The sequence below is a fragment of the Rhipicephalus microplus genome, chromosome 9 (genome assembly GCF_043290135.1).
Source record: "Rhipicephalus microplus isolate Deutch F79 chromosome 9, USDA_Rmic, whole genome shotgun sequence".
NCBI classification, from domain to species: domain Eukaryota; kingdom Metazoa; phylum Arthropoda; class Arachnida; order Ixodida; family Ixodidae; genus Rhipicephalus; species Rhipicephalus microplus.
Window position 1 is genome coordinate 109077678 of NC_134708.1, and position 144179 is coordinate 109221856.

A 144179-nucleotide genomic window follows, 5' to 3' on the forward strand; every position below is an offset into this window, starting at 1 on the left:
TGAAGTGCACAGGAATGCGATAAGCTGTCATATTACACACATAATTTATTCATACTAATTCCAGTGCACCCAGGCATGACAGGGCCGTGTTTGCCACAACACAAAGTACTTACTCGTGCTTCAACATGATTCATGGAGGCAATGGGAAAATGTTGCATTTTCTTTAAATGTCACATGAAATAGGCAACGGAAACACTATTTTCTATATCAGTGATCACAGTCACAACAGACTAGATTGGAGCAAGCGCATATGAGGGCACCCTGCGCTGACTGTTGCCATCAAAAGATTGTGGGAACAATGCAGCAACGTCACACAACTTCTTTCACGAAAACGCATAAAAATTGCAGTTACATTAGAAACATGTTGCAAGAACGCATGATACGTATGTCCGTCTCTTCTCATAGTCATTGACTGCAAGCATTCAATTGTACACGCTAGGCTTGCCGAGCACAATGCCGTGCCGGCTTTTTGTTCATTGTCCTCAACATTGCATAAATATTTAAATGATATTTCATTTGATCTTAATTCCCGACTACAGTTATACTGCAATGCTGCAAAATACGTAAATCAAAGCAGCAAATAACATATGGGTTGTTTTGATGACATACGGCATGGATATTTGGCTCAGCGATCTCGCTGCTCCCAAAGCATACCACGTTCAAAATTAATTCCTGCAATGAGTAATTCACAATGAAAACAGTCGCTGGCATGTTGCTGTGATGATGAGCATTTTCATTAGTGAGACTGTGCGACATACCCACTTGCTAGTTTAAGTGATCTCAAAAAAGACTTGGTTGTAGGTGTACCTTAGCCTCATTGCGCTGAAATGACAATATCACAGTGTAAGCAATTTTCGGCAGGTAAACATGCTTCATAAAGAATGCAGCGAGCTTCGAAACAGTGTGAGGCTAAAAGATATCACAGTCCAACACTATGTGGTAATGCTGCATAAAAAGCGCAGTGAGCTAGAAAACAGTGAGGCTACACAAATATCACAGTGCTAAAAACATTCACAAAAAATGTCAACTATACGCTCTTGGTCTTTGTGTGGATGACTAGACACCTTTAAGATGGTGGGGGGAGGGGGGAGACGCTGCCTCACGAGTAGGTCGAACATAAATTGGGAAACGTATATATCGAACATCAAAATAGATGAAAGACACGTGAAGAAAAAAATGCTGTACTCCTTGTACAAAGTAAATGCTAACTTAAAGCTAGTAATATGTATTAAATGTAAAAAAACAACGTATGAAATAGTACGTTGACTGCAACACGTAAACATATAAAAACTAACAAACCAATAATGCATGATATACATTTAAAACATTAAAAACATGATGTAAAACTTAAAATAACTATGTGGCTTTTTCCCGCAGAGGGCCCTCAGCCATGGCCCGGTCCAAGGATTGGACCGCCTGCAGGATGCCCTCCTGCAACGCTTCCGCCCGCTCTTGTGCTGCTGCCGCCCGATCCTGTGCTGCGGCCACCTGCTCCTTTGCTGCGGCCGCCCGCTCCTTTGCTGCGGCCGCCCGCTCCTTTGCTGCGGCCGCCCGCTCCTGTGCGGTGGCTGCCCGCTCCTGTGCTGCGGCCGTCCGCTCCTGTGCTGCTGCCATACGCCGCACTAGAGAAGTGATGTGGATGGCTGACCTTTTGATCCCCCGCACCGCCTGCAATGAATCATCATAGTGGAAATGTTTGCATGAGCTGCTGAAGAACTCTCGACCATCTCGTGGCTCGGAGCTGCTGCTGCGGAGAATTGCAACGTGAACAACAATTTCCCCTCAGTTGAAAATTCATTGGCCTGGTGGCATCCTTTGAAAGTGTGAAGCTTCGTGTACAAGCTATGCCCTCTTCGTTTAGATCAACAAACAATTGCTGGAACTACTCTTCATTCATCTCCTCAAATGCCTCTCTTACCATCAAACAGCCCTTTTCAGGGCTAACCAACCTTTTGCCCGGCAGTTTATCATTGCAGATGTCAGATAACGTGCCCTCAATACAATGCATGTTTCGTATCTACAGCCCAAGTTGGTTTCAGTCATCATAACAGAGCATCAAAAATGTTCACACCCTTTACGTAAAATTTAAACAAACGGTCTACTCACATCAAGCAACTTCTCAGTCAGCTCGAGGCTCTGGTCGCACTGCGAAGACACCCGCAACAAGGTGTCGGTGCGCCGTGGCCTCTGTCGACGGCGAGGCCGCACAGGAGGCTGAGACACTGAAAACATGCAGCATTTTTGTCACCGCATGCAGTGGTAGGCTTTAAGTCTATGGCCATGTTGTGGATAATTGGGCAATTCGAATAACATACGAGAGGTTATTTTCTCAAAACACTTTGATGATCAATAACTTACCCGGCGCAGCGGGGCCGCTTTCAAGGTAACTTGGGGGGCCTTCTGTGGAGTAAAGAATAAAAGTTCTCGAACTGGGGGCACATACGTCCTATATCAATAAAACACTAAGTTCTCAGATGCTTACGTGTCACTATGTCACTGTCACCTGCAGCCGCTTCAGTGGCTTCCACCTCGACCTACACTGCAGGAGCGGGAACATCCGCCTGCTGGAAAGTGTCGGGGGCATAATCTTTCAGAAAAAGGGTATTCGTTACTCTGGCTATTTTACAACCTTACGTACTAAACATCTGCGGAAATGTTCTGCAGCTATTCAGTGGTCATTGATATCACGTATTACCAATTTAGTGCATGCACTTGCCCGCAGGCATATCGTGTCTGTTTGATAAATAAATACGCCTTTTACTGCAAGGGCTGCAAAGTGAGATTTCAGTTGACAAACCTACCTGCTTTTGAATTCTTTTTCCTGCACTATCTTACTGTTCAACAAGGTTCCCCTAAAGGCACCCCTTACAAAATGGGCGAACTCTCTCATGGCACCACTCAGGAACCCGTGATACTGCGGCGGCAGAGTGCTTACCTGTTGATATTCGAGGGAAGCGAAGACGCCACCGAAGCGTGCCAACCCGGTTAGTTGCAGCAAGCGACCACGGAAGCCTGGCAGACGACCCCCTCCAGTGCCCCTGGAAATATACACCAATGTCAAAGAACAAATCGCCCGCACATTCGACGGTTACTCACGTTTGTGCCTCCTTGATGGCGGCGGCGTCACGGCGGGCCCCGTGCACCTGCCTGCGCCACCAAGCCTGCCACTCATCCACGTTTTTCTGCGCAGGCCCTTCAAGGTTCAGCACTTCGCTGAGCTCTTGCCACACCCGCCGCCGGTCGGCGACCGTGACGCCATGCTGCAGCTCAATGGCTTTCGCCGCGAGCTGTGGATGTTCGGTCATAAAGGCGAGCACCCGCGCGCGCTGACCCTCGGAAACGCGGATGAGCCGCTGCTGCTGGTGGCTAGCGGTGCCGTTGCCCTCCGCCATGACTGCGCTCGACCGAGCCAACGACTTCAAAAGTTGCGCCGTCTAGTAGTGGAGTTTTGAAAACAGTAACTGCTTGAAACAAAGTTGTACCTAGCGCCACCACTAACCGTCCCGCTAAATTTAGCGTTGTTTAGAAAAATAACAGAAAAAATACGTTTGGATTGTATCGTATTCCTTATTAAACAATAGAAAACTAGTGCCAACACATTTTAATAGTGCGCAATAGTAGTCAAACACTTCTGAACATGTTACAAACACTTTTTACTTTGCTATACAGTCCCCAAGTCGACGTCAAAATGATGACGCAAGCCTTCATTTCCGTCATTGGCTGTTCACTTCCTCTCGTCCTCACGACCTTTGTGGACCGCCCACTTTTTGACGTCACCGACAGACCGCCTCCGTCCAGATTTGGAATTTGTATATAATTGCACTACTGGCTTAAACCAAGGAGGTTACGCCCAGACTCAGCGAGTTCTTTTTTTTTTTTGCGCCAGTATTTTTTACGTCGCATATCGGCCTCGAGGACATACCGTGGCACCACCTACGTGAAGACGTCACTCATAGGATGCCGGGTTGTGTTGTCTGCTGGAACACCGCATTTCCTGCGCTTTTGCTGTGGACACCATGCGTGCGTTCCTTTGTTTTGAAGCTCAGTGCATAGAGAAGCGGTAAGACCAGATAATACGGGCAAGCAAACAACAAATAGATGCCTCCAGGGACACTCTAGTGTCTACTTGGCATCGTAAAATCGCGATTAAGGACCGATGCAGCCACGGCAGATGGTGAAAGCAAAGCGAGCGCACGCATGCTATCTGTGACGTCAAAACGATCGCAGCCCTGGCCTCTCCAGTGGAGGCCCTCGTGGCCAATGAGGCTAAAAGTGCGTCCTTCTGTTACTATTTTAAATGCGAAGCATTTCTTAGCGAGCTTCAGCGACTTTGAGCGTATCTATCTATCTATCTATCTATCTATCTATCTATCTATCTATCTATCTATCTATCTATCTATCTATCTATCTATCTATCTATCTATCTATCTATCTATCTATCTATCTATCTATCTATCTATCTATCTATCTATCTATCTATCTATCTATCTATCTATCTATCTATCTATCTATCTATCTATCTATCTATCTATCTATCTATCTATCTATCTATCTATCTATCTATCTATCTATCTATCTATCTATCTATCTATCTATCTATCTATCTATCTATCTATCTATCTATCTATCTATCTATCTATCTATCTATCTATCTGTCTATCTATCTATCTATCTATCTATCTATCTATCTATCTATCTATCTATCTATCTATCTATCTATCTATCTATCTATCTATCTATCTATCTATCTATCTAGCCACCTACGACATTTAGCTCTCCTGGCCGTTTCGATAATGGTATCGATACCAAGCTTGGTATGGCATACCATAACTCTATGCAGAACATATTTGACGAGTCATAATATGAAAATCATGACATGTATGTCATGAATATTATGATTTACATTTTATGGTCCCATAGCTCTTGCGGTGTTTTCGTTCACATGGCATAGTGCAAAACTTGTATGGTATAAAATGATTGCATGCCGAACACAAGCAACCCACCCTAACATGAAAATCATGACATGCATGTCATGTAACAACATAACTACATGCCACGCTCATTATGCGGTCGCGGCTGTTTCGCTCACGTCACATATACCAAATTTGGCATTACGGTAAGTGAATGGTTGACGAAGGTATGTGAGTGGTTCAAATATGATAATCATTAGGTGCGTGTTATGTTACGACATGACTACATACCATGGTTATGATGCGCTGGCAGCCGTTTCGCTAGCTTCACTTATACCGAATTTGTTAGTATGGACGTGGATGAATGACGAAGGTATGATATTGGAGCAAACATGATAAACATGAGATGCGTGTCATGTAACAACATGACTACATGCTACGCCCATGATGCGCTCGCGGCCGTTTCGCTAGTTTCACATGTACCAAACTCGGTATTGCGCGACGCGAACGGACGACATAGGTAAATGACACATTCAAACATGTGTTACAAAACAAGCGCTCAAAACAGGGCGCGCCGCCAAATTCTCGCGACGAAGCGCCGAGAGGTCAACGATAAAAAAAAGAAAGAAAACAAGCATCCAGAGACCCCCCTTTCCCGGGCGCGCGTCCCTCGCCGCTCGGAAGCGTGGATTCACCGACGGGCCTCCTCGTGTCGGCGGCCGAACAGGCCCTAGAAGATTCTAGATGGAAAGGGGCGTGGTGATGCCGGGTTGAGTCATCCGTAGCGGACGGCCTTCGAACCGTCTCGCCCTCTCCCCAGCCTTCGCTGCGCATCGCGCCGACGAAATGATGAGAACTTTCTGGAATCGCGCGCGGAAGGTATTTATTTTATTTATTTATTTTTATTTATTTATACAATACTGCAGACCCTCTTTGGGTCCAAGCAGGAGGGCAAATACATGAATATAAATATACACATACACACACATATAGACACACATATATAAATACGCATATGCATATATCCGTGAACAGCAATCACAAAAAAAAATAAAAGGAGAAAGTCACAACTAAACAAAATGTACACTGAAGAAATACGAAAAACATAATCAATGAAAACAACGTCAGAAAGAGATAACAGAAGTAAGAACACATGGCGTGCGCATAAACATTTGCCTATACCCCCGCAAGACACTCGAAACACACAAAAAAGAATTGAAATACAAAAAAAAGAATTGAAATACAAAAAAGGAGCACTGAAAATAAGAAATGAAAGATTAATCAACATGACAATGGCGAACATCAAGTAGATATATGTTCAATGGAGTCTATGCTTATTAGTTGTGATAAATGCAGATTATTCCAATCGTTTAGAGTGCGCGGAAAGAAAGAATATTTGAAAAGGTTAGTTCTGGTTTTATATGGTGTTAAAGTAAATTCGTGACGATGCCGTGTTCGACGTGCTGCAAGTGGTGTCACATACGCGTGTGGGTTTAGAGAGAAATAGTTGTTTTTCAGTTGGTAGAGAAATTTTAGCCTGTGTATTTTCCTTCGAAGCTGAAGTGTCTGGATATTATGTTGTTTCATTAGGCTAGTGGGAGAGTCAGTTATTCTGTATTTAGAAAAAATGAACCTAACTGCTCTGCGTTGAATCATCTCTAGAGCGTTTGTGTTAGTTTTTGTGTAGGGATCCCATACGATGCTTGCATATTCTAGTTTCGGGCGAATGAGTGAAGTGTAGGCTAGCATTTTAGTAGAATGAGGAGTGTGCTTTAGTTTGTGCCTGAGGATACACAGTTTTTTGAAGGAGGAGTTACATATGTTGGAAATGTGGTTATTCCAACTTAGGTCACTGGTTATTGTGATTCCAAGATACTTGTATTGGTTTACTTTGGTGAGCGGTGTAGATCCTAGGTTATAAGCAAACGACATCATGTAGATTTTTTTCTTATAGACATGTAGACTGTTTTTTCCTTGTTCAATTGCATACCCCATCGCGTGCATTACGACAAGATGTTTTGAAGGTTAGAATTAAGCAATAATTGATCATTAAGAGAACAAACTTCGTTAAACACTATACAATCGTCTGCGAAAAGCCTAATTATAATAGGGGGAAAAATTTCGTTAACGATGTCATTTATATATATTAGAAATAGTAAAGGTCCCAAAACACTACCCTGGGGTACTCCAGACGTTACTGAAAGTTCATTAGAAGAGTAATTACCAATTGACACAAACTGTTTGCGATTACACAGATCAGCTGCTACCCAGTTAACTATATATGCGGGAAGGTTAATTGACTGCAGTTTTTCAATAAGTTTACTGTGAGGAACAAGGTGAAACGCTTTCTTAAAGTCCAGAAATATCACGTTGATTTGGCTTGACTTGTCAAGTGTACTAGCAAAGTAGTGAATAATTGTCGTTAATTGTGTTACAGTCGATAGCACTTTGCGAAAACCATGCTGATGAGGAGAAAGTATATTGTTATCATTTAGAAACTTTGTTATTTCTTTAGCAATAATATGTTCAACTAATTTGCAGCACGTAGACGTTAATGAAATGGGTCTATAATTGGCTACTTGTGCTGCGTTGCCCTTTTTCGGAATGGGAACGACACGCGCAGTTAGCCAATCTGCAGGAAGAATAGCTGACGACAACGAAGAACGAAAAATGATTACCAAAAAGGGGGCTAACGCTTCAGCATATCTGCGCAGAAAGGCATTCGGTATGTTGTCTGGTCCTGGAGATGATTTAATTTTAAGGTTCAGTAACATTGATACCACATCTGGTTGTGATACAATATCAGTGTTCGAGTCACATGGCAACGATTAAGGTTTACAATGGTATTAGAACTAGAAAATACACTTTGAAAATAATGATTAAAGCGCTCTGCGATACATTGCTTATCGACAACGACGAGGCCTTTCTAAACGATTTGGTCAATTGAGTTTGTTTTTCTGCTTATAAAAGACCAAAATGTTTGGTGTGCCGTGCGAATTAAGTTTGGCAACGTGTGCTGGAAATAACAGCGCTTAGCTAGCTGTACTTCAAGGTTTAATTTATCTTGCATTTGGTGAATAATTACACGGGAGGCCCGCCGTCGCCTTAGGCGCTTCACTTTCCTTTTGAGGTGCAAGATTTCTCTCGTTATCCAAGGAGCAGTTTTTGATCATTTTTTAGTTTTGTTGGGAATAAAGTTGCTAAGACAGTAAGCAATAATTTGTTTCAACTCATCCCAAAGTACAGCAGTATTGTTGCTTTGAAAATTTTCAAGGCATAGTTCCAGATAATTCAAAGCACTTTCATCTCTGGCACGAGAGAAATCTTTAACCGTTATCGTTTTACATTTGCTGGTGTAAGGTACCTTCAAATAAAAAGAACAGTATACTAGGTTGTGATAAGATATTCCGGGATCAACCTATACAGAAAAGTTTGTTAATGAACGACTAATAAACACAAGGTTCAGTATGGATGCTGACATACCACAGGTGCGCGTTGGCTGTTTAACTATCTGATCCAGATTGTGAGATAGGATGATGTCATGCAAACATTGTAAATGTGAATTATTCGTGGTGCAAAAAAATCCGTTTTCCCAATCGACATCTGGCAGATTAAAATCACCTATAAGAAACACCTTATCGTTTGCAAAAGACACCATGTGTGTGAAAAGATCGCGAAAGAATTCGGGGGGGGGGAGAGTCAGGTGCTCGATAAGCAGCAAAAAGTAAGAATGATTTATCCCAGCAAGAAAACTTTAGTGACACGGTTTCTAAGTTATCAGCCAGTCGTAATGGGGTAGTGGCTATAGTGTTTTTTTAACAAAACAGCCGCACCGCCCCCCCTAGTACTTCTGTCACGGCGATACGCCCTGTACGACGGAGGAAACACAACAGCATCTTCAATATTATCATGCAGCCAAGTTTCCGTTATGACAACTACATGAGGGTTGTAACTTTAAATAGTAGCCTCGAGGCTTTCCGACTTATTACCGACACTGCGGGCATTAATGTTTAAAACTCGAAGTTCTTTAAATTCAGGGGAGGCCTCCACGGAGGAAAGTCAAGTATTTCTGGTACTGTTTTCAAGCAGCCGAGATGAGAAATCAAGAGAAGACGGAAGTTAGCGCCAGAGCGCGTAGGGATTCCGCCGTGTAGTCGGCGAAGGGTTTGTCCGTAGAGACAAAGCAGGAGAAGAAGATGATTTCCACCTGAGGGGTGACGACTCGAGCTACAGGCAAGAGTGTGTGTTTACCGCTATCGAGCGAAGACACGTGGCAACAGCTGCGTGGGTGAATCCGACGTGTTTCCGGCGAAGAAATTTGAAGCTTGGTGATTGGCCCATTGAAGACGCGAGGTTTCCTGGAAGAGAAACTTCGGCGAGGGTTCCTGGAAGAGAAACTTCGGGGGCAGCGGAACGGCGACAACGCTGGACTTTCAGTGAGTGATTCTCGGAAGAGTATCATCCAAACTTTTGTTCCAAGAACTTTGGACTGAATAGGTTTTCTATCTCTTTAGTCTTTAGGTGTCTTGGTTGTTCAATGTATGCGACTGCATTGTAGTGCGTATTGTTGTCTGTGTCCGTTGTTTCGAGTGTGGCTGATTGTATTGTGTAGTACGTTGTTTGAATGGTGACATATTGTTCTCAATTTTTGTGGAGTGTGCATACTTGTGTATTGTTTTCGATTTGCCATTATTGAGAATATAATTTTTGTTTATCAACTCTCGGCTCTGACTTGTTCTTTGGGCCACAGCCGGCGTCCGCTGGCGCGCCAAAAAGGACCACTTCTTAATTGTCCATGCTTTCGTGGTGCGGTTCGGGGGGCCAATACTTCGGTCTTAGAATTAGCCGGGCGATCGCCTCCCGCATTAACGGGACTTGTGACAACATGATAATGATGACATGCATGTCATGTACCAATATGACCACATGCGACACTCATGATGTGCTCGCGGCGGTTTCACTAGCTTCTCATATGCCAAATGTTGGAATACGTGACGTCAATAAATGACCTAGGTATTTGACAGGTGCAAACTTGATAATCATGACATGCGTGTCATGTGAGAACATGAGGACACACCACAAAGAAGGCGCCAATACATTTTGACGTGACGTGGTGCGCGTGTTCACCGGCGTGCGTTTTGTCGCATCACGCCGGCGTTGCCACGCCAGGCGCCGCTCTTGCATATACTCGCAGACGCACCGCACTGTGTTGCTTTGACGCATCCGGCGTCTCTTCATCACAAAAAGAGGGAGACGCAGTGCCGTCTGGGTAAGGCATCGGCGTGAAATTGAGCACGTCGCGTTTCGCACCGGTTGCCTTCAGGCCGCGCTGACAGACGCTGGTCGTGCCGGTCGCGCCTGGGGTCAGGGCCAAACTCCATAAGCGCGAAAATGCACGCGACAGCGACGAGCGACGCTATGAGCGACGAAACATGGCGTTCGCGCGACGTGTCGCGGGGTAGTTTTCGCGCGATCGCTCGGTTCTCCAGATTTGGAAACCGTCGCTCATCGCCCGGAAGTGCTGGGCTCAAGCAGCCAATAGCGAAAAACCGGAAAAGACGAAGACTACATAGGTGCACGTGACCCTGCCCGAGTCACGTATGCGGAACAAAAAATAACGCAATGTTTATTACGCATGCGCATATAAAAATGCTGCAAGGCAATAATAAACACTTTCCGTTCCATTACACAACAATATATCTTATTTTTAAATTGGAAACCGCTCGCTACGCGGTTTTCTTGGTGCGAGTTGACGGCCTCATGCCAGCAACAGTGGAATTCGCTCACCGAAGCCGTCGCGTGAATGAGGTTTGCCTGCGCTAGCGACTGATCGCGCGACGCCGGTCTACGTCGCGTCGCTCGTCGCTGTCGCGTGCATTTTCGCGCTTATGGAGTTTGGGCTTCTGACTATAGAGTGCTCGCGTTTTGCTCACGTAGCGTCGCTGTGCCTAGCCTGAGCGCGCGTCAACGCTACATTCGAGTATATTGGGCCCTTCATTATGCGCTCGCGGCCATTTTGATAAGTCCACATATAACAAACTTGGTGTTACGTGATGTCAATGGATGACGAAAGCATATGACTGGCGCAAACATGATAATGCTGACAAGCGTGTCATTTATGACAATGACATTTTAGCACGCTCATACCGTGCTCGCGGCCGTTTCGCTAGCTTCTCATATACCAAATTATGTATCACGTGACGTGAATAGATGACGAAGGTAAACGACACATCCAAGCATGATAATCATGACAAGTAAGTCATATACGGCCTTATTTACGTCCACCTCATAACGTTGTGCTGATTTTAGAGTGACATATCAACCTTCCTCATTCGTGCTTCACATATCATCGATTCCCACTGCACGTGGTATTTGCCAGTTTTCTTTAGTAAGAATCAAATTAAGGCAAATTTTATTGCAGATTAATTTACCAATATTTGTCTCTGTAGCTTATTTATTCAGAAACAATTTTCTTTTAAATGCGAAGCATTTCTTATCGAACTTCAGCGACTTTGAGCGTCTCTATCTATCTATCTATCTATCTATCTATCTATCTATCTATCTATCTATCTATCTATCTATCTATCTATCTAGCCACTTACGTTTAGGTGCTGTCATGGTCAGCCCCTTAACTTGGCATGAACCAAAATATGCATGGGAGGGTAACAAGGTTGGACCAATATGACGCGCTGGTCAGGACATGAAAAATGTCACAATCTTGTCCGTACGTCGTCAAACACTTTCCGCCAGACAGTGGAACATACCTACGGGCGGGTATGTGCCGCTTGTTTGCGGGTATGTGCTCCACGTGATTGACACTTAGTGTGTACCCAGGAACGACGAGAACGCACATGGGCTATTTTAACGTGTGAGCGTTAAGAAATACCCCTCATAAGTAGCGTTGACTCGACGAATGCAAATAATAAATGTCAGTGTTCCAGCTGGAATCGAACCCAAGCATTCAGCGTGGCAATGAAGCATTTTACCACAGAGCTACGCCAGGTCTCGGAACTACTTTTCAAATGGACGCTAATTTTCGTGAAAAGTCAACACTGGTTACAGTGATACATACGTTATTTTATGAACATTACAAATGTACTCCTTTGATGCAGCCGTCACGTCGGGTTAATGTCACTTGTGATTAGTTGCCATGCGCTGAAGTTCATTTATGTAGCAGTGTCCAGGGCCAGCATCTTCGCGAGCATCAGCGCTTCATATCCACTTCTGGTGTTGCTAATACGCATGTTCCAGTTGGCATCGTTGCGCAAGTGCAAACAACTGGTTATATAAACATCTGCAACTCTTCAACAATTGTCTGCTGTGCGTGCAAGATTTGTATATATATTCAGCGTCATTTCATGACGTGTCGGTGGTGGTAAAAACATTTATTTCAGAAAAAGTCTACTAGAGAGTGCCGACGTGGCCCATCGGCGTGCTAGAGTGGCCAGACCCTATTCCGGGACGCCAGTGGAGCTGGAAGCTGCCTGTGCGCGCTCCACCAAGGAGCGTTGCGCAGCCAAGGTAGAGCAGCCGAGCAGGTGCTCCTCCCAAGCCTCTCTAGTTGGGATAGGAAAAGGGGATGAGAAAGGGACGGGATTAACTGGGCACGATGCTACGACGTGATATGTGTCGGCGAGGACATGACAGGTCGAGCAGGTGCCATTGATTTCCGGCAAAAAGTGCCTGGCGACCGCCGCACTGATAAAGGTGTTAGTCTGCAGGCGGCGTAGCAGTCGTTCGTCCGCTTCCTCCAAACCGCGTGCGGGGTCCGGGTAGAGGCGGCGCGAAGCCCGGTAATAAGCCAAAATTTCGCGAAAGCGCGTGAGGTTGGTATTGCCAGATTCCGTCTCGGGACATGGAGGGGCAACGGCCCGGACAGGAGAAGCGCGGGCAGCGGCATTTACCGCCTCGTATCCGGGCAGGCCCGAGTGGCCTGGGGTCCAGACTATACGAATGGGATGAGGGTTAAAGCGCCAAGAGGCTGCCTGTAGTAGGCTAGCCGCCAGCGGGGCAATGGAACCCTGAAGGTACTGAGAACAGGCCGAGCGCGAGTCCGTCAGGATGGTGCGTGAGGCAGGGTGAGAGGCGGCCAAAGCTATGGCAACCTCTTCAGCATGCGTTACTGTGTCTGCCCGAAAGGAGAGGCCGTCGACGTGTTTGCCCTCTGTAATCACGGCAGCCGTGAAGTGACCCGAGGGGGAGGGACCCGAGACGTCCACGTAGAAAACATCAAGACGATCGGAGTGTCGCGTATGAAGGGCCGCGGCGCGTGCTAGTCTACGGCCAAGATGGAGGTCGGGCTTCATAGTACGGGGTAGAGGTTCAACCCATAGCTTTTGACGCCAGAGCTCTGGTACCGGCTGCAGAGGGTCTTGGTCAGATATCGGGTTAAGGCCAAGTCTATGTAGAAGACAGCGCCCTGAAGGCGTCTGCGACAGTCGATTGATTTGGTTAACGCGATGAGCTTCGCGCATCTCTGCAAAGGTGTTGTGTACCCCCAGAGCCGCGAATCGGCTGTTGGAAGTTGCAATAGGTAGGCCCAGAGCGCGTTTGTATACTGAACGAAGAAGGACGTCCAGCTGGTACTCGTGTCGACGACGCAGGCGAAGGTAAGGCAAGGCGTAGAGGACGCGACTGGTCACAAACGCGTGGGCCAATCGTAGGGACTGAGACCCGCGGAGGCCGCCGCGCTTGGTAGACACTCGCCGTATCATGCGGCTCACCTGCTCGCTGGTGCTTCTGAGGCCTGCTATTGTGCCCTTTGGATCCAAGGACGATGTGAGGTGAAGGCCAAGAACCCGAATATTTTGCACTGACGGGACGGGCCTGGACCGAAGAAAAATTTTAGGCGGCGGTAGCGGAGAGACTGAAACAAGAGCCGATTTAGCTGGAGAGCACTCCAGGCCGCATGAACCAGCGTAGGTATCCACCAGAAGGGCAGCCTTTTGCAGGCGTTCTTCGATTTGCGCTAAGGAGCCGGTGTTGGTCCAGATTGTGATATCGTCCGCATATAGTGCGTGTTGTATTCCCTCGACCTCGCTTAGAAGAGAGGGGAGGTTCATCATCGCCAGGTTAAAAAGCAGAGGAGACAGGACTGCCCCTTGAGGTGTACCCCGCGTGCCTAATAAGTACGGGCCGTGTTCGGTAGAATTAAGGCGAATGAAGGCGGTGCGATGTGATAGAAAGGCGCGAATGTAGTTGAAAGTCTTCTGCCCGCAGTTTGTGGTAGACAGGTTAGTGAGTATAGTGCTGTGTTTGACGACCCGCGGAGATCGAGAGCGAGCACGGCTTTATCGTTATGGCACATAGTAGTCGGCTCTATGATATCGTGTTGTAGCTGGAGCAGGACGTCCTGCGCCGGCAGATGCGGGCGAAAGCCAAACATCGTGTCGGCAAAGGTCCTCCTGGCCTCCAAGTAGGCGGAAAGGCGTTCGCGAACCATGGTTTCCATGAGTTTGCCTGCGCAGGACGTAAGTGAGAGGGGTCTCAGTGCCTCGATACTAACGGACTTTGCTGATTTGGGTATGAATGTCATGACCGATGTGGTCCATTCCGTTGGCAGCGGAGAGCCGTTTCATATCGAATCGATAAGGTGGAGTAGCGAGAGGTGTGCTTGGTTGGGAAGATTTGTCAGGAGCGATACTGTGATTCCGTCGCGTCCAGGGGCCGTGCCCCGTTGCATTTTCGTGAGTGCAAATCGTAAATCGGAAAGCGTGTATGGGGCGTCGAGGTCGTAGTTAGGGGCGCCGGAATACGTATATGCTGGGCCCGCGGGATCAAATGTTTGGCAGATGTAGCGGTCACAAAGTTCTCGCGCGAGTTGATCCGTAGTGCCCTGAAAGGCATGCAGAGCACGGTGGAGTTGGCGTTGCGTTTCTCCCCTGGTGGTGGAGGGATTGAGAAGGCTTCTAAAGAGTCGCCACGCACTCTTAGAGCTCATCTGGTTTGCAGCCTTCGAACTGGTGTCTGCCCAGTTAGCATCGGAAAGTTGTGCAGAGTATGCGGCCGCCTCTGCAGTGAGCGCCTCAATGCGAGCGCGAAGTTTCCGATTAAGTTTGTTGCGTTTCCAGCGCTTTAAGAGCCCTCGGCGAGCGTGCCAAAGATGTAGGAGGTGTGGATCGATTGCAAGAGTCAAATTAGAGGTTGTAAGGGTGCGAGTGTTCGCTCGTTTTAAATGGAGGGCGTATGATGCCCACGCTGCATATTCGGTCGAGGAGAGGACGGCGGGAAATGATTGCATTCTGAACTGAGTCGCCCCGCCGCGGTGGTCTAGTGGCTAAGGTACTCGGCTGCTGACCCGCAGGGCACGGGTTCGAATCCCGGCTTCGGCGGCTGCATTTCCGATGGAGGCGGAAATGTTGTAGGCCCGTGTGCTCAGATTTGGGTGCACGTTAAAGAACCCCAGGTGGTCTAAATTTCCGGAGCCCTCCACTACGGCGTCTCTCATAATCATATAGTGGTTTTGGGACGTTAAACCCCACATATCAATCAATCAATCTGAACTGAGTCCAATCGGTGAGACGGGCTTGGCCCCAGTGTTGGCGCATTTTCTGCCGCGGTGTGAACGAAATGTGGAGTAAAAAGTGATCGCTGCCTAGGGTTTCGCCCTAATTTTCCCATGTAGCATCGCGGATGTGACGGGTGAGGCAGAGGTCGGGGCATGTGTCTCGCGTGACCGAGTTGCCGGAACGTGTGGGTTGTGCCGGATCGGTAAGAAGCGTGAGGCTCAGCGAGGAAATGAGCTACTTGAGCTCTCTGCCCCGGGCATTCTCGTAGTGGTAACCCCAGTGAGGGCTGGAGGCATTAAAGTCCCCGACAATCACCAGTGGTTGTCGGGCCGCTATACGCAGCGCTCGATGGAAGAGATGCGCAAACGAAGCTCTCGCAAGGCGAGGGGGACAGTACACGTTTAAGATATGTATTGATGGTTGGCCCCTCCGCTGAGACAGCACTGATATTATGCAGTTCTCGTAAGGAAGATCCAGATCGAGGTCAATCTGTATCGCCGTGTAAGCTTTATGCACGAGGATACATGTGGTGGTGCCGCCTACATAGGAGCAGTATCCAGAAAGGGATGGAGCAGGGCCAGATTCTTGGAGCGCCAAGACGGCCGGCTGAGAGCCAAGTGAGCTGAGGAAAAGGGAAAGATGTGAACGCTTTCGCCTGTTCCCGAAGCCTCCAGGGTTCCATTGTATGATCTCGAATTTAGACGCAATGTTTGAACGGGACGTACGATTGGTAGCCATCGTGATTGTCTTAGGTTTTATATTTGGCCCTTCCATGTCCCGTTCAGAATCCTCAAAGGCAGGGAGGGGCACAGAGGCCGGATTGTCCGACGGCGGGGTGGGGGTAGCCACCTTACGACGACGCCGTGGAGCTGCACTTTCACTGCTCACCGAGCAGGAGCGGGAACGCGATGCCTTGGGTTGAAACTGGGTGATTACCCAGGCTTGAATAGCCTGGGTAACCTCTACTACTATGCGTTGGACAGAGAAGCTGGTGAGGAGGTCATTAATCGAAGCTTCGACGCGCGTAAGGCGTTCCTCTATGCGCGGGGCGCGCTCCTCGCTAGGGAGAGTTCGGTTAGCGGGCAAGAGAGCCTGAGGTGCCCCAGGAGCCTCAAGAGCTTCTGGAGTAGATGCGACACCGGTTCCGAGTGCTGGAGTACACATGGCTGCTTGAACCGGCGTTTTAATGGAAGTGGACTTAGCGCAAGGACTAAGCTTGGACGTAGCTGGCGTAGCCGCCTGGACAGCGGAGGCAATACCGAATGGCCTTGCAGTGCACTGTTGTTGGGGTTGAAGTCGCTTATTTATGAGTTCAAGTTGTTTAGTTAAAAGAGAATTTTGCTTTTGAAGTGCCGCAACTTGCTGGCGAAGGGCCGCAAGTTCGCGAGAAGGAGGATCGACAGAAGGGGGTGAGAGAGGCTTAGAAGCAGCATTCCCTGCCCAACTGCTCACCTGAGGTACCGCCGCTGGTGCTTCGAGCGGCGGGAATGCCTGAGTGTCCGCGTGGAGTGGTGGAGCCGACTGATGCAGGTTGGTGCCACTGTCTGGCTGTGACGAATATGAGGTGGTTCCTCGAGGAGATGTTGAGGGCTGCTTGCGTTTCCTATATTTTGCCGTGCAGCCACTGGTCCCAGTCTCATGGGCGCCGTGGCAGAGGAGGCACTTGGGGTGGCAGTCATGGGTATTGAGACCTGCACGTGTGGGGGTTCCACATTTGGCACACTGCGTTGGAGCGGGGTGAGGACACTGAGGTGGTCGATGGCCGATGGTACCGCACTTGGTGCAAACAGGGACCGTTTTCTTGTAGGCGCGGATATACGTCGCCACGCAGTGGTAGAAGAGGAAGCGGGGTAACTTCGTGCCCTCGAAAGTCACCGCCGCCGCCGCGGAATCTCCGAGTTTGCGGACCGCAAGGATAGTACCTCGAGGCCAATAGAGTTCAGACTTTATCTTCTCCGGGCTTTCAGCAGGGTTTACGTTGATGACGCCCTTGCATGTATCCCCTGGTGCCTTGGCGTGGCCTCGAACGGGCAGCTGCTGATCCCCCACTTGCAGCTGGAAGTCCCCGAGAAGTCACTGTGCCATAGGCAAAATGGTGGTGCTACAGACCAAGATGTTCTGTTCCCAGATTGGCCACACATGAATTGGCGTGGTAGTCCGGTCGCCGAGGTAGCTGCGGATGGCGTCACCCGCGCGATCGGCCGGTACAATTGTGCGTAGCTCACAGGGAACGCGAGGTTTCACTACTACGATGTAGTCGTCGCGAGAGAGGCGAGGAGTCTGACGTGGACGCCACTTGCGTTGCTTCGCTGGCTGCGAGGACGGAGCAGAAGTAGGCACACTACCGGAGGGATGGCGCGCCGGCGTTCCTTGCAAGGCTGGGGAATGGCGGCCAGCTGTGGCGTCTCGTTGTTGTTGAGACGCAGACTTTGATTTGGCTTGCTTGCGTTGCCACAGTCTCACCATGTCGTCGAGGTATTCGTCTTCTGATGGCATAGTGTTTACGGAGGATGAAATCTCCATGGACAGTACTTGGCTTGAGGTAGAATTATAGCCCGTAACCACGTTGGCGGCCGCCATCGCCGGGCTGAGAGCCCTTAGCGAGGCGGCGTTGTAGCCGGGAGTGAAGGATGTCCCTCAAGTTGTCAAAACTTGACCCACCTGGACGAAGGTGTTGTCTAGGCGAAGCGGAGAACTGGCGGTGACGATAAACCCAAGTTTCAGGGGTACCAGGGTGGATGTCCGCAGAAATAGCAGAAAATCTACGGAGGCGATGTGGAGTGCGTCCGTCACCATCGAGCGCTCGCAGCGCCCCCCCCCCCATTTCATGACGTGACGCTCAGTAAGAAAATTGCAACACGGTTACCTACCCTCCGCATGCTTCGCGCAACGTCGACTCCCAGGTACGTAAGATGTGCCGTATTTTTTTTATTTATGATTAACGTGCGTGGGTTTCCTCCTCAATTCAAATGAGTGCGCTTGTGCCGCTTCTCTTGTCCGGCTGTGCATGTGGCTACGTACTATTACGATGCACTACTACTGCTAGTACTACGACTAATAGTAGCAGTAGTAGGGGTAGTAGTGGCAGTAGTAGTAGTAGTAGTAGTAGTAGTACTAGTAGTAGTAGTAGTAGTAGTAGTAGTAGTAGTAGTACATGCATACATTGCGGACGCATGGCTAACGGTTTAAGGGGCCACTCCCCAGGCTTGTCAATTTTGAGCTGACAAGTTCAATGCATAGATGAGGCGTTCATGATCACGTCTGCCAAAATTTGCAACGCTACGCGCCGCGGAAATGGGTCAAATTTCAAGATGAGCGCTGCTCACCCTTCCTTTTAGGCTTGTGCGAATAGGGAATTTTAGGTTCGAAGCGAATTCGAAGTGAATAGTTATTTTGATCGAATAATTGAGAATCGAATTCGAATGGTAGGTATGACATATATAAAAAAGAATATTTATTATGACCTAACTAAACTGCACAATATTTCTTTTGAATTGAAATAGGGGCTCTACGCAAATGCCGTTTTTTTCGTTCAAAGGAAGTCTAAACAACCATGAGTAGTAGTCTAGGTAGCATGCGAGTGATAAGATACTTAATGTTTTAAAATTTATTATAGTTGGATTATATACGCCGTCATAACAAGCCTAATAAAATGAAGAATTGATTTGACGGTAACATGTTTTTTTCAAAGGGTTCTGTAATACTTTTTGAAGTAGCCATGGAGGCAGTAAATGTGCTTGTTGCCTCACAAATTTATCGCCGCAAAGTTTCTGGAATCAGTCCAGTACGAGCGGAGTTCGAAAAGTTTGTCCCACGCTGCAATTGCATTCTCTCTTCTCGTGGCAACGAAATAGCTGGAAGTTTAGCAGGGATGAATGGCACGAAAAAAAAAAAACAATGTCACACGGACCTTGTGACATTGAGCACATCTTTTTTTTTCTTCCAATATGCGGCCTTTCAGTGCGATCGCACACGTGGATGGATGGATGGATGGATATGGCTGTACCTTTTAGATCGGGCGGTGGCTAGCGCCACCAAGCTGTAATACCTAATGAACGAAAAACTATATTTATTTTTTTTTCCTTAAAAAGTGAGCTTGAGGATTCGTACTTTGCAGTGAAGAGTTTAATTTTCACTCGTGGCTTGACTTTAGCCACCAATCAGATAACCTCCTTCTAGTTAAGTCTACCCGCTTAAAGTTTATTTTGCCCTCCCGGTCCCTAAACCCCAGTGCTTTGAAAAACTCTGTGCCATCATTCTGAACTATAGGGTGAGGCCCTCTACAGAACATTATCAAGTGTTCAGCGGTTTCTTACCGCTCCGTGAAAGTGGGGACAACCGAGGACAGCCTGTGCGTCCAGTGTTACAGCTACTGATGGCTCTCGGGTTTTAAGGCGCTGGCACATTCCAAACAGTCACCGGGAATCTCATCCGCATTCCGTAGTTGACAGTTTGCCGCGCAGTAGGAAGAGTTACGCTACTCATCGCAAAGCACCTGTACGCGATGCTGGTGCGCTTTCCGCAGCTGGCAGCACTTTCTATAGTTATGCGGGACATTTATGAAGTGGCTGAGTTCCCTGGTGTTACCGGCTGTGTCGACTACACACACGCGTATTAATAGCTTCGGTGGGGACGACGCCGTAAAGTTCCGTAACCGCAAAGGCCATTTCTGTTTTTTCTTAAGCACGACGACAATTTCCGCCTCTTTCGGTACAAAATTGACTCGGTGCTGTGTCCGTGTGCCTCGTCTATCCTTTCGTCCAGTCTAGGGCGCTCTTTCTCGCTCAGAAAGGCATCGCTTGTAGCACAACGCTACGTAAAACTTCACACACATAAAAAGAGGTGCCCCTATCACGGTTTTTTTTATCCGCTTCGCCATCATGCAGCGATTACCGCTTTTTCTCCTATTTACCAACCTGAAAAAAAAAAAAGGATACGAGTCACATTTGTTTCCAGAACTTTTCTTTTTCATAACTGCGACCTAGCCGACTACAGGCATGCACACAGGCGAACAGAAAGGCAAATACCGTGAAAATCGCGTCACCTCGTGAGCTAGGTCAACACAAATACACGCCGTGGCGTTTGATTGAAAAAAAAAAAAAAAGCCGCCGATGTTTGTTTCACCTACAAACAAGCAACTATAGAGAAACGCGCCGCATTTGGGTGGCCACTAAAACCAGCGGGCAACGAAAGCTTTACAGAAGCAACACTGTGCATCGCTGTGGCGGCATGCACCACGTGCTGCTCGTTAGCCGTAAAATGGCAAGTATATGCTTGTGGCCCTCCGTTTTTATAGTTATTTTAAAACGTATGGCCTTTTTTGCTGTAATGCATGCCTTACGCGAACAACTTCATTATTACCCTCGTTAGCAGGCGAGGAGCGTGTTTCTGCTTTGAAGCTCGTTCTTGACTTGACCAAGCAAGGCAGCCTGAGCATCTATGAAACGCGAAGGCTGACTTAGGCGTTTTGAAGTCCGCTGCTTGCTTCACGCTGACTTGCTCAAGTTAAGTTGAAGTCGCGAGCCAAGTAACATCTCTGCATTCGGGGGTAAGCCAGCTTTTCCAAACTATGCCGCATAAACAGGCAGTGTAGCTCAAAACAACGTTTGTCAACAACAACAACAACAACAAAAAACGCCGCTCACGTGCGCGAGGTTGGGCGTTTTCGCGCACGTTATGCGCACGTGGCCTTTTGGTCGGATGCCGGAGAGAGTAGCGAAGAGATTTGGCTTGCGAATGCTACGCAGAAGAGCGGCAAGGGTTTCCAGGCACCTCCTATCATTCTCGTTTCGCGCCACTTCAAAAAAAAAAAAAAAACCTAGTTTTTTCAGTTAATATTGAACCAATTTCAAAATTTTTTCTGGCAAAATGTTCCTCATTGGACACCCAACAACTTCCATGGTCTCACTAAAATTCAGTATGGGGCCTGGTGAATGGCCCTTTAACGAGTTTCGCCCCTCAAAAAAATGGCAGCATATCCACGGAGTGAACGATGGAGAGTGGGGCGAAGCATTCGCCCGTGCATTCGTTCTTGCTTCCGTCGTCTATGCGTCCGTCTGTGTGACCGTCCATGCGTACATCCGCCCGCCCATGCGTGCGTCTGTTCGTGTGTCCGTCCCTGCGTCCGTCCATGCATCCGCCTCTGCGCCCATTCATGCATCCATTCATGCATCTGCCGCATGGATGGACGCATGGACGCTCGCATCTTTTCATCATATATTCCTCATATAGAAGCACCGCCATCCAGCGGATATTCCAAGGACTAAACGAGAGGTGGCACACGCTCACTTTCTTACGGTTTGCGCTTCGGGTCTACCTCCCACCTTTAACCACCTCGAGTTCATGGTATAGACTAGTTCACTGTATTCATGGCACTGCGGCCCAACGTTCGCTAAGCCTTTCTAAAACCAAGGAGGTTACGCCCAGCGAGTATAACGTAGCAACCTTTTTCTGTCAGATAGGGCTCAATGTACATGTCAATGGCTGCTAGTGGGGATCGCAACATGCGCGTTAACTAAAAGCCTCCCGTCTCTCATTCCCCATTAGCAGCCATTGGCATGTACATTGAGCACTATTTTTTATTGTTCAACAACGCACAGAAGAAATCTCTCACCGGCACCACCTTGGAGGTGAAAATGTTATACTTGTTGCACACTAAAACGGCTACGAGGGACGAACGGGCGCCGCATTAAGGAGCTTCGCCCCTAAAAGCAACCTTGAGACGGCGTTGGTGACAATGGAACGCGACGCGCGCATCTCGCGCCCTGCATCTGCCTGCGGACTGTGGCCGGGAATATAGTGTACTATAGCCGAGACATAGAGAAATAAAAAAAAAAAGGTTAAGAGTGGACACTCCTGTAGACTCCAGCGGCCCAATCGACCCTAGCACACCTGGTGGTTGGTGAGAGCAAGTGGCGTGCGCTTCCTGTTTAGGTTTCACTGGCGCAAATTTTGAATTACTTTGCGTAACCGACGTTTGGCTATGACGAAAGTTCATGATTTCAGACCACTTTTCATCGCCCAAATGAATAGTTTTTGTAGGTCGTTTTGATTTACCGATTCACTGTTTTGTTTTGTTCAGTGGTTCGTGCGAATTGGTCATGACGTGATTTTTATTTCGATTAAGTTATATTAAAAAGAGATGCAGGTAATGATAATTCACTACGGTTTTATTCATCGCGCTTGTGTTTTTCTTTTGGAACAAGTGATCAATGTATATGTCAGTCAAAGAGACATAGTATCCGCAATGTTTTAATCAAAGGCAAGGTAGAGTCTGAGAATATAAAAAGCACAATATGACAAAGGTAGACAACAAATGCATCTCGCCTTACAAATAAATTGTAAAAATATTGTAACAAATACAGAGAGAACACAGACAACGCACACATCGCTAACGTTGGCAGAAGCCGAGAAGCTGGTGAAGTATGACACACCGGGCCAGTGCTTGTATAAGTAAGGATCTATGGCAAAAACACAGCGCACAATGCTGATGAAGAAGGAAGAAGTGGCATATACACAGCAATGAAGTCGCGAATCACGCCTGGGGTTAACCGAAATAATGCATAGAAAAAAAGAGCGCACAGAAACCACACGACACAATATAGCAGGAAGGCAAAGGTGCAGTGTGCTGGCTGTGCTTAAGTACAACTAGCCCAAAATTAAAAAAGCAGACTTGATGCTTGCTTGTCCTCAGAAAGGTAGGGCTTTGCAGCTTGCTCACTACGTGAAAGACAAACTTTATGCTACAACACTGGCAGGTCTTGTGGCTCTTCTTATGCATCGCCTTCATCAAAAACTTAAGATCCCAAGTGATTTGCGTCTGGGTGTTGCTGTGACGCTTGCGAGCTAAAATAGATTGTAGTCATAACTTATCCAGAATTGTGGACCTTAATTGGTGCTACGAGAGCGGTATTACAGGGCTAATAAATAGCAGAAGGAAACCACTTTGGCTCATTATTTTTCACAAAGGCTCTACATCGTACGTTATCACTCACAAGCTATATAAAAATAAAATGGCAGCGTCCGCAGCCCCATCAAACGCTACAAGTTTAGGTATTCTTTGAAAATTTTGATGGGCGAGATGAGGAGGTTGATGAGAAGCTAAAATACGAAAAGCGTCATAACGTGAACCGGCCCACTTCATACTGCGTTCCTTACCCGCTCGAAGACATTTCAACACGCCGTTTTGTTATCGATATATTACTTGAGCTGGAGAGATAAAGCATACACAGTGACCAAGCGACCCAGAGTAAAGTGTAGATTTCGCCCGCATTTGCTACAAACATACAGACAGGATATCCAATATTCTTTTTAAGGTTATGCAAATCACTTCGAGCGAATAAACAGTGTCCCTACTCCTCATAGCGGGTAACCAAAACAATGTATGTAACGAAGGAGTGGTTAGTCCAGTTGAACTGAATATAAGCATATAAGACCATAATGAAGTCTGCTGTAACGAAGTGATAACATAACAAAGCTATTGCAGGATTCGGCTCAACTCGAATACTTTAGTGTAAACCCGCCGCTAATTGCTAACCTTTCAACTTGTCAAGCTGTATGCCTGAGATTGAAGACTGGAACCTAACCCTATCTAAGTTTCGGTTCAAAAAACGCACATGCCAACATAAACGAACCCGGCAAAACATCTTCAGAAACTTCGCGCGACACCCAGCAGAGCAGAAATGAAAATCGCCAACACTTGACAGATGGTGATACAAAACATCGCACACTTTCAGGTGATATGCAGTGGCCTCAATTATGGCAAGAAAGTGAGATTCAAGTTGTTGTACGTATGCAAAAGCTGCTTCTGATGGCACAGTGAGATGAAAAAGAGTTTGCTGCGAACGTGGTATGCTTTGAGCATTTTGAATTACTGGTGGGTACCCTTAAGCGTCTCACTGTCGTCTTTCAGTAACTGCAACCGCAACTGCAACCGTCACATGCATTCCGAAGGAAGTGTTTGATGAGAAAACCAGCTACATAATATGCAGTGGAGTCATCGATAATATGGGAGTGAGTGTTGGTCGCAAGTTCAGAGAGATCGTCTAGAGCGCGAAAGTTGTCAGGCTGTGGCTGTGCACACTCCTCATTATCCACAAGAGACACACTGGTGAGGGAGAATGGCGAGAGCTGCTCCTGGAGGAGGTCACATTCATCATCCTCGACATTTGCGTATTCTGACAGCTTGAAGAGTTTTCTTATGCAGATGTGCTTCAGGCCACAAATAAATTGTGCTACATTGGGGTTGGGGTTGCAACCCTGTTTTTGCCTAATGTGGCCAAATATGTTCTCCAGAGGATCCTGTTGAAGCCTGCGTGTTAACAGGTATTCAAAATTGTAATTTTTGGAGAGGTCGTCCCATAGTTAACAAATTGCCTGAATTGTAATTTGCCAACCTATGATGGTTTGTGGTTGACGTCTGCCAACAAACTGCCATGATGCAATCCAGGGAAGCTGGCCTCGGAGGAAGTCAATCAGCTCTGAATCATTTTTCATGATTGCATGCCACAGCTTTCGCGAAGTTCTTTTTTACTCGAGCTATTCAAGGCATCGAAAATCCTGTCCATACGATCACAAAATTGAGCTGTAGTGATGGCCGAGGAAGGCAGCACCTTCGCATACACCATTGCCGTGATAGCAATCGAAACTGATGCACTGAGGACCTAAGTTGCTCTGCTGACCTTCATATTAGAAAAAGGTTTCTGATGAACGTGCCGTTCAGTCAACTTTGGAGCCAATCGCAACCGCAACTCATGTGAGGATTGGTAAAGGCTTACAATGCGCGACCAGTTAATGATGTCATCCCCAATGTATAACTTGTGTGCTTGGACATTCTTGCGCGTTGTTTTAATTAAATGCGGCACATCAAAAATGTAATACACCCGCTCACCATTAAATTAAAAAAAAGCTTTGCTACAGTCACTCTTAGTTGGTTAGCGAGACTTACATTTCAACTGCCCTGGTCACAAATGACTGCTTTCACTGCAATATTAATGCTCCTAAGCTCCAAAATGAGTGACGCCAGCAAGTTATGCATAACAGATGATGGTGTTGATGTGTGCCCTATAGTAAAAGCAACCGGTTGAACCCACTTTCTCGAAACACCAACAAGAAGAAAAACCAGTGCTCGATCAGCGATGGTTGAAGTGCGATGAGTGCCATCATCTGTAAAACCCTGGACAACGTGTCTTGCAGCATCATAGTACAAATTATTTTTGAGGGCTATTTCGTCGAAAACTAAAGTGCACACTCGGTCCCGTTCATTCCAAGCTTGAGTATTTGTTGCAATGGAAGAAAGGATTCCTAGAATTATGCCTGGAGTCATCTTTACATTAGTTAGCCACCTCCTTAATGAACGCCGGGAGGGCAAAGAAAAATATGGAGCCAGAAATCGGTATGCTCGCGGACCTCGGAAGTTTAAGTGAAGAGCGAATTTCTTGAACCACACGGTAAACCGCTTGCCCTTGCGTTTGGGCCTCAAGCGAACATGTGCAGAAAGAAGTTTAAAAACCTCCTCGGTGACGTGTGGTCGGATAACTCCAAAGGCGTTTGAAGTCGATGACGGTGCTTGGCGAGACTGTCTCCGCAGTCTTTTGATAGTTTTCTGCAGTGCTGCTACTTTGGCTTGCAGATGTTTAATGGTTTGCTTGTACCTCATTGATAGAGACATTGTCGCTGGCACACAGGAACACACTGCAATAAACAAAAAAATGGATGTAAAAGCGAAGAACAACTAATCCCATACGAGCACTTTCCTCGCTCTTTCAGACCCAAGGTGCACAACTTTCTGTGGTGCAAAGTATCGATTCCACGACCTAAAAACAAACCATTCACAATGTTGACAATGCACCAAAAATGAAAATCACTGAGAGCCCACCCTTACATTTTGTAAGTGCACACGTAGTGTCCTTTTGAGGATAGTTTCCTCAGAATGTCCTAAACATAAAATAGCACATTAAAAACAGCTGCAATAAAAGCATAGTCACCATTTTCGCTAGGGCACTCAGGCGTGGAGCTGTTGGCGGAGACGTCTTCTGGAGGGTCTTGTGAAGCTTGTTCAGTGCCTCGGACAGTGCTGGCGTAACAATCTTGCGAGCGGCCTGCCGAAGTCTCTATACCAATCCACTCTGGTGTTGAAGTGAACATACAACTTACCGGTCATACAAGTTCCTTTTGTGACAGCTGAACGACTGGTTAAAATTTTCTCTGGCAAGACGAAGTCAGCAGAAATTCTTTCACCAGCTACAAGGGAGCTGCCACCTGCAGAGGTTTGGTCAACAGTCAATTTGGGTAAAAAAAAAAAAAGAAATGGCGACACTGAACGCACCCTGCTCATCGGGGCACCTCAATGTGTAGGAGCCGCTTTTTGAAGCCTCTACCGCAGGTCCTGAAGAAATGAAATTACGACAATGTGTCAGTAAGAGGCTTAAAATAACACAAACTGAAGCTCATCCACACCTTGCAGTGCAGCTTCTGCAGCCATGTCACAGTCACTACTTGAAGCCACGCTCAGAGAACCTGCATATATGTGCAGTTGGTACAAGTTACAAAGCTTGTAGCATGGGGAAACTTAAACAGCTCTTTCAAACGCATAAATTGGTCGAACATTGAAGAAAAGAGAAGGCACCAACTAGGAAACAAGTAATTTGTGATTTTTGGAATTATCAACAGTGCCATCTTTCACTGATGAAAGGTATACGTACATGTGCACTCAGGCTTGAAGATAACGTGAAATAGCCCTTTAAAATCTTTCAAAACAAGTTGCGCAGGTCAAGAGCATAAAAAAACAACAGAAATGTAAAGCTGCTGTTAGGAACGTAATAGCCCACAATTAACAAAATTTAAGACTTTCCAAGTGTTACTTCTATAGTGAGGTTTCTCCATCGGCTACAAAGATCTTCGCGGTTAACTGTCGCCACTGATTCAATACAAGTGGCTGCTATTGCACATATTTGAGTTTCAGTCAATCACTTACATGGTGCAGCTGGTTGCACACTGGGAACAGCCATTCTTGTAAGCCTTGTGTGTCCAGGGTCCAGGAAACTTTGAGCAGTAAAATGGTCGCTACAAACCCTGTACGTTGCGCACAATAGGTTGGCCGGCTTTCTAAGGAGATCATCGCGTCCAGCATACTGCATCTATGCTTTCATCCTGCATTGGCAATGAACTATCAGCTGAAAGGGGAAGTGCTTGAATTTTTTACTGTTACCCTCACGGAGCAAGTACTAACAGTAAGCCTAAAGACATGCAAACCATACAAAAACTTTAACACACCTGCCGTGCCGTGGTATGCGGAAGAAACTCGTCCCAGGCTTCTTGTGGGTTCTGCCATTATTGAAGCACCACGATACACAGTAGTAGCTGTCGTAGCTTGGACCGCCAGACGGCATGGCATCAGCGCGGTCTGAAAATGTTAGTAAGTGGATGCTTCGCTGTCAAATTACGAAAAAGATATGTGCACGTCATAAGTGTACCAGCAAACCCCTTTGAATGATTAGCTAATCGATACACAATACAAAACCAGTGATACATCTCTGACCCGTAAAACTCTGACTTACAAAGATAGACGTCAAGACCACGTACAAAGATCTTCAGAAGTTTCCAGGCCGCTATCCCTTGTAATGCAATGGTATCGCGGCCTGGGAACTTTAGAACACCTTCGTTCGTACGCAGTATCAGCAGTAAATTGGGAAGAAAAATTGTAGTTGAAATCTCTGACCCATAAAACTCTGACTTATAAAAGATAGACGTCAAGACCACGTACAAAGATTTTCAGAAGTTTCTAGGCCGCTATCCCTTGTAATGCAATGGTATCGCGGCCTGGGAACTTTAGAACACCTTCGTGCGTACGCAGTATCAGCAGTAAATTGGGAAGAAAAAATGTAGTTGAAATTTGTGCGGTAAAATTATATTGGAAGCGTCAAAAAAGTTTGTGGGCAGCTTGCACTAGTGGCACAAGGCTAGCGAAGAAACGAAGATGATGGCCACTTGGCTAGTCCAGATTTGCCTCCGGCACACCAAGAATTATTCGTGTTCCGAGCCTTCGGGAAACGCGTCGTGAAGCATGCGAGGCCCAGCGAACGCTTCTCAATATTTTGCACAGAGCCACCGAGCCTATGACCTAGCTGCCCAGCTTTGCTCAGCGCACAGACGCTGGCGTCCGTGGCAGACGCAGCACGCGTCGCCTCGGCTTGACGCCGTGCCGCCTTTGCTATACTGCATACGTTGCACAATGTTCCCGTCTAGCCGCCACATAGAGCCGCAAACTTTCTTTTTAGCGAACCTCCCCGTCCTTACAAGCTTCAGAAAAAGGCTACAACTGCGTGAATGAGACGCCACGTAAGAAACAAACTCGCACACACGAAGCGCAACGTGTGTGTGTGCATCTTTCTATGATTGTTGCATGGTGTCTTATTCGCGCAGGTGTAACCGTTTTCTGAAAAAATGACCCGACAAGCCCAACAACATGTCATTCAACAAGTTTCGCTTCAAATCGTGCCTCACCTGTTATCTCACGCACAAAAACGCCGACGCAGCCGACGTTGACGAAAGTGACGAAAGCTTCCCGCTGTCAGTCATGCATGGGCTTGTCGCTGGGTGGATGGTGTTTATGACAGTACGGCTGAAGAAAAATAATCGCGTAAGGTGTGTGGAATGAATTGTTTTTATGTATAAAAAACATAACAGATTTGGGCGTATAATTAATATTTTGTAAAAACAATTCTGTTGCATTGATTATAACTGTTTTTTTTGTGCTTGCGTCCTCTGACGTTTGGTGAGAGCACTAGTTCGTTACGTAGTCATGACGCACTTCCGGAGGCCAGGTTTCGCGGAGTGTCCTTTCTTATCTTTTCCTCTCTCTATGGCCGAGATACAAGGGGGATGCGCGTTCGTGTCGGTTTCTTGCGTGCCCGTAGGGGCGAATGTCAAAGACTTTGGGTCGGGTCAGTGTGAGCGACACAGCTCCTTCTGGTCAGTGTGTGGTGTCAATGAGCGGGGAGCAAGGAAGAGACGCGTGTTCTAAATTCTAGTGGTCAAAGTGGTGTGAACGGCATGATCACCGCCGCTCCAAGCGTCCCGCGTTGCAGCGTCTTCAGTGCCGACAATACGCGTCTGCCGACAGCCCAATGTCAATTCTATGCAGACGACCAGTCGCACGTTGTGCATATGACTGGTACAGCCCACCATCAGTCGGCGACACGACGACAAATGCCTAGGGGAATGACTGTCCAAAGCAGCGGATGTTATCATACTTGTGGGCTGGCACTGGGGCGCGTGGCGTGGCTCTTAAAAAAACATTGTGTATATAAAGTGTATATACAATCACACCGTGTCACGTTTTGATATGATGATGATTAGGCATATGTATAAAAATTCATGGTTTACCAGATTTAACCTCTGGAGCAAGCTCCTTCATCCTCATTCACGCCGTAAATTTGCGAGAATAATTTTTTTTATTTAGGAACAGTCCCAATATTTCGAGACTGGTTTTGACTTTTCTTCAGGGAATCAGTTACTGCAAAACGGTTGATTAGGCGAGCTGGTGATTTATGATAGTTTAAAATACGAGCCCTATACGTAGACAGGTACAGCTATGACACGAACAAGCGCTTGCCCCTGTCTTAGTTGTCGCTGTCTACTTATCGCGCTTAAGGTTTCAAACCATCAGTTACTATAGTAACATGATTGACGATGGAGAGGGGGACAACCAGTAAGAATAAATTGCAATATTGCAGGTTGTTGGGGGAGTCCGTAGTACATAATTAAACGAGGTGCTGTGCAAAGAAAACACAGACAAAAAATTGAATGTGGATGGGCGTAGACTTGCGGCTGGATTTTATTGATAAAAAGCGTACATTCATATGACACAATTCGCCAATTCACCTACGCGCATGTGATGAACCTATGCGAATTATCATACAATTGTATAGAAGTATCACTGAAGGAAATGCTCTTTTTTTGCAGGATGAAGTAAGCCTCGGCAAGCTCACGTGCCACCTGCTCCTGACTACGCCTAAACAATTTCGTTGTCGCCAGCAAAGCATGGCACTGTTTGCCACAGGCAGGCGACGAGCATGCGCTGCAGTGAAGAGGCAAATTAGGTCCTTATCTGTTCTTTATCGAAATATGGTGTTTCATTCGTTGTTCATTCACGCACTGGCTTATTCGGCCGATGTATAGGGGTTATTCATTTGACGTCATCCGCCAGGTGCGCTAGCGTTCTTCCGGGATGCCGCCACTTTGGAAGTCCCGCTGGTCCCACTTACGGTGGCTGTGGTGACACTGTAGAGCTATCGGTTTTTCTCCATTTTTTTGGTGCCCCTGTGGACAGCGATGGACGTAAGTGCACGCGCACGTAGACTAGATAAAACTGTGTGCTTGTGCCACATGAAGAAAGGGTGTTTTGTGCGGCGGCGTAGACCCACTCGTAGTTCTTAACGGTCAACTGCAACGCGGCGCGTTCAACCACGGCCGCCTGTCGACTTCACCGGCACAAAGAACTATCTTGTTTACGCGTCAAGTGTTGCGTGACGTGAGCACCCAAAAGTTTGCAAATCCGCCGAGGGCCACAACTATCCGACGAGGGTGCAACAGCCGGGCGTAAAAATTTTCCTAAACAGCAGGATTACAGAGGCGGCTAGCAAGGTAAACAGACTTCCCCCGTCCACTCGTAATCGTGTTTTGTGCGACATGCGAGCGCTATGTCAGCACTGTAAACACGGTAACGGGTCGTCTGGGTATGAAAGGCATCACTGCAATTGCGGCAGTGGCTGCTTTCTTTTCAACAACCACTGCGTGCCATGCTCATGTGTAGCCGAGTGATCGAAGCTGTACAGTGCCGGCATGAGAGTTCTTCCGTACAGCACGATCACTGTTGTCATAAATATAACCCGACTTCCTGACAATTTCTAATCACGTTTCTTCCGTCGTGCTAGTGTCATCGAAACGGGTGAACACTGTAATGGTATGACGGCACTGAAGCCTTGGTGGTTTATGCGGCAAAACTACTCCGCCTTGCTGTTAGTTATGCGGTCTTGCGGCACTGACATTTCTGCATGTTTTGTAAAAAATAACCTACCGAGGCAATAGTCTGGCCCCCAAGCTTCTTTTTCGAGTGGTTGTTACAACTAAACACGCTACAGTTCACCGTTGTCGCGGTTTGCAGACGCGCAATCACGACAAGTACCACCTCTCCACACACGCAGATGAACTCGTTCAAAGACCTTTCGAGTAACACATGCGCACAAGACACTGCTGTGTGCCAGCTAAGAAAGATAGCTTGCACAGCGAAGACCGTCGACACTTCTCTCACGACGCGCGGACAGTGAAGACAGAGAGCGCACACAGAAAGTATACCGATACTGCGCTCACGAACTTGCGAACGGCCGAACCACTAAGATGGCCTGGTTGCTCGGCGATGCTATTGTTCCACTATCACCACCTCGAGGGTCATGGTTCTGTGCATACTCCCTATACTTTAACTGCGGCGGCTGCATTTCCGATGGAGGCGGAAATGTTAGAGGCCCGTGTACTCAGGTTTGGGTGCACGTTAAAGAACCCCAGGTGGTCGAAATTTCCGGAGCCCTCCACTACGGCGTCTCTCATAATCAAAATGGTGGTTTTGGGACGTTAAACCCCACAAATCAGTCAATCCTTATACGTTAACGCATGTCATAGGGATACGATATATTATCCCCGTCGAGCACTCGGTGAAATCAGTACCGGATAGTTTTATCTTTCGCCTAGTATTTGGTGTGTTTTTCATTATTTCATGCAGGAATTTTTTTATTTTCTCGATCTAGTCTTGAGGCTGCACTGCTGTCTCGGAATTCTCCGGGTCAGGATCGTTCCCTGTAGACGGCCTCTCTACACAATGAAGATTTACCTCTTGACTTGTTCCTCCGCAGTCGCGTGAGCAGTATTTCCGTCGCTCTGGTACGTTTGGGTGGGCACTTCACTCAGCTGAATAACCCTGAGGCGACACAAGAACACCTCCATGCCGTGACCCCAAACTATCAGAGCATAACCAACGTGCGGCAGTCTGGTCGTGGTGGCATTGTATGTCGAACACTAGATCAGCAATGTGTAAAGGATCTTCTTAAGTGTTCTTCCTCAGCTTCGATTCCGGTGAGTGCGTATATACCGAAACATCTCGCATACACTAAAGGCATTGTACGAGGGGTAGACGCTCAATTAAGCCCTGTGGAGACGCTCGGGAAGCTTTCTGTGGCAGGTGTGGTGGCAGTTTCCGGTTTAATCGACTGGTCGACAACAAACGAGTTGCCACAGAGTAGGTAATTGCGACTTTTGCAGGTACGTCGTGCATTTCTGAAGTTAAAACATAGCCATTATTATTTAGAGTAGATCATTCAGCATCCGCCCATTGCAACGTCAGAACTGCTAACATCGCGGAGGCAGTAGGTAGTAATATGAAGAGCTATGACTACAGTAACGGACCAATCGGTAGCTAGCATCTCTGAATGCATGCCCCAAGTTGTCAGTCGTCAAATTACTAAGCTGTTGATTCCAACTGCTCTGGGTAATCCTGAGCCCAACAAAGTACCGACAGTCAGTCATGCTAATGCAGCATGTAATGATGAGGTGAATATCGCGGATAACACCCAGGGCTCCTCAGAGTGTATGTCAAACGTTGACCTACTGAGTACCTACTGGATGTAAGAGTACCTACTGAATGTAATCAACTATTCATTAGGAATTGCATGGCTCCCATTGGAGTGGAAAATAGCAAAGGTAATACCATAACTGAAAGTTCCGGGAAAAAGATACGTTTTGGATAACGTTAGGCCCATTGCGTTAACGTCAAACTTTGTAAAACAATTGAGAGAATCCTAAACGTTCGAATAACAAACTTCATCAAGGAGAGGAATCCTCAATCTATCCCGAATCGGCTTCAGATCCGGATGCTCCATATGGCATGCCCTTATAGACCTTGAAAGTCGCATAAAATTAGCTAAGCGTGAAAGAAATTACGCTGCGCCCGTAAATCTCGATATAGCAAAAGCGTACGACCACGTTGAGCAAATAGTGTTAATAAACCAGCTGTACAACCTTAACTTTCGAAACTATATACAATCATGGATATTAGTATTTTTACGCAAAATAACGTTTAATGTTTCAAAAGTGGCATCTCGTCTTCTAAATATGTGCAAACAGGAGGTGTCCCGCAAGCGGCCGTCCTTTCCCCGGTGTTGTTCAATATTTTGATGAGCTCTATACCACGGCACCAGGTCGTCCACACATATGTGCATGCGGACGACATTGCATTTTTTTTTCAGCAGCAGAGGATATGCATGAGATATTTCAAATATGTTAGTCATACCTATCTGCTGTAGAAATGTGGCTTGATGGTTTCCATCTATATTTAAAAGGCAAGAAATTTTCTGTTTTGATCCTTGCTCTCAAAGACCCTTTCCACATCTCACTTTCCTATCATCTAGATCTTATCCTTCAAGTAGTGAATGTAAAATATATGGGAGTGATTTATGACCAATCAATGTCTTGGAAGACACACATCGAGTTCATTGCAGCAAAGGCAGGTCGTGTGGTGGAAATGTTAAGCAAAATCAGTAATAGTCAGTTAGGTATGCAGAGAAGTACTCTTATCTCAGTGTATTGTATGTATGTTCGCCCGGTGCTTGAGCTTGGGTGCGTGGTGTAAGAGGGGGCACCTGCTTTCAAGATATATCCTTTGGTATAGTCATAGACAGACAAGCCTAGAGAGAACAAGAAGAGAAATAACGGCTTCAGTAAGCTCCCCTGTAGCTTTAACGGATTCACTATCAGTATGTGCCTACCTTACTGCAGATGATAACTCGCATACTCAGAGCGCTTTCAATGCATTAGTTTCCTTGCATCTCAATTTGATCGAATCGGTCTGGGTTCCATGACATAAGGGCATATATATGAATGAAATTTAAGATGCGCTGGCTAAGCCATCTTTATATGGGCCTAATATTGCGGTATTACCGGCATCCAAATTCTTGATAGGAGGTACATTAAGAAGAAAAATGCTTTTAGAGAAATTTTCTACGCCTTCACAAACAGCCACACCAGAATCCAAACACCTCTTATACCATTTGAATGATAAAATACGTCAAACGCGATGAATGGAAGCTGCAATCACTAGACTGCGCTGTCAAATCCCGTAGCTAAATTTATATTTACCTAGAGCTGGTCTGGCAGCCTCCCCTCATTGGCCTGTTTGTGGAGTAAATGAGTCAACTGAACATTACCTCGTCTCCTGTAATAGATTCAGTGCCTTGTGCAAAAACACTTTAGGTGCCGTTTGTCATCTTCTAGGAATAAATTTAAATACCCAAAATGTGCTTCCTTCTAGGGCTTTGTCTCTTGGCCACAGCGACGGAAAGATTGTTGACGCATTGCAGGAGTTCGTCAAAGGTTCAAAGATGTTTAAGTGTTGAAATCATTCTTAGGTAGATTTTATGACTTTTCTAAATTCACAATAAATCAAATGCACCACTTCATTGCATTACGCTACAGATTATTTACTATTCTACTATCAAATTTGTCCTGTTCCATCTTTCTTTTTCTTTCTCGTAAATAGATGAGTCTTAACCCGTTATTAAAGAAGTAATCCATAAAAACTATCCGGTTCTTGACCAATTCCCCAGCGTGGATGTGCGCCACATCGTCAAGGATCTTGACTTGACTTGGTGGGTTTTACTTCAGCGTTTTCTCCAATAAACGGGTCTTCGGCTCACCGCTAATGGCGTACTAACAAGTGGTGGAGAATGCTGGATCCGTTTCCGATCTTGGAATTCCGCAACCGAACTCTACCTTCACCATCAACGATGCCCACCGACGTTGCTCAGCAGACCGCTCCTACATCCCCACCTGCCCGCTATCCGGCGTCCCCAGAGAGCGAGACCCAGTAATCTTTAGGGGCATCGATGAGCTGGACGTCGAGGACTGGCTCTCTTTGTTCAAGCGAGTAAGCGTCAATAATAAGTGGGACGAAACCGACAAACTTGGCCGCGTCCACTTTTACCTCAGAGGGAGTAGCGGAGCTCTGGTTCAACAACCACGAAGATGAGCTTAACACTTGGGCCACTTTCAGGACCACATTCACGGACGTGTTTTGCCGACCAACAGTGTGCAAGCTTCGCGCAGAACAGCGCTTGTGAGATCGCGCCCAACTTTCTGGAGAGGGTTTCACGTCCTACATCGAGGTCTTCGTAGGGAAATGCCGTCGTTTCAATCCCGACGTGTCTGAAATAGCGAAGGTCAAACATATTGTGAAGAGCATCGAGGATGATGCCTTCCACATGCTAGTGGCGAAAGACCCGCAAACAGTTGCGGAAGTTATCCAGCAGTGCCGAAGTTACGACGAGTTGCGAAAACAGCGCATTTCAACGCGACGCCCTACTGTCGACACGACCGGCACGTCAGCATTGACCGTTGGTGAAATTTCTCCGGAACCCACGCTACTGACCCCGCAAATCCAGCAATTCATCCGAGAGGAAGTGGCACGCCAGTCGTCCTTTGCGCCATTCCTCCCCAGCAATACTCATGTGCTCACCTCGTCACTGCTCCAAAGCGTCGAAGAGCAAGCCTGCGAGGCACTTCCGCCCACGTACCGGCGACCGCCTGTGTCCACTCCCCTGATTTACGCTGATGTCGCGCGAAGGCAGGCACATGCACCCTCAAACGTCGCCGACACATGCCCACCAAACGAACGTTTTCTATAGTACGTAACACGCGCGCACGCAGGCTCACATGTTCCCCTTACCGCCGTTCGTCAACGCTTTTCAACAACCCTTGGCGCACATCGGATAACAGACCCATCTGTTATTACGGCCGTCTGCCTGGCCATGTTTAGTGGTTCTGTCGCCGGCGCGTTCCACGTCAAGGTAGCATTGATGAAACCTACGGTTACGCCCACAGTGAAATACCGCAGACGCTGTCTCCCCAAGCTACTTCGAAAACCCTTTCACCAAGCCACCATGCCTTTAACCCACATCCCACATCGATCGCCTTTCCCACGCCATCGTTTGCCTTCACCGAAGGTTTGGCGTGCACCGCCTGCCCCTACGGAAAACTGACCATCGTAGTTCCGGAGACAAGAGCTGCGCCACTGTCGAACTTTACAAGATCATTCTCTACCCACCAATGAAATAACTGTCTTTATTGAAGGTGCTGCCATTCAAGCATTGATCGACACCTGAGTTGCTGTTTCTCTATTGAAAGTCGGAAGTTAAGAAAAGTTACGGTTCCACTTTCTGGTCTCTCCTTGCGTGTGGTAACCGCGCATCATGTAAACCTTTCGATAACGAGCACGGCTCGGCTACTCATCCCGGACGTTATTTATGAGGTTGAATGAATAGTTTTTCCACACTGCTCACATGACGTCATACTGCTGGGACTTTCTTTCCTCACATCATGCCATTGTTGATTGTGCCTGGGCTGAATTAGAATTATCATTGGCCTCCGACAGCGATTCTATTAAGCGTTCTATTTCTCGTGTCGTCGTTGCTGCGGAAACGCATATCCCACCTATGTTTTCTGTTCTTGTGTCGATCTCCTGCGACCATGCCGATTTTTCGAATGCCATGTTCACGTCATCAGAAGGCTTCACTTTTCGAAAAAAAAACCTTCTTCTACCTCTTGCTCTTCTGAGGGTAGAAAACACTTGCACAGCCATTTATGCCATAAATCTCCTTTCAGTACCAGCCGATTTATTCCGTGGTGAATGCATCGGCCACCTTGAGGACACTGATTGTGTTTGCGCCTGTCAACTGCTCGATCATGCAACAAGCCTTCGGATCGCCAGTGTTAATCCCGATCCCGTGTCCACCCCCTCTTTTCCTAGACGTCTTCCTTCCATCAGTTGATTCGGTCCTTTCTGTCGCTCAACGGATCTAGCCTTTGACGCTTCTCGACCACTTACAGACGTATTTCGACCTCAAGCAAAGAAATTTGGGCCGAACATAAGCAATTGTTATTAGTATTGACAGCGGCACCCACGCACCATTGCGTCAGCGTCCATACCTGGTCTATCATGCGGAACGCCAAGTTACAGACGATCAAGTGTCTGATATGCTCAATTGTGGCGTCATACAGCCGTCCAACAGTCCGTGGGCCTTCCCAGTGGTACTCGTCAAAAAGAAAGACGGGAGCATCCGATTCTGTGTCGATTGTAGGCGCGTCAACAAGATCACACGCACAGATATTCGTCCGTTGCTCAGAATTAACGACCCTCTCAACTGTTTGCAAGGAGCTGAGTTTTTTCCTCGGATCTTTAATCGGAATACTGGCAGGTACCCATGGATGAAGCTGACCCCGCCAATACTGCGTAACTCGCAATATCTGGACGGCTTGTACAAGTTTAACGTGATACCGTTCAGTCTTTGCAACACCCCCGCCACCTTTGAGCGTCTGATGGACAACATACTTCGAGGCCTCAAATGGCAGATGTGCCTTTGCTACCTGGATGACGTCGTAATTTTTTCGAAAAACTTTGATACCTATCTTCAGCGGCTTGCAAGTGTCCTGGAATGCATCACGCATGCTGGGCTCCAACTAAATTTGAAGAAGTGCCATTTGGCTGCCCAGAAGCTCACCATCTTATGAAATGTTAGCAATGACGGTGTTCTACTTGACACTGAAAAACTCCGTGCCATCGCCCAGTTTTCTAAGACATCGACACTAAGGGAACTTCGGAGCTTTATTGGCTTATGTTCTTACTTTCCTCGATTTGTCCGTAATTTCAAACACTTAATAGCGCCTCTAACCCGCCTATTTTCTGACAGCCAAGGCATTTTGGTGTGGTCATCCGTGTGCGATGACGCAATCGCAAAACTACGCCGTTTGTTGTCATCTCCAACGATTCTCCGTCACTTCGATCAAGATGCCCATACCAAAATCCACACCGACGCTCGTAGAGTTGACCTTAGCACTTTCTGGCTCAACGCAAGTCTGGCTTCGACGAGTACGTCGTTTCTTATTTCAGTAGCACTCTTGCTAGGGCTGAAGAGAATTATTCAGTAATAGAAAAGGAATGCACGGTCATGGTTAGGACAATCACAAAATTTCGACCCTACGTTTATCCATCCATTTGACTCGTGACTGATCACCACGCCCTCTGCTGGTTATCGTCACAAAAAGACCAACAAGGTCGTCTGGCGCGTTGGTCATTACGTTTCCAAGACTATGATATCCGCGTAGTCTACAGGTCAGGTCGCAGACATTCAGATGCCGACGCACTTTCCCGCTCTCCACTTCCCCATGAATATGGAAGTGCGTCTGTTTCCAGCCTCGATGCTGTGGCACTTTCATACGCTGACATTCCCTCCGAGCAGCACCGAGACGCTTGGATAGTCTCAACAATATAGTTGCTGTCTCAACCGTCCCAAGGTATCGCCAATCCTTCACTGTGACGCATAGCTCGACATTTCACCATCCGCGAGACTCCTATACCGTCGCGATTAACTTTCGGACGACCGCAAGCGGTTGCTTGTGATTACTCGCCCCCTACGCGCCGACATATGAGACTCCTTTTAGGCGGCTCCCCGATACGGCCACGCCGGTGTGATAAAAACGAATGCTCGGCTACGATACCATTGGGGCGGAATGCACCCCTTTGTGCGACAGTACGTCCGTTCATGTTCTAAATGTCAACGCCGAAAAAGCCCTCCACACATAGCCAGTGGACAACTGCAACCGTTGCCTCGCTCCTCCCGAGCTTTCGACCACATTGGAATTGACTTGTACAGTCTCCTTCCCTACACGCCTGACGGGAACCACTGGGTGATTGTCGCCGTTGATCACTTGACACGCTATGCTGAAACCGCCGCGCTGCCAGAGGCCACGTCACGTAAAGTTGGCTTATTCATGCTTCACAATCTTGTTCTTCGCCATGGCGCGCCTCGTGAGCTACTCAGTGACCGCGGACATACGTTCCTTTCAGAAGCCGTACAAGCCCTTTTTCACGAATGCAAAGGTGTGGATCGGACAATCAGCGCGTACCATCCACAAACGAATAGAATGATGGAACGGTTGAGCCGTACACTGGGCGACATGCTATCTATGTACGTGTCAGCTGGCCACATCAACTGGGGCTGCATACTTCCTTTTGTTACTTATGCATTACAACAGTGCCATTCAGTCGACGACAGAATTCTCTCCGTTATCCCTGGTCTACGGACGCGAACTTTCCCCATTCATGGAGATCATGCTTTTGTATCATCTGCACGCTTCAGGATCTACAAATCTATCCAAAGTTTCCACTTGTGCGGAAGAATGCATGCAACTCGCACATTCCTTAACCATACAAGATGAAGTGTACCAGATGGACCGTCGCGACGACAACCTGCCTCCCCAGTCATATTCGCATGGCAAGTTGGTATGACTTCGCGTTCCTTAATCTCCTCTTGGTCTTTCTACCAAGCAACTGCCGAAATACCACGGCATCTACCGAGTCCTACGTCAGGCCTCGCCGGTCAACTATGTTGTTGAGCCGGTTCAACCATCGACAGACCAACGCCGTCGCGGCCGCGAGACTGTTCATGTCGATTGATTGAAACCGCAGTACGACCCACCCGTCATATCTGTTCCATAGCCATAGGCCACCAGGATCGCTCCTCGTCCGAGGGGGAGTGATTTGTATCATTGATATATGGCACAGGCAGGAACTTCATGTAAAACAAGAGAAGGGTGAGTGTTGTTGTTGCTCGCACTCGTTCCGCTTGACAGCTGGTTGGTTGTACCTCAGTGTTTTCTGCAATAAACGTGTCTTCGGCTCACCGCTAAAGGCATACTAACAGTTTCTTCATAATAATATATGTTACTCTATAAAAGTCTACATATAGGTATGCATTAGTTGTATGCTATAAAGGGCCGCTGCCTTTCGTGTGACGTATTTATCCGATACTCGTCAGCGTGTCCTGAGTGACTTTTCAGCGTGATCATGCAAACCGTTCACACAAGCCACTAAGATTTTGGACAGACTAAGTTTTTCTACCTCCAGCTAGTCTCAGAAATGACACGAACTGATACTCAGTGCGGCCGTGCATATGCCTATAGCGACGATTTTGATGACGGGGCTTGGCTTGCTATCCTAGCCGGGACACGTCACCCATGACACATTCGGAATCTACCCTGTGTGCAAGAGCACACAACGTGGTACAAGTACAGGAAAAGCGGATAATGTCACATCATCTCATTTTAGCAGCTTAATTTTTCCAAAATGGTTGAACAGCTGGAAATACAGGTTCTCAAGTATATTTACAGGAACTGCTGCTAAAATAGAATGAGGACGGGTTCCCCAACTTACGAGAATGACTGGTGGGAGCGCTAATATTTCTCGGCTTTAGTGGAGGAAAGGTACCTTTGCGTTTCAGATAAAAAAATATTGCTTGTAAAACAACTTTTGGGATTAAGTAATGCCGCTACAAATATTGCGAAGGGTGAGATGTCGCACTGTAAAGGAAGTGGTCGAAAAAAATCAGTTGTCGATTCCTTTAGTGCGCAACGTTATAACTACTAATGGCAGACCAACAGGCCCAAATAGCAAGCATTTTATTCTCGGTACGACGAAATTTTTTCCGTGAAATGTGCCTTTTATTTAGATCGCTTCTTTAAGCGTTTGGCAATTTAGATTTACTTTTATTTGTTTAATTTATTTCTGGTTTTATTTAGCGTCCTTCTCCTTATAGCTTTACTATATTTTCCGCATTGTGTATTTCCAATGTATACATTATTGTGACTTTGTAGAATACTATATATTTCTTTGGCCCACACCCTCTACGGTCTCTTTGAGACTGCAATGTTGATAAATGAAAAAAAAGTTAAACAATGAAAAATGCCTACACCAATCCGTATTAGGCGTTGTAGAACCATTGTTTATTAAACCCTTGTTCGGCGGCCTTGCATGAATCTATTATTGTTTCTCTCACCTTAGCACTTAATAGAAGTTATAAAAACAGTTGGTTCGCTCATACAAGATCATTTGTCGTTGGAACCTTCACTGAAGTTACTGATTTGCATTAAAGGTGATGTGCATAATTTGCGATAGTTTTTATTTCACTGCTTTTTTCATGACATGTGTTTTCGTCTATGTCTTTATTATTTGAATGTCAATGGTAGCAGGCGTCACTTTTCAGGATTTTCATACATCACCGAGTCATCACGTTGCTGCGGCACCTGCTCTGCATCACTTGGCAATGCCATCAGCGCCGCGATCATTGCTGGTCGCCGTCGCAGTGTGAACCACAAACGTGCCCGTGGCGCCAACGGTGTTGACAGTGGCGCCCGGCACAGCAGCTCCGTTGGGGGACTCTCCACATTCCTTGCGGTGCCGGCGGATGATGAGGCCGTGGGCGACGAGTCGGCGCTTGTATTCACGCGCGAACTGCGGGTCAGCTGGACGCCAGCGGGTCGCGTGGGCCTTTACCGCTACCACGTTCTGCGGCATCCCAAAACACCAGTTGGCAAATTGACGCAAATAAAGTGTGTTCAGGCCGGCTGTGTGGTCTGGAAAAACTACCGTGCGTAGTTTTTCTAGACCGCAGAGCCGGGGTAGTTTGCCGGGTGAGCTGTCACGACAGCTTGAAAGAACGAACCACTTAAAAGGACGGAGGACGGATAAGAAAGGTGGCCCACACAAAGACGGGATGCAACGACGGTCACTGTTTGAAACATGGGCAACACTACTCTCCTCTTTTCTTGATCCCAGTGACTCGTTCTTTCTTGGAACATTACGCGTGTATTCAGTTGACCTTAAAAAGTGGATTAATTTATGATCAGTTCACCTACAATTAGATTTCAACTTCGAGAGGATACCGACGTATTGCAGCTGTTACCGGTGGATGTTTCGCGTTCCTATTTTTTTTTCACATCACACTGTTGTCTTTCCCACTTTTATTCGTTAAACTCTTGTTCGGCCAAAAAACACCATGCGCAACATGATCGTTCTGTATATCTTTAAAAGCAAGCAGCTATACCGATAAAACACGCATGAAAGAACAGTATAGTTTCTTATATCACGGTTCCACAACAGTAACCTTAGTGGCGTCCTTCACTGTTTTTCTGTTTCGTATAGCAATAAAAAGCGTCTGGAGTGTTTAACCAAGTGAGTGAAAATTTTGAAGACATTTTTTTCTTTATCTGTGTTCGGTCCCATTTTATCTGTGGGATGAATGCCCACAATACTAGTCAGTGGAGGCTACCACAATTGTACGGCCGATGAAAGTCGAAAACGGAAATCACGTGCGGTTTTCGCTAGCTTACCACGATTTGTTTGTTAATAAAAGAAATACCTTAGGGGTCGTTTCAGGCTCGCATACACTTATTTGTTGTTGTTATAAGCGGCGACGGACGCCATGCTCACGTTTCTCTACTGTTTGAAGGCAGGCATGCAGGTAAGTGAACACATAAAGTTCCTGAAAAATAAACTAAAGTGGCGCCATTCGTGTCAATGTGCAGACTCCTCTCCCCTCGTGTGCATTGCAGATAGTAAACGACGCTAGTTGAGGGGCTGTACGGCTCCTGGCCGCAAAGATGAGCTTGTGCTCATGTTTCCATTAAAGCGAATCTGGGCGCTGCGGTTTTAGGCGATGCACCGAAAGAGTGATTGAGAAAGAAAAAAAATATAAAAAGTAACGTTAAATACGATGATGTGACGTGTATATAAGCAAGTGGCATGCAGTGGCAAAAGGCATCACCGCAAGCACGCAATACTCAACGCGATAGCCCACCGTTTGCGTGCCGACGCGCTTAGAGGTGACGCTCTCGATGACAGCGCCACTGCTGTCCATGTAAACTCGGCGGTGCTAAAAATCTGCAGCATGGCGCACTAGCTTTTGTGAAGGTAACGCAAACGCCATATTGTTTGTCCAGTTGCGAGAGCGCGCGCTCCTTTAACAGACGCCACCGGCGTTCCCTTTCAGCATTCCCGAGACACGGCCGCTCGATGAACACACGGCGCAGCAGTGCCCGAGCTGTCCAAGCGTCTGGCACATCCAGTGCACCCGTGTGCTTTCGCATTCGTAGTTTCCTGGTGGACACTCTAGAGGCGCTGCTGTGGCTGCTGGGAGAGGAGGTAGACGCGAAGGGGCGCGGTTGGCGCTACTTTAGTTTATTTTTCAAGGACTTTATGAACACATGGCCGGCAGCGCTACCAGGCGCCTATTTACATTCACGAGAGAAAACAAAAAGTAAAAAAAATTGTCTCTGGCACAACCTAAAAGTGCCTGAAGTGCGCAAAAAATAAAATTTCAAGGTGTGCATGTTTGTTTTTAAGCAAAACAAGTATACCCGCGATGATTTCTCGCCCGACGAGTAGATTGACCACATCGATGTTGGGTGGCGCTAGCGGTAATTTTTCGTCGACTTTCAACACCGAGTTAAATTGTATTTACTTTATGAAACAAATGCATACTCGCCGCCGCCGATGTGTCGAGCAATCTTCTGATTCGTGCCACAATCAGGAAAGTTTTTGGGAGCGGTAGACAGTTCCTTTAACCCCCTGGGATCATACGGGATAAGGCGTCGAAAAAGCATGGTACTTACGAAGCTGTTTGAGGCTAGTATGGAGTACGCGTAAGAAGGCACAAAAGTAAGCGCAGCCAAGGCCAAGGAGGCCGCGGTGATCGTGGCTGGGACCGTGTACTCCTGGCCACGGAACGTCGGGCTCGGGCGAAAGAGTAGGCCCCGAAGCAGAAGTATCTGAGATATCAATCAATCAATCAATCAATCAATCAATCAATCAATCAATCAATCAATCAATCAATCAGAGAGTCAGTCAGTCAGTCAATCAATCAATCGATAAATCAATCAATCCGTCAATAAATTTGTAGTCACAAATACGGGCATCGCTGGAAAAACGATGAAGACGTTAATTGGGCTCAAGCTGCTCCTGCCGAGGTCACCGATTGCTGTCTCGTTGCTGTCGGCACACAAATCAGTTGGAGTGTCCGGATGAAAGTTGCGTAAGATAGGTGGTGATATAAGAAGACGTTGTAAAGAGGCGAATGCTTTGCCACGTGTGGGAGACCACGCCGAGATGTCTTGGTTGTCGGCAAGCAGTTGTGTCGGGAGGGGGGGGGGGATTATGGTGGCGAAATTTCGCACGAAACGGCGAAAATATGCCGTCCTCAATATGGACGCTTGCGTAAAGGTGCATGCATGGCTGTCGGTGTCGATGTGGTGATCGATGGCAGACGTGCGATCCAAGGAAGGATGGCTATATGGTCAAAAGACATTCTGTAGCGTTGGATAAGCGCCACGAGTTGGGTACACTGAGCAGCGGAGAATTAAGGGTCTATTGATGGGAGGAATGCTTTGGGCGGTGATGTGGTAGTGATATCAGGAGCAAGGGTGTTTACGTGAGATGAGGGCAAGCCATGAGGTAGGGGACCAGCGTAAATGAAATCGATTTCCTTAAAACGACCGACGAGTTCGCCACGGAATAAGACGGCTGGGGAATAATTCGGGGCTCCTGTGAGCTCTCTATGGTGACAACTGCGAATAGGAGAAGAAAGTCTTTGCGAGCGCCGGAGTCTTCAGTGGGTATAAAGAGGGCGTCGACAGAAGGCGCTTCGTCACTGCAGAGTGGCACAAAAACATAGGGTAGAGGAGGGATACTGGTGTCCGCAGCGATGACGACATGAGAACATAATGCGTCAGACATCGGCGCTTCGCACAGGAGCACTTCGCACATCGTCGACAACTCTTGTTTTGAAGGCGCACAATAATCGACGGTATGATAAGTGCAAAGGAAGTCCCGGCCCAAGTTGATGTCATGCGAACACGGGGAACACACAATGAATTCGACTACATGCAAGACGCTCTGGATCACGAGCCAAGCTGTGCACGCCACGGAAGTTTGGGGGTGGTGCGTAGTTGGCCTACGGAGAGAGACGTTGGAAAGCGGTATCGCAATCTTTCTAACTTGCGACTCTTGTACAGTTCACCACTGAGCACAGACACGACAGCACCAGTATCAATGAGCGCTTGCGCAGCTAGCCCATCATATGTAATTTCATTAGTGGGTAAAAATGTAGGCCTTGAAGTTTTCGATATGTGCGCAGTTCTTTCCTCGGGGATGGTGACGGTCAGTTTTCCGCTTGGGCTTGGTCGAGGAAGCATTGGAGAAATGAAACGGTGCCGTCGTGAGGGCGCCCGACTCCTGTTGAGGCTGCGGCGACCTGACGGTGACTGAGGCGACGTGAGGTTGGACGAAGCCGACTTTGGTGTCTCGGGACGATAGGAGCCGTAAACTCGCGACACCAGCGCTTGGTTGGTAATCAGGACGATGACAGTAGAGAGAGAGAGAGAGAGAGAGAGAGGAAAGAAATGTAGGAAAGGTAGTGAGGTTAACTAGACTATGCGTCCAGTTTGCTACCCTACACACGGGGAGAGGGAGAGTGGAGTAAAAAGAGAGAGAAGGATAGACACATGTCACATCACACACAGAATGCCGAGTTTCACAGGTGGTGCCTCAATGAAGCTGCTGTCAAGTATCTCAGGGGGGCTCATGTGGCTTTCTGTGCTGATGTGCTGCGCGACCAGGCTCATAAGATCTTTGCTTCATTAAATGGCTGGTTATCGAGTCTATTCAAGGCACACTGGAGAGTCGTGTGATCTTCATCAAATTGGGCACAGTGGCACAAGAGATGTTCAATAGTCTCTATACAGTTGCAGCTTTCACACATAGATGAATCTGCCATGCCAATGCGATGGCTGAATGACTTAGTAAACGCTACCCCAGTCCACAGCCGGCACAGCATTGTAGCGTCACGTCGAGAAATCTTGGATGACAGTTGTTTCTGGAGTAATGACTTAAGGTTCTTAGGGCGATGATTGGAGTAAAGTGGAGAATTCCAGTGCGCAAGCGTGGCATTATGCGCGATGTAACGAAGTTCTCTACTGCGTCTACTATTGACAAGGGTATTAACAGTGTGGGCACTCATCGTGGGCACATCAGGCAGCGTCGTCGGCGAGGTGGTTACCACTGATGCCACAATGGCCCGGTAACCATTGTGAAACAACGTCATGTCCTTGATCCACGGCGCGATGACAAATTTCATTAATACGATACACCATCTGGTGGTAGTTTCCACGTCGTAGACTTCGCACGCATTGAAGGGCTGCATTGGAGTCGCAGAATATGGCCCATCTACTAGGGGGTTCTTGCGTAACAAGCTCCACAGTGGCTCGAAGAGCGGTGAGGTCGGATTCCGTAGATGTCTTGACGTGTTATGTCTTGAATTTGACGGTGATTGATCGAGATGGTATGACAAAGGCACCTGTCGAACTTCCCGAGACTGAACCGTCCGTATATCCCGAGACTGAACCGTCCATGTAAACATGAATTCGGTTAGCATACGACAAATGCTAAAGGTCCAGTGAGATCTGCTTGAGGGCTGCAGATGACAGGCTTGCCTTTTTAGATATCCCCGGCACTTCAAGGTGCACAGTGGATCTTTTCATGCACCACTCTGTAGATACATTCTCAAAAAAGAGCGAGTAAAAAGGGTACCTTTTTGTCCCACAACAAAAATCGTCATCTATATTGCCTTCCATCCTTGCGCTATCGCCCGACGCCCGATACATTTCGGTCATGATCGACATGCCCATTATCAGGGTTACATTGTATTCTCGAGAGGAAAGTGGCCAGTGCCGAGTTTTCAAGAAAGGAAGCGCTCGCAAGCCTGATGACGATTATCGTTGTGGGAAAAAAATACACCCTTTTTACACGATATTTTCTTTAGGGTGTAGTGGTGTGGTTGCAGGCGAGGATCTGCACGAGATGGATTTCTGGTTAGCCGCAACAACTTTGGAAAACGCTGCCTTTGGTCTTTGTAGTGGCAAGCTAGCAAGGTGGTGGTTAGGCACTCTGTATATGTGACGGATATGTGTCCGGAGTGTGTCGACAGTTACGTGCTACATGGCCGGGGAGGTGGCAGAAGAAGCATATTGGCCTGTTGTCCGGGGTGCGCCAAGGATAAATGGGCCTCTGGGCGGATTGTCGAAAAAAGGAGTGTGTGGACGAACAGGTGGATTCGCTGCGTGGAAGGGATGAGGCTGTCGAGTAGGATCATGATGGGTGGCAGCGACGGCGACGGTTACGGGATAATGAGAAGGGTGGTATGTGGGAGGCAAAGCGTTAGAAACTTGCTATTCCATCACCTTCCGAAGTGTTGGGGTCAGAGTGTATGCATTGGTCGGAACGTAGGGCACAAGACACAATTGGCGCGCCACGCTTTCCCGGACAAACTGCTGCATCAGCTGCATTAGCGTGGTCTGGTCAGTGGAAAGAGCGCTAAGGCTTAATGCAGATGTGGTGGCCGTGTCGAGGCTTGGAAGTCGCATAGAAATGCGTCCTCGTCACAGCTCGTCGTAACTCTACTAGTGAGTCAGCTGGGTGACAATTTGGGGTCTTTAGGAAACAAGCACGTGAAAGGCGTCGTCCTCGACATCTTTCATAATGGGCCGGATTTGTCATTGCCAGACATTTAGGGAATAATGGAATGGCAGAGGTCTAGAAAACCCTCAATATAAGAGGTGAAGGTCTCGCCAAAGCGCTGCTCGGAGCTGAGTTTGCAAACAGCTCCCCAGTTTTCGGACGCTAGTGCAGCCAGCTTCGGCACTATAGTCTTGCCCAGCTTAAATATAGGTTTGATGGGTATGTTGTGGCCTATGCTAGTCGCACTTGCACGGAAAAAGTCACGGAAAAAAAATGTCTTGCCATCGTTGGGGCAATCACGAAATTCCGATTTTACGTATATAGCCGCCCTATAGACGTCTTGACTGATCACCACGTATTGCGGTGGCAGTAGTCATTAAAATGCCCATCTGGTCGCCTAGCTCAATGGGCGCTACGTCTTCACGATTATGATATCCGTGTTGTCTATCGGTCAGCCATTAGGCATTTGGACGCCGACACTCTTTCTCGCTCACCACTGCTCCCTGATTATTTTACAGCGTCTTTTTCTGTGTGTGCATGTTCTTCACTTGAACATGCCGACATGTCCTCTGGGATACGCCAGGATCGATGGATAGCGTCACTAGTAGAGCACCTGTCTCAGGCGTCTCAACGTACCGACAACCATTCACTTAGACAAACTGCTCGCCATTTTTCAATTCGTAATGGCCTTCTGTACTGTCAAAACTACTTGTATGATGGCCGCAAATGGCTGCTGGTAATCCATCGCCACTTTAGTTCTGAAGTATGCGCCTCCTTACAAGTGGATCCGCAATGCACTCATGCTGGTGTGGTGAAGACGTATGCCCGCCTGCGCATTCGATACTACTGGCATGGAATGTACCACTGTTTTCGGCAGTACGTCCGTTCATGTTCCCTGTGCCAAATCCGAAAAAAGCTCTCCTTGCATGACCACAGCACACTCCAACCACTGCCTTGTCCTTCTAGGCCTTTCGACCGCATCGGCATTGACTTGTATGGTCCCCTACCGTACATACCAAATGGCAACCGCTGGTTCATCGTAGCCGTCGACCACCGTAGGCTTTACGCTGAAGCTTCAGCACTACCATAAGCCACTGGGCGTGAAGTTGGCTTGTTCATTCTTCGCAACCTGCGAGCTCCTGACAAGGTGCACCACGCGAGCTTTTCAGTGACCGCAGGCGTCCCTTTTTGTCCGAAGCTGTCGAAGCCCTTTGGCGTGAATACAACATCGTGCAGCTAACAACCACCCCATATCATCCCTCAACCAACGGGATGACCGAGCCCTTTAATCGCACGCTAGGTGGCGTGCTCTCCATGTATGTTTCCGATGGCCACACGAATTGGGACCGCATACTGCCATTCGTGACGTATGCGTACAACAGTGCCAATCAATATACTACTAGATTCTCCACGTCCTTCCTTCTCTATGGCCGGGAACCTTCCTCGTTCTTGAACACCATCTTTTTGTATCACCCAGACCCGTCGAAACTGACGACTCTTGCCGAAGCTGCCACTTACGCCAAAAAATGTCGGCAACTCGCCCGTTCGCTTACCACGCACGATCAGGCCCACCAGAAGCACTCTCTCATCCCATTTGTCATAAACCCGTGGAACAATCATGTGGCTCCACGTGCCATCGTCTGCCCCCGGCCTTTCCTCAAAGTTCATACACAAGCATGACGGTCCTTTCAGAGTCTTGCGCCCGACGTCGTTAGTCAACTACATTGTTGAGTCTGTTCAGCCACCTTTAGATGAACGGCACCGTGGGCGCGACACTGTGCACCCCGACCGATTCAAACATTACTATGACCCACCAGTCCCGTCTGTTCCATAGGTCGCCAGGATGGCTCATTTTCCCCCGGGGGGCGTTGCAGTGACAAAAGCGGGCATTTTGGGGGAAACGACGAAAAAGACGCTTGTTTTGGCTGAGGCTCGTGCTGGTTCTGCTTAGGTCGTTCACTGCTGTCTCCTTGCTGTTCGGCGCATAAATCAGTTGCCTTACGTGGAGGTGTTTACGTATTCTTACAATCAATCAACCAATCAATCAATCAATCAATCAATCAATCAATCAATCAATCAATCAATCAATCAATCAATCAATCAATCAATCAATCAATCAATCAATCAATCAATCAATCAATCAACCAACTTCTTAACCATTGAATAGTCATTTTGATAGTCGCGTTAAGTACACCGATTGTGTTATAAAAGCTGGGCCGCCAATAGGTGATGTGGAGCGGGTGCTTATGTCATAATATGTTTTACAAACAATAGAGCGAGAGAGATAGTGTAACAGCCGAAAAATGGGGCATTCTCATTGTACAAGTGACGTGAGCTTATACCAGACAGGTTGGTTTCGTAACAATAATGTGGTGGTGGTTCTGCTGGGTCTATCAATAGTTTGGTAAGGATCCAAATAATCCGTGTTTTTCGTCCCGGTTTTATTTTTTATGCTTGTGTGCATTTTATAGAAGTAATTTCCGTGACTGAAATGAAGTCAGTGAAGTCTTGGTGCATCCTTGCATGAAAAACTTTCATGTGAACACCCGCAGCTGCCATGACGCTCTGTGCAGCTTCTTACCGTAAGTATCATTGGGATGACGGATGTCCAGAGGATTTGAAGGAATCTCCCCGGCGTCCTGTCCAGCATGAGGTCACAGTCGATCAGCACGCGTGCGAGACCTGCCACAATATTCCTCGTGTCACTTTACAAACACGACACGGCTTACTATTGTCACCCACCGAGTCCAATGCTAGGTCACATGCATTTATAGTCGCTGTTCCTAAATTTGTGAAGGCTAGATTTTACGAACTAAAATGAGAGAAAAATAAAACTGCATTTATGCCATTTCCACAAGTATTTTTATAACATGGCACATCTATTGGTTTTTTCACTAATTGTGTGTTCCTTCCATCTGTGTGCGCAAGTGTTTCACCACCAATAGGTCAGCAAACTGGTGAGTCCACTCACACAGACTAAGATATCATCATTCTCATCATAATCATGATCCTGACTGCCCGCACTGCGGACCAAAGACCTCTCCTCGTTCCGCCAATCAATCTGGTCAGTTGTTTATGCTGCAACGTTAGACCTGCAAACTTCTTAAATTCACCTGCCCACGTCTGCCTTCCTCTCACGCGTCTGCCTTCTTTAGAATCCAGTCAGTTACACTTAATTACCAGAAGTAATCCTGCCAAGGCGCTGCGTACCCGGTCCATATCCATCACTTCTTTTTGATTTCAATGACAGTATCCTTATCCCCCGTTTGGACATTATCGTTGAAGTAGACAAGAAGAAATGGGCATGGGCCGGGCACTCCGCACTCGGCTGGCGCATGCCCACTGGCTGTATCTGCTTGGCGATCGAGCGTGACATGACACGAGAGCGCGATGTGAAGAAGAACGCATATACTTATTGTGCGGCTTTTATATGTCGGGCAGAGCGAGAAAGGGTGCGCACCCTTGGGGCTCAACATGAGGAGGCGGGTTTGACGCGAGGCGCACGCTGTGCAAAACACGATACACTAACGCATTTCCATTCAGATATCACCGTGACACTATATCTGAGTGCGACGGTGATATCGGAGCGCCATGGCTCAGATATCACCGTGACATTTAGTTCGAATGAATCCATCTGCGGAAAATTTAGTGTCGGAGCCCAGTTGAGCCCCAAGGGCAAAAAAAAAAAGAAACATTGCTGATTCATTCATCCTAAAAATTGGTACGACAGAAAAGTCCTTCTACTTAGAGAAGTGTTCGAGTGTTTACTCTACATTATTAAAGAAGAGATGGCTTGCACAATGTCTTTTGGTATTTGACAGCTATAGCACAGTTTAATGTGAATGAACCCACGTTGAGCCTTAGTGACATATCTCCATTCCGGCGGATAACTTCCATGATCAGTGATTAAACAAAACCTTGTGGTCATAAATGGTTGGGGTAGGAAGCAGTGTGACAACCAGAAGCACATACTGAATGGGCGCCAAACTTGAACTAAGGTCACATAGTTGCAGTAGAGTTCGTGACATGTTGGAGTATCTAACGCCATTGCCTGACTATGGAAGGAAACGCAATGGGTGTTGTGTCTCTACTATGGACGGTCGGGATTTTTCAAGAAAAAGCTATGAAGGAATCTCAGAGCCACACCCACGCCGAGCAAGCATGTCGAAAAATCATTTTTGGTATAGATAGATAAGATAAGCGACGCCGAAGCTGTAGGGTAAAATCTCCCTGCACGAGGCGTTGTGTTGTGGGGTTGACAAAAGTGTGATTCTATTGAAGCGCGCTGAATAGAATGGTCGTGTACAAATGACTTGTTGAAGCAACTGATCGTGGATGTTACGGTAATAATGCATCAAAATTTATCAAGACCACTGCGAGAGGACAGTGGTGCATATAAAAGGCGCGTTTTGAAAGCGTACAACGTGTGTGGTCGTGGCGCAGTGTATATAGCGTGTCCGGAATCTACTGAAGAGGACCGAGAGGCCATGGCCTCTAGGACCGTCTATATCCTTTTTATAATCTCAAATCTCCTTTCTGGACAACATTCTACTTCGGCGAAACCTTCCCTCTTGCATTTCCCTTTGCCTTCGTGTTTTTCTGGGGTATATTATCTTCGGTAGATAAACCCAACTTTCCTCGTTTGTTTCCTCCTTTTGTGTTTCGTTAGTTTGCGCTGGCAATATTTCATCATGAGTCATCCTTTGTGTTTCAGCATCGAGTTGCGACAGCTGTCACTCCGTGCCCGTACCATGTATGTTCTTTTCGTGCTTTCTTTCTGCTTGAGCAATGCTCTCTAATTTGAGCTGCTTCCCCTTCTTCGGGTGAACACAAAGCTTGGTGCTATAGCAGTGACTTTTTTGCACTTCTGGCGAGACAATCCAAGCTCAGCTACTTCTGCGAAGACACGTTTTACTTTTGTAATATACCAATTTCAGTGACAGGGAATTCAGCAGTGTTTGTATCTTTCTTTCGGTTTCAATCTCAATTTCTCTTTTTCTTTCTATATCATTATTTCTCTCTCTCTTCGCAGTTATTCTCTCACTTTCTATGCTTTTCTTTATTCCTTCCCATTCTTGCTATCCAGTGCTTTCTCTTTCTGTCTCTCCATCTATTTCTCAATCCCATTTCTTTGTTTTTCTTTCTATGCCTGTTTCGATCTGTGTAGTCATTTCCTCGCCTTTTATGTTTTCTAAGGAGTGAAGCAGAGGAGGATGAAGAGATGACAAAGAAGAAGAGGATGAAAAGAGCGCGTGCCGTTTCATGATGATATACGGCAGCAAACACCAGCTAGAATGATGAACGGGAAAACAAAAGGACAACAGAAGTTCTAATAAGGGTATACAAGAGCTGTTTCCATGTTCGTGGTTTCAGACATATTGCGCTATTATATTCTTTAATGATCAATCTACAAGTGCATCTTAGGCCGGTTCATTACAATGCTTATTTTCCATTTACAGTACATGATCAGCCTCAAGCATAACAGCTGTGCTGTAAAAGAAAGAGTTGGCTTTCAAATTCAATTCGTCTTAGGCAAATGGGTAATGAATATTGTGACCATACCGTATGCATCAATAATATTTGCAGTCAGGAATACAGAATTATTCACTGTTTTTGTTAAACGTTGAAGTTTTTATTCATTGCTGTCTGTGCCAGCTTAGGAGAAATGGACCTTCCAGCTGACTTTATGCACATATCCGTTCCATGTGCCTTCTAAATATGCCACTGTCTGCAAAAGCAATTTATGAAGTGTTGCGTGCTTCCTCCGCACTTACCATACAGCTGAAAGACGACCAGCAGTTCGCCGATGATATTGACAAACCCGACGATGTAGTAAAGGTAATCCAGGACCAGAACCTTCATATAGGGGCCAGCCTAAGGGTAGTGACGTACGGAAAGAATGGCAGGAATCCTTAACGTAAAAGATTACACAGACATTTGGTATGTTCAAAACTTTTACTTCTGAGAATTCTGTGCTTAGTTTCTGAAATACTGTTTGTTTTGCTGTGATTATTTGTTTGTATTCTTTTTTTTTCGTGACAGAGCGGCCCCATCGCTGGCTTAGAGCGGTTCAAGGGCACTTGCTCAGGCAAAGAAATGGAGAAATGTGACGCTGTAACTTTGTAATTTATAGGTACATCGAAAACTTGTGTAAATGAATACTGATTGACTTACTTTATAGCTTTTTTTCACCCAAGATGCGTTCGCGAAGAATCCCGGTCAAGTAATAATTTTGTGCAGCGCTTTGTATACTAAGGAGATACCTAAAATTTAGCGTTTGGGATATTAAAAATCAGTTATTCAAATACCTCTTGTAGAAGTGGTCATGTTTCTCATGTGGAGGAGGGCGTACCTCCAACGAGACCACAGAATAAAGATGACACTCGGCTTTGTCACAGTTGGTTTGCCTGCGAATGGCTATAGTCGTGTCTACTTAGACTAAGCAATATGCTAATGAACTCCGGACAGTCGAAATTTCTCAAGATTGCCACCTCGGTGAGCCGCGCGATCGCATTGTCATTTTCCCCGAGAAAACTTCAAAAACTATTCGAGGAGAAAGCCCTCCATGCTTCGTCGATTGCGAAGAGTATATGTTGGCGTCGGCTTTAACATGAACTTTACGAGAAGTTATGTGGTCGCAGAATAGGTCATGTGTGACGTCGACATGACGTCACACATCTGCTAAATTTGTGAAAAATGATGGGTGCGTCAAATTAGAGGGGATATGTTACGTTAGAAACAGTCTTATTTGACATTTTGCAAAGTGATGTACAACGTTCTAATCGAATTGTTTTGCCCAGCTTTGCAACTTTAAACGTTGGTCCAATAATATTGCCTAATTAAGTAATGAAGCGTTGACTTGGGTGGTCTTCGTGCTACTGCAGTGGTGTAAGAGACGGTTTGTATAACCCAGAAGAATAAATTTCTCTACTTACATGAAGAAACAATATTCTATGAGATAATAGAGAGGCATTTACACCTTGACAACACGCCGGCATTCAACCAATATCAGTCAAACGTCGGCAAACGTCGGCAGCGATATTGGCCCCACCTCCGAATATCACGCTCGTGCTACTTTCACCAAACATTACTATAGAATACACTTTTTCAAAGCTCCACCGGAGAGACAGTTCGCGTAGAAGTCGTAAGAACTTGTGGCGCTGTAGTCAAACCTTGCTGCTGTGGCCTGGCCGGCGCGCGTAATTGTAATCGGCGCCAGCGACATGTGAGCGGTTACCGCTGAATTGTGCGCAGTGTTCACACGTCACTTCTAGGACGACCAGAGGAGGACCAGATTTATCTACAATGTGGTATGCAGACTTGTTTTGCTTCGGGCTACTAAAGCAGCGACCACAACGAGGACTTCGCTTCACACAGCTTATTTATTTATGTATTTATTTCTCTCGTTTGTAAACTAGGTTCAGTGGCAAGGGCCAAGATAAAAATTGCTATAAGCAGCTTCAGAAGCTCATAGACCCCCGTCTCTTTCATCCATCTGCGGTGACGGGCTATAAGAAAAACTTTCTTTCTGTCTTGCATAATTCCCGAGAGTTGATAATAGTGTGATAATAGGAATTATGATTCAACTTCATTATTGTTATGATTACATGGGGCCGCAATTGGCGGATATGGTACCGGTGACGCCATTGAGTATTATTTTGACTGCGTGACAATAATTGCACAACAATTACGAAGCCTGGATAAAGCTTGCGCTTTGATGTTAGGAGCATAACGCATTACACGGTAATCGGACCCTGTGCGAATCGTCTTCTCAATTGACAACCTGGCTTCGGTCTCGGTGAATGCCTCAACCGTGGCGCAAGGGAGACTACGTGTCACACCGGGCGTTTTCAGCTATCGTTTCAACATTTGAGCGCTTTGAAACTGGTGGATTTTTAAAACACGCTGCTTATTTCACATGTTTTGATACCTGGTGCGATCGAAAGCTGCTGCAATAGCAAAGGTGATGCTATTAGTAGCGTATGTAAAGTAAATGTGAAGAAAGTCTGCAATTTTTGAATGAAGCATTCGATGCTTTAACAATTGTGCTATACAGTGGTGGTTGACCTTCGCCACTTCATTGGGCATATCTGTGCACTAAAACCTGGGGGTGTCACAGCAGATCAAATTCATGGAAGTGAGCGTGGAACAATATTTTTATGCCTGCAGGCATCCCGTAGCACGTTTTTTTTTTGTCTGGAGAGCTCGGTAGTGTAGTGGTTGGTTGAATCATAACGGATGATTAAAGTATCGCTGAAAAGTTTGCAAACACAATAGACAACGATGGCACAGTTGAAGCACTTCGTCTGCACCATCCTTGTCTGCCGGCTTTGTTAAAATCTGAGCACTTTCTTCATCCTCTCTTTATCAATCCTTTAAACTCAATTTGTAAATCTGGCCACAAATACTTAGGGTGTGTATGCATTGCTTATATATTTAGGCTTCTCATTAATGCAATCAGCTGTGGGACTGCATGCGCCTGTGCCGTCGACTGTCCTTTCGTGGGGATTCATAGTTTTGTGTGACTGTCTCCGCCGGCGTCCTAGAATTTATGCACACGTAATCTGGCACCTGCCGTAATCTCAAAGTATTGAGCAGAAACTCGGTGCGTTCGCTCACTTCTTTATGCTGGACCGGTGATCACTGAAGGCCTGCGAACGGCCAGGTTCAATGTGATCAAAGGAGATGTGTTCACGCTTTCTGTGAGCGCAGGTACCATGCTTGTTAGTCCATATACTATGCGAATAGTTAGTGCAGTATGTGAGGCTGGTAAGCCTACAAATGCGGCATAGCCCTTGAACTTGCTACGATGATTACCTGTACTTGAATTTAGGTTGAAACTGATTCTTGCTTGCAATACGCGCCAGTCGTTATAGGACTGATGTGGTCAGTTATCTAATTCACGTTTATTAGCTAACTAACGGAATGTTTTAGCCGCTAACGTGCTGCGGTGGGTTGACGATAGAATACGAGCTCGAAGATGATCACCCGCCTGATCGTTTCAAGCGTTCTTTAAACTCACGGGAGTGGCGTAGACGCAGCTGGCGAAGAAGCAGATGACCGACGTGGCAGTGCGAACCATGCGCTTGTTGATGTGTGCATGCGGAAACTCTTCGTCCAACACTTGCACGACCAGCTCGGTGGTCAATACCTGCACACGCGTAGAACGCTCCAACATGTCCAACGGTTTAACCTCGCACAAATCTACACAATTCAGAACGACTTAGTAATTAATTTTTGAAAGCAATTTCAAGCACTGGGGCGGCTGTTCAGTAAGCTATTTGCTTGCCATGCGGAAGGCCTGGATTAGATAGCAGTTCGCAACCATATCTAATATTATTATTTTGAACTTTCTCAATATCCCTCGCAAGGTCAAGGCAGACGTTTCGCTCACAAACGATGACGCCTTAGACAAGTAAGTTATTTGCTTGCAATGCAGAAGGCCTGCATTAGATGACGGTTCGTAGCTATATTCATAATTATTTTACATTTTCACGATTTTCCCCGCAAGGTCAAGGCAGATAGATGTTTTCCTAAAAAATAATGACGCCTTCTACGATACTAATGCCAGCACCATAGTTTCAACAAATTGAGCCCTTTAACAATATCGTGTTAGAAAATAACCCTGTACGAGGCATTGTGCACAGTGAACGTCATACTAGTGATCCGAGCCCGACGATTGTCAGGAATAAGAAGAAGGCTAGCAGAAGCACGCCACTGGTCTCTGTGGACAGAAAGGCCTCCGGAATCTGCAGGAATGCTACGTCCTCCACCCCGCCTGCGACGGGAAAAATATAGTGGAGCGGAGGCTACACCAAAATTTCACTGGTTGAAACAGAGGCAACAAAAACAAAACTCCCCCCTTTTTTGCCTTGCGTCAAGCATAATATCCTGATGCTTGGTAGGCTGCTGTTAATGGTAAGAAGTGCCATGCTTTAGCTTCAGCAACACTATTGAGGTTAATACTACGAACAATGCTGATTATCATGGACACCGAGATGGCGCCCATATATATGTTTCATCTTGCTGACGTCAGAAGAGGCAGATTTGACGCTATTGAGAACGTTTGTGAGGGCCTTTTACCAATGGCGTAATTTATGAATTTAAGCATTCCTGATGGCCACTGTAGCTATAAAAAACTTGTGAACACGAGGCGTCGCAGTAGCCGACGCTACGACAACTGGTCTCCTTTCTGCAAGACTGCACTTGCTTTTGTCACTTCAAGGCTGAAAAAACAGCTGCAGAATATCTGTCCGCTTGCTTAAACATCGGCTACAGTGACGCCTAATGTTCACAAACTTTCACCTCTTGAAGCTTCCATATTCCCCAGGACTTGTGCTTTGTTTTTAATAACCACTGAGGCACATCGTCTGAGCAATTTTTCAAGCACATGCCGTGTTTGAAAAATTGCTCCCACCAAGCAAATAAGCGGTTTTTGGTATCTTGGATTGAAATAAAGGCATTTGTTCGTAAGCATGCACATTTTACGGAGATATCAACATACGCGCTGCATAATGCTTAAAGCTGGTTTGTAGTACACTCTGAACGTAAGGAGGTGGGAGCCAAAAGCTGGCACCGTGCCTTCATTCTAGCACACGGGACGATAAGTAAGCCTCTAAGAGTATAGCTGGAATGCTTGTGCACACTCTCAAACACGGCTAAGCTGCCCGTGACACAGGGGCCCGATTGCGTTATTGCTTCTGCGTGGAGCTCAAATCATCACGAATCCTTTGTTTACAATTTAGCTTTTCAGAAATGTGGCAGAAACGCTGTTTTCAAACGTATTGCCATTTCTTGTTTTTTAAAGCATTTACATTCACTACATCCAAAAAGTAGGACTGTTCAGCCGATACGTTTATTTCTGCTTGCTTTATAATCGCCAATATGGTACCAAGCCCTTTTATGTGAATATTGCACCATTATGCTCACTTAGCTTAATTGCACTGATAATAGCTTTGCATGAACGAACAACAGTGACAATTAGTAAACATTTACGGATAGTGAAAACAAGACCACGTTATCAAGCACAAGTTTATTCTTTCTTTGTGCTATTCTCAGAGTTCGCAACTACAACATACGTATGATGCAGGGCTGGAGTTCTATAGATGCTCGCTTACAAGCTTCGTAGTTCAAACACCTTTTACGCTTGCATAAAGGTAGGTATTTGCGACATTGCTTGTTCGACGCAACTTTTCATAGTTTGAAGGCTTGAAATTTTCCAGAACTTCTGTCTTGCTTGGATAATTATCACAAGGTACGGGTGCTATGAGAGCTGTGAGACCATTCTACTTCACGTTGATTTGCCGATGTCGTGCCATGTACATTCAAGTGGACGCCGAATGAAACCAGTCTTATTTGTAGCTGAAATATGCTACATATAATACAACGTCGCTTATAAATGCAACTAAGAGTCGCATCATCCACCAAGACATCCTCCTATTTTGTTGTGGTGTCCCCTGAGTGGTCCGGTCCGTTGTCTAGCAGCTTTCATCAGCTTACTTACTGCCGGCCACTATCTGGTCGATCTCGAGGCCCGTCTTGCGAGCGTAGCTGCCCAGCACAAAGAAGACCATCGACGCGGTAGCGACGCACTTCACCGTGTCAAGTACCAAAACGTAGGTAATATCGCTGAGAGGAAAAATAAGAAGCCGTCGGCAATAGTGAGGGCCAGCGGGTGTCAGTGCAAGCTCCACAGCTTGATCATGCTTTGAAATGGCATTTGCTGCTACGTGAAACATCACGTGACCAGATGGCTCGTCACCACAAAAATGGCCACGGTGAACATACCCCATTATTTCCACCTGCGCTAAGTACATGCAATACGAATTGGTACGGAAAGCTCGTTCTTGGTATACAATCGTTGACTCTCCCTCAGCAACTCACTGTTTGTGAAGCAATTCACCGCTCTGCCCTTGCGGCCGAGCTCTGCCCTTGCAGCCTTACTGGACTTTCTTGAACACCAGCGACATTTATAGGCCACTCGCCCTGGTGAAGCGTGTCCATGCTAGTTTCATTTTTTTCTCCTCCTTGATTTCACCCCCTTTCTTTTCAACCCACTTTCTTTTCTTCGCTCTAACTGTCTCATCATTCCCCATTCCCCCGTGAGTGTACCAGTTGAGGTGTTCTCACATGATAGACCGTTATCGTGCACTCCACACCCCATTTTCTTACCTTTCAGGCTTTTATTCCTCTAAAGAATAAACCCCCTTTCCCGAAGCAATTGAGATGAGAAGCTTTCTGTTCATATAATGGCCGATTCACGCAAATTATCCAAGCACACTAGATGTAAGAAGACGTAAATAGTTTGGCATAATAAGATCGCTACATCCGCTTCATAACGTTAAAGACGGCTAACTACATCCGTGTAATTGTCTGCGATGCCTACAAACCAAAACTGCCGGTTTCGGCATTTTTTCGTTGACTGAGAGAATACTAAAATAAATTAAATTCTACCTCCAAAAAAGCCAATTTAGCTGCTCAAACAGCTCCAGCACGTGGTGCGGCAGTTATCCAACTCGACATTTTGCCGTCAGTGCCTGGAAAGATGGATATCAAGCTACAGTATGTGTTAGTACCGTGTTTTATGGTCGTGGCATTCGAATCTAGGAAACTACATGCGTCGCTTACGTTATGAAGTTGTTCCTGAATGAGTTGTGGGAGGTGATGAAGCTGATGCCGTATCCGCCAAGACCAATGCCGAATGCAGTGAAGGCTACCATATCTTCCCAGAGCTGCGGGTTATAAAGAAGCATGAAGACGTGTCATGAGGGACTACACACACACTCACCTAGTAACCAAATTCTCAAAACCAACTGTGCACTGATTTCCTCTTCCGAGTTTTTCTCATTTCAAATAGGTAGAACTTATATTATGAAGGAATACTCCGACTCCCAATCAAAAACTTCTGGAAGATATTGTCTGCAACAAGTCGAAAAGCTGAAAAAATGAAGAGCTGTTAATAGCGAAATTTGCTGAAGTGAAGAAAATATCATTCAGCTTTCACTTCTGCCGCAAGCTCTAAAGTTGAAAATATCTTCATTAGGAAATTCTTGTATACAACGTTGAATTTCTTCATTATTGCACTGAAACTTCCACAAAAGTAACCTATTCTCAATGTATGACAACCCTTGTAGTTTTTTCAGCACTATCACGCAAAGGTCGACTCCAGGAATTATAATATCAGCCAGCAGCAAAGAGATCAGCGATAGAAGGTTCATACCGGATCATTAAAACATTGCAAGGGCGTACGACAAACGAGCAACATGTTGGCGTGGTTTCATTTTCGCTGTAAAATGAAGTTCTCCTTCGGTGATCTTCAATTTCATTTTTGTGTTAGCCAACTACGTGGCAGCCCCCCGACGTGGCCAAATTGCTTTTCAGACTGGTGGCCGTGATTGCTTTCTGTGAACATTTTAACTTGCCCTTCAAGTGGCCGACCATTTCCGTCGCATGTCGAACTCTACAAGTTCATAATCATCTAAGCTACAATGTCACCGGCAGTAGTCCGCAGTAGACTCCAGTACATTGTCACAACCACATTCGGCGAAACTTCGGTTGTCCCTTGTAAACAATCTCGAAACTGAAGCGCTTACCGAGAAGCGTACAAAAGCATCGAGCTTCCACACAGGCAGCTGATAGAGACCATCGAAAGCACCCTCGTGCATCACTGTCGCAGTGAGCAGCACCAACAAGAGCGTATATTGGCTGGTGGCCAGAACGTACAGGGACTGCACAAAAGAAAGCAGTGGTCTCAAGGTGGAACGTTAGAAAATAAAGGTTAAGACACGTAAAACTATCTAGAAAATTCCATTTACGCATGATTTATTACGATATACGCCTAGCCTGCCGAAAGAAAGAAAAAAACAGTATGCCCAAAATTTTCATTGCGAAACTGTTGAATAGTCAATATAAATTACTTTTAACGGTATATTTCAACCAATACTGAAACAAACATTTCCTTCTGTATTTACATGTGACCGGCCTGTTGCACGTGTGACCACTGGATTGACTGGCAACCTTCTCGCTGGTTTCAGACTTTTTTGATAACATCGCTAATACAATGTGAAAGCGTAAGGCAGTCGCTAGCTAAAACGCTGGAATCTGCGACCCTCTATGTATAATGTCCGACCAGTTTCGCCCACAATCAGAAAAACGACTATTGTGCTCGCTGTTGTTATTGCTCTCAAAGTGTTCACTTACTTACCTTCTGAGTATTCCTTTAAATGGGCACAAGATGACCAACTCGAGTGGTTCTGGCCTTGTTCATTAACCTTAAAGGGGCTCTGAAACACTTTTTTAAGTAACCATGAATTAATTCACTGGAAGAGGTCATTGGGTCATGAATTCAACGCGGCAAAAATGTCAAGAATCCGTCCAGAGTGAGTGGAGTTGCAAAGAGTTGTCGCATGCTGCAATTGACCATTTGCGGAAAAGCTTCTGCGCATGCACGGTAACAGCGCAGCTGGCGCCCTCTATGGGCGCTTTGGTTTTGGTTGGAAAACACGAGCCGGGCCGGCCGTCACTCGTGCATCTCTGTGCCGTCACTGAACTAAGTCGCCTCGCTTTAGCAGCGTACAGAAATGCCAGCGCACTGTGTGGCCTACGGCTGCACGAATTATTTTACTCAGAAAGGAAGCACGCATTTCTACAGGTTCCCGTCCGCGAGGCTACGTGCCGAAAAGAGAGATGCTTGAGTAGCTGCTGTGAGGAGACAGAATGCCGACGGTTCGCCGTGGGCGCCCAACAAACATTCTCGGATCTGCAGCGCGCATTTCATAACAGGTACGGTAAATTTAAGTGCATATAACTTGGTTTGTGCAATCATAAATCACGTTTACTGCAGGACGGCCGTCAAAGTTCAAGAACCATCCTGACTTCGTCCCCAGTGTGTTCACCTACGTGAGAAGTCGCGGCGATGCTGCTGTGCGTCACCATAGCCGATAGTGGAAGCGATGAGCCGCGATGAGCCTGGCGAACGGTCGAAGTAGTGGAGTGTAGGTACCGCCACACGTCGTCGTTGCTCAGGCTGCAACGTGAAAAATCCTCGCTCCATCCCGTTTCCACAAACGCAAACGGGATGTTTTCTTCTTCTATCCTGTTGTTTCCGTAAGCAGCGCACGTTTCCGGCAAAGAAACAACACTAAATCAATAAAACAAGCGCACGCGAGCCGCCGAACGCTGCCTAGCACATGTTATTTCACGAATGCCTTTCCAACCAAAAGCGCGAGCGCTGCTTCCCTGTTTAGACGGCAGGTGGCGCTCGCTTTTCCGCAAATGGTCAATTGATGCGCTCTTCTCTCGTCCCGATAAAAGCGCTGGGTGCTAAGCAGGAAGGAATAACAGAGGGAACGAAAAACGTCACGCGCACCTCGTGACCTTGAGAGTGTTTTCTTTTTTTTTGAATGCGTGATTTTTTAAATGTGATCGCGCGCACATGTGTGGACAAGTTGCGGCCTCCCGCGGTGATCTCTGTAACGACCAAGCACGCCATGTTCAAATAAGCCAATTGGCTGATAGATGGACGTTTTACGAGAGATTTTAAAGCGTCTTCCGTGGTTCTTCAAGAGAAGGTAAAGCATTTTTAGCTGACTTTGATATTTTATTGTGAGATCCAGGTCACATGCTGCGCTATGGCTTTTGGCTTACGTGTTGTCGGGAGCCTCTACTACCGATCGGCAGCATTTTCTGACCATGCTCAAAGAGTGTTGCAGGGCCCCTTTAAGTAAATATATAGCAACACTAGCCGAAACTAGGCATGATTAGGAGACAAGTCAATATTAGTTACCGCTAGCTGTGATTAGGCGAGGACATAGCTGAGTGACATGCTTACTTGAGGTTGGACCCGCCATGGCAGTCTAGTGGCTAAGGCGCTCGGCTGCTGGCCCACAGGTCGCGGGTTCATACCCCGGCGGCAGCGGCCACATTATCGATGGAGGCGAAAATGCTTCAGGCCCGTGTTCTTAGATTTAGGTGCACGTTAAAGAACCCCAAGGGGCAGAAAGTTGCCGGGACCATACCCGACGGCATCTCTTGCAATCATATGTTGGTTTTGAGACGTTAAATTTTATTGTTTCTAAGTTCTTGTGGTTGGTGTAGCGTCTTACTTGAGTTATCGTTCGTTTGAAAAAGTGGATCGCAAAGACAGCTGCAGTGTTTCGGTTATTTTCTATTGCGTTATTCACTTCTCGTCAAGTGCATGGCGATGCAAGTAATTTACTGTCAGTATTCAAATAAATGTAGATCTAAAACATTAAAATACAGCTGTCCATTAAGGATGTGAAACTCCCGAAAGTACGTGCGTGAAATGCAGTATTTTCTGCTGACTCTCATCTGGCGATTTATTAGAATGTACAGATTATTTATACACTCACTCTAAACATACAGGTCATGCGCAGAGGAGCTGTCGAGCGGCTATTATCAATGCAGAAAGAAAAAAAAAACATGATGAAGCTGCGCAGGCGCGGCAAAAGACCAAGTAGATCAAATATTCATTTCGTTTTGCATTGTTATGGTCAATCTACAGCTCATCTGCGCATGTACTGTATATTTATAGAAGTCTATAACAAACTCATATATTTATTATATCACCAGTTGAGAGTCAATCCTTTTGTTGTTTATACCTACTTTCATGCCATACGTTCGCGCGCTGTTTTTTTCCCCTTTGTATCAGAAGCTAGGCAAAATTTCAGTGTACTTGAGATCGCATAATTTGTTCAAGTGGTGTGTTATATTACAGCTTTTTTTTTCATGACAGCAAGCTGAATGGCAGCAAGAAAACAAGTAGGCTGTATACAGTGCAGTCAATAGGCCGGTGATTTTAGTGGTGAACCTTGAACGATGAATGAGTGTTAATATCTTCTTATACGTTGGCTCTTCCAACCATTTCACTTGAAAAATATACACACAAACTTATGGGGCCTTCTTCCCTGAGATGCACGGTCACCAAACAGCACTGTCGTTCTTTCAAGCTTATCCGGTTGAGCAGTTACTCTCGGTTTGCCGAATATATGCAAAACGCTTGGTCAAAACAGAAGTCAATGGTTGTGGTTCAAGTTTCAGAGTTATATTGTTTACATATATTGGAGAACTGCTTTACTTAATCTAGTGAAAAACTTCTTGGAGTTCACTTAAAGGCTGGTAGTAGCTAAATGGTCTTCAAAATTTGCATCAGAGACACGTGAAACCGGTCGTTAAACCAAAAAATACACCAGGGCACACGAACTGCGAGGGGTGAGTGTCAATGGTAGAAACCTGAGTCGAGAATTGAGATCGCCTCTGGGACGCTTTTTTCTTAGGTGCTCCGGATCCAGTGCGTCTTCAGGACGACATCGCAGTGACACGCACTCGAAGTGTCCGGTAGAAAGCGGTCAAGTGCGTCAAGGTGCAATACACATCGGAGTCATCGAACGATCGGTCTTCTTAACCACGAGGCTAAGCAGGGACTCACGTATCGCATATTGGGAAGTCCATCGCAGACGAGCAGAAAGAGCAGGACGAAGACAGCGGCCGACACGAACAGCGTGTCCCAGTTCACTGCCCACAGGTCGCTGACACCGCTGCCCAAACCGAGGATTGCGTTGCTGCGTTGCGGACAACAGTGTCATGAAGAGTGAAATGGATGCATGGCCGCGAACGTGAGTATAATTCATGTGGTCTCGTTTACCAAAACAAGAGCTCCGATGTTATCGCAATACAAAATGCACATGGATAATTCACCGACAAATGCCATCGCGCTCTTTTTTTCTCAAAACGATCACCCCCAGTTTTTGAACGCATCTCTACTCAACACTATAGACAACACTCAAGAAACTATAGACAACACTCAAGAAAGCTAGTTGTAGCACCACTACACAAGAAAACCACAATGAACTTCAGTGGCACTACACCACGATGCATCAAGAGACGGTGCCACAATCAACCAGATATAGTGAAACTATCTTTTTAAAGTAGAAAATAATTTCAAAAGAGCAGACAAGGGCTTTTTTCGAAGAATGATCTTGCCGGGAATGGTCATCAAGAGGCGAAGTCGACAACCCAAAAACTCACTAACCGCTGAAGTTTGCTGAAAAAAAGAACGAATACAGAAAGGGCAGCATGGGCGAGCAATAACAATCATGGCTCACCCAGAAAGTCATTTGAGAAGATTTTAACTGTATTTAAGTTCGGCTTTTTTATATGCTATCGATCAATGCGTGACACAGTTATTGCATGTGTTTGCACCTTAACCTCCTCCGTCATTAAGGTCGTGGGGTCGAATCCCGGCTGCAGCGACTGCATTTCCGATGGAAACGGAATTATTTGAGACCCGTTTGAGGTCCGTGTACTTTGATATAGATGCACGTTATAGTTCCCAGGTGTTGGAAATTTACGGAGCCCTCAACTACGGCGTCTCTCATAATCATGTGGTTTCGGGACGTTGAACGTCAAATATTATATAATATTATCCTGCGCCCTTGTTTTCAGTGCTCTAATTAACTACCTTCATTTGCTAAGTTACACCACAAGTGTGCAACAAGGAATGATTATTTGCGACAGAATAGGGCTAACTTTGAAGGTGCCACCCTTTAACAAATAATTTAGGCGACGTCATTTCAACAACCATATCTACTAATTCAAATGGTGGTACACGAAAAGAACGATAGCACTGAAAAACAAAAAAAAAAACAAAACCACAGACACGGCAGAATAAATGGGAACAGCCGCTACGAGACAACTTACGCTCAGCAGTTCATCCTTCTAATAATATATATATATATATATATATATATATATATATATATATATATATATATATATATATATATTAACGGGCTAGCAAAAGGCAGAGAAGAGAAGGAGAGGAAGACGAAGAGTCTTGCAAGATTGCAGTGCGCTGCCCCACGAACGACCATCGCTCACCTCTTGTAAATAAAGCCATTTCATCACAGCTCGCTGTAACAGTTGTGGTGGGCGTGCTGGGTAATCGACACCCCAAGACAGAGGCTGAACCGCAAGTTTTTCGATGGAGCCGTTGCCTTGCTGGACTTCCACCGAATCCATCTGGGCTGGACATGTCCCACAGCGCAGATGAACACCGACCCCTCTCGACTTCTGCGCCGACCAGTTCGGCTCCACAGCTGAGAGACGCTCGTCCCTTCGCCGGCAGACCAGATGAAGACGCCGAGGCTTGGCTCATTCATTACAAACGGGTGAGCGCCGCCAACAAATGGGATGCCGCTTCTCAGCTTTTGTACGTCGCGTTCTTTTTGACGGATACTGCATTAATGTGGTACGAGAATCGGAAGGAAACGTTAACGACGTGGGACAGATTTGTTTCTGAGATTAAAGAGCGTTTCGGCGACCCAACAACGAAAAACAAAAGAGCAGAACAAACGCTAATGCAATGGGCTCAAGTGCCAGGTGAAACTTGCACGACCTACATTAAGGAATAAAGCTATGTAGGATCATTGACTACAAAATCTCTGAGGAAGACAAAGTCGGGCACATTCTAAAAGGAATTGCCGAGAATGATTACAGTTTCCTCATCGCGAAAGACACCATGACATCTGGCGCCGATGTCATTCGCCATTGCCGCACTTTTGAGCATCTAAAGACGATGCGCATCACGCCGAAGTTCGGCAGGCTAGCCAATGTGATGACTATCGCGAGTATAGACAGTAACCAGGCGCTCGATCTCGCATCAACAATCCGGCAATTAGTACGCGAAGAACTCGGCCTGTACGCGCAAGTGGCACACCATTCAAGCAATCATCCCCCCTACCTGCCAACAGAGTTCGAGCGAAACATTAATTCATTCTCCTCGCACCGAGTCACGGAGGGCATTGAGGATTCTAACACCACACCTCAGTATCAGCCACGTCTCTACGATAGAGGCCCTGCCTATGACGCTGGATCACGCCGAGGACAGCCGCGTTCTCATGCTCGGGACTCTCAGCCGGACTACGTCCCGCTGCGGCAAGGACAGTACCGACCCTTTTACCAAGATGCAACTTACGACGAATACAATGGATTCCAGAGAATGGCAGAAACCCGTTCTTCGCCTGATAACGAACTTCCTCACCGACAGCAGCGGCCCAGCATTCGTTCCGATGAATACAGTGTAAAGCGTGACCCTACCGTGTGCTACAACTGTGGTTCCACTGGGCATATCACTCGGTATTGCCGCCACCAACGCCGCCAATAACGATGGACACCAGCCATGTCTTCGCCACCAAGACCCGGTGCTTCATATGACATGCGGACGACCGACTTGTTTCTGAGGGACTGTTTTTCGCGCGAGACTAGACGCAGCGATTCGCCAGCATCCGAGCGGAGTTTGACACCACCATCTAACCGTTCTCGTCGCTCGCCGTCTCCTCTGCGTCGTTCTTCTCCGCCGCCGCCGAAAGGGAAACTAGCATCCGCGGCCAATGGAGGTGAGGTTGCCGGACGGTCTTTTCAAGGTATACCTCTGCCTATTGTGATGCTGAAAAACAAAGTGAATGTATTGATTGAAGGAATACCAACCATGGCGTTAGTTGACACTGGGGCTACTGTGTCTGTGATGAGCCTCGCCTTCAGAAACCGCTTTGGTCGCAAAGTTATGTTTTCATGGAACGATACAATCACCTTTCGTGGTGTAGGTGGCGAGTGGCTTAATCCTCTTGGTGTATGTGTTGTCAGTGTTTCATTGGCTGGAAAAGTATTTGTGTTCGAATTTATGGTTCTATCTCGTTGTTCGTACGATGTTCTTGGTATCAATTTTCTGGAGCAATGCGGTGCTTCCGTCGACTGTGGTAGTGGGGAAATATCATTAAACAATTTGTTTCTACCGTCGCTTTCCGAAGAAGACTACCGTGGCGAAGACAGGAACACACTTAGTGTGATTGATGAAGTGATAGTACCATCTTGGCTACTGACACCCGTTCGAGACTGTCAGCGATGTCCGAGTAAATGTAGTCAAGGCAAGGTTCAAATTCTAAGAAAAACTGTATTGTGCTAAGTTACAGGTGAATCGGCAGTGGTTACATGTATAAGGAAACTGGACTCGGTGCAGGAGCTCGATCGGATACGTCCGACGCCACTCGCGTCTCGGCTCGCTCTGCGATGCGTTGCTCTGCGGTCCCGGCTCGAATCTCGGCTCGTTCTCCCTCTCTGGCGATGCGTTGCTATGCGGTCTAGGCTTGAAGGCTCACTTTTTGTTTTTTGAATGTTCGTTGAACCAATGGGCAACCGCGTCGAGTGGACGTGCTCAGGGCTCGGAGTCCACGTTAACGCAGTGCAGCGTTTCCCGAGCAAGCACGGAGACGCTGCCGGAGAAGGAGGCGCTGCCGGAGAATGAAACGCTGCCGGAGAATTCAGCTGTGTGAACTCGAGTGCCGCTGACACGGCCCTCCCGAAAATTGCGCCTGTCCTCAGGCGTGCGTGTCGTTAGATGGCGATGGTTCCGTAACTTCTAGGAGCGGCTCCTTATATCTACAAAGCTGCTCCACGTTCACGATTTTTTGGTTGATCATGCCCAGTGTGTGGGGTACTCTTTGGATCTCGGCCCTGTTTCCTCCGACGAGGGCCGTTATCTCGAACGGACCTTCATAGCGAGGGTCTAATGTGCCTCGAGCGCTCAACTCAAGCAGGACGAGGTCCCCCGTTATGAACCTCGGAGTTCGCCGCTTCTTGTCGTATCGGACCGTTGTTTTGCGCTGACTCTGCAGTAGCCTCTCTCTTGTCTCCGCACGTCCCCTTGTCAAGTCGTGCAGTCTATGAGACTCGTCGATGTCTCCCTCGACTGAGGTGAGGTTGAGCTCTCCTGGCAGTTTTGGGTGGTAGCCGTGCATGAGTCGAAATGGGCTGTGGCCACTGTGACGATGCTTCGTGGCGTTGATTGCTAGCATTGCTCGGGGTAGTTCCTTCTGCCATTTGTCCTTCTTGTTTAGCATTTTGCGCAGCACCTGTTTCAATGTTCCTACCATTCGCTCGATCAGTTCGTTTGATTGTGGCCAGTACGGTGGGGAGTTCTGATGAGCAATTCCCAGTCTGCGATGGAATTGGTTGGTTTTCTTGTTCACGAATTCTTTGGCTTGGTCCGTAATAATGACGCTGGGAACTCCAAATCGCGGAATCCACCGATTTGTCATGAAGTCAAGGTAGTGCGTCGACGAAGTGCTCGGTACGGTCACGGCGTCCATGTATCTCGTGGCGTGGTCGATACACACGAGAATGTGGTCTCCCTTCTCGTTTAGCGGACCCATGTGATCCAGGGATATCACTGTGATAAGTGAAGTGCGCGTTTCGTGAAGTGTGCGAGTGCAACCAGTGCTCGGTTTAAAATGTGCGCGAGTGCACCGGCATAGGAAAGAAGACGACGACGACCGATGATGTGGACGCGCGCTTTCGCGATGTATTCGGTGAGGAAGACGATGGGCAGACGAGGCGCGTGAAGTTCGGACCAATGAGAGGCCCCCACGCTGGTTTGGAAGAAGCCCGAACGAAGAACGGGGCAGACGTGGCCGGGACGCGACGGAGGCAAGCAGGCTACCAGGGCGCGGGGGTGGCGGCCGAGTTCCTGAGGCAAGGCTGCTGCGGGCTCCCACCTGGTCGGGCACCCGAGCATCATCTATCGTCTGGCGTTGGCCAGGCCGCTCGTCGTCTGGCGTTGGCCAGGCCGCTCGTCGTCTGGCGTTGGCCAGGCTGCTCGTCGTTTGGCGTTGGCCAGGCTTCTCACCATCTGGCTTTGGCCAGGCTCGTCCCGTTTCCAGGGCTACGTCCCAGCGTCGGAGGACGAACGCTGAGAGGTCACTGACCTTGGAGCGCCCGGAGCTACCTTCAACCACAAGCAACGCTTGGACCTCTTATCTACCCTGTCTGCACCCCATCGCATCAACCCTCACCGTCTACAAGAGTGCCGCGACTGAACGGTGACAGTCGCTTTTGCTATTGCGGAACTTACGCATCCTTAGCATTTCGCGGTCATTAGGTTAATTTCTCCTCGAATTTGTGTGCTTTGTTTGTTTTTCCTCTTATTCCTTTCTCTTTATCTAGTTTATTGAAAATATATTTAGTTGTTTTTCTTGTGTGCATAAACGGTCTCGTGTTCTCTTTACCGATGTGGGTTTTCTCATCGGTTTGTATGCACAAGAACCTACACGAGAGGTTGTGGGTTGACTAGCCTCGTGACAATTGGCGTCCGCGACAGAACAAGATTGTTTATGCAATTAAGGTTTTTACAGAAGGAGAGAAAATGACTACGTCTGATTTAACGGCGTTAGCGATACGCATGGGGCTAGAGGGCGATGAGTTGAAGGCATGGCTTGATGAGCGTGAGGCACGAGCTCGCGAAGAAAGGGCATCTGAGCGAGAGGCAAGAAAGGAGAGGATGGAACAGGCGGAGTTGGAACGAAAACTTGAGGCCGAATGCCAAAAGACGATTCAACTGCGTCTTCAACTTGCTCAGGTGGAAGGGGCCAGGGGATCCGCGGCGTCGGACCATGGTCGACAGGTGCGAGAACCGTGTAACGTTAACCCGCACAATTTCATACCCGGATTTAATGAAAACCGGGATGACCTTGATGCTTATCTCAAGAGATTTGAGAATGTGGCCACCGGTCAGGAATGGCCTAAGGATAAGTGGGCCACGGCACTGAGTCTGTGTCTGAGCGGAGAAGCTCTCAAAGTATTTGGTCGCTTGTCTCCAGAAGAGGCACTTGACTACGAGAAAGCCAAGCTAGCATTACTGCAGCGTTTTCGTTTCACGGCGGAGGGCTACCGGGAGAAGTTCCGGCATAGCAGACCTCAAGATGGAGAAACAGGCAAGCAGTATGCAACCAGGTTGGCAAGTTTTTTCGACAGATGGGAGGAGATGTCCAAGACCGCAAAAGAATATTCGTCTGTTCGAGATCTCATAGTAGCTGAACAGTTTATCAATCAATGCCATAACCGCGTGGCGCTTTTCCTACGTGAGAAAAATGTCGTAAGCTAGATGAAATGGCCGAGGCTGCGGACAATTCTTTAGAGGCCCAACGACAGTCAAATTTGTTGGTTTTTCGCGACAAAACGGAGAACGGCGCCGCAGGAAAATGCGGAAGTACAGCGGGGAAGTCTCCCACTCGATGTTTTGTTTGTGATAAAACAGGTCACAGGGCACCAGAATGCCGTGCTCGGACAAGACCATACTGTGACTACTGTCGCAAAACGGGGCATGATATTAATGTATGTACCAGAAAGCAGAACGTCACGAAGAGGACTTCTTGTATCTTGTCGCCAGAGGAAAAGGCAGAAGTAGTGAATAATATACCTGCGGACAAGCAGGAGGAGAATATGACCAGTGCGGTAAATACGCAGCCAAAGTCAGAAAAACATCCGATGCCAGTGCTGCAGGGCATTATATTCGGCCAAGCTGCTTCCGTCCTACGAGATACAGGAAGCAATACAATGGTGGTTCGGCGTTCTTTGGTGCCAGATGAAGCACTGACAGGAACCACGACGGCCTTGTTCTTAGCAGACGGGAGCCGGATCACGGTACCAGAGGCAAAGGTGGAGATTTTTTCGCCATATTTTTCAGGCACGTGTATCGTGAAATGCATGTCCTCCCCGCTATATGACATCATCGTGGGCAATGTGCCAGGATCTCGTGCTGCTGATGACCCTGACAAGAAATGGAAAGAAAAACTGGCTGAAGGAAACTTCACTCCGAACGGCGTAGCCGAGACCTTGTATAAGAAGAAAGAAGACCATCGTTTAAAGGCATCACTTGGTAGTATGAAGAGCACAAGCGTCCGGCCGGATTCAGCTGCAGTTAGCGTCAGAAGTTTGAAGATGAACAGGAGGGAGCTCGAGAGGGCCCAAGCAGAAAACAAGACCCTGGAAGCTTGCAGGGACAAAGTAGGGCAGGTTTTTTATGGCAGAGGATCGACCCAGTATTCCTTTGTCATGGAGAAGTCATTGTTGTATCGAAATTACCGACTATCCTCTGGCAAATTGATACAGCAGGTCGTAGTTCCTCTCAAGCTGCGAAGTCAAGTGTTGAAGATGGCCCATGAGAGTTTAATGTCCGGGCATCAAGGAGTAACAAGAACGAGTGATCGGGTGTTAGGTTCATTCTATTGGCCAGGGATCCAGGAAGAGATTGAAAGATACGTGTGGTCCAGTGACACGTGCCAAAGAATGTATCCAAAGCACAAAGTAGGAAAGGCTCCTCTTGGGAAAATGCCCCTGATTGACACTCCTTTTGAGCGTGTGGCCGTGGACATTATTGGACCCTTAAAGCCGGTCTCAAATAGGGGCAGCAGATACATACTGACCATGGTCGATTTCGCTACGCGCTATCCTGACGCCATTGCTTTGCCGGCGTCAGGATTGCTTTGCCGGCGTCTGTCACAGTCGCGGAGTGACAGACGGGTTGGTCGAAATGTTTTCGCGCGTTGGATTTCCCCGCCAAATTCTGTGTGATCAGGCCTCGTGCTTCACGTCGGACGTGATGAGAGAAGTAAACGATCTGTTGGCAATCAAACATCTGAGTTCGACGCCCTATCATCCCATGTGCAATGGTTTGGTAGAGCAGTTTAATGGGACTTTGAAACAAATTCTGCGCAAGCTATGCCAAGAGGATCCAAAATCATGGGATCGATTGCTTGCACCACTTATATTTGCGTATCGAGAAGTTCCTCAGGCCAGCATGGCGTTCTCTCCTTTCGAACTCATTTACGGGAGATACGTCCGAGGACCACTCAACTTGTTAAAGGAGCTGTGGACTGGAGAAAAGATCGAAGAGGAGGTGAAAACGACCTATGGATATGTCCTCGATCTCCGGGATCGTCTGGAAAGAACGCTAAAATTAGCCCATGAGAACTTGATACGAGCGAAAACGACTCAAAAATATCACTATGATCGGAAGAGCAAGAGCCGTCAGCTGAAAGTTGGAGACCGAGCTCTTATTTTGCTTCGTACAACAGCGAATAAGTTGTTGATGAAATGGAAAGGGCCGTTTCCGGTCATTGGGAAAAAGGGCGACTACGACTATTGGCTAGACTTGGGGCATGACGCCAAACTTTTCCATATTATTATGTTAAAACGATATGAAGACCGGCAACCAGACACAATTCCACAAACAGCATCTTTTGTGGTTATGAAAGAGGAGGAGACAGATACCCCTCTACCAGCTTGCACAGTTAAGCCGACTGTGGGTGTAGAAGTGATTTCGATCGGCAGTAGCTTAGAAGAAGACAAACGTACAGAACTTCGGAAGATTCTAACCACCTATCAAAATGTATTCTCTGAGATACCGGGAAAGACAAATCTGTTGGAATGCCGACTTCAATTGACGACCTCTGAACCGATCAACACACCGCAGTATCCTTTGCCGTTAGCCATGAAGGAAGTAGTAGAACAAGAAGTTCAAGACATGTTAAGACTGGGTGTGGTTGAGCGATCCCATTCGCCCTACAATTCGCCCTTGGTACTTATTAAGAAGCCGGATAACACCTATCGCACATGCGTCGACTTCTGTCGCATCAACGAGATACTGGTTTCCGACGCTGAACCCATAACTAGGACCAACCTAATGTTTACAGAGGTGGGCACAAAGAGATACTTCTCAAAGTTTGATCTCACAAAAGGGTATTGGCAAGTCCCACTTGACCGGACATCGAGGCCAGTAACGGCATTCTCAACGCAATCCGGTCATTTCCAATTTATATACATGCCGTTTGGCATAAAGACAGCTTTTGCGGTGTTTACGCATCTAATGAGAACACTCTTACAGGGCCTTGAAAATGTAGTCCACTACATCGATGACGTTCTCATAGCCAGGAACACCTGGGAAGAGCACATAGACACCTTGCAACGCTTGTTACAGAGAGTACGGGAGTCTGGCTTAACCATCAAGCCTCAGAAGTGCGAAATTGCTGTGGAGTCGATAGTCTTCTTGGGACATCGTCTAGGAGGTGGGACTATTCAACCTGTGGAAACTACGGTTTTGAAGATAGCCAGTGCACCTCTACCTGACACCAAGAAGCAACTCCGATCTTTTCTGGGACTAGCTGGGTATTACCAAGATTTAATACCTCGCTATGCGGAGAAAGCACAGCATTTAACTCAGCTAACCAGAAAAATGGAGAAAAACAAGATTTGTTGGACTCCTGAAACAGAAGGAGCATTTCAAACGCTGAAGCAAGCCCTTGCTTCTGGGCCGATCGTGAAGGCACTAGACCCAAAACGTGTGTTCATACTCCGTACAGACGCATCCGACACATGCATCGGTGCAGTCCTCATGCAAGAACACGAGGGGCTGTTGCACCCAGTGTCGTATGCCAGCCGCCAGCTGTTGCCTCGGGAGCAGAATTACTCGACTATCGAACGAGAATGCTTAGCGCTAGTATGGGCGGTAGAAAACTTTCATATTTTTTTGTACGGAGTACAGTTTATTGTACAGACAGATCATCAACCGCTACAATACTTAGCGAAGGCAAAACACACAAACAGTAGGTTGCTAAGGTGGAGTCTAGTACTACAAGAGTACACTTTTCATATTCAACATATCAAAGGTTCTGAAAACGCAGGTGCCGACTTCATGAGCAGGTTACGGCCATAGATACGAATTCAGGTGTTGCTGAAGATAGGAGGCAAAGCATTTCAACCAACCATCGGAATATTGTTTACCATATGTGGATTTTTTTCCCTGTAAGTGCGCTCCTTAAGACTTGTTGCAGTGATACCAGTGTGCATGTGTTCATGCGAACTCCAAGAACGTATCCTGTGTGGTGAAACACGCATCCGGCAGTTTTTTCCGTTGGGAAATCTTTTCGAAAAAGGGGCATGTTGTGATAAGTGAAGTGCGCGTTTCGTGAAGTGCACGAGTGCAACCAGTGCTCGGTTTAAAATGTGCGCGAGTGCACCGGCATAGGAAAGAAGACGACGACGACCGATGGTGTGGACGCGCGCTTTCGCGATGTATTCGGTGAGGAAGACGATGGGCAGACGAGGCGCGTGAAGTTCGGACCAATGAGAGGCCCCCACGCTGGTTTGGAAGAAGCCCAAACGAAGAACCGGGCAGACGTGGCCGGGACGCGACGAAGGCAAGCAGGCTACCAGGGCGCGGGGGTGGCGGCCGAGTTCCTGAGGCAAGGCTGCTGCGGGCTCCCACCTGGTCGGGCACCCGAGCATCATCTATCGTCTGGCGTTGGCCAGGCCGCTCGTCGTCTGGCGTTGGCCACGCTGCTCGTCGTTTGGCGTTGGCCAGGCTTCTCATCATCTGGCTTTGGCCAGGCTCGTCCCGTTTCCAGGGCTACGTCCCAGCGTCGGAGGACGAACGCTGAGAGGTCACTGACCTTGGTGCGCCCGGAGCTACCTTCAACCACGAGCAACGCTTGGACCTCTGATCTACCTTGTCTGCACCCCATCGCATCAACCCTCGCCATCTACAAGAGTGCCGCGACCGAACGGTGACAGTCGCTTTTGCTATTGCGGAACTTACGCATCCTTAGCCGATGAGTGCGGCGAGTTGGGCAGGTTGGTAACGATGCATGACTAAGAAATCTTAGCGCCACAGAACGGAAACAAAAGAAAGAAACGTAGACAACACGAGCGCTAACTTCAAACCAAGTTTATTAGGAAACACACATGAATATATACGAACTCAAATCACAGAAATCTCACGCCTACTTTTTTACACATACATTGTTATACAACGTCATACAAAAACAAAAAATGTAATATCAGGAAATAAACAGGTAAACGCGCATGTGTAAATGGAACCAAGAAAACTTAGAAAAACTTAACAGCCCCCCGAAAAACCCTACAAACGAAAAATGTAACACCAACTGCGCATGCTTACCTCGGTGAAACTATGAAAACGTGCTCATTAGGAATGAAAATTCTTTATCGTGAAGGAGTACAGACGGATGACTCACGCACTTCTCGCCACGTTTTCGGATGAAGCAGGCCTCAACTAATTCTCGGGTTAACTGCTTTGTTTCCGTTCTGTGGCGCTAAGATTTCTTAGTCATGCATCCTTAGCATTTCGCGGTCATTAGGTTAATTTCTCCTCGAATTTGTGTGCTTTGTTTGTTTTTCCTCTTATTCCTTTCTTTTTATCTAGTTTATTGAAAATATATTTAGTTGTTTTTCTTGTGTGCATAAACGGTCTCGTGTTCTCTTTACCAATGTGGGTTTTCTCATCGGTTTGTATGCACAAGAACCTACACGAGAGCTTGTGGGTTGACTAGCCTCGTGACAATCACCGCATTTGGCTCAGTAGGAATATCGCGTGGGATGAGGCAACCTTCATTCCGTGTCGTGCGGGCGTTGATAGTCTGGCACGTGTGGCAGGAGTCAACATACTCGCGTATGTCCTTTCTCATCGATGGCCACCAGTACTTTCGCTGAATCAGGTCTCTTGTCTTCTCGACGCCCAGGTGGCCGTTGTTGTCGTGGAAAACGATCATCACACTGCTTCGGAGGGTAGCAGGAATGATCACCCTCCGACGGACCCGTCCTCCCTCGAGAGATTTCTTCACCAGTATGTCGTTTTCGATCTCGTAGTCTGAAGATTTGTGCTTGGCCTCCTCCCGAAATCTTTTGCAGTCAGTATCCCTCTCCTGAAACTCGCGTAGGCGACTGTGTTTGCCGACCACTACTGCGTAGCAGTGGAGGTCTCGGGTCGAAACGCCCTGGTCGAAAGCCTCTGCAGATTCCGACTGCCTCGAGAGTGCGTCAGCAGCGGAGTTCTGGCATCCTGGCTTGTGCTTGACGTCGAAGGTGTACTCTGCTAAGTCGAGCGTCCACCTCGCAAATCTGCGGTTGCTGGCTCCCTTCTGGACGAGGTATGACAAGCTGAAGTTGTCCGTGAACACTGTAAAACGAGGGCCTCCTCTCAGGTAGACCGAAAACTTCTCAGTGATCGCCCAGTGGAGCGCCATGCACTCAAGCATATTAGAGTGTAGACCACGATCGTGCTCGTTTAGTGATCTGCTTGCGTACTCTATGATTCGCTCCTTTCCGTCTTGAGTTTGAGAAAGCACCGCACCCAGCCCGGTTCGCGAAGCGTCGACGTGAACGTTAGTCGGGCAGTCTGGACGGAAGCTCGCCAGAATCGGTGGGTTCTTCAAGGCGTGTTTTATGGCGTTGACCGTTGCTTTATGAGCGTCAGTCCATACGAAAGGAACGTCCTTCGCCAGAAGGCGCCGTAGCTTGTGCGTGACCTTTGCAAACTCCGGTATGAACTTTCGGTAGTGGTTAGCGAACTGCAGGAAGGAGTACAGCTTCTTTGCGTTGCGATGCGGCTCGAACTTCTCGACAGCGGCAACTCTGGATTCGTCCAGTGTTCGTCCTTCGGCGGAGATCACGTAACCCAGGAAAGATACTTTGTCTTGAATCAACTGGCATTTCCGGAGATCCATCTTCAAGTCGTTGATCAGGACTCTCCTGAGTGCTTCGTTCAGCAAATCCAAAGCCTCCCTCACTGTTGTGGCTCCCTGCCCGACATCGTCCATGTACGTAGCTGTCCTAGGTAAGCCATCGAACGTGCGATGCATGACTCTTTGCATGGTCTGAGGGGCCTTGCAAAACCCAAAGGCCATTCGAAGGTATTCGTACTTTCCGTCAGGAGTGACGAATGCGGTCTTGTGTACGACGTCCGGCTTCATTCGTATAGTCAGAAATGCCGTCTTCACGTCCAACACAGTGAAGTAAGCCGATCCGTCGCGCATGACATCGTCAATAACGTCTTCCATGACGGGCATTGGATAAGAAGGGTTGATGGTTTTCTCGTTGAGCTTGCGATATTCGTGTACCATTCTTCGTGGAGTCGTTGGGTGGTGCGGTTGGTCGACGACTATCGTTGGAGCACCGTACTCGCTTTCGCTCGGCCTTATGATGCCCTTGGAGAGGTAGTCATTCACCTGTTCTCGGATGAACTTGCGATCAGCCGGTGAGCACCTGTACGGCCTCGATGACACTGGTATATTGTCTCTGAGTTCGATGCTGTGCTCGGTGTGAGGACACACGCCCAAAGTGTCGCCTTTGGAAGTGAACGCTTGATGATGCCTTAACAGAATTGCGTGAAGTTGTTGCCTCTCTGCTTCGGTGGCATCCTTCGTTATCTTCCGTGTGGCGTCTTCGACTAGACTCGTGAAGTCTTCGTCGGGTGCGGGACATTTCGTGTTGAGGCGCACGTACCCTTTGTCTTTGGAAACGCTCTCGTCCGATTGCCGGCAGAACGTCGCAATAAGCGTTTCCCCGGTGCGGTGTGCGGTGTCTTGTTTCGGGGGTGGCACTTCGGACGATGAAAGTTTTCCGGAGGGCTCGACTGGAACGATAGTCACATCGTTTGACGTGTGAAACGTTACGTCGACGTTCGCGACTCGTCGCCAGTCTGATCCCAGAATCAGGTCGATGCCGCTGGGCAGTTCCGTTATCACGACGTCTTCGAGTCGCACATTCGTGGTTCCCAATGTCACATCAAGCGTTGCAGCGAGAGTTGGGCATATGCTGCGTTTGAGAACTTCAATGTTCCCGCGCAATACCCATGCGTGCGTGGGAATGTCGTCCGTCAAGGCATTAGCACTCATGATGGATAAATTGGCGCCACTGTCAATGCACACGCGGACGGGTCGGTTGTTAGCAGTACCGGACACTATTGGTAATGTGCCGCTCGTCGAATGCAAAAAACAGTTCGCTTGCCTAGGTGACGTAGTCCCTGTTTCGTGGCTGCTATTGTCCCTCTTCACTCGTTTCTCGTCCGCTCTGATCGTTGCTGGCGTTTTCGGCTTTCTGCAATCACGGGACAGGTGACCGATGTCGCCGCAGTTGAAGCACGAACGAGCAGAGACGGGCTGCGGGTGTGGAGCTCCCGAGAAATCGCTGCGCGGGTTGGCCTTCGGCAAGTTGGCAGAGCTGCTGGCTGGCACCCGCTGGTTCGAACCCTGACCACGGCTTGCTGTAGACGATGACGGTTTCTTGTCGTTCTCGGCACACACGGTCGTGCGATGCCTCGCGTCGAGCAAAGCCGCTCTGTCAATGAGTTTGGTTACTGTGCCACACAGCTGCGCTGCGAGTGGGTTGGCCCATGTGTCGTCCTCGATGCCGCTGAGAATGAGGGAAATACGTTCTTCCTCAGTAAACGGTACGGCGCCTTGTTCAGAATGGCGTTCTTCGAGTACATGTACTCGACGATGGTCTCGTGGCTCTGAAGGCATTGCTTCGTCTGCAGTTCGAGGAACTCCTGCATTGTCAGCTTTCGTTTGAATCGGAGAATGAGCGCTTCCTTCCATTGCTCCCAGGTGTCATACTGTGAGCCGTATGCGCTGTGCCAATCCTTGGCAGATCCCGTCAAGCGGCTTGCTGCTGTCACCAACGTCAGCGATGGCGTCCAGTGGGCGAGCGCTGCGATTCTCTCCACTTGCGTAATCCATTCGTGAGTACTTTGTTGCGGCGTCCCATCGAACAAGGGGATTGAGGATGACGTATCGCTTGTGGAATGAATCTGGATCGGGCTCGCCGTCGGTGGACCTCTCGACAGCGTGTTGGCGAGCAGGGCTTGTGTGTTCACGAGCGCGTCAAGGATCTGCGCCATGGAAGGTTCTCCCTCGTGCGTTGAAACGGTCGGCGCGGTGGGGCGTACTGCGTCTTGGTTGGTGCCGTCGTTCAGTGACGGTGGCCGCGTCGAACGCGAGGACATCGTTATGTTAGCAGAGACGGAATGGTGCAGCCCGAGGGTTGGAGTCGTCACCCGTTCCGTTGGCAGTGAAGTGTTCTGATGGGCTTCGTGCAATGTCTCACGTTCACTCGTGGTCGCACGGTTAAGCTGGGCTCGCAGGCTGCTCAGTTCAGCGCAAAGCCTCGCGTTGTCGGCGGACAGCGTCTCCAGGTGCGCCTGCCTGTCGTCGTCGTAGGCAGCCTGGTCCTTCGTTGACGAGTCCGTCGGCTCTAGGGCTTGGCGAGTGATGTTGTCGCGGATGATTCTTGCGATGAGCTCGTCCTTTCGTCCGGAGCACCGTAGACCTAGTGCTCTCAGCTCGTCGACGAGTTGCTTTTTCGTTGCATTGGCCATCGTGCTGTGGTCGAGGGTCGTGAACACGCTTTCGACGACGGTCGTTTCGGAATCCCGAGACGACGTACGGCGTGGCGTCGCTCCTTCTCGTGGCGTCGTTTCCTCCTCCGCATGCAGCTCGGTCGATTCACATCCTGTCGGCTGCGCCATGTCAGCGATGTCCAAATGAATGTAGTCAAGGCAAGGTTCAAATTCTAAGAAAAACTGTATTGTGCTAAGTTACAGGTGAATAGGCAGTGGTTACATGTATAAGGAAACTGGACTCGGTGCAGGAGCTCGATCGGATACGTCCGACGCCACTCGCGTCTCAGCTCGCTCTGCGATGCGTTGCTCTGCGGTCCCGGCTCGAATCTCGGCTCGTCCTCCCTCTCTGGCGATGCGTTGCTATGCGGTCTCGGCTTGAAGGCTCACTTTTTGTTTTTGAATGTTCGTTGAACCAATGGGCAACCGCGTCGAGTGGACGCGCTCAAGGCTCGGAGTCCACGTTAACGCAGTGCAGCGTTTCCCGAGCAAGCACAGAGACGCTGCCGGAGAAGGAGGCGCTGCCGGAGAATGAAACGCTACCGGAGAATTCAGCTGTGCGAACTCGAGTGCCGCTGACAGAGACTCTTCCACAACGGTTGATGCTGCTTGTGTTTACCTCGTAGTGGGGCCTCTACGCAAGAACTGTTCTAAGAAAGACGTACTTGTACCCTGTTCTGTTGTGTGCATGACAAAAGGAGTGGCAACATTGTGCGCGCTGAACTGTTCTTCCATGCCAGTTGTGCTTCCTCGCGGGATGAAGAAAGCTCTCTTCGATGAAGCCTCATGCAGCTCAATAGCAGCACTAGTTGCTGACCTCACCACCTCTTCCTCTCCTCGTGATATTCGCAATAATGAAGAGCTAATTCTTGATATGATCAGCAAGACTCTCAGTTCAACGAAACGGCAAGCGCTGCTGCAGGTCCTTTCCCGGCATGTTGGTGCTTTTGACTTCATACATAGAAATGCACCCCTTCAGTTACCCTCGTCCCGCGTTCGTGTCAAAATAGACACCAGCTCTGCACACGCCCTACCGAGTGTCAGTAGCTCTGCACACGCCCTACCGTGTGCCCTACCGAAAGCCCTACCGAGTGTCATCCTCTGAGCGCAAAGTTATTGCCGAACAAGTAAAGGACGTGCTAAACAAAGGTGTCGTGCAAGAGTCGTCCAGCCCATGGGCAGCCCAGGTAATTCTTGTCAGGAAATAAGAACGGTTCCTGGAGATTCTGTGTAGATTACAGGGGTCTAAACATTGTGACAAAGAAAGATGCATATCCCTTACCGCGGATTTACGACTTCATAGATTGCTTGCACGCCGCTTCCTATTTTTCAACGCTTGATTTGCGGTCCGGTTATTGGCAAATACCTATGGAACCCGCCGACAAAGAAAAGACTGCTTTCGTGACTCCGGATGGCCTATTAGAATTTAACGTCACGCCTTTTGGCCTTTGTAATGCTCCAGCCACCTTTGAAAGATTTATGAACACAGTAATACGTGGTCTAAAATGGGAGATGTGCATGTGCTACCTTGACAATGTTATGATCTTTGGCCGAACGTTTGAGGAACATAGCGACCGTCTCAGTCTTGTTCTCGACTGCATCGAAAAAGCATGGCTGGTTCTGAATTAACAAAAATGTCGCTTTGGCGAACGTCAAACTCTTGTGCTGGGGCACTTGGTCGACAAGGATGGCGTCAGACCCGATTCTCGCAAGATAGAAGCAGTGAGCTCTTTTAAACCACCACAATCCGTACGAGAACTTTGCTCATTTGTCGGCCTATGTACATATTTTCGTCGTTATGTTCCACGATTTGCGGAGACCGTGTACCCGCTGACAAGCATCCTGTGAAAGGATGCAACCTCCAACTGGACATCAGAATGTGACGCCACATTCTCACAACCTAAGTTTGTACTAACGTCAGCTCTACTGTTGCGTCACTTCGATCCATCTTGCCCGACTGAGGTCCACATGGACGCTAGTGGTATCGGCGTAGGAGCGGTGCTTGTACGTCACAATGTCGCAGAGCATGTCGTGGCATATGCCAGCCGATGCCTGAGCAAATCTGAACGCAATTACACAGTTTAGGAACAGAAATTTCTGGCAGCTGTTTTCGCCGTACAAAAGTTTCGTTGTTATCTTTACGGGAGGCCATTTAAGATAATTACCGATCACCAATCGTTATGCTGGCTGGTTGGTTTGCGTGACCCCTCTGGCCGCCTCGCACACCGGGCGCTGCGACTTCAGGAATACGACTTTACGGTGTCGTACAAGAGTGGCCGTCGTCACGCTGACGCACACTGCCTCTCCCGGATTCCTCTTGCGACTACCGACTGCGATGCTGAGAATTTTGACGACTGCCTTGCCGCTGTTACAAGCACGTTCCCCAATGCGGCTGACTTCCAGAGAGAACAACGTAACAATCTCAACCTGGATCCTCTTTTTGCCGCTGCACGTGCCTCCCAAAACAGCGGTCTCTTTATGGTCCGAGACAAGTTGCTCTATGAAACTAACTACTCCAGACATGGAGCACGTTTTCTTCTAGTTGTCCCCGAGAGCCTTCGCTCCGATGTTCTACGTGCTATGCATGACGATGCGACATCCGGTCATTTCGGCTTCATACGAACGCTGAACCGCAAGCAGGAACGCTTTTACTGGCCAAAGATGTACGAAACAACGAAACGTTACGTCGCTAGCTGTGAGACGTGCCAACGTCACAAGCGCCCGGCCACCGCTACACCAGGTCCCCTTCAGCCAATAACACAACCCAGCATGCCTTTTGAACAAGTAGGAATTGACATTATGGGTCCATTTCCGGTATCTAACAATAAGAACCATTGGATAATTATCTGCGTAAATCATCTTACGCGGTATGCCGAAACCGCAGCCAATCCCACTTCTACCGCTGCATCCGTGGCAGGCTTCCTGCTCCACTCCGTGGTCCTGCGCCATGGCCCACCGCATGTTATTATCAGCGACCGTGGCCGTCAGTTCACTGCTGATGCCATTGAAGAATTACTACGCATGTGCACGACACAGTTCCGTCATACCACACCGTATCATCCGCAGACGAATGGCCTCGTCGAACGGACAAACAGAACGCTGACCAACATGCTTGCCATGTACGTTTCTTTCAATCACAAGAACTGGGATGAAGTGCTGCCTTTTATCACGTACGCCTACAACACGGCGAAACATGAAACAACAAACTGCAGCCCATTTTATCTATTGTATGCCAGGTAGCCACTAAGCCCTCTAGACACTTTCTCACCCCTCATTGTTGTCACACAGGTCCCGTTAATTAGGGAAGGCGATCGCCGGGCTAATTCCAAGGACCGAAGTATCGGCCCCTCGAACCGCACCACGAAAGCGTGGACAATTTAGAAGTGGTCCTTTTTGGCGCGCCAGCGGACGCCAGCTGTGGCCCAAAGAACAAGTCAGAGCCGAGAGCTGATAAACAAACAAAATTGTATTCTCAATAATGGCAGATCGAAAACAATACACAAGCATGCACACTCCACAATAGTTGAGTACAATATGTCACCAATCAAACAACGTACTACACAGTACAATCAGCCACACACGAAACAACGGACATAGACAACGATACGCACTACAATGCAGTCGCATGCATTGAACAACCAAGACACTTAAAGACTAAAGAGATAAAAAACCTATTCAGTCCAAAGTTCTTGGAACAAAAGTTGGGATGATACTCTTCCGAGAATCACTCACTCAAAGTCCAGCGTTGTTGTCGTTCCGCTGCCCCTGAAGTTTCTCTTCCAGGAAACCTCGCGTCTTCAATTGGCCTCTCTCCAAGCTTCAAACTTCTTCGCCGGAAACACGTCGGCTTCACACACACAGCTGTTGCCACGCGTCTTCGCTCGATAGCGGTAGACACACGCTCTTGCCTCTAGCTCGAGCCTTCACCCCTCAGATGGAAATCCTCTTCTTCTCCTGCTTTGTCCCTACGGACAAAACCTTCGCCGACTACACGGCGGAATCCCTACGCGCTCTGGGGCTAACTTCCGTCTTCTCCTCCGAAGTTTCCCTTCCAGGAAACCTCACGTCTTCTCCTGCTTTGTCCCTACGGACAAAACCTTCGCCGACTACACGGCGGGATACCCTACGCGCTCTGGCGCTAACTTCCGTCTTCTCCTACTCTCTCGTCTCGGCCGCTCGATTAAATACCTTCCGCGCGAGATTCCAGAAGGTTCTCGTCATTTCGTCGGCGCGATACGCAGCGAAGGCTGGGGAGAGGGCGAGACGGTTCGAATGCCCTCCGCGTCGGATGACTCAACTCAGCATGACCACGCCTCTTTCGTTCTAGAAATTTCGAGCGCTTGCTAGGCCGCCGTTGTGGGGTGAGGAGGTTCGTCGGCGAAGCCACGCTTCCGAGAGGAGAGGCTCGCGCGCCCGGGGAGCCTTTAGATGTTTGTTTTCTTTTTTCTTTCTTTTTCGTTGACCTCGCAGCGTCACTCCGTCGGTTCGTCGCGAGCATTTGGCGGCGCGCCCTTTTTGAGCGCTCGTTCTGTGACAATTGTACACAATGAAGACTCTGTCTCGAACACCCTGTGCCTCGCGGAAGAAGCCCGTCGATTCGCTCGTCTTGGAACTCTGGCCTCTCAACGACGCTCGAAGGAACGTTACAACGACCGTCACGAACCAGTATTATTCGAAAAAGGTGACTTGGTGTTGCTTTGGACACCGCAACGCAAGCGTAGATTGTGTGAAAAGCTTATGTCATGATATTCAGGCCCATTTGTAGTTTTGGAGCGTCTCAGCCAGCTCACTTACGTAATAGCTCGTCTTTTGTCCAATGGTCGACGATCGAGCAGAACGCAGCTAACTCACATTGCTCGCCTGAAACCGTTCTACCCTTCATGTGCATCATAACTCGCCCTACTGGCTTCGTCTGTTTGCGGGGGAATGCAACGGGCTAGCAAAAGGCAGAGAAGAGAAGGAGAGGAAGACGAAGAGTCTTGCAAGATCGCAGTGCGCTGCCGCGAACGACCATCGCTCACCTCTTGTAAATAAAGCCATTTCATCACAGCTCGCTGAAACAATATATATATTATAATGTAAATGCAAGACGATAAGGGGTAGCAGCGTCAGGACAGAAGCAGCAAGAGCTGGTAGAATATACGGGCGTCGTCGAAGCAGCAACCAGGCAGTCTCAGCTTGCGCCTCGCGCGAACGTGTCGATGTCCCTTGGGTAGTGGGCATTCCTCTTCACTATATATATTGTCGCAGTACAACGCGAACAAAGCACAAGTACGCCTTGAGGCAGCGAGAGCAGCGTGTTTTCAACAGCTAAGCCGCAAGATTGTCTTCTTTGTTGTTGAGTCAAGCCAGAGGCCCACTACATGGTGTCTGCTAAATCCCCACATCATCGTTGTCGTTCACACGCAGTCTCGGGTCATTTGCCTCCCTCTCAAAGAGCATCGACCCGATGCGAAGTCAAGAATGCAGTTTTTTTAAAGAAAAGTCTCACGCAATCACTCGCTGACGTAAGGCTTCATGCGCACTACGTGAAGGAGTTCAGGATGGGGCTGCGACGATTGGTACTACACGAACTGTCAGGAACAACTTCGTAAGTAACCTCACTCAGTTGTCGCAGTACTCGGTAAGACCCAAAGTATCTTCTTAAAAGCTTTTCGGAAAGTCCTCGTTTCCGTACGGGTGTCCAAACCCATACTTTGTCGCCAGTTTGATAGACGACTGTTCTGCGGTGAGCATTGCAGCGGCCTGCATCGTACTCTTGTTGCTGGCGGATCCGTAAACGTGCAAGTTGCCTAGCTTCTTCCGCGCGTTCCGTAAACGTGTTGGCGTATGGGTCGATGTCATCACCTTCGTGCGGTAGCATCGCATCTAACATAGTTCGTACTTCTCGTCCATTAACGAGGCTGAACGGGGTCAGGCGCGTCGTTTCTTGCTTTGCTGTATTGTACGCAAACGTTATGTACGGCAAGATTTCATCCCAATTTTTGTGTTCAACGTCTACGTACATCGAAAGCATGTCTTCAATGGTTTTGTTTAGACGCTCTGTCAGCCCATTCGTTTGTGGGTGGTAGGCGGTGGTCTTACGATGCGCTGTTCCACTCAGCACGAGGACGTGATCCAAAAGAGCTGCCATGAATGCGGCTCCTCTGTCTGTGATCACGACGGTTGGTGCACCATGCCTCAGTACAATGTTCTCGATGAAAAATCTTGCCACCTCTGCTGCTGTACCTCTCTGGATAGCCTTTGTCTCAGCATAACGGGTCAGATAATCCGTCGCGACGATAACCCAGCGGTTCCCTGCAGTAGAAGTAGGCAGTGGGCCCAAAATATCCATGCCGATCTGGTAGAATGGAGATGTTGGGACCTGTACGGGTTGCAGGAGGCCAGCTGGTTTAGTTGGTGGTGACTTGCGTCGCTGGCAGTCGAGACAGGTACGAACGTGGTGCTTCACGGCTGTGGTTAGTCTCGGCCAGTAATACTTTTGCTGTATTCTGGCCAACGTTCTCGTGTAACCCAAATGGCCAGAGCTCACCTCGTTGTGGCATGCTTTGAGTACTTCGGTACGAAGGGTTGCTGGGATGACGAGCAGATAGGCGGATCCCGTCGGCGAAAAGTTTCTTTTGTAGAGTACTCCGTCCCGTAAACAAAATGATGACAACACTCTTGCGAACACTCTTGGCGCCTTCTGAGATCTGCCATCCAAGTAGTTAATTAGGCCAAGCAACTCAGCGTCGTCACGTTGTTGCTGCGCAATGGCGGTCGTGTCGAGGACACCGAGAAATGCCATTTGCTCCTCTTCAGGTAGGGTTGCCGACTCAATGGGTGAACGGGACAGACAGTCGGCGTCCATATGTCGCTTGCCTGACTTGTGTACGACTACATTATCGAATTCTTGCAGCCTGAGACTCCAACGCGCTAATCGCCCGGTAGGGTCTTTTAGACTTGTTAACCAGCACAATGAGTGGTGGTCGCTAATTACTTTGAAGGGGCGGCCATATAAATACCGGCGAAATTCTAAAACCGCCCATACCCCGGAGGAGCCGCCGATGCCGAGTCTCGCTGTACACCTTCCGACAGGCATCAACAGCTGGCCGCCTACTGTCCTCAGGTGAGGTCCCGTCCACGTAGTCTTCACTTTCTTTAGGCGCACGGCAAGGTTTTCACTTATGATAGAAAAGTCGGCACCGGTGTCAACTAAGGCTGTTACTTGCAGTCCGTCTACAAAAACGGTAAGATCTGTGGTCACAGTTTCGTCAACGTTACAACTAGTCGGCTTTACGGCGTCCGGTGGTAAGAGTAACGGGGGCCTTTTTCCGTCGCCTTGGCGGCCTGCAACCTCACCCCCGGAGGTCGCCGCCTTCAGTTTCCCCGGCGTGGACTTGGTGACCTCCTTCCGCTGGCGTCGGCTGTAGAGCAGTGGCGCGACGTAGGCGAATATGCCGGAGACGGAGAACGTGGTCGACGTCCCAAACTTGGCTGGTAATTAGGCTCACTGTCGTCATTGTTGGCACGGCGGTTGTCAAAATGGAACCGAGACAAGGAATGTCGTTGAGAATCAGCGTCCCGGCGTGGTGGGTAGTTGTCGTTGGGGCGTCGATCGCCAGACCATTGCCGAAGAGGTCGAAACGTGTCGACGCGGTGCCAGCAATGACGAGAAATGTGGCCGACACCTCCGCAGGTAAAACAAAGTGGACGTCTATCCACGGTGCGCAACGTCTGTTTTACGAAGCTGTGGACGCCGCAACGGCTCATAATGTTGTAAATGCCGTGTCTCGTTGGGAGACGGCTCATTTCGTACGGTGGCACGACGGAAGGGCGCCGCGGTGTCTGTTCTTGCGGTGGCGACCAAGGAACGGCTGTCGATGGCTGGCGGTACGACGGCGGAACGGGCGGCGGGCGGCGAAGCGCGGCTGCGTAGCTCATGGGTCGCTGATCGTGAGTAGGATCAGCTGCCGAAAACGCTTGGCTTATTTCTTCGTGGACGACTTCAGCGACAGACGCCGTGGGTGGTTCCGTGACCAGAGTCCGCAGCTTCAGCAGCTCTTCGCGAACAATCTCTCGTATTGAATCGCGTAACGAGCTGTGACTATCAGATGTCGTAGCGGCGAGTTGAATGTGGGTGCTGCTGGACAAGCGATCGTATTGTCGGCATCGTAGGTGAAGCGCCCGCTCGATAGCCGTAGCTTCTTTGATGAAGTCTGTCATGGTGCTTGGCGGGTTCCGCAAAAGTCCGGTGAACAATTGCTCTTTAATGCCACGCATGAGGTAGCGTAACTTTTTGACGTCGGTCATGTGCGGGTCAGCTTTACGGAAGAGCCAGGCCATGTCCTCAGTGAACATTGCGACCGTTTCATTGGGTTTCTGAACCCGTAGCTCGAGCATATGTTGCGCACGTTCGCGCCGATCCCTCTTTTAAAGTCACTCCATGTTGACAAACTGCCTTCTCTGTTCTCGTACCAAGTACGAGCACTGTCGTCGAGATAGAAATAGGCGCGGGAAAGCCTTTGTTCAAGAGACCACTGGTTGGTCTTGGCGACACGTTCATAGTGATGAAGCCAGTCTTCGACGTCTTCATGTGCTCCACCACCAAAGCGATGAGGCACCAGCGGTGAAAAAAAGGTTACCTGAGATGGGGTTGGTGGACTGCTGTCTCGTAGTAACTGTTGTGGACTGGCGGTGGCCATTGGTAGATGTGAGCGCTGCCTTGTAGAGTGTTCCTGCGAGGGGGTGAACTCTGGAGGGAGGCTTCGCAAGCGACGACTGAAGCGATGCACGGGAGTGTCGACAAGTGCTTCTGGACTAGATGAACGGCTCCCCGTGGGAGTGTGGAGCATCAGGTGGTGTCGCGGGCCAGTACCTCCACCAGTGTCGCAGTACAACGCGAACAAAGCACAAGTACGCCTTGAGGCAGCGAAAGCAGCGTGTTTTCAACAGCTAAGCCGCAAGATTGTCTTCTTTGTTGTTGAGTCAAGCCAGAGGCCCACTACATATATATATATATATATATATATATATATATATATATATATATATATATATATATATATATATATATATATATATATATATATATATATATATATTTATATATATCAACTGTGACGAAGGAACGCGTTTATTTACAGGAAAATGGTTGAGATCGGTACAGCTCAGAGCCAGAAACCGGCGACCGAGCTGCTCGTCAGCCAGACCGCTTCTACCTCTTCCTCTTCATGCGCCCATCGAGGTGTGTCATTTCCCCCGTTCGCAGACGATGCCCACTGGGCGAGTCAATAGGAAGGTTGGTGGTGATATGGCTTGAGGCGCGCGACGTGTGTCAGCTGTGTCTTGCTAGAGCGCCGACCATTGCTTGTGACGCCGGAGATGACGTATGTGACGTCACTGAGACGGTCAATGACTACAAATGGTCCGGAGTAGTGGGCCAGAAACTTTTGGCATAAACCACGTTTGCGGACAGGTGTCCACAACCACACCAGGTCACCCTTTGTGTAGGCAACGGAGTGATGGTGGGCGTCGTACCGGGTCTTGGAGCGCTGTTGAGATGCAATGGTTCGAAGGCGTGCGACGCGACGGGCTTCTTCAGCGCGGCATAGTGACTCGGCAACCGATGTTTCCACATCTAACGTAAAAGGCAGAATGGTGTCGAGGCAACTGCGAGGGGAGCGGGCGTAGAGCAGGAAAAAGGGCGCGTACCCTGTTGTCTCGTGTTTCGCGGTGTTGTAGGCGTATGTGATATAGGGCAGTACTTCGTCCCAGTTTTTGTGCTTGGCATCAACATAAATTGACAACATGTTCGTTAGCGTCCTGTTGGTCCGCTCTACGAGGCCATTCGTCTGGGGGTGATACGGGGTTGCGTGGCGGAATTGGCTGGCAGACAGGCGTAGGATCTCTTCAACGACGTCAGCGACGAACTGACGTCCCCGGTCGCTAATGACGACTCGTGGAGGGCCATGACGGAGAATGATATGCCGAAGCATAAACTGCGACACGTGAAAGGCTGTTGCAGTAGGTATAGCCGCAGTTTCTGCGTAGCGCGTCAGGTGGTCGACGCACACGATGACCCATCGATTGGCACTGGCTGACCGCGGAAACGGACCTAGAAGGTCGACACCAACAATCTCGAAGGGAGAGCTAGGAGGTGGTACGGGATGGAGAGGTCCGGGTGATGTAGTCGTGGGACGCTTGTGACGTTGACATTGTTCGCAACCCGCTACGTATTTTTCTGTGTCGCGTCGCATCTTGGGCCAGTAAAACCTTTGCTGGATGCGATGAAACGTTCTGGCGAAGCCCATGTGCCCACTGGTTGCGTTGTCATGGCAGAACTGAAAAATTTGGGGACGTAGAGCGCGTGGAACTACCAGAAGCAGACGGGCGCCTTGGCCAGAATAATTCTTCTTGTAAAGGACGGCGTCATGGACTACAAAAGAGCTTGAACTGGCCGGGTCATTCGCGGAGGCAAACAGGTGATCTAAGCAATGATCCTCGTGCTGTGCTGTCCGGAAAGCCGCGATGTCAGGAAAATGAGAGTCAATAGCTGTGATAAAATCGTCAAAATTATCAGCTTCACACTCGGTCGTTGGTAGAGGAAGCCGTGACAGGCAGTCAGCGTCTGCGTGGCGATTACCGCTCTTGTAGCGGACCGTGAAGTCAAATTCTTGTAACCGTATGGCCCATCGCGCAAGTCGACCAGATGGATCACGTAGGCTCACCAACCAGCAAAGAGAGTGATGATCGGTGATGACTGAGAAACGACGACCGTAGATGTAGGGGCGAAACTTGTGTACGGCGAAAACGACGGCGAGGCACTCCAATTCGGTAACCGTATAATTACGCTCTGCCTTGCTCAGGGACCGGCTTGCATAGGCGACGACGTGTTCAGCATTGTTGTGTCGTTGAATAAGCACCGCGCCGAGACCAACTCCACTGGCATCGGTGTGGATTTCCGTGGAAGCAGAGGGATCGAAGTGGCATAGTATTGGCCCGGAAGTGAGAGCGAACTTTAGTTGCTTAAACGCTGACTCACAATTTGGTGTCCAGTGGAAAGGGACGTCCTTGCGCAGCAAGTCAGTCAGTGGCTGGGCTTTTTCAGCAAAATTAGGTACAAAGCGGCGAAAATAAGAGCATAGGCCCAGAAAGCTTCGTAGCTCGCGGATAGACTGTGGCTGCTTAAACTTGCTGACGGCGTCCACTTTCTGCGGGTCCGGCCTAACACCAGCTTTGTCCACAAGGTGTCCTAAAACCAGTGTTTGCCGTTCACCGAAACGACATTTTTTTGAGTTCAGTGTCAAGGCGGCTTTCTCCAAACATGTTAGAACAACGTCAAGGCGATGATTATGTTCTTCAAAAGTTCGTCCAAAAATAACCACATCGTCCAGGTAACATAAACAAATTTCCCATTTAAGGCCTCTCAAGACGGTATCCATATAGCGTTCAAATGTTGCCGGAGCATTACACAAGCCGAACGGCATAACATTAAATTCAAATAGACCGTCTGGCGTTACAAAAGCCGTCTTCTCTTTATCAACTGGATCCATGGGAATCTGCCAATACCCGGATCGCAAGTCTACCGAAGAAAAGTAGGAAGCTGAATGAAGGCAGTCAATTACGTCATCAATGCGGGGGAGGGGGTACACGTCCTTCTTGGTTATAGAATTGAGACGCCGATAATCAACACAGAACCTCCAGGACCCGTCTTTTTTCTTTACCAAAATAACAGGTGCAGCCCACGGACTTGACGATTCTTGAATTACACCAGTGGCTAGCATCTCGCCAACTTGTTCAGCAATAACTTTGCGTTCGGACACGGACACGCGATAGGGCTTTTGTCGGAGAGGATGAGCAGAGCCAGTATCGATCTTGTGACGAGCGCGCGTGGTCGGTATCTGAGCCCTAGGCACCGTCCGTGCAAAATCAAATACTTTAGCATGTCTCGCCAGCAGTGCAACCAGGTCTTTGCGCTTCTGTGAGGAAATGGACTTGCTAACCATTTTTGAAAATTCAGCTTCCATACCAGAAGTTTCCGGACCCGCCCTTTCAAGATCGCTTAAAGCTCCAATGCAGGTGCTGCTCTGCTTTTCGAACAGGGCAAGGCGCATACCAGCCGGTAGTACAACCGACTCGGGTGAGCTGTTTATCACCCATAATTGAGCCGTCTCGTCTGCGAGAGATACAATGCACCGTGGTACAAAGATGTTTTTCTTGAGACAAGCTACAGGCAATGGCTCAATCACTATGTCACGTGAATTCAAACTCGAGTTGGTTTCCGAAATGGTCACTTGTACGCTGGCCGTGGACCACGCTGGCAGAAGTACATCTTTAGCTACAGTGAGGTTACCTTTCTCACAATCAGGCTGCTGGGCGAGAGTAGACAACAGAACCTCACCTGCTCCACAATCCACGGTCGCACGACACTCTCGCAAAAAGTCTATGCCAAGTATAACGTCATGCGTTGATTGAGCCAGTACTGTGAATTCCGCCTTGAACGTTTTACCGGCAACACTAACAGACGCAGTGCAGACGCCGACAGGACGCAAGAATGCGCCGCTCACTGCCCGAAATGTGGCAGGTTTGTCCCAGTGAAACATAACCTTACGGCCCAGTCGTTGCTTAAAAACTAAACTCATCACGGAAACACTTGCGCCAGTGTCTATCAATGCCATCGTGGGAACGTCGTCAACAAGTACCTGAACCTTATTCTGAAGCATAGAAACTGGTGGAGGCATTCTTTGATGAAAATCGGTACGTCCAGCGACCTCACCTCCGTCGGCCGCGCTGGCTAGTTTCCCGGTGGCGGAGACGACATTCGTGACCGGCGCCGTGGCGATGGTGACCGAGGTGGACGGGTGGTGGGCGGCGTTAAGCTGCGCACAGATCCGGGCGAATCACTCCGGTTGATCGGCTGGTAGGCGTGCCGCTCGTCAGTTGGGTTGGGGGGCCAGTAGGTGTAGCCAGGCCGTTGGCTTCGTTGTGCAAACGTCGCGGATCTCTGAGGGAATGTCGAACGTGGATTACGTCGCATTGGGCAAAATCGGGCGATATGTCCACGAACACCGCACTGGTAGCAGACGGGCCGTTCACGGGGCATAGGGAACGTCGCTGGATGTTGAGGGTACGCGGCGCTCTGTTCCCACTGAGACGCAAAAGGAGGTGGATGGCTGTTGTAGCCGTAACGACTGTGGGGAGCATGAGGCGGCTCTACATAAGAAGACGCCGGTGGTGGAGCCCTTAGCTGAGGGCCGCGGTTGGAATAGCTGCGCTCCTCGAAACTCGTAGCATTGATACTTGTGGACGGTGTATCGCACGGTGGTTCTCGGGCGTTCAAGGGCGCGTAAAGGTGACGACGAAGTTCCTCACGTACAATGAGGCGAATCGTTGACGAAAGGTCGGTAGGCACGGAGTCTTGGCACACATCGACAGTGGCGACGGTCGTAACATTGGCAAGGCGTCCGAACTTCGTAGTGATGCGGCGAGTCTTCAGGGCCTCAAACGTTCGGCAGTGCCCAATCACATCGGCCACAGACTCAAGACTCTCCTTGCCGATAAGGAAGTGGTAGACGTCTTCCGCAATTCCTTTGAGAATGTGGCCCACCTTGTCCTCTTCCGTCATGTTGGTGTCCACACATTTGCACAGTTTCAGTACCTCCTCAATGTAGGTTCTGCATGTCTCACCACAAGCTTGAGCTCTCTGCGACAACATTTGCTCTGCACGTTTCTTCTTCGTCGCAGGGTCGCCAAAGCACTTCTTGATCTCCTCCATAAACTGGTCCCATGTTGTCAAGGTGTCTTCGTGATTCTCGAACCACACTAAAGCACTGCCATCGAGAAATAGACCCACGTGGGACAACTGGCTGGCCGCATTCCAGCCATTGGCTCGGCTCACCCGTTGATAGTGGCTGAGCCATTCTTCAACGTCATCGCCAGGTTTTCCTGTAAATGTGCGTGGCTCTCGGTAGTGGAAAGACGGCGCCCTCGCGACCGGCTGCTGGATGTCTCCGTCCAAGTTCATATCTTGAGGTAGTGGTGGCAAGCCCGCTAGTCGACGGCTGCGGCGAAGCTCGTGCTCTTGCGGTTCCGTCGTTAGTAGACGGCTGCTCTCCGGTCTCGCTTGACAGTAGCTGGCTTACCCAGCACCTTCCACCACAACTGTGACGAAGGAACGCGTTTATTTACAGGAAAATGGTTGAGATCGGTACAGCTCAGAGCCAGAAACCGGCGACCGAGCTGCTCGTCAGCCAGACCGCTTCTACCTCTTCCTCTTCATGCGCCCATCGAGGTGTGTCAATATATATATTTAGCTTGAGCGGACAAACGTACCAAAACTTTTATTACTCCTACGTTTCGGCCGGACCCCGGCCGAAACGTAGGAGTAATAAAAGTTTTCGTACGTTTGGCCACTCAAGCCAATTTCTGTTTATCACTGGATTCACAGAAGGCACTCGCTTGATGTATATATATATATATATATATATATATATATATATTTATATATATATATATATATATATATACATACATTAAGGAGATCTAACAGACAATAATGCCAAGCAAAGTATAGCGGAAGATATTAGACCAAATTAATTGTAATGTAAACATGAAGAAAAGTGGGAGAAAAGACAACTTGCCGAGGGCAAGACCCGAACCTGCGACCTTCGAATGACGCGTTCGATGCTCTACCACTGAGCTACCACGACAGCTATCCCCCCAGCCATTTTATAGGGTTTATATGTGAATTAAGCGTGGGAGTGTCAGCCAGCGCCCCCAGTAGCCAATTGATTGATATGTGGGGTTTAACGTCCCAAAACCACCATATGATCATGAGAGACGCCGTAGTGCAGGGCTCCGGAAATTTCGACCACATGGGGTTCTCTAACGTGCACCCAAATCTGAGCACACGGGCCTACAAGCCACCAGTAGCCATGGTGGCGGGTGTGGCACACTCTTTTGGGCCTGTTTGGCGTCACGTAGCATGGGAACTTGTTACGAGTGGGCAGCTGACCAATAGTCCCTCGTATACAACCTAAAGGCACTAAGTCTGCCAGTACGAGACCCTCGTTAATGAATTAATGAAAGAAGTGCATACCTAATGGTTCGTTTTTCCGCGTTTTTACACAATATTAATGAGATCTAACAGACAATAATGCCAAGGAAAGTATAGAGGATATTAAACCAAATTGTAATGTAAACATGAAGAAAAGTGGGTGCAAAGATAACTTGCCGTGAGCAGGCGCCTAACCTGCGACCTTCGAATAACGCGTTCGATGCTCTACCACTGAGCTACCATGGCGGCTATCCCCCCCCCCCCCCCGCCACTTTATTGGGTTGTTATATGTGAATTTAAACGTGGAAGTGCCAGTCAGTGCCAGCTGTAGCCATGGCGGCGAGTGTTGAACACTCTTTATGAGCCTGTTTTGGCATGACGCAGCACGTGAGCTTATTGCGTGCCTTCAGCTGAGCAATAGTCCCTCGTTTACAAGCTAAAGCTACCAGGTCTGCCCTTATGTGACGTGTGTACTTAAGGGCTCGTTTTTTGTGGTTTGACGTAGACGCAATTATATATATATATACTTACCAGCACTGCGTAATCTGATCATCATCATCAACCTGACTACGTCCACTGCAGGACAAAGGCCTCTCCCATGTTCCGCCAGTTAACCCGGTCCTGTGCTTGCTGCTGCCAATTTATACCCGCAAACTTCTTAATCTCATCTACCCACCTAACCTTCTGTCTCCCCCTAACCCGCTTCCCTTCTCTGGGAATCCAGTCAGTTACCCTTAATGACCAGCGGTTATCCTGTCTACGCGCTACATGCCCTGCCCATGTCCATTTCTTCTTCTTGATTTCAGCTATGATATCCTTAACCCCCGTTTGTTCCCTAATCCACTCTGCTCTCTTCTTGTCTTTTAAGATTACACCTACCATTTTTCTTTCCATTGCTCGCTGCGTCGTCCTCAATTTAAGCTGAACCCTCTTTGTAAGTCTCCAGGTTTCTGCTCCGTAGCTAAGTACCGGCAAGATACAGCTGTTATATACCTTCCTCTTGAGGGATAGTGGCAAACTACCTGTCATAATTTGAGAGTGCTTGCCAAATGTGCTCCACCCCATTCTTATTCTTCTAGTTACTTCAATCTCGTGGTTTGGCTCTGCGGTTATTACCTGCCCTAAGTAGACATAGTCTTTTACAACTTCAAGTGCACTATTACCTATCTCGAAGCGCTGCTCCTTGCCGAGGTTGTTGTACATTACTTTCGTTTTCTGCAGATTAATTTTAAGACCCACCTTTCTGCTCTCCTTGTCTAGCTCCGTAATCATGAGTTGCAATTCGTCCCCCGAGTTACTCAGCAATGCAATGTCATCGGCGAAGCGCAGGTTACTAAGGTATTCTCCATTGACTCTTATCCCTAACTGTTCCCATTCTAGGCTTCTGAAAACCTCCTGTAAGCACGCGGTAAATAGCATTGGGGAAATTGTGTCCCCCTGCCTTACACCCTTCTTGATTGGTATTCTGTTGCTTTCTTTATGAAGCACTATGGTAGCAGTTGATCCCCTGTAGATTTCTTCCAGAATGTTTATATATACTTCATCTACGCCCTGACTCCGCAGTGTTTGCATGACGGCTGATATTTCTACTGAATCAAACGCTTTCTCGTAATCTATGAAGGCTATGTATAGGGGTTGGTTATACTCTGAGCATTTCTCTATTACCTGATTGATAGTATGAATGTGGTCAATTGTTGAGTAGCCTGTTCGAAATCCTGCTTGTTCCTTTGGTTGATTGAATTCTAATGTTTTCTTTACTCTGTTAGCAATTACCTTTGTAAATAGCTTGTATACTACAGAGAGCAAGCTGATCGGCCTGTAATTCTTCAAGTCCTTGTCATCTCCTTTCTTATGTATTAAGATGATGTTAGCGTTCTTCCAAGACTCTGGTACTCTTCCCGTCAGGAGACACCTCGTAAACAGGGTGGCTAGTTTTTCTAACACAATCTGTCCTCCATCTTTCAGCAGATATGATGTTACCTGATCCTCACCAGCAGCTTTGCCCCTTTGCATGCTCTCCAAAGCTTTCCTGACTTCTTCTATCATTACTGGTGGGGTGTAATCTGGGTTACTGCTAGTTCTTATAGTATTAAGGCCGTGGTTGTCACGGCTACTGTACAGATCTCTGTAAAACTCCTCTGCTATTTTAACTATCCTATCCATATTGGTAGTTATTTTGCCTTCTTTGTCCCTTAGTGCATACATCCGACTTTTGCCTATCCCAAGTTTCCTCTTCAATGCTTTGACACTTCCTCCGTTTTTCAGAGCGTGTTCAATTCTCTCCATGTTATACCTTCTTACATCGCATACCTTACGTCTATTAATCAACTTCGAAAGCTCTGCCAGTTCTATTTTGTCTGTTGTACTTGACACTTTCATGATTTGACGCTTCTTAATTAGGTTCTTCGTTTCCTGGCAAAGCTTGCCAGTGTCCTGTCTAATTACCCTGCCTCCAACTTCCACTGCACACTCCGTAATGATACTCGTTAGATTATCATTCATTGTATCTACGCTAAGGTTCGTTTCCTCACTAAGAGCCGAGTACCTGTTCTGCAGCGACACTCTGAATTCCTGTACTTTCCCTCTCAGTGCTAGCTGATTGATTGGCTTCTTGCGTATCAGTTTCTGTCGTTCCTGATACGCAAGAAGCCAATCAATCAGCTAGCACTGAGAGGGAAATCTGATATGTGGGGTTTAACATCCCAAAACCACCATATGATTATGAGAGACGCCGTAGTGGAGGGCTCCGGAAATTTCGACCACCAGGGGTTCTTTAACTTGCACTCAAATATGAGCACACGGGACTACAACATTTCTGCCTCCATCGGAAATGCAGCCGTCGCAGCCGGGATTTGATCCCACGACCTGCGGGTCAGCAGCCGAGTACCTTAGCCACTAGACCACCGCGGCGGGGCAGTACAGCGTAATCTTAGCCGTTTGTTGGCTTGACTATGTGCTCAATACTGTCGGTTAAATTATAATTTGTTCTTGGCTCACCTGGCTTCAAAACTTTTCGCATTATCGCGTTATCCTCTCCTGGCTTTTCTCGTCTTTTTCCCGCCCTTCCTGACGTAGTACGTACAGTGATTCTCATAACGTCTAAAAAGGACATATTCCTTATTGGTCCACCAACGCAAAAGATCATGCGCGAATTGTGTCGTGCACTGTTTTACCATACAGTCGCCCATCCGTTATTTCTTGTCTCGCGTGTCTATCGCACGCGATTAACTGATTTCGGTTGATTGATTGATTGTTTGATTGATTGATTTGTCGGGTTTAACTTCCCAAGACAAGCATATGATTATGATAGATGCCATAATGTAGGGCTCCAGAAATTTCGACCACCGGGGGCTCTTGAACTGCACCCAAATCTGAGAACACGAGCCTACAGCACTTTCGCCTCTATCGAAAATGCCGCCGCCGCAGCCGGTATTTATTCCTTTAACCTGCGGGTCAGCAGCCCAGTATCTTCACCACAAGACCACCATGGTGGGGTGATACTATTATTTCAATTCGTTTTGTGTGCTTGCGGATGCGCAAGTCGGGATAACAACACGTAGGCGTCAATCACGAAATCTTATATAGGCTGAATTATCGGTGGTGCTTATGCACACGTAGTTTCAGGAAATGAGTGGTGAGAAGGAGGTATGACCTGTAAAGAAAAGTAGCATTTGCGAGGAGGCAACCACTCTCCCTCTTTTACACGTTGAGGTGGGCCATTTAAGGGCACAGGGTCGGGCAACATTTGTCACTTTTTGTTTTCTCTGCAATTCGGGAACAGTGTCTCTTTGGGCATGTTTCTCACAAACGTGCTTTGCTTAAACTGCATTTGTTGTAGCTGAAACTTGTTCCGAAAGCAAGCAGTGCTTACAAACGCACCCTCACGGCAGCCCCTCAGAGGCTCGCTGCACTGGCGGTCTGTTTTTCTCAAACAGAACTTCGTGTACGAAAGTCTAAATGCTTATTTAGAGTAATCTGTGTGTAGAAATATGTTAGCCAACTTCTAAGGCAGTCAGAAGACGCAGCGCACTTTGATGTTCACACTTCGTCTTATGATCGCATTTGTTCGAAGTCTTTTGGCTCCTAGCTTCATTCTCATAAATGTCGAGCTTATCGATATGCTTAGGTGTGGGTGGTAATGGAAGTGCCCAGGAAGTATCAATTTCACGGGAGCCCGTGTGATTGTCTTGTAAATGTGAATGAATGTCAATGAAGTACCGAGGCGCTGAACGCTAAACTGGCAAGCTGTTCATTGTTAAACATCTCAGCCTTTTCAGCGTTCTTCGAGGCAAATGAAGTGCGGCACATATATATAAGTATGCCCTAATGGCCATTGCAATTATTTGTATTGAAATGAGACCGAACAGCGCGTGAGAACTGCATAGTGTAAGTGCTGAGTTAATAAACATTGATTTGCACAGTCTTTGCCATTTTTGTTTAATTTCAGAGTTTTAGGGATAGCGACACATGTTGTCCTTGCATTTTACGATGATAGTATCGCACGAGGCAACTTTCTGAAATAGTTAGGATTAAAGGCCTGCTACACTGCAGTCAATTTGTTGGAAAACCTTGACCACACTTGATGACAGATACGTTGTGCAAATAGCCGCATGGCACCTGACAAAAACAGCTAGAAAAGCAAAACAAGAGGCTCAAAAAATAAATGTTTATTTAGCAAGGATTAACAAACTTGTAGCTACTAAATAAGTTTAACAGTATTTATGACACGTGTGAACACTTTTCAGCCATTTTCGTACTTTGAACTTGGTTATTCCAAGCTATGGTTTTTATTTCTTACGTACCGACGTTTCTGTATTTCTTACGTTTTCTGTAGTCTTCAGAAAGGCAAGCACCTATACTGAAGCGGGATCGAAGTTACTGCACTTTACAGTTGTTGTGTTACAAATTTTCATTGATGACAACTCTATTCCAAAGTTAGGTCCTAGTGGTGAGAAGTCCACGAAAATTTGTTTTTCAGTCTTTAATTAATTTGCTTCAATTTGAAAGGAAATGATGGATTCGAGGGAAATGATATGTTAGTGACTGAGGAAATGGTACCTAAGAATGACTAAAATTCAAGGTACATATGGGGCCTTCCCGGTGCCCTTAAAAAGAATGACGGAAGAGGTATTACAGGGTAAAGATATGGAGGAAACTCGGCCCCGTATTTCCCCCTTCGTGCACACGCCTAGGAGTACTAGACGCACCACGTGGGGCATAGCACATTGACCCCGGCCATCTGGGGTACTTTGACGTACACCCAAAGCTAAGAAAGTATTTGTTCTCGTATTTGATACTTTCGCACTCACGCATCGAAAAGCGGCCACTCGCCCACGCTGGTTAAAGATTCGGGTGGCTGTCCTTCTCAACGTCATTTGATCAACACCGACATTTGCCTCTTTCGCCGTGCTTTTCAAGAGATCCCGTTTTGGAGTGGCGCACACGCCAATGGCGCCAGGTGTTCGCAATGAATGGCTATTCAAGCACACGGTCCCATTCAATTCGTGCATATGAAACTCCAAACACCACAATAGTTTACGCGGCATGGGCCAAACGACCATTCGGGATAATTCAAGCGCTGAGAGGTTCTGTTTCTTTTAGTTCACTTTATTCGTGATTACGAGCTATGCCGACTTTCGCATTGGGTAAATGCTGCCGTCAACTGAACCCTGGACCTTGTCCTCAGCAATGATGTGCCATGCGTGAACTGCAGCACTTCCGCTGCGTGATATTCTCGAACAGTCGTTCCTGGAAAATTTCGCTAGATCTGCAATGTACCGAGCATATTTACGAAAGTAACAAGCTTTTTTACCGATCGGCAGGAACTGTGATGTAAGCGCGAACGAAGATGCCCGCAACCACGGGTGACGTCCGTTTGATTGATTCGCTGAAACCTGCGTGCGCAGCGCATGCCTGTGGCCCTTGGAACATTTTTCAAGTCATGCTCAGCTGTCACTGTGTAACTGGAACGCTTAATGGAAAGCCATTATACTTGACCATGTTCATATGGCTCGCACGAACACGTGTTGTCTGCGCCATTGTCATTGCCTGAAAGCTAATTTCTTGTAACTCCACTGGTATTAAACGGCTACGCAATATTTTTGGAGTCCCCAAACCACCATATGATTATGAGAGGCGCCGCGGTGGATGGCTCCGAAAATTTTGACCACCTGGGCTCTTTAATGTGCACCGAAATCTTAGCACACGGGCCTACGGCATTTTTGCCTCTATTGAAAATGCATCCGCCGCAGCCAGGATTCGATCCCGCGACCTGCAGGTTAGAAACCGAGTACATTAGCCAATAGACCACTGCCGCGAGGCTTGCGAGTACGCAATTGTTAGACAATAAACTACGGTATCAAGCTCATTCGATGAGTAACTAAACAATTGGTTCAGTACCCCTATGATTGTCAAGAACAAAAAGGTGCTTTTCGAGAAAGTTGCTGCCCTGAAAAACTCGGAAAAAAACAATGGTCACTTGCACCTGTGTATCGCTTACTTGTAAAATTTAGTAACCGCAGACTCGTCGCCGGGTAAACATTCTGTGGAGGCGTTGTTGAACTCATCGATGGGCACTATTGTGACACGTCCTCGGGAGAACAGCGGATAGCCGTCCTCGACCCCGCTCCCGGAGAAGCGCCTTGCCAGCACGGTGGCCACCGTCTCGCACGGAATCTGGCGCCGGAACGACCAAACACACAGCAACAACAATAGAAATGGTACCACGTTTGTATTAAACGCTTTGGGGTGGGACAAGTACGATATCTCGCGAATAGATTTTTGACCGCCTTAGGATGTCTACTGAATCTCAATGAGGAAATCTATGTAAATTGTGAAGTCTTCGTTGCTATGTTGATGTGGGCTACTGAGTACAATGCCGTCACGGAAAGACCCACGTGAAAGAGGACAGCTTATTTCAAATGATTTCACCATATGGAAGGATGGTTGCTAAAAGAAACTCGGGTTTCTAAGTGCCTAAACAAGCTACCTAATTTTGTGGTAATCAGCAGATGGCTCATGCGTTCGTACGGGTTGATTTCTTGGCACGCTGAAGGGATAAGCAGATTGAAACTTGCGTCGGTCACGGCAGCGGCCGCGCTTCCTCGTGTTGTCGTTTTGTTCATTTACGCCTGATCACGTTCTGAATTCGAATTTGTTGCTATCGCACTCGTTGCTGCACTCGTAGTAATATTGAGCTATATTTCGGTCTCTCTAAACTGTGGTTTGTGAACGTAGAGGCAGGAGCGTAGAAACAGGCGCTCCTTTTGATCAAAATCAAGTAGTAAGTTGAGCTTATTATTTCTAGGTAAAGCCTACAGAACATATGCTTGGCTAGAATGGTGAGAGCTCTTATGTGTAATGAGAGCGAGCTCTCTGTAGAATGTCACAGTTATAAACAACTCCTCCCACACGTCCATGCACACACTGACTCCATTCTAATGCGAGCTTCAGTGGCGCTGTTGTTACGATTCAAACTGAAAATAACACAGACTACCGCCAGGATTCGATTTCAGAAAACTCACCGGCTCCGTTGTGCCGTCACGCAAAACAACTCAAGGGCGAAAGCCACCTTTGCTTTATTCTTCGCAGTAGACATAATATATTAATCCTCCATCATCTACAAAAGGCTACTGAAGCCAACATTGTTTTGTACAGTCTCCAGTATCTGAGGCACAGCTAGCTTTCCCAACCTCACCTGGTTTTGTGCTGCCCCGGTGATCGGTACACATTTGACCAAGTGACGATGTCCGGTGGTGAAGACCTGATGGGGCGTCACGACATGTGATGCCGTAGTAGCTAGATGAGGGCTTCACCAATTCTGGTGACATGTTACGCAATCACGTGATGATGGTTTTCTTATTTTAATGTGGGCGCTCACGTCGCCGATGGTCAATTTTCGCTTTAAAGAAGCATACAGTGCTTTTGTCTTAACCCATAATCCCTTACAGCTCACTCAGAGACACGGACAAAGAAGAGACCCACGGAGACAAGCGCGATATCCACAAACTAGCCTGGTCGAAAAACCTTGTATTGTGTTAATAACAGCGAGATAGATGACCGTGAAGGCAAGATAATAGAGAATAATACAGAACAAAAGGCATTTATCTTGACGATAACAAGGCTTACGTATTCGGTTGAAGGAGCGTAGCAGCTGCTGTTGTCTTGTGTCCCCGAGGCAACATCGCAGCTAGACCAAGGCCCGCCACCCCAGAGCGAGTGAATCACGTACATGATGGCGTGCGACACGGTGCTGTACTGGGGTAGGTTAGCCATCACCGCGAAGTAGGCCATCGAGTAGCTCAGCCCTAATGCAGTGGGGACAACAAATTCAGAGCCTTGCGATTGCGAAAATGGTGGTGAGGACAACAGATCGACCTGTACTGGCCCTGACCGATGCCATTGCGTACTGCAAAATAACCTTCAGATCTACGTACTCAATTGAATAAAAAGTATGCAAATATAAGAGAATTGTGGTTATGAATACGCATTCTTGAGTTGTTCAAAGTTTCTCCCTTTTTCTTGTTCGTTAGAGTTGTTTGTTGTTCCGAAAATTCATCGGTATCTTGTGACGTACGCACCGCCACATAAGAACGTCACGATGGCATAGCTAATGGAAAAAAAAATCGAGGGGTAGGCAGACTATCTTTTCGAAAGAAAGCTGAGTGTCAATTAATCTTCAAAATCTTAAAGCTTTCCAGATTTACCATTTTCCACATTCTCTCTAGTCAATCGTCCATTGCCCCGGCCTTCGCACTCAATCGGACACTAAATTGAACTTCTGTGTTCCGAGAAAATATTGATTTCAGCAGCGTTAGACCACTTTTAGCACGTCTACATAGTCTGCTGTTCGTATCAGGCGACAATACGCTATGATAACACACCAGCCTATAATAGGAGCAGTGTTATACGCTAATAAAAATGGGTCTAGCACCACACCAAATTAAGACCACAATAGTTTTAATATTGGGAAAAGAATGTCCTGCGTACAGTATATATAGTTGTACAGAGTTTCAGAGTTGGTGCAGCTGGATCCTCTATACATGCTGGCTTATACATAATAGACACACCCACACTACGCACGTCATGTATACCCACGTGAAAAGCACTACATTAGGTTTTATTAATTTCGTTCACTTCTAAGTAACACAAAAGAGCCAAAGCCCGACTGGCAACGAGGTATTACTACAGATATTGTTCGCATATATACCTAACAAGTGATATCCCTTTTGGTTCGGTACCCAGGCCAGGTTTATTCACCTGTGCTTCAGCCATGATGACCTCAGCAAACATGGCGGAAGCCCTCGCGGTGGAACTTGGCATCGAAAACTAAGAAATTATAAGCCAGGGACCTCATATCCTCCGACGCTCTCAAAAAGCGTGTCGTTATTTCACAAATGGCTGTGTATCTGCGTGTGTCATCCGCATTTTAGGTGCAACACTAGACCGGGAACACTGCATCCTATATGGTGTCCTGGTCATATAATAGAAACAGGTAATGATAGAGCCGACAGTGCAGCTCGAGCTACTACTTACCGAACGACTATCCCTCGTCCAGGTACTACCCGTCTGCTACTACAGGCTCGCCACACCCTTAGACATCTTAGAACAGCAGCGTCGACAACGCCAGTGGTATTTCCCGACCCACTCTCGGCTAAGTGTAAAAAAAGTGCGTGAGTGGCGCCGCTTTCAGACAAATACATATACACACCTGTCTTTAAAGCATTCTTTAAAGCATGCTTAAAAACGTGCTCAAACATGCACCTGTCTTTAAAACTCAACCGCATACGCCGGTTCATTTCCGTGGAATGGAGCACAGCCTACACTTGCTCACATTGCATGGAAATGTCAATTGAGGTCGCACAAAATGAACATGCCTCAGATTCGGATGCAAAAATATAGCACGGAGCAATGGGAGACCTTGCTCACCAAAAAAAAAAAAAAAAAAAGGAGGCTCAAGTGGAGCTCCTGGACCAAGCATGGTGGGCTTCTCAGACGGGTGGAGACCTGGACTAGCGACCCTTCTTTATTTTCGTTTTTTTCTTTTTGAAAGCGTTTTTCCATTTCCAACACGAAGGGCTGATAACGGTCAAAGCATTTCATATCAACACCTATTAAGCAGCACTCATTTATATTAAGCGTGTGCATGATGGCTTTTGTTTTATTTCATATATTTTACGAAACACTGCGAAGAGCCACAGGAGGTGCCTGATCTGCAAAGTCGCACCAAGAAATTGCGTGTTCTACGATCTTTAATTGTCTCTCTAGGTGCTTCGAAATGGCAGTGTTTCAACAGTATTGCTGCCTAATCAACTATTTTTGTTTCTAAGCTTTATATGACACTTCCTTGAATCGTTAAAAAAGCTTGTTAGGGTTGACCTTAACTATAGATTCGAACAACGAGCATTTGTTGTATTACGATACTGACCTCGAAACAGTGGGCAGCAGTTGAAGATGCCACGGTTGCCGCTTTTGGTGAATTGTGACAAGGCGGACTCAATGTACAGCACTGGGTAGCAGATCAATGCCACCACAATGACGTAGCAGAGGCCGAAGGTTCCTGCGCACGCGCGCATGTGGAGGCTGAATGCTTTATCGTATGTAGCTGCACAAACTCCAACTCTTCGTAAGCACGTAATGTTGGTGCGAAGAGCCACGTAGAAAGAGGACAATACAAAGTTATATTTAGCTGTATAAGGTACAACTGCGTAGCTTGAACTACACACAAAAGACTGCTAGTGACGTTTTGTGATAGGTGTTACCGGCTTTTTTATTACTTTTGTGTACAGTTACCTACCGTAGCTTAATAATTGTCCTGGAGAATAAAGAAAACCTTCATCTTCTACAATTTTACAGTGTCATTGGACATGGCAGTGGGAGTTGTACAACAGATGTGCTGCAATGTCCAATGCGACAGAAATGTCATCTGCCAACGTGACTTCGCCCCCACGAACGTCCCAGGACCCTTAAGAACGCCAGGGATGATCGTAGGTTTCCCACACAGTTGTCAAGAAGCCTTTTGAGAAGCCTTACGCGACCATACCAAAAGCACAAGAGCACAGGTGCACATACGAGAAAAAAATGAGCGAGATTCTGGCCACCAAGGCTGCAAACCTCTTGAAGCACCCTTCAGTTGGGATATTTCATTGCTCTGTTTGCAGATTTTTATAAAGTTCTCCTGTGTTCTTTGCTTACTGTTCCTTATTGGTCCTTACTGTTCTTTGATTTTTACTCCATGTTAAGCTATGTGTTGGTAGTAATGCTTTGTTTTGTACTAGTACATTTTAATTCGCCCCATTCCCGGATAATTACACTGTGCTCATATATTTCGGCAGTTTACAGAATGATTTCGATCACTCTTCAGGTAAAACCATGCGGACCCCACGTGGCGATATCCTAATTCACGGCCGCACTGGAACGCAATGGTACGTTATTATGCGGCCGTGTCCCATTTCACCCCAGACCATATTACTGACGCGGCAGCGCTGGAACGTTAGTTGCACTTCAAGCGCTCTTGCTCTGAAGTACCTGATGGCGCCTCACAGAAGGTTTGACGAAGCGTCATTGTGTGTACACCTTGTCCCAATCCAATCGAGCGTACAACGAAAATGCTCACCTCAAGATGGTGATGCGGGCTAGTTGGTTTTGGTCACTTTCATTCATATTTGTTGCGCAAAAAGGCAAAAAGAAAGACTGAGAGACGGAACTAGCACCCACCCTGTTTGTATGCTCGTTATGTGTCTCCGTCTTTGTCCCTTTTGCGCTACAAATATGAATGCAAGTGACTCCTCCCCTCTTCCCCCTACCCTTAGGCCTCTCTCACCCCTTTCACTGAGATGAATTCCTCGTTTACCTACCGAGGCACACTACCCTCACTATTAGGTCATGCAACCCAACGCGAAAGAAGTAGAGGTACCCGCTACGTGGTCCGCGTGACAACCATGGATATTATACGGACATGGTTAGCCCCTTGAAATGTCCACTGTTCAACGACAGATCATGGTGTAGTCAATCGTAATGAGAACGGTGTTTCATATGAGCGCCAGCCGCATGCAGAGCACGAGGGTTTCGGTGACAATGATCAGCACACGCGATGGCTTCGTGGATTTACTGCATAGTAGCGGTGGCCGACAGGAGAATTCACTGAGGTAATGTCAACTCTCGTCCGTAAAACGCGTTAAACGGCGGAAATTCAGCATCGTCATGACAAGAGGAGACGCGCGTGATTGTTCTGTAAAAAAGAACAACGTTAAAAAGATAATTACGCAAAACTTGGCAGCCGGGATTGCCTGCGGGATCGATTCCTCTCTATATCTCTACAACATCTGCAACATTGCCGAGCGAGTTTCTTATTACCACTTTTGTTTGATTCAATTTTCCCCCACAAAACATGATGTCAGGAATGGTCGGCGCAAACTTCGCCTCATTGTTCGAGAAGGATCGCGATCATTGTAGATTGTTCGGTTATGACTGCGCCCACGACACCAACTATCGAGATTATTCTATAGCAGGCGAGAGGACCACCTGATAAGGCTGGAATATTTGATTGCACATGAATATATATAAATGCCGACTCTCTTCAGCACCTGTCAGTTGATCGACGGCCGACGCTCTGTTTGCCGTTATCAGTGCCAGTGTGTAGCGTTGTAGTATCACTTTGCGCTGACTGGCCAAATAAACAGTTAGATCTTCGAAATACAGTCTCTCCCTTTGTCGACCTCACGTTGCCGTGACAATATATCTACAGCAAATATTGCTTGAAAGGTATTGCAAATAAATATTTTAAATTGCATGAGCGACTGACTCCTTCGCGCTATTGACACGTTTAGGTGACCCTTGGTGACTCCACTGGTTTCATCAAGTGACCACGATGAAACAAGTTATGACGATGTCATAAACGCCATTTTTTTTACCGCGTTTGCATCAGCAGACTATTACTCGGTAGCCGTTCGCGATTCCATGGCCACAGCGCACGCATTGAAAGTTTGGTTTGGCGACTCTGCTGTACCGCTTCCTGCTCGAAAGGGCTTTTTGATGTAGACTGTGTGGAAGTGCGTCACAGTTCTGCGTGCTGAAAGGGTTGAAAATTGCACACACTTGGTGGTGATAGCTGCCCAGGTAGGAGTTTAGTTTTGGTGCTTTCTCATACCGAAACTGAGACTGGTCGGTCATGCGGAGCTTTTAGTTACCTATATGTCGCATGCAGCAGCAAATGGTGTACAGTTATGTGATAAATAGGTCTGCAGCAACACATTGCACTGGGAAAATGTGGGGCCGAAATTGGTGCTAATACCCACGTAGAGTGCAGGCGATGGCGGCAAACGTGCACGGATAACCGGCAAGTCTTATAAAGTACGTTACAGGCATTCAACGGTGCCGATGGTCTCTGAATGGTGCTCCGCCGAGGCGTTCTAGTGGCTAAGTTACTCGGCTGCTGACCCGCAGGTCGCGGGATCTAATGCCGGCGGTGGCGCCTGCATTTTCATGGAGGCGAAAATGCTGTAGGCCCATCTCTCAGATTTGTGCGCATGTTTAAAAGTTACAGGTGGCCTAAATTTCCGGAGCCTTCCACTAGAGCATCATTCATAATCATATGAAGATTTTGGGACGTTGCACCCCACATATAAATCAAATTTCTGAATGGTACAAGCTATTATTCATATATTGTGTATAACAGTAGAAAAGAATGGCAGTGATAACTAAGGAAAAAATGTTTCGGCCACAATACTATTCTAGATATGAAGTGAATATGATCTGAATCCTTCCGGCTTGCAGTAAACAGCAAAAGAGAAATCGTAGCTGGTTGTATAACCTTTTTCGAGAGCGCGATATCAATTCTGTTCTCGTGGACAAGCGGTATAGCTATGCGGTCGTCGTAGGTGTTAGCTAAGGTATATTTGCATATAGATTCCTTCCCTCCAACAACTCGCATTTCTAGGGGCTATTTAGTAAGCACCGAAAACGGTGAATCGAAACAACACAGCAGCACGTCTGGAAGTTGTATTGATGTTTTCCAACTGTTAACGTCGAATTAAGGTCGAAAATCATTATCATTGAAATTGAAGTGACCGACACAGGCCACACTAGCATAAAGAAGGGCCCACACTTGTCCTGTGTTCTTCGTCTTCGTCTCGTGTGCGCTGTATCAACCAAGAAGAAAACTAGCATGAGGGATATTGTTTGTGGCGGGGCTTAGCAGGAAATTGAGAGGCTAAATAATTGAATGACTGTTGTGGTTTAACGTCCAAAACATGCCCCGTCTTCCCGAAGGAAATTGTGAGCAAATGCAAATGCATTTCTTGCGCCTAGAGAGAGTACCGCTGTCGTCAGACATTCGCCTTCACCGAGTTTTTCCATCGCCTTGAGAGGCACCCAGCGAGCGAACAGTCGAGAGTGAGGAGCGAGCGGACGAGACAGTGGAGCGCTTTCTATGCGATACTCAGCGGCTTCTCGAGCAAAAATTCCCGGGTGCTCTTTAGAGGCGCCAAGCCAGCGAACGGTCGAGGGCGGGCCGCAAGTGGACGGAAGAGTGGGGTGCAGGGAGGAGAGAGAGCGAACGGTGAAAGAAGGAGCGGCGAAGCACTGCACTTACCCTCTCAGACACTCTGGAACAACATGCTCCGGTCAACGCCGACTAAATGTCAAGTCCGAAAGGCTGCCGCAGTGACGTCAAAGGGTGGGGCCCAGTTACGCCACGAACGCGGCGGAAAGCATGCGTTTCGTTCACGTTTTAGGAGAACCAACGCTCCCGCTCTCGCAGCTGCTGTGGCTTGATTGGGCTGAATAAAAGATGTGGAAAAAAAATCTTACTGAGCATGCTCAGTTGGGCAACTGGGCCCCCAACCTCTGACGCCACTGCGGTAGCCTTTCGGATTTGAAATTTAGTCGGCGGTGCTCCGTCTCGCCAGGCGCGAGGATAAGTGCGCGCGCCCGCAGTTGTTGCTATGGGAGAGGGAGCGAGAGCGGATAGATAACTACTTCCAGCGCGTGGACACCGCCGTGAAAAACGCCGGATGGCATGACGCAGTCCGACTATGAAATGCATTCGCATGTAAAGACCCCAATATGATTATGACGGATGCCGTAGTGAAGAGCTACAAAAGATTTGGCCTCCTGGGGTTAATTAACGAGCACTTTGATCTAAGCACACGAGTCTTAAGCATTCTCGCCTCCATCGAAAATGCGGCAACCATGGCCGGTATTCGGTCCTGCTACCGTCGGGTTTGCAGTAAAGCATCCTCACCATCGACCACTATCGCGGGTGGAAGGTAAGAAGTCGTAGGTAGATGCATATGACTGAAGAGGGTTAGAAGGTTTCAAGCAGTAGGGAGACAAGATCGAGGTAAAAGTTTAATGGTGAATGTGACTGATGCAATGACACTTTCTTTCGGTGAAATACGAAAAGCTATGAAAGTTATTGCACGTGGATCTGTTAGTAGGTCACTGTGCAAATAAATTCTCAAACTATGGAGCTTAGGTTGAGGCTCCACAAGTTGGGATCATGAAATTCGGGTTATCAAAGCGCTGAAGTAAACAAAAGAAAAAAAAACACTTTAAATACAACCGTTAGTGACCTGCCGCAAGACGGCTGGAGTGTGTGATAGCCAAACCGAAAGTTGGCCACGGGTCTTTCATCTACTACACTAGGTGGAATTCCCGCCATACCTTAAGCTTATATTGCTATTGGTGCACGGGTGGGTCGACTGACATCCTTACACGATGACGTTGCAGCGGTATTGTTCGGGAAGGGTGAACTGAGTACAATGATAACTGGGGCTTCATTTTGTTTCAAACGAACTATTTTCTAGTACTGCAGTTATCATTAGTGAAGTTGGTAAAAACTAGCAAACTGAATTTATCATTTGTGTTGCCTATGCCATTAATTTCTGGAAGCGTTTTTTACGGTGTTGCAGGACCCCGCTACGCAGTAAAAATTGGTACTAGGAAATCACCCCCATTATGAATAGTGATCCCGTCACCTGCGGTAGGAGTATGACCACATGGAACCACTGTCACAGCGCCGAAGCCTAAGACACTCACCGAGTCCGTACCGCAGCATAAGAAGAGGACACCACAGCAGGCTGCGCAAGTTCATCGTGATGGCGGTAAAAGCAGCGTACTGGTGTACCTTTTGCGACCACGTCTCACGCTGGCGGGCCATATCTGCGGACTTCTTGACAGCAGTCACCAACGCAAAGTGATGATGATGATGATGATGATGACCTCTTATGGATGGCGCTTACCCACAAAGGGGGATGGGCCAAGAACCGGACGGCAGGATACTTAAATGAAATTAAACTGAAAATGAAGCCAATCTGAAAAAGTAGCTATAAAATAATACTACCAAAAAACAAAAATGTGTGCTGAGCAAGCGGTCAAACCATCGTTTGTTTTTGAAAGACATAACTACGAATCATAAACTAAAGATCTGAAAAGGTAGTGGTTCACTAGCATGGTAATCTTTTAGTAGCGTTGATGTAATCAAACACAGCGGAGCATACATCCCTGTGGCAGTAACCAAATGAAGTTCCGCCAAGTGATAAAATTACTGGTAAATTTACTTGTATTCCTAGCTTTTGTAATGGGGCTACTAAAAATCTTTTTCTCTGATAAGATTAACGATGACAGAATAAAAAAAAATGTTCAATTGTTTCAATTTCGTTGCACCAAATGCATAGCGGTGACGCCTTGAGCTGAGCTTTATTAAGGTAATAATTTAGTTGTGGAACTGCACAGCGCAATCTGGTATAAGTGACCTCTAACTGGCGAGATACACACAACTGTTTATTCCAGCAATAGCTCAAATGCTCGAAATCTTCAAATTTATCCAAATTACCTTTTCCCCATTGCAGGCAAGCATTTCGGAACCTTAGCGCGGTTACGTAAGCCGTATCTGGCAAAACTGGGATGGTGGGCCCACCCAGGGATACTGCTGCTAAAGAGTCCGCCATTTCGTTCAAATATAATCCGCGGTGGCCTGGTACCCATAGCAAATGCAGTTTTTTTACGTTTTTCGGTACTAAATGCCGAAACGTATTCATCAGCTCTGAATTTACTGCCGCAGAAAGTGCATTACAAACCGATAACGAATCTGTAATGATAACTGCTAATGATTCGCTTGAGGGTAATTTGCGTAGGGCAAGAAAAATGGCCAATAATTCAGCCATGAATACCGGGGTATAATCTGGGAGTCGAATCGAAAAGGACCAGTCCAAAGAAGGAGAGAAGATGCCAACCCCAGCCTTTTCTTTTGACACAGATGCATCAGTCGCTATGATATTGCTTATCTCTAGGTGGGCTAGATAATCTGCTAACTGGTCATTTAAATACCTATATGCCAATTGTTTCGCGTTATGAGGAAATATATCATCGAATTGTATGCTAAGCATTGACTTTAGGTTGTGTATTGGACCAATATGTCTAATTTTTACATTCAGTTGCTTTAGTAGCGCTTGTGCAAATACTATTTGCGGGGTGTGTAGTCGCGACCAATGGGTTTCGAAAAATAAAGTCGGTTCTTGAATGAAAGCGTAAAATGAGAGTCTTTGTTGTGAACTGTATATCTTTAAGAATGCTTGCACAGCAAGAATTTTAAACCTATTTAGCAGAGAAGGTTGGCGAGCTTCCTTATACAACACGTTATTTGCAACAAACTTAGGTAGACCCAGACACAAGCGCAACGCTTCTCTTTCCAGCATTATTAGGGGTCTCATTTTATATGCTGCGCTGCCAGAAAATAATACACATCCGAATTCCATGATGGGCCGCACATAAAGTTTATATATTATTATTAGCACATCTCTTCTTAAACCCGCTCTACGGTTTGCAAGCTTCCGTAGCCACCCCATGGCCCATGTTGCCTTGGAGTACACATCATCAATGTGACTTCTCCAATTTAATGTCTCATTATATATGATGCCCCAATATTTAAGGGAGTTCGACTGCGGAATGAGCTCATTACTGTACATTAACGAGATGTTGATAGGCTGCAGAAAAGAGAATACAAGGAGCACATTTTTCTTTACGTTCAGTGTCATATGAATATTTTTAAGCCATCTTTCTATCATATTGAGATAATTTTGTAGACTCTGGTATAATGATTGAAGGTCGGTATTACTTGCGAAGAAAGCAATATCGTCCGCGTACACATATAACTGAATATCCTTAGTTGATGAAATGGAGCTTAAGAAAATGTTAAATAAAACTGGCGACAGGACAGCCCCCTGTGGTACGCCACGTGTCTGCTTATATCTATTCGATGAGTACCCATCTTTAAAGCAGTAATATTCTCTCCCTCTTAAAAACTCCGAAACCCACGCAGTGATGTAGTTGGGAAAGCGGTGATATTCCATCTGTTTTAATAAAATTGAATGCTCAACCCTATCGTACGCTTTAGCCAAGTCTAAAGTAACTAAATCACAGTATTGGCGCCGACGCCGAGCCAGTTGTATTCGGCTCTCTAAATCACATGCGCACACCATATTGAGCAACCGGATCTAAAACCAATTTGACTGGGGTTTAATATTGCGTTATTATTAATATATTTTATTACCCGGGCATTCAAAACTTTTTCAATTAGCTTAACCAGATTTGACGTGATTGATATCGGCCTTACATTGTCCAAGGCGAATCCTTTTTCCTGCTTTTTAAGAAGTGGAATCACTTTAGACAGCTTCCATTCCGCAGGTATCCAAGCTTTTGTCAAAGAAAAATTCACCAGATTAAGTACTTCAGTTGGACAAATCTCGAATATTACTTTTATCATTGAATTTGTTACCCCGTCTGGTCCAAGTGCCGAAGGAGATAAGTGCCTTATTATCTCTGCCAGCTCATCTAAAGTAACCTCTTTGAAATCCTCGCCTGCCATTGGGTTCACAATGTGCAGTGGTAGAGTTGACATAAATCTATCTTGGAGCCCTTTCGCAATATTTTCTACTAAATCAGAGAGCTCACGGGGGGAAAGAACAGAAGAGTCAATATTTTCAGCGGGTGGTAACATCTTTCGAGATCTTAAAAATCTGAAGAGCGCTTTTTTGTTTTTAGCCCTAGAAAGATACTCATGTCGTTTCATATTATAACCATCTTTTGCTGTACTTACTGTGCGTTTGAAGCCTGCTGCTGCGAATTTATAATCACACCAATTTTTTGGACATTGGTTGACCAGCAGTTGTTTCCATGCAGCTTTCCGTTTTATATAGCTCCTCGTGCACTCTTCAGTCCACCATGGACTAAAAGAACCTCTTGTGGCCGAGTTTAACTTAAACGTTGCGTCTTTTACTGATCTTTTTAACACTGCACACAGACTCATAGCCCTAATGTCACCTTGTATGTCCTTGCGGTGATCAAAAGTAGCCCTCAAGTCTTTTTCTAATTTTCTATAGTTGAGGAATGAGCGGGCCTTTTCGGCGACATGTATTCTTGGAAAGTTCAGTACAAAACTAATAGGCAAGTGGTCCCTGTTAGTAGCACAGTCTAAAGTTTGCCACGAACATATATTTAGAGATGAGCTTGAAAATGTCAAGTCAATTACAGATTTAGAGAGACCTCAGACAAAAGTAGCAGATTGCGAATTTAAACAAGATAAATTCGTGTCAATAGCTTACTCCCACAATTGTTTTCCGCTTAAATCTGTTTTAAAACCCCAGGCCACATGATGTGAATTGAAGTCTCCAGTGATTAATATATCCTTTCTGCAGGCAGAGAACATATCGTCTAGACTTCGTGTGTCTTGCACTCCGGCTGGGAAATACGCATTTACAAATGACAAGAAAGAAGCGTCTGGTAATATTATGTCTACTATCGAAATTTCACAATCTTAAGTCACACAACGATAAGAGATCGTAGCTTTGTGACTAAACTTAGTTGCTATCAAGACAGCAAGCCCACCACCTCTGCTAGGTCGGTCCAATCGAAATAGTCGATAATTTTTTAGGTGAAACTTCTGGCTGGTTGAAAGCCAGGTTTCTTGCAGTGATATAATATCCGGGGAAAGTTGTGAAGAAAGGTATGATAGGTCTGTGGCTGTGGAAAATATAGATCTGAAATTCCACTGTAATATGGTTAGTGAACGCAAAGTACACGACCTATAGACAATCTTCTTCTTCTTCTTCTTCTTCTTCTTACAGAAGTTTCAGAGCAGGGCTGGTGCTTCAATGCCACTGTTCCACTTGTTTGTTGCTGTTGCCCAGGAAACACGTTTTGGGAATGGAAATAAATTTGGTGCTGCCAATTTAATACCTAAAGTACGGCTGTATCGCTTGAGCGCAAGGTGAACCGATACAACTCATTTCTAAGAAAATTGAGGGACCCTTAAGCTTCACCTTTAGGAGTGTAACTCGACAGCGATATCCTGTTCCGATTGCGTACTTCAAATACCTCGAGTATGAAATCCTTTCGAACTTACCATGGACCTCCTACGTGGCCTTGATGGTGTAGTAGCGTGTACAGTTCTTGTAGTGGGTGACTGGCTTCGAACTATGAAATCATTATGATAATCCCATGTTCTGACGGCTCATGGCAATCTACGCTTGTACCATGGTTTATTACGGTAATACTTCATGTTGTATTGTGGAACATGTATGCAGGACACATGTGTTTGTAAAGAATGATAGTAACTTTCTCTGCATTTCGAAGCAGAGGAAGTCATTTTCAGCGTATGCGCATGCAGATGCATGGCTCTGGGGTAAAACACCCGCTTTCGGCGCAAACAACCTGGATTCAATCCCCACTCAGGCCCACACGATGCGGGCTTGATCACCACTGGCAGCCAGGAGTTTTTATTTGCATCTTTTTGATTTTGAGGTGACGCAATTACGGTGTTCCTGCGTACACCATATTTTCGATTGCTCCTTCGGCGCAACAAGTCACCAGTCCTTCGTGCCTTAGCTGCTATATATCTATATGTGGGCTCCCTATTGCGAGTCTACTGTGAAATGACACCCTGTTTACACGCAATACAAATTGAAAGTGACCCTTCTAGTAGAAAACCCGAGACTGCATTGCTGCTTACTTTCAGCGAAATGATACAAAGCATAATACAAAAACAATAAGAGACACGACTAACACTCAAGGGTGTTGAGTGATAGGAACCTTCGTAGCATTCTTAAAAGCCATTAGACCGGATACACATCTTTAGAGTGTTATACCTGAGAGTTCTGACCGAGCGTCATTAGAGAGTTTGAGAATTGGTACCGCAAGGAGCTTGGGCACCCAAGAAGCTTGAGACGCGCCAGAGCGCATGTGCAGAAACCAAGTCAATTTTCGGTTCTTGCGTTCGTGCTGACCCAAGGTCTAAAACCTTTTGTTTTAGCCACGACCTACTGTACTCCTGACCTGCACAGATAGCAGGGTTTTTATGGGAATGCGTGTCCACGCTCTCGTTCAGCCACTCACCATTGGTGGCACCTATGACCTGTTCGTCTGCTACCTTACGGTTGATACTTGAAAATTTGGTTGAAGCACACAAAAAAACGGACGCACAGAAGATGCTGACAAGGACAGCGCTTGGACAGCAAGCGGTCCTTGTCAGCTTCTACTGTCCATTCGTTTTTTTTAGTGCGCTTAAACAAAATTTTCAATTATGAACGTAATCCAACTGGCCCAACTTGCCATCTTGCTGCAATTCTTTACGGTTGTTTTGACGGCGCTGGAATAAGAATTCCTGCATTCTGTGGTGAACTGCCGGCATATATGTGACTATTTCTTCACCTAAATGGCTGGTAAAGTAAGCTGTTTAGTGCGCCTAAGTATTTATAGCACAGTGGTAGACAAACACGGGAACCTGTAGATTTACATAGTGTATGACAATTTGATTGCAAAAAAATTCCGAATGACTTTTAATATATTTACTTCTGAATAATTTTAAATTGTGCATAATACATATGCACTATCAGTGTTTTGTTGGTTGTAATTTGACCACAAACAGTGAAGGTGACAACAGGGAACAGGTGCTGACTAGCAGCACGCCACTCGCAGGTTACGTCCCTAGCGGCAGAATGAATGAACTATAGAACGTGGGCGCCGAAGAGGGGCTCTCTGGGCAGGTCAGGAGTAGAGTAGGTCGTGGCTTCAGCACTACCATAGCTAAGGGGTGTGAGAAAGCCACATAGTTGCGCAGAAAAACATAAGGTCAGATATACTAAGCACCTTAAAATTGACCGGGTTGATTTAAGTTGGTGTTTGTTTGGTGTATGTTATGCCACATCCTTATGTCATACGTTTATTGTTCGCATTTAGTTAGTACGCGTGAAATTATTTTTGTCTCTTACCCCCGAGATAGCCCCGGTAACTGCGTTTGCAAATGAACATGGCAGAATCCATTCAGAAGCGACCGTCCACTTCGATGCGAAATTGCTCTTGCTACATGGCCACTGCACTGACGGCAACAAATGAATGGTGAAATCCACCATCGATTTGTTTTAACTTACTCTGAGAATAAACATCAGGTACGTGTTGTCATTAAAAGCGAGATATGCTACTTCCTTAGCCACACGTGCTAAGACTAACGCACCGACGCAGGGCTTGGGCTGCCAAGAACGCTGCATCTTCAAACCAAGACCAAGAACGCTGCATCTTCAAACATCGGACCAACGCCTCCTAGAAAATCTATGCTTGGAACGCGGCTCCTACGTGGCGGACGGTCGCGGTGCACGTTGCGACCGTCCGCCACGTAGGACCGCTCGCCTCCGTCCCGCTCTGTCACGTAACATTACCGTACCGCTTTGTCACGTGACATCACAGCTGCTCGGACGCAACCAACGTTTCTAGACTAGGTAAGTTACAAAACTCCCCGTGTCAGACAACTCGTCACATGGCGCCAGGACAGCTTCCGGTTTGGTGGCACTGGCGGCGCAACAAGCTTCCTCTAGCAGATGAAAACGCGTAGTCGTCGTGGCAAGACGCCGAGGCGGCCGTTCTGAAAGAGCTTTGCTAACAGTATATTATCGAGATTTGTTGTGCTGCCACAGAAACTTAATACTGTGCTATATTTAGCGGTGTAAGGCAAATGCAGTAAAATATGGTTTTCTGAAATGTTCACAATCAACAATGCTTGATCTGTATTTTATTTATTTATTTATTTGTCATACTCCTAACCCTCACTTGAGGGTCGTTACAGGGAGGGTGAAGAATCGAGTTGCACAAAATTCAATATTTGAAAAGAAATTGTAAGATGAACTCAGTAACATATAGCATAATTATATGAGAAACACAGTTATATGCTTTTTCACTCAATGCAATTACAACATGATATCTATGACTGATGAAACATTTGTAAGGAAACACATACATGAACACTGATAAATATACATTTTCAGCAAAATGCCTATCAAGAGCAGCCTCAAAATCACTCAAAGTTATTTTTGGCACCATATTATTTGGCAATTCATTCAACATAATAACAGCTTCGGGAAAGAAGGAAAATCGCAAGATATCTGTTTGAGCATGTATTGGTTGTCGGAATGTAGTGCATGTTGTTCTTGGAAACCTGTTGTAAGAATGCTTCAAATAATCATCCCTGTTTATTTTCACCCCGGCATGCAAGATCTGAAGAAGAAGTTTCAACCTCTGTTTCCGCTTTCTTAGTTCTAGCGATTCTGATTTGCATACCTTTGACATCTCAGTGACATAATCGCTTCTTCGATATTTGGAGCAGATAAAGTGAGTTGACATTCTCTGAATGCCTTCTAATTTATTTTTTAATACCTTTTGGTATGGACTCCAGACAGCGCTAACGTATTCCAATCTCGGAGGGACATACCTTTTGTAGGCAAGCAGCTCGACATCTTTTGTGGCTCGTCCTAACTTCCTTCGTAGGAAGCACAATTTTTGACATGCTGATTGACAGATGTTATCAACATGAGGACGCCAGCTCAACTTATCTGTTATAGTTACACCCAAGTATTTAAAATTACCGGCTTTCACCAGCATATTACCAACATATTATTTCACCAACATCACCAGCATATTATTTCACCAGCAACATGCGAGTCTGTCGGTTAGTTGCTAGTTGTACGTTCGCAATAGATTTTTAGGCGCGAAAAACCCAATTACAATGTCTTGCATTCTCTTTAGTGGCTGTGTTTTTCGCGCTTGAAAATAAATTACAACTATGTAGCGCAATTCGTGGCTTTAGTCTGGTTATGTAGTAAGCTGTTTTTTTATGTCAGTAACATTCTTTAGCAACTTATACCGTCGAAAAGCTACGCGTGTGGCCATTTGCTTGAGCATGTCTTCCCTCTGCTTCTTCTGGAGTTCCTTTAATGAAACCTGTTAACATAGCTGCAGCCAAAGCTTCGAGCAGAGACCGCACTTTGGGGTATCGGTGAGCACTTCGTAGTCATTACTCACGAGTCTGGCTGCTGACGCACTGGGACAACATGAACACAAGTACAGCTTTTCTATGTCCTTCAGAAGTTCGGCCAATCGGATGATGGTATCTGCATTGCCGTGTGACTTGGCCAAGCGATGGTGACGGCTGCTAATGGTGACTGTCATGTCTTCTGCGACTACAACGCATTTCTCAACAAATGACGCTCTTTTTTTTGAGCCCTAGAAACACCACAAGACGTCTTGTCTCGCCATTCTCAACAAATTTCCGCCAGCATGCAGCAGGCAAACAAACGTTTTCTATGTCTTGAAGCGAAATGACGCCACTAGTTGATGACATGTCGGGACTTATTTCACTGTCTTCGGGCTCGGTGCTCAGTGATGGTCTATTCTTCTTCGCCAATGACATTCTGGAAAATCACCACTCCTATAGGGCAGCTTTAGGTTCTTTGCCGCGGGCCCCGCGACAAAGGTAAGCGGGCAAGGTAAGCGGGCAAGGTAAGCGGGCAAATTCAGGAATGTTTGTGGAACGCATCCTTCGACGAGGTCCCACTTTCCTCTTGCGATTTGTACCTTCTTACCATATGACGTGCGAAAAATTCTTCAGGATGTCCTTCTCATGAAATCGCATATCACACACACGTGAGGTGCTGGCAGGTTCTTATCCGCACGAGGAATAGCGTGGTCCCATACCTCTCGCTGCTCAGGTACACATGGGCACAAAAGAAATGTCGTGGTGTCTCTCATTTCCTGTAGCTACTCTACAGCCGGGAACGCCACATCTGGGCATGATGGAAACACGCAACACATACAAAACAGAACGGGGCGCGCTGAAGCACAAAACTGTTCACGCAGAAAGAAGCCTCCACAGATATCGGCGCACTGCAACATGCACAGGCGATGGAGGTTACGGGAGTGACACGAGCGAGCATGCAGTGAGTGAATCCGGATGCGACAGCAGTGCTACATTTGTCGCTGGCAGTGGCGTTGCCGCGCAACATCGCTCAGTTTTGCAACTTACCTAGTTCTAGAAACGTTGGACGCAACTGTGAGAGCATTGCTGTGTTCGCAGGGGGCGACCGCCACAGGCGTTTGCTTCCGTACCGGAGGGAAGGGTAGGGTGGCGCGCTCGCGGCTCACGTTCTAGGCGTAATTTTTCTAGGACGCATTCATCGGACATGCGACATAGCAGAGCGCTTCGTGCGCGTCGGATCATCCTTCGATAGAAACAAAAAAAAAAGAGAGAAAAGAAGCAATGCAGCGGGAGAGGCGAAAGAACGCGTCGACCGAGAAGCAGGTATACAGAGTAACGATAAGCGTCGAAGAGAAACGGGCACAAAGTGAAGTTATCAGCCGGCATGAGCGCCTACCGATCTTCAGCATGCAGAGCAACAAATCCATGCTTCAAGTTCCTGGCTTGACTGTTTGTTTTGCAGTTTTACTGTAGTTTTAAGTTATTAAACCAGCCTTATCTGCAATGGGTGGGTATAGACTATTTGGCGAGCAGATGCCGTGAAGATGGTGAGCAGACGACATGGCATGAATAAGTACATGCGGAGAGGTTAATCGTCCTTTCTCTTGGCTTAAGGTTCCCGTAGCCTCCACAGTGCTTCAAGGTGGGGCACCAAGACGTCTCAGATCCCCAGCGAGACTAAGGAGACGCATCGTGAGCTATGATGCCGTATGACCCACGTCTCACAAAATTTTGCATTTGGCCATGGCTGGCGCCCAATGCGTTTGACCCAATGCAGCCTGCATTTGACCCTGTTCTCGAACTCTTCGGATCCTGCGGGCGCAAGAGCAACCTGCGCATTGGAGCTTGGGGACCCATAGTGTCTTGGGCCCTCACTTCTCAAACTCTCTATTGCTTCTGCAAAGGCTACCAGTGTCAAAGCCAGCGAGCGAGCCCGCCTGACGCCATAACCTGAGTGACGTCATCTAGCCCGGCGGCGCCGGTGTGTCTTGTGCAACGCACGACAAGCTCTCTCCATGCATGAGTCCGGTTCCAACCATATGATGCATCGACGACAGCCAGTCTGGCGAGACTTACGAAACGCGTGCTAATACCACTCGTGCCCTGTGCAATCCAGCATGGCAGTTACTAATTGGAGGATCCCGACGCCATGGGCAGGGACGGTTCTTATTGGTTGTTGCTGACATAAACGATCACCCGGGGCTCATAAAGAACCAAGCGGCGCAACGCCAAGCAGCCGACCAATGCGTCAGAGACCAGACGACAGCGTCAGAGCGTCCGAAGACGTCCCGGCTCTTCTAGTTCCTAAGCCGTCGGCCCCATTGCCGAATATGTAACGCCTCTGTTCTGTGCTGTACATAAATCTTGCCTTAACTCGCCATCGTCTTGTCCACTCGTCTATCAGCTCTGCGAAGAAGCAGCCGTGAGCTGAGAAACGCGCTATCAAACAACCTTGGTGGCCCGTGACCTCGGTGCACTACGCAACAGTGGCGGCGGTGGTGCGAGTCGTAACAAGAGTTCCCCCAGCGTAAGAAGACCACATTCTCATCTCCCTAACTTACTATCGTCATCCATTACTCTTTCGCTCCCCTGTCACCATTCCACGGTATTGTGTAGCAGGAAGGAGCAAAGTGGGGTTAAGGATGACTTTACCTTTTTGTAAATAAATTCTCTCTCTCTCTCTCTTTCTCTCAGGATGAAAGTCGAAGCAGATGTCATGAACAGCTTTCATGGGGAAGCAAGAAGGTTTGCTTGTTAAGCTTTCTTTCTTTTTTTTTCCTTTCCTTTTTTTACAAATAAAATTCTACTTGTTCTACTTGTATTTATTAGTTATTTACCTAGTTTATTCGTAAACCACTTTATTATTATCCACTCCTATATTCCTTAGATTACTGAATAATAATTTTTCTTTATCAAAATTTAAAGATTCGTTTTTCCCCTTTACAATAACTGCTGGTTTGATAACCGATCCTCCATACTGGGTACGAGTGAAAATATATAGGATCAAGCAAGCAAGGCTTTTCATCCTTAGGTCGTGCCAGAAAAGCAGCTTTCGCTTCAGTCATCTGGTTGACGGTTATGAAGCAAACTGGAAGTGGCACGCAATGGAAGACTCTAAGCAATAGTCTGGTTTATCGTGTAGTAGGTCAAAGTTAACAACGCCAGAGGAAGCTCGACCAATACGAAATGAGGCATGAAGAGTTAAAGGGCTCGTAGGATTCTAACGTCTCGTTTGTCTTTACTACATCACTTCTGAGGCTTTCGGTTTTCAGAGGACTTAGGGGCAGCATAACACACCCTCGGCATTTTTTTGTTGATCCCCCGAAGACGATGCAACGCAGCGTACCCTTTTCTAAAGGTAACCTGCTGTCAACGCTCATAAATGTTAGGTGCGTCTCTTAATAATTCTTTATTGCCTCTGGTAATATTTTGTTTATGCTGAAAGTAGATCAGCAAGTCTTAGTTCTACCGCCAAATCCACAGAACTCTGTGTTTTATGATTAGTCGGCCGCTTTCGCTATCAGTTTGTCCGGCATCGTAATTGGCTAGATCATTATCTTACAGAATTTTTTATTGTGAGACGGTTTAGCGAACACGAACCGTAGTCCTTTACTTCTTCTTTTGATATGTCAATTTTATATTGGTGTTTCTCAAACTTCATGGAACATTTGATGTTTTCAGATATAATGAATGAAGTGTGGCAAGTTTGTTAAAGAGACAATAAAGGCAAATATAAAGTCGAAGTCGATTGCTTAAAAAGCACTCCAGAGACCTCGGTGTGCTGCTTTGGGGCTAAGCAAGTGTTCATTTTGAAATAAAAACTTGTTTTAGTGGTCCGCATCACGTTAGCGCATTTCAAATCACCCGCCTAAAAGTTGACACTTTCGCGTCACTGTTGCCATGTACAACATTGCCTTGATTTACTGCGTAGCCGCCGAGCCTAGTAGTAGCAGGACCAAAAAAGCGGGAGCCACAGCAGCAACAACGGCCATGGAACAACTTTCCGTTAAGACCCCCGAGATGGCAGGTGTGCTTGGTTCAACTGAGCGCCGCTAGATGGCACGACCTGTCCAGTTTAACCAAGCGAAAATGGGACGTTTGAACCACTCGTGTCATTCCACATAATACCGTCTGGTGGTTCTTTTTTGCTCTAAATCAAAGAGAAACGAACAAGGAGCAATTCATTAGGTCTGTTCGTGCACAGGAGGTTCATTTTTTGTTGCAGCTAGTTTAAGTAGTAGTGAATAATTGTAGTCGTTTGTTTTCACGTTATCGGGATCATTTCCAAAATATCCTCTCATGGGGCCCTTCGTGTGGCACATTTGTTTTATTTCTCGCAGAAATTGTTCTTTGGCTTCAGTGTCCCTTCCATGTTCCAGGCTTATTTGTTACTTGGGGGTCTCGGAATCAGCTGAAACGTGAAATAATGAAGTTGTAGCCATAGAAGATATGGGAGACTTGTGGGTGAGTACGTCATCAATTGCACTGACGGATAAATAATTGTAGTATCTTAGAAAGAGATCATGTGCTAGATGAGTTGTTGTTCTTACGCCTATAGAGGATGAATGTAAAGTGCATGAAATAAACAGTTGGAAGTTTAATGCCTACCTTTCTTGACGCCTGTGCTTTTTCCTTTTTTCATATATGCTGCCCTATTACTAGATCTATCTATCTATCTATCTATCTATCTATCTATCTATCTATCTATCTATCTATCTATCTATCTATCTATCTATCTATCTATCTATCTATCTATCTATCTATCTATCTATCTATCTATCTATCTATCTATCTATCTATCTATCTATCTATCTATCTATCTATCTATCTATCTATCTATCTATCTATCTATCTATCTATCTATCTATCTATCTATCTATCTATCTATCTATCTATCTATCTATCTATCTATCTATCTATCTATCTATCTATCTATCTATCTATCTATCTATCTATCTATCTATCTATCTATCTATCTATCTATCTACCTATCTATCTATCTATCTATCTATCTATCTATCTATCTATCTATCTATCTATCTATCTATCTATCTATCTATCTATCTATCTATCTATCTATCTATCTATCTATCTATCTATCTATCTATCTATCTATCCAGGCGCCTACGTTTGAGTTTGATAAACATTTATAGCTGGTCATCAAGAACCTAAATATCCTGCTGCGAACATCATTGAATACTTTCCTTCTAAATGTGTGCCAAATATCCGATACCACGGGCCACAGTGTGCGCCACAGCTGTTTGACAGTTCATATCTACTGAGGAATGGCGAAAGTAGACATTGCCAATTTAAATGAGAGCATTACGAAAAAAAAATCTCGCATATTTACGAAGTGATTGATGATGAAGGAGCTTGCTCCAGAGGTTAAATCCGGCAAACCATGAATTGTGAGCCCTCCGCGTCGCCACCTTGAGTGCTGCGGTGTTCATAGTGGGCAGCGGTACGACGCACACTCAATGATGTCCGGCGAAATAAAAGGATGGATGGATGGATGCTATGAGCGTCCCCTTTATAACGGGGTGGTGACAAGTATGCCACCAGGCTCGACAAAAAAAAAAAACCTTTTTTTTTATGTTGGCCTAATGCCTCTACTTCGATAAATTCTATCTTAATGGAAAAAAGGTAAATTTTCAGCTTAAATTCTCTGCCATTTACGGCACACTGTCCATATTTTATTTTTCCAATATTTATTTTTGTCCTTTCTCTCTAATTTTCTGCCACCAATACTCTAACCGTCTCTTACTTATTTCAATCGCGGGTGTGTTCAGCTTTCCATTGTTGTCCCTAAAACCCAAGGCTTCCTGTAGGCTCGTGCCCAAACGTACACCTGGGTGGATATCTCCACATTCAATCAGAACATGCTCCGCCGTTTCCTTATCTTTCCCGCAGCATGTGCATTGTTCTTCTTCTTTACTGTATCTTGCTTTATAACTACGCGTTCTAAGGCAACCCGATCTCGCTTCAAACAGTAAAGCGCTTCCCCTTGAATTATCGTAAAATGCCTCCCTCCTTATTTAATTTTTGCCCTTTCGGTAGTTACTCAAAGCCGGTTTTTTCTCCATAGCTGCCATCCAGTAAATCCTCTCCGCCTCCCTGACTTTTCCCTTAACGCTCTTTGTTGACATATGGCTCACAATACCAGCCGTATATTTACTATTGAGTCTTCTAGTTCTTTTTCTCCACTGTGTGTCCACGCTCTTCCTATACAAATAACGGAACACCTTCTCTGCCCATCTACTCTCCTTCATATTTCTTAGCCTTTCTTCGAACCTTATTTTGCTCTGCGCTTCCCTCGCCTCAAAACCTGCCCACCCCATATCGCCCTTTACAGCCTCGTTTGTCGTCTTCCCGTGAGCACCCAACGCGAGGCGTCCCACAGTCCTTTGATTTACATCCATTCCCGATTGCACCTCTGCCCTCATGCACACCACTGAGTTCCCAAAAGTAAGCCCTGGAACCATTACACCCTTCCACAGACCTCGAAGCACCTCATACCTATTGTATCCCCACAACGCTCTGTGCTTCATTATTGCCGCATTCCTCTTTCCTTTTGCTGCCGAGGCTTTTTCCTGTACCTCCATGTATCTATCACTCTCATTTACCCATACTCCAAGGTACTTGTATTCACTTACCCTCGGAATTTCTTGGCCTTGTATGGACACCGTCTGATCACAGGGATCATTGAATACCATCAAACCACACTTCGTTACACTGAATCCTAGTCCAAGAGCTTCACCTTCCCTTCCGCATATATTCGCCAGCTGCTGTATATCATCTCGACTGTCCGCAAATAAGACGATATCGTCCGCATAAAATAAACCTGGAAGCTTCTGCTCAATCATCATGCCGCCCTGTTTGTGTGACAGATTAAAACCAATGTTGCTACCTTCTAGCGCTTTTTCCATACTCACCATGTACAGCATGAATAACAGTGGGGACAAAGGACATCCCTGTCTCAGACCCTTGCTAACCTCAACGTTCTCTTTGCTACGCATTCCTTCCCACTCTATGCAAACTGTATTTTCTCGGTATATCTCCCTCAAAAGCTGTATACAGTCGTCGCCCATGCCCATTCCTTTCAATATATCCCACAAAATTTCCTGATTAACGTTGTCGTATGCCCCAGTGATGTCTAGAAAAGCCACGTACAAGGGCCTATTCTCTATTTTAGATATTTCTATACACTGAGTGAGAACAAACAGGTTATCGTCTAACCGCCTGTCGACTCGAAATCCGTTCTGAAGTTCTCCCAAAATATCGTTATGTTCGGCCCATGTTTCTATTTTCATTTTTACTGCTTGCATCGCCAACCTGTATAGTACCGATGTAATGGTTAGTGGTCTATACGAGCGAATCTTGTCCTTTTCTCCCTTGCCTTTATAGATTAAGTTCATTCTACTTTGTCGCCAACTGTCCGGTATTTGTCCGTCCTTTAAGCTTTTTTCTACTGCTTTTAACAATGCTTCTTTAGTGTTATGTCCTAGTTCGTTAATGAGGCTAACGGGAATCCCATCTAAACCCGCGGCAGTGCGCTTTGGAATTTTTCCTTCGGCCTTTTTCCAGTTGAAATTATCTAGTACTAGCTCTTCCTCTGTTGCTTTCTCCGCCACACTTTTACTCACCGGGGAGATCCCCTGGACGCTCTTTTGAAACGAATCGGCTGTTACCTTTTGGATGTAACCAAGCGCTTCGTACCCTTCCAATTGATTTCCTCCTTCATCTAGAATATGTTGTTGCGTTGTGACAGACTTCCTACCTAGCGCCTTTATGTGGCTCCAAAAAATCCTAGGCGCGGCCTCCTTTTTTTCGTGTATCTCTGTCATCCAGCGTTCACTTTCACCTTTAATTTTTGCCTCTACCAATTTCTGTACAAGGGATTTTTTCTCCAAATATATTTCCCATATTTTTTTGACTTCGTCCTGCGGCCGCTTCTCCTTTTTTGCCTTTCTATGCTCCCGTGATGCTTCGCGTCGCTTCTCGATCGCCTCCCGGATTTCCTTGTTCCACCAACTTTTTGGCTTCCTTTTTCCTTTCCAGCAAACGGTTTTCTTCTCTTTCCCTATCTCCTTCGTCATTAGATGTAACAGCTCCCTATACTCCCAGTCCTTGCCTGGTATTTCGCCTACTTCTTCCTCGACTCTTGCGGCTATATTTATTATTTGTTTGTCATTTAAATACGAGCTGCCAGACTTTGATTCCATGCTCATATTTTTAGTTTCGTATCCCATTTGTAATGTTATTCGTTTATGATCACTACCCAAGCTGTTAATGCCTTCCTCGTCTATCCTCATTTCTGTCAGTTTGTGGTAAATTCCTTCAGTCATGAGACAATAATCAATACTTGATTGCTTGTTTCCGACTTCCCATGTGATCTGGCCGTCACATTTAGGCCCCGTGTTAACTATCTCCAGACTATGTTGCTCGCAAAGATCTAGTAATAACTTCCCATTGGTGTCTGAATATCCGTCCAGGTCATGTATGTGGGCATTCATGTCCCCTAGAAGGATGATTTCGGCCCCATTACCAAATTCCTTAATATCCGCACTCATGCAATCCACTATCTCCTGATTCTTTTCTCTGCAGTTATTCCCCGTCCACAAGTAGGCTACCCCTAGCCACGTTTCCTTTCCACCTACTGTGCCCAGAACCCAGAGGTGCTCTGAACACGTCTGTTTCACTCTAACCCATTTGGCTCCGCGGTGAATTAGCATTCCTACACCCCCACCTTTCCTTTCCGATATGGTCCTGTTACACCCTTCCCAAACATAATTTTTAATATGTGGTGGCTCTTCCAAGTCTCTAAGGTGTGTTTCTGTAACCGCATACACGCCTATCTGTTCTTTGTTTAACTGCTCCTCAATCTCTAACCATTTTGCCTTCTTTCTGCCACCCTGCATGTTTATGTAACTAATTGCAACACGCGCCTTTTTCCTTTTTCTTTTACCTTTTTTCTGGTTTTTCGCAATTCTACCTGTCAAAGCGTCCTCCTGGTTGTTTTCCCTGTTACGAGCTACCCCGGACTCCGAAGGGCCCGTGAGCCCCCCAAAAAAGCTACTGCGCGTCCTGCCAGTCGCCAGCCCACCTCGTGTCCAAGCCTCTTATCGAAATGAATCTTGTCTCTTTGGAATCCACCCCACCTGTGCACTTCCCTGTTTAAATCCACTACCTCGAAACCCTTCTCTCGACTAATTCGCCATATCTCTTTGTTTGCGTCGACTACCGCTCTTTGCAGGTTGAGGTTGCGTACTGGTACTTCCGGTACTGTGCATACTACAATTTGCACCTGGGGGGACACGGTGCGCATGTCATCCACCCCTTTCGCTAAGGTCGTCGCTAGTTCTGACGATTCTTTTTTCAGGACGTCATTTAACCCTCCCGCAATTACAACGAGGTTACGATTGTTAGCTTTAGCTGCGAGTTGTTCACCCGCTTGACTCATTACTGTCCCCAGCGTTTGTCCTGGGAACGTCCCTATCGCAACTCTCTTGTCGCCTTTCACCCTTTCTTTGATTGCCGCTGCGCATCGGACTAAATTTGAGTCACCGGCGATGATGACCTGTTCAGACATTCCTTCTGAAACCTGCACCTGGCTGCCGACTAGGTGACTAGCGTGAGTCACGGCTGCTGGTTTGCTCCCTCCCTCCCTCAAAACTACTTCCCGGTAGCTGGGCCCTGTGGCCAATGTATCTGCCTTTGTCATGCCTGTTTCCCTCATCTCTCCCGCACGGGGGGTTGTCGCCATGATGCTTCCGCCGTCACCTGCGTCTTCGTTCCCCTTCACGACCTTCGATAGGCCTTTCTCGGCTGCCCGGAGCCTTTCCTCCATGGCTGACGTTTTCTCTCGCTCCTTCGCCAATGCATTCTCCAGCTCTGCGATTTTCTCCATGAGCCCACTCTGGACCGCCATCATATTTTTCATTTTCTCCTCGAACTCACACTGTCTACACTTGGCGTCATCTTCTGCTTTCTCTTCCGCACTAATTTCCACCTTCCTCCCTATCCCGCACTCTGAACACTTTACGGTCTTTTTGACCATGGCTAGCTCAGTTTACCGATGCCCACGTGTTAGAAAACTGTACTAAAATACACTGGTCTAAGCCAAAAAGAACCACAATAATAAATAAATAAGCTACACTTCACAGCACCTGCGCATGCACGTGGTCGGTCTACGCGCAGGCCTCAGCCACGTGGTGGCTGGAGAAAAAAAAGACACAGTACAGAATACTAAAAAAAAAACGTACACCGTACTAGACCTAATCAAGCTTTACGCTAGCGCCTTACGTTCTCATAACGCTACATACAGAGGCAAGCTGGAAACATGCAAAAACACTTATCTGTAGCTGTCATTCCGGAGCTCTCCAAAAACACGTCTGACCTCGACGAAGGCGCCTCAGTGTGCCCAGTGTGCTCAGTGTGCCTCAGTGTGCCAAGGGAAGCGTGTGGCATGGCCACCTAGCGGTCTCCTACCAAATTAGTGCACGTGCCGAGAGTGGAGCGAGCGTGGCCTGGGAGTGGGTAGCGGTATTGACGCGCACTGAGTCAAGTCCGGGGAAAGAATAAGAAACCGCGCCGAAAGCGAACGCTATAGGCGTGGTGACCTAGCGGTCTCCGACAAAACTAGAGCAAGCACCGAGATTGGAGTGAGCGTCGCTTGAGCGGCAGCGTGGGCTCATGAAACGAAGAATACAGCTGCGCCTCTAGTGGGAGCAATGAGCACTAGCGTACACACCAGCGCAACGACGAGAGACAACTCGCCCCCCCCCCCACCTAGCAAAACGAGCAAGCTCCTTAAACTGACATCGGCAGCGCTTACCCAATGAATGCAAAAAAGCCATCAGGGACCCAGCAGTAATGAAACCGAAGCATTCTGCACGACAACAAAATATTCTACGACAGAGCCATGTGAGGTCTCAAAACGGCTTTTGTAAAGGACCCCATGCAGGTGTGATGTTGGTTTAACGCCTACTTTGATTGCAGTGCTTTCCATTGTTATTACCGTTACGTATGTAGTCCTATATAGTGGACATGGTGGCACGGCCGTGATAACGATGACTTATGCCCCTTTATGTATGCAGACTCTGCTCGGGTGCCTTTTCATCAGCGTCGGATCGGCAGGACAAGTGGATGGCAGGCAAGGCTCTCTGAAAGCGTCAGTGATCATGCTTATGTTCTTCGATGGACGAAGTTGTTCTCGCAACGCAAGCGCCATTACTTGCCAGCCGTGGCTGAATCTACACGTGGTTAGTGCCTACCACGCATCCTCTTCGAACACCCTGACGTCACCGGGAAAGAACCGGCATGCCTGGTTATTGGATTTAAAAGCAGCAGCGACTCCGACGGTCTTCAGTGGACACGGTGGCGCGGCCATGACAACGATGGCTTTCCCTCCATTATATATGCAAGTTCTGCTCGGGTGCCTTTTCGTCAGCATCGGATCGGCAGGACAAGTGGATAGTGGGCAAGGCTCTCCGTAAGCGTCGGTGATCATGCTTATGTTCTTCGATGGACCAAGTTGTTCTCCGAACGCAATCGCCGTTCCTTGCCAGCCGTGGCTGAATCTACACGTGGATAGTGCCTATCGCGCGTCATCTTCGGACACCCTGACGTCACCAGGAAAGAACCGGCATGCCTGGTTATTGGATTTAAAAGCAGCAGCGACTGCGACGGTCTTCAATAGACACGGTGGCATGGCCGTGACAACAATGGCTTACGTCCCTTTATATATGCAGGTTAGTGAAAAGAAATATGGTATTCGTAGCAATTACCTTTGTCTTGTCATGCTGCCGTGTCGACTTGCCATTATGAAATGTATCAGCGAATATTCTTTCTTGGTAGGAATGTTGTTATCATTATCGGGAGACGTTGAAAAAAATCCAGGGCCTACTAATGCGGAAATGATTAAGAAACTTCTTGAGACACGGAAGGTGATCTTGAGCAAGCTTTTTGGAATCAGGAGAAACAGGCCTCTTCTGAAGCAAGATTGGTTCAATTGAATATTAGAATGCCAAACGTAGAAGAAAATCTGAAGAAATTTGAGGCTGTCAAAAACAGGCTAACCAACGTTGATGGCAATCTAAATGAGAGAAACAGAAATATGGATTCGCTCAGCCGGAAGGTAGACGATCTATAAAATAGATCCAGGCGAAATAACCTAATAATAAAAGACATTCGAGAAGAAAGTCGTGAAAGTGATGAAAAAGGTTAATTATGATGTGTTTAGTGCCATTCTTAAACTCAATAGGAAATCAATTGAAAGAATACATCGCCTGGGTAAAAGAACTGATGGTAGAGACTGTCGCATAAACATCCGATTAGCTGACCTCCGAGATAAAACTAAAATCTTCGCTCATTGTTTCATGCGTAAGGGATCGAACATAAGCGTCAGCGAGGATTATTATAAGAGGATATTTAAAATACGAAAAAGTCTTTGGGCGTCTTCGCAGCAGGAGTGGTCAAAGGGAGCAAAGGTTAAACTAATACGCGATGAAATTAAAATCAACAGTGTCCTTTACGTATGGAATGAAGACACGAACGAGCGCTACGAGTGTCGTTCTTGTCAACAGAGTGATTCCGCCTGAATTTAGGAAAAAGAATGCTTCAAAGTATTGAATGTGAATGCTAGAACCGTTTTAAATACGGTAGAGGATGTTGAAACACTAATTTTTGAACATGAACCGTACATTGTGATGATTACGGAGACATGGCTTCATAAAGACATATTAGACAGTGAGATAACACCGAAATCTTAGATTATAGTTAGGAAAGGCCGAAATAGTAGAGGTGAAGGGGTCGTATTGCTGATTCGTGACAATATCGAGTTTACTGTGCTTCCTGTTCTTTATGATATAGAGACAGTGTGGATTAAGGCGGTTTTAAAAAATCGAGTAGTTCACATAGGCGGTTTATATAGGCCACCAAATTCGCCAGTCCAAGTTCTTTCTGGTCTCCGGTGCTTTATTGTCGGCAATATGCAACAATATTATACTTTTCAACCTGCCAGGCATAAACTGGAATGACCACTCTCCCGGAGCGACAGAGATTTCGGATAGTGAAGCACTCTTTGGACAGGCTTTCTGCTTTGGTTTAAGCCAGGTAGTGAACGACTATACAAGAGTCGGCACGCGTAGCTCATCCACCCTCGACCTTATTTTAGTGTCCAATCAATTGTTACCCACACTTCGGGACTGCGAACTCTTTGATGGTATCTCTGATCACAAACTCGTAGCGCTGTCTTTGTTTTGGCCACTGCTGTCAATCATCTTTCAAAATATGTTTTTAACTTTATTATATAAGATATATATAAGATTTAGGGGTACTGGAATAGTTGGAAGACTCCTATGAGTGTTTCTGTGAGTACTATAAGCGTAATCAGAGCCCAGATTATCTCTGGAAATACTTTTCCAATTTGGTAATGTCTTGTATTGAACGCTTTATACCAAAGCGACTTAAGAAGACTAGCGAGGAAGTCCTTAGATAACAAGGGCAATAATTCACTTGAAAAGGAAATTGAAACGAAAACGTAAGAACAACAAAATTAATCCTAGAGTACTAAACCAATCAGCCATTTGTAATTTTGAAAATAATCTTAAATTACTTTTAAAAAATCTAAGCAAAGGTTTTTTGGCAGCACACTCCCGAAATTCTTGAGCGAGGCCCCTAATAAATTTTGGAGACATGTTAACCCATCAGCAAAAGCTCGCTCAATGACTCAGATTGCACAGTTCCCCACCGCTGTGAGTATTAATGAATACTTTGCTTCATTGTTTGCCGATGATAATGGCATTTTGCCGAACATTGTTTCACCGTTTGACAGGCCACCTGTAATTGACTTAGTAATTACGAACAGGGTGTCTTCAACCTCTCGCTCAATTTGAACTAAAAAAAAAAGCCTTGGGCCGGATACTATGCCTAATGAGTTTCTGTACAGATAGCTGAATGAAATTCCAAATATCTTGCATTGTTTTAGGTCTTACCTTCTCCAGGGTTCCTTACCCAAAGATTGGAAAATAGCTTAAGCGATCCCAATTCCTAAAAGCGGTAGTGCTGACAATGTAGCAAATTATCGGCCTGTTTCAACCATCAGTACTTGCTCAAAACTTCTTGAACATATCATTTCGAAGCATATAATAAACTATATGAAATAGCATAACATTTTATCCAACTGCCACCATGGGTTTCGACAGGGTTTGTCTACAACATCCCAATTCATCAAATTAGTCCATGACCTTTCAAAATATATTAACTCACATGCACAGGCGGATATAAATTTCATGGACTTCGCGAAAGCTTTCGACAAAGTGTCTCACTGTAAATTTATATAGGAAAATTGATGTTACGTTCCAAAATACTACCATCACAAAGTGGTTTTCATCCTATTTTCAATTTCGTCAGCAGTTGTGAAAATCAATGGCACTAAGTCTCATGTTTCAGCTGTCAAGTCGGGAGTACACCAAGGCAGTGTCCTTGGCCCACTTCTGTTTCTTTTATTTATAAATGATCTTCCGGATAAAATTGGAGTTTCTATTAGGCTATTTGCAGACGATTGCATCAAATACAATAAAGCCGACACAATAAGTGACCAGATAAAATTACTCGAAAATTGACACAAAATAAAACAAATCGTGTGATGAATGGCAAATGGTGCTGGACCCCTTGAAAACAGTAGTTATGACAGTTACTAGCAAAAAAATATACTTAAATTATACTTATTATTTATTGATTATCATGAACTAAAAAAGTTGACCAACAAAGTACCTTGGTTTGAATTTTACAAGTAATCTCCGCTGGGATCATCACATAGATTATGTGTGCGCAAAAGCCACTAGGGCCCTATGGAGTCTTATCCGCCATTTGCCGTTTGCGACACAAGAAACTAAATGTTTAGCTTACAAAACACTTATTACACCAATAATTAAATGCGCCAAAAATTGTCTCTGATCTATTAACAATTACAAATATATCAAAAATTGAAAAAATCAGCGTTTAGCACTCTGGTTTTAATTTAATAAATATTGATAGACAGATTCCCCATCTCAACTGTGTGCACTAGCGGAGATACCCATGATTCAAGCCAGGACAAAACAGGACAGACCTAAATATCTTTACCTCATTATTAATAACCGTGTTCATATAATGTATGCTGAATATTTCAATATTTTTCGTACTGAAAATTCTAGACATCGCCATTGAATGGTTTTTCGGGCACCTGCTGTTTCCACCGACTGTTTTAAGTATAGCTTTTCCTCAAGAGTTATCAATAAATGGAATTCGTTGAGCGATGAAGCCGTTTCAAACTCATCCATAGATATGTTTTTGAAACACCTAGCGGATATCCTCGTTTGTAATTAATAAGTCTGTATTTGTCTCTGCATGCTCTAGTGCATTCATTGATTAAGTTCTTGGTTGCTTTATTGGTTGCGTTTTTTTGATGACTTCAATCTTATCCTTTAATTTTTTACTTCTGATTATATTTGTTAACTCTGTCCTGTTTTTGAAAGGATCGCTATTTTTTTCATGTACTTTTTTTCCAATCCTGTAATAGCCCTATGCAAGGGCTGACAGTGTCCGTAAATAATAAATAAATGAATAAAATACAGATGATACGTCGGGTTGACGTCAACTGAATACTCAAGCGCCATCCACAGAAGTTGGTCTACATAGCACAGTCAGGGCTACCACACTCGCAAGCACATTACATACGAGCTTGCCGCTTCTGGTGTTGGTAATACCCATGTATCGGTTGGCATCGTTATGCATCTGGAACAACTGGTTATTCAAAACATCTGCGACTGTTCAACACTTTTAACATATCTGTTCAACATATCTGCAGATAACAATAGCATCCCACATTTAGCATGATTTTGTAACGTTTCTCTATAATGGCACAACCTTCTCCACTCCACAGGTTCACGAAAATACAACTTTACTATAACGAAGAAAATATTATAAGTCCAACATTTGATTCTTGTTTCTACCCTGAAAAGTTCAGTTTGGCGACATTTTCAGCGATTGCTTATGCTCGTGTTTTTTTTGTAGGCTGAGTGTGATCTTGCTTGCTTGCTTGTTTCTCAGGGGTGGCTTACCAGTGAAGTCAATTGAAGCGAAGTTGCTTGAATCTGTGGCAAAAACCCACGCCGATGGATTGACCAAAAACCAGATAGTGTTTATAAAACAATTCTTTATTAAAATAGAGGATTGGCCAATTCAAGAGAAAGAAGTTGAAACAGGATGAATTTTTTAATGAAACAATAAACTATGTTGAAATAAAAACAATGAAGTGGCATTTTGAATGCAAAAAGTAATTTCAAAACGTAAAATAAGACTACAGGGCAGATTTATTTCAAAAATTAAACCTCTTTGAACCTTTGACGAACTCCTAAAATGCGTCTGTAATCTTCCGTTACCGTGATCAAGAGACAAAGCCCCATTTCGCGATTTGAACCTATTCTGAGTAGGTGGAAAACGGCACCCGAAGTGTTTTTGCGTAAGGTAGAGTATCTATTACAGAATATGAGATAATTCTCGGTAGGCTCATTTGCTCCACAAAAAGAACAATGACGGCAGGCTGGCAGATCAGCTCTGTGTAAATACAAATTTGGCTGCAGTGTTGGATAACACAGGGTAGTGAGTGGGACTTCTATCGCTCGAGTTTGAAATGTTTTACTATTTCATTGACACATGAAGTGATTGAATTCTAGTGTGGCCGTTATTTAGGGTGCCGAAAATTCTTCTAACAATAGTTTCCTTTCTAATCTAGCACCTATTACGAATTTGGATACCGGTAAAACCTAAATAAGAGTTTAAATAAAAGAAAACTTTGCCACCGCACCTGCAAGTTCACCCATAATAGGCCCTTAAGTCCTGCAACCCTGACTGATTCGGTCAAAGTTATATGAGGGGGAACAAAAACTTTGAAAGCACCAAGAGCATGCGAGTTATTTGCAGTAAGGAAGGTACAGAAAGATAGTCAATACTTCTCCTAATAAAAGACACCTAAATAGCCTGGGTCACCACTTGTCGGCGGCTCGGCTTAGCGAAGGCAAGGCGTTTGTGTTCAACTGCTTGATATCGCAGAGTAGATCGACATTCATTCAAAAGTAAATGAAGGTTTGGAGAGTGGCTATGGAGGCTCCCTAGTGTCCGGCAACTGTATCGATACCAATGGAAAGCTCAACAACCCCAAGGCGACGGGATTGAAAGGAATGGCAGTTGGTCGCTGTACTTTTTTTTCTGTTTGGATACCATCTAGACGGATCATTACACAAAGTACCACCCGCAAAAAATATTGTGACGGAATGAGGTCTAGGCTTACAGGATAGCGTCCACCGAGAATCGGCAGCCGAACAAGATGTCTGAGTTGCCTCTCACGCAAGCGCCTAACGCACAGGCGTCTTCTTCATCTTCGCTAAGTGCCACGCTTGCTCTTGTCGATGATGCACCGTAACATCACTCCCCTGTGGCGGAAGCGCCGTCACGGCGCTTAGTACGGCGGTGACGAACGAGGAGGGTGATACGGTTTGAGTCTGGAAACGTGTACAACGTCTGTCTGCAGTGAGGGGGTCGAGGAGGCATTGTTTAGGGGTGCGATCTCGTAGCTCACGTCACTAAGTTGGCAGTGTGATAGTAGCTTCTCTGATAAGCCGACTTGGCGGTTTGGTGTCCAGAGAAGTACCAGAGACCCCGGCGAGAAGTGCACGCTTTGGTGGCGACTGTCATAGCGGTCTTTTTGGTGTGCTTGCGACAAGTGCAGCCGACCGCGGGCAAGCTGAGGGGCTGCATGGGCTCGAGAAGCGAGATCGCTGGCGTACTCAGTAGACAAGGGGGCAGCCGAAGGAAGGAGCGTGTCAAATGATAATGCTGGATTTCGGCCAAATAGCAAATAAAACAGCGAATAACTATCTGTGTCGTGCCGTGAAGAAATGTACGCGAACGTGACGAAGGGGAGTGCTTTGTCGCAGTCACGGTGATCTGGCGAAACGTACATTGACAGCATCTGCGTCAGCGTTCGGTTCAGACGCTCGGTCAATCCATTTGTCTGTGGATGATAAGCGGGGGTAAGCTTGTGCTCAGTGGAGCAGGTGCGGAGAATGTCATCCAGAACACGTGAAAGAAAGTACTTTCCTCGATCAGTAAGCAGCTGCCGCGGAGCGCCGTGATGAAGAATGACTTAATACAAGAGAAAGTCAGCGACGTCAGTGGAACAGCTTGTCGGCAGTGCTTTAGTGATGGCAAAGCGTGTGGCGTAGTCTGTGGCGACTGCAACCCATCTATTTCCGGAGGTGGACGTAGGAAACGGGACCAACAGGTCAAGGCCAACACGAAAGAATGGTTCCGTCGGTATGTCAATGGGCTGTAGGAGGGCAGACGGGAGCACAGAGGGGCGCTTGCGGCGTTGGCAGCGGTCGCAAGAAGTGACGTAGCGAACCACAGAACGATACAGTCCAGGCCAGAAAAAGCGACATCGCACACAATCGTAGGTACGAGAGACGCCTAGGTGACCGGCTGTAGGTACGTCATGTATTTGTTCGAGAACGCTGCTACGCAGGTGATGGGGAAGCACGAGTAGTAATTCCGGGTCATCAGCCTTGAAGCTGCGACGGTACAGAATGTTGTCGTACAGTTCGAACAGGCGAACGAAAGGGTCTGTTGGAGCAGAGGTCAGACGCTCGATGATGGAGTGTAATGACGGTTGACGTCGTTGTTTGGTGGAGATATCACCCAAAGCGTGGATGGAGAGAACGCAGGGGTCTGAATCAAGGTCTGTAAAGTCGAGTGTTTCAACCGGATAACCTGACAAACAGTCTGCGTCTGTGCGCAGGCGTCCCGACTTGTAGTGAACCACGAATGAGTATTCTTGCAGACGGAGCGCCCAGCGACCAAGACGTCCAGATGGGTCCTTTAGCGATGACAGCCAGCAAAGAGCGTGATGGTCTGTAACAACGGAAAAAGTTCGGCCATACAGGTAAGACCTGAATTCCGCCACGGCCCACACTAAAGCTAGGCATTCACGCTCAGTGATGCAGAACTTCCGTTCGGCAGGTGAAAGAAGACGACTGGCGTAAGCAATCACGCGGTCCTTACCGTGTTGTCGTTGGCCAAGGACCGCTCCAATTCCATGGCCACTGGCATCGGTCCGAAGCTCTGTAGGTGATGCAGGGTCGAAATGGGCCAGTATTGGTGGCATAGTTAGCAGACGGATAAAAGCCGAAAAGGCGTCCGCTTGCTCTATATGCCATGCGAAGGGAACGTCCTTCTTTAAGAGATCAGTAAGCGGTCGAGCGATGTCGGCGAAGTTGCGGACAAATCGACGAAAATAGGAACATAGCCCTACAAAACTTCGGACGTCCTTGGTTGAGCGTGGTTCAGTAAATTGTTGGGCCAAGTATGATGATTTGGCGACGTCCAAATTGGCATTTTGCAGAATTCAGCTGGAGAGCAGCTCTTTGAAAATTATCCAGAACGGCTGACAGACGTGCTATATGGCTGTCAAAGGTAGGTGAAAAGACGATGACACCGTCCAAGTAACATAAGCAGATGGACCATCTATATCCTCAGAGAAGGGAGTCCATCATGCGCTCGAACTTTGCCGGCGCATTACACAGTCCAAACGGCATGACTTTGAACTGATAGAGGCCGTCAGGCGTAACGAACGTGGTTTTTTCACGATTCATGTAGTCGACGGAAATTTGCCAATAACCGGACCAAAGGTCGATAGACGAAAAGTATTGGGCACCATGGAGGCAATCGAGGGCGTCATCAATTTGAGGCAAAGGGTAGACATCTTTGTAGGTGACTTTTTTTAAATGGCGATAGTCCACGCAAAAGCGCCAGCTGCCATCCTTGTTCTCAACGAGCACGACTGGGGAGGCCCAGGGGCTGGATGAGGGTTCTATTACGTCTTTAGTATTCATCTTGTCCACTTCATTTGGAATTACTTGGCATTCCTTTTGAGATACGCGATATGGTCGCCGCCGTATAGGACTGGCATCACCAGTGTTGATCCGGTGAGTCACTGCAGTTGTTTGGCTGAGAGGGCAGTGGTCAAAGTAGAAAACGTCTGTATATTATGTTAGCAGACTACGGAGGCTGGCAGCTTGCACTGCAGTGAGGTCGGGAGAAATCATCTTGTTAATGTCATCTGCAGGCAGAGCGTAATTGCGGCCAAGACGGGGGATGTAGTATCGGTGTCCAAACCTGTAAAGTTGCAGCTGTCAAGTGGAGATAGGGTGGCCAAAGACATGTCTTGCGGAATAACTTGAGTCAAGAGACTCACGTTGAGTAGTGGTATAACCACTGTATTATTAGCGATGGCGGCAATAGTGTGAGCAAGGGCGACGTCTCAGGCCATCAGTACGTCGACTATAGGAGTGACGAGGTAGTCACCATCGGGCACCTGACGTGAGCACGACAAAGTGACATATGTAGCAGCTTGCAGAGGCAAGCGAACGGAGAGAATAGTCAGCTGAAAAAATCGGCAAACTGTGGCAGTTCAAGCTGAAGAGCACCAGTGGCACAATAAATGAGCGTACAATGACGTGACAAGAAGTCCAAACCGAGTATTAGTTCCTGAGAACACATTTAAATGACGGCAAACTGAACTAAAGTAGGATGACCGGCAATGAACACACGGGCCGTGCACATCCCTTGAACATCAGGGGTCCTCCCATCAGCGACACGAAGTTTGTGGGAAGCGGCAGGCGTGAGCACTTTATGTAGGCGTCGGCGAAGGTTCGCGCTCATTACAGAAATGGGCGCTCCAGTATCTATAAGAGCAGAAATAGCCACACCGTCAACGTCAACGTCTAACAAATTTTGTCTCGTCAGAAGCGTCAAGAGAGGATTTGTGGAGAGAGTCGAAAACGCAGCGTCACCTCCGGGCGCTGCACCGTTTAGTTTTCCGGGTAGGCAGGAGCGGTGTTTAATGGGGACGACGGCCTGCGAGTCTGCGGTGAGCGAGACGACTGGCGACGTCCTGGAGGCGAACGCGACTGACGACCATGCGGTGACGGAGATCGGCTGTTGAACCTTCTGTAGTTGTTTTTCGGAGAAGGCTGCGCGGCAGATGCGAAGCGGGTGCTGTCCTGTCGGTAGTGAGGTTGAGATGAAGTCCGAGGTGGCGAGGACCAGCGGTAATTGCAGTAAGTGACGACATGACCGATACGGTGGCAATGAAAACAAATTGGTAGATTGTCGACGCTTCTCCACGCATCAGAGTGGCGAGATCAGGCCGTAAACTGCTGCTCGTGATAGGACGAGGGTGGACGCCATGGAGCTCACTGCGGGCTGGGCAAAGCGCACACCGAGGGAATAGCTATGCTGGCGAGTTCTTGGCGGACGATGGCTTGAACCATGTTAGCAGTGAGTGGGGTCGTGTCACTTGCAGCGGTGTGAGCCGGAGCAGAGGCAATGGCTTCAAGTTCGCGCCGTAGAATTCGGGGCACCTGATCCGATGAATCTAGAGGTGGTGGCTGTGTTCTTGCACGGTCTTCGCAAGACGACGTTGCAGCCGTATTCGGAAGGCGGGTAAACACGCTGTTAATCCGCCGGCTCTTCGCTTGCTCAAAGCGCCGACATTCTTTTATAATGGCGTCCACTGTAGAAAAATTTTTGCAGACGAGGAGGTTGAATGCGTCATCCGCAATCCCCTTAAGAATATGTCCGACCTTGTCAGCCTCCGGCATCTCGGCATTGGCTTTGCGACACAACAATAACACATCTTCTATATAGGAGACGTAAGACTCGGTCGAGGTCTGCGCCCGAGACGCATTTTGTTCGCGGCCGTTTTTCTTCCAATCGGCTTTCCGAACAGGTCCAACATTTTCTCGCTGCACACTGCCCAACTCAGAAGTTCTGTTTCATGGTTCTCATACGACGATTTGGCGGTTCCCCTGAGATAGAATAACAGGTTCGCCAGCATAAGAGTCTGGCCCCATCAGTATCAAGTACTCACACGTTCGTACTCTGCCAGCCAATCTTCAACGTCAACTTCATCTGGATCGCCGGAACCACTGAACGTGCCAGGATCCCGGGGGGGTTCGAGCACAAAGGTTGTGGTCGCAGAATGAGATGTAGTTACCACATCATCTCCGGCCGCAGGAACACCAGGAGCAGATGCAGACGCCGTACTCTCCGTCATCGTTGTGGAATGACCCTTCAAACGTCGGCCGCTGCGAAGTTCCGTTGCGAGGCGGTTGCCCAGCACTTCCACCAAATGTGACGGGGCGAGGTCTTGGCTTACAGGATAGCATCCACCGAGAATCGGTAGCCGAACAAGATGTCTGAGTTGCCTCTCACGCAAGCGCCTAACGCACACGCGTCTTCTTCATCTTCGCTAAGTGCCACGCTTGCTCCTGTCCATGATGCACCGTAACAATATGGTTATGCTAAGACTGCAGCTTTTATTTTTTAGCATCACCTAATAGGTTATTTTGTTTATTGCAGGTTGTTTGACAGACAATTCAACCAATTCATCATTGACACTTTGGTTCATTTATACCACTAAAATTTATCACAGCTGAGGGCACAATAAAAAAAAGTATAATGCAGTGTGACAGATTGAGAAAATATTGGCGTTCGTTCAGTACTTTCAGTTATATTGGTTTATTTTTTCGAGTACGCTAAGGGGCCGATATGGCACTAGGCATGAAGGGGGGGATACAAACAAGCAAGTCTGATCTCAAAAAGGGGCGCTAAATATCCAGGTCGGAAATAATAGAGAAACAAAAAAGTAATAATAATTAACGTGTCATTTGTGTTACACTATTTTTAGTACCGTTATTCTCTTCTATGCTTTCCAGCAATGCACACAACAATATATGAAAAGTTGTTTTATACGATGAAATATATTTATGAGGAAGCAACGAAAGGAACAGGAAATATACGAAAGGCAAAACACAACTGTAGTGATAATGTCGCATAATGCAGTAATGAAATCGTTAGTTCCACATATTCTCGTTTCCTCGAGTTAGGCTCTGGTTTCGAGAAATGAAACTTTCTCACCTTCTCTTTTATAACTGCTTCTTCAACGTCTGCAATTAAAGCTAGCCCATTGTGAACAAAGCGCAGCGCATGAAGGGCGCCTCAGTAGCTAAAAGAAAGCCAGCTGAAGATCATACGCAAGGTAAATTAATTATACTCAGTAAATAAGTCGACATAGACACTTGAGAGCCATTACTGATAAAGGCATTCTGCGCAGGCGCTGAAGTGTGCATCAGATGCAGCCTACTCACATGTCTCGATTGACCTGATGAACGTACCACGGGCACCGATGTGTAAAAACGCTGCCCTGTTTTAAAGGGCCACTCCCTAGGCTCTCAAAATGCGAAAAGAACGAGCACAAAATTCTCTCCTGACATTTCTTCTCCAACCTTGTGCGCTTATGTGACGCAGACAGTATTTCCCATGACATCTATAGCGTACACACTCTCGATTAATCTATACAGGCGAAATATCAAATGTGATTAGTCTCCTGCACTGCTTTTCAATGCAGCCGCCCATCCGTTCTTCCTTGTCGCGCATGAATACCATGCATGATAAACCTATCACACTTTATTTGGTGTGTTTAAAACTCCGCAATCGGCGATACGAGCGCGTAAACGAGAAGCGCGAAATCCTGATAGGCTCTTGCGCTTAGCGCTGACATTGCTCACGAGATTTTAAGAATTAATGGGTGAGGAGGATGCATCGCGTGTGCGAAGGGTAGCGAAGGAGAGGAGAAACCCCCTCCCATCGTCTTTGAACGTGAGGTGGTGAGCAGCCCTTGAAGAGTGTGACCACACTGCTTGCGCCGAAAAAAGGTGTGTGTGCACGCAGAACGTGAATAGAACATATATTGAGAATAAAATGAAGTAAGTGCGCGTACACCGTAAGTACTTCGTGACACCTCGACACTTTCAGACGGTACCAACGAGTCACGAAACG

The 144179-nt window shown here is 47.0% G+C and overlaps 3 protein-coding genes across 3 annotated transcripts in view; all 3 read right to left on the reverse strand.

Moving 5' to 3' along the window:
* Positions 1-41580: 41580 nt before the first annotated feature.
* On the reverse strand, positions 41581-50540 carry LOC142771442 (uncharacterized). The gene is made up of 3 exons (XM_075872917.1): positions 50446-50540; positions 43967-44122; positions 41581-41861 (listed from the first exon to the last, which is right to left on the reverse strand). The coding sequence occupies exons 1-3, from the start codon at positions 50512-50514 to the stop codon at positions 41610-41612; spliced, it is 477 nt and encodes a 158-aa protein (XP_075729032.1). The 5' UTR covers positions 50515-50540; the 3' UTR covers positions 41581-41609.
* An 8819-nt stretch (positions 50541-59359) lies between these two features.
* LOC142772325 (sodium- and chloride-dependent creatine transporter 1-like) lies at positions 59360-112119 on the reverse strand. The gene is made up of 8 exons (XM_075874525.1): positions 111980-112119; positions 106368-106499; positions 104069-104247; positions 102441-102616; positions 65311-65443; positions 61457-61591; positions 60492-60595; positions 59360-59492 (listed from the first exon to the last, which is right to left on the reverse strand). The coding sequence occupies exons 1-8, from the start codon at positions 112098-112100 to the stop codon at positions 59360-59362; spliced, it is 1113 nt and encodes a 370-aa protein (XP_075730640.1). The 5' UTR covers positions 112101-112119.
* A 31663-nt stretch (positions 112120-143782) lies between these two features.
* The window catches only part of LOC119164647 (sodium- and chloride-dependent glycine transporter 1), an 87185-nt gene continuing 86788 nt past the window's right edge, over positions 143783-144179 (reverse strand). Inside the window, exon 15 of the mRNA XM_075874526.1 lies at positions 143783-144179. This exon is cut by the window's right edge and continues 177 nt beyond it. The gene's annotated coding sequence lies outside the window, so the exon portion shown is untranslated.

Coding starts and splice junctions, on each gene's coding strand:
- LOC142772325 (XM_075874525.1), bottom strand. CDS start 112,100: ATGGCCCGCCAGCGTGAGACGTGGTCGCAAAAGGTACACCAGTACGCT. Junction 61,592..65,310: donor GACTTCCCAATATGCGATAC/GTGAGTCCCTGC, acceptor TCTTTTGTGCAG/TCCCTGTACGTTCTGGCCAC. Junction 60,596..61,456: donor ATGCTTTTGTACGCTTCTCG/GTAAGCGCTTCA, acceptor TATAACCCGCAG/CTCTGGGAAGATATGGTAGC.
- LOC142771442 (XM_075872917.1), bottom strand. CDS start 50,514: ATGCTGGACAGGACGCCGGGGAGATTCCTTCAAATCCTCTGGACATCC. Junction 44,123..50,445: donor TCATCCCAATGATACTTACG/GTAAGAAGCTGC, acceptor TTGATATCTCAG/ATACTTCTGCTTCGGGGCCT. Junction 41,862..43,966: donor TACTAGCCTCAAACAGCTTC/GTAAGTACCATG, acceptor GGGATGCCGCAG/AACGTGGTAGCGGTAAAGGC.